The sequence below is a fragment of the Capricornis sumatraensis genome, chromosome 15 (assembly GCF_032405125.1).
Source record: "Capricornis sumatraensis isolate serow.1 chromosome 15, serow.2, whole genome shotgun sequence".
Classification (NCBI taxonomy): domain Eukaryota; kingdom Metazoa; phylum Chordata; class Mammalia; order Artiodactyla; family Bovidae; genus Capricornis; species Capricornis sumatraensis.
The window spans coordinates 63,560,937-63,705,115 of NC_091083.1; the positions used below are offsets into that span (position 1 = coordinate 63,560,937).

The following is a 144,179-nucleotide window of genomic DNA, read 5'->3' on the forward strand; positions in this document are numbered from 1 at the left end:
ATATTTTTTTGAGGGTCCCTCTTGCCTTGATATTGTGTGACTACCTCTTCCCTGGGAGGTGAATGAAACTGATATTTGATATGTTTCCATGAACCAGGCCTCTTCATGGGTACTTGACCTTGGTGTCTCTAGTAATCATTGCAACAACACTGAAAGGCAGATATTGTTATGTTTACTTTACAGATAAGGAAAATAAGGTCCAGGGGAGGAAGAGATTTTCTCAAGCCCGGTTCCACCTTGTTTCTGTGTATCTTTTCTCCTTCGCCCTCTAGTAGTACCTTACCCCCTCTGCTAATCATCTTGCACATCCCCGCACCATTCATGGCTTGCCTTCCCACCTTCCAGCCCTCAGGGATCTTCCTGCTCTGCACTTGAGACCTCCTCTTCACCCTGCCCTTTTCTACATTTCACTGGTTCCTACCGTGATTGACAGTTCTCATTCATTACAACAGACTCAATAAATACAACCATTTATTGAGTGCCCACCATGTGCTGGGCATTGAGCTTGGTGCTCTACATACATTACTTCATTTTCTGTCCATGGGAACCCTAAAGGTAGCTATTATTATTCCCATTTTAAATATGAGAAAGTTAAAACTCAGAGAAATACCATCAGCTAGTTAGTGAAGAAGATGGGAGTGAAACTCTGGACTGTTCAGTTCCAAAGCCTGCATCTTAAACCTTGACACCGTATTTCCTCTTGGCTACTGTGATGTTTGGTTATCCACGTTTGTTTGTTTAAGTGTGTACATATGTGTATCCTCATCTCTTTGTGTCCAATTACTTCATGGATTGGAAGAGAGATACTTTGTCACACATTTCCTAAGCCCTCTTCAGTATCAGATATAGAGAAGAGCCACGGAACACTAATGAAGATAGAGCCACCTTGGACAAACTGGAGTTCAGCCTCTTTATGTTCCCAGTGAAATCACTCCAGGTCAGAGAAGTGAGGCAATATGCTCAAGACCACACAGCACACTGATGGACTGGGCTGGGGCCTCAAGCTGAGCCTTGACGCTCAGCCAAAAATGCATTGGGAGGGGAAGGGGGGGAAAGAAGAAGAAAGAGGAGGAGAAAGAAGAGGACAAGAACAAAGAACAAGAAGGAGGAGAAGAAAGGAGAGGAAAAAGAGAAGAGAAGGAGAAGCAGGAGAAGAGGAAGAAAGAGGAGGAAGGCGGAGAAGGGGAAGGAGGGGGGAGGAGAAGTGAAGCAAACGCAATTCTTAGGCCACTCCCAGTGTAAACAGTCTCCATTCCACTAAGTGGTATAAACTTAATCTTGGTCAATTCTGGGTATCTTGTTTCACTTCCCTGCTCAGATGACGTGCTCTCTCACCTCCTGGTATGTGCAGAAAGAGTCGTGGTCCAGGGGGCCTGCGCACCTTCTCGGACATCTAGGTTCACAGCTTTCTTAAGTTTCACCCAGGACTGAGACCATAAATTCTGCTCTCTGATCCCTTAAGATTACCTGAGGTTTCTGTATTCTTTCCTCAGGGTCACACACCAGTACGTACTCACTTTATAGCTTCCTGTATCCAACCTTCTGTATTACTTGGGATGTGAATTTATCTAGTGTAATACAGGCCAAACTATGTCCCATATAAGACAGAGTGATGCTGAAGCTAAAGCTCCAATACTTTGCACATCCCTGTACTGGTGCGAAGAATTGACTCACTGGAAAAGACCCTGATGCTGGGTAAGATTGAAGACAGGAGAAGGGGATGACAGAGGATGAGATGGTTGGATGGCATCACTGGCTCAATGGACATGAGTTTGAGCAGGCTCTGGAAGTTGGTGATGGACAGGGAGGCCTGGCATGCCGCAGTCCATGGGGTCACAAACAGTTGGACATGACTGAGCGACTGAACTGAACTGATACAAGATAGAAGTTGATTTCTCTCGCACTAACCAGTAGAGGGTAGGAAGTAGAGGGAAGCAGTCCCCTGGTGTCAGAGATCTTAGCTCCTTCCCTTTTATTGCTCTGATATCCTTCTCACGTGGCTTTCATCTTATGGTCTAAGACGGCCGCTCCAGCTTCTGCCAGCAGGTCAAACTCCAGCTGGCAGGAGTGGAAGAGGAGTGACGATAGACCGTCCCATTTTTCTTTAAATACAGAACCCAGAAGTTGCACTCACCGTTGGGTTCACAAGTCCTTTGTCAGTACCTAGTCATGCGGCCACATCTAATTGCAAAGGGCACTGGGAAATGTAGTCTTCAGCTGTGTGACCATCTGCAGCTACAGAAGGGGAAGTCTGATAATTGCCTGATGACTAAATATCTTTGCTACACTTCCTTTCTCCCCACTTCCCAGATAATCTTTATCTCATTTCCTACAGAGGAAAACCAATTTTGATTCACCTATTCTTCCCACTGTTAGTTACAGCATAAATTGTATATGGTCAAATTCTTCAGGGCTTTGACTAAATTTCTATATTTTTTCCAAACCAAAAGCTTGGGACTTTGAGACTCAAAAAAGAATGTCTTCCATTTCTGCCTCACTATCCCCTGTCTAAGGTGACAGAGGCCACTAACAAACAGGGGAAAGGAAAGACAAAATGTAAAAGAAATGCAAGTGATGTCTTCAACATTACAAAATGTTTACAGCTACAAACACAACCCAGAATCTCCCTTTCCTGACAGCTCTTCTGGTGGCTTCTCTCGACCTTAGATTCTTAGTCTTGGATTAAATGTTAACTCCTCAAAGAGGTGTTCTCTGCCTACCCTATTTGTTTCCTTCATAACAGACACCATGCTATGTAAGTTATAAATACACACACTTTATTTGGCTTGTGAATGACATGAGGGAGGGATCATGTCTGTCTTCTCATCTGTGTATCTTCAATGCCTGGCACAATGCCCAACACAAAATAGATACTCAACAAATAGACTGAATGATGAATTTGCATACCATGTTTCATGAGGTACAAACAATGTGCAAATCTTTTCCCAGGTGACTAAGAATGGAGTGACTATAACTGTATTTACATTTAGTGTCACAGGAAGAACTATGTTTCTTTGACTCTAGAAGTCAAATTATCAACATGAGTGGAGTTTTTCTCAGTGGATCCCAAGGGGAGGCACGCTGGAGAGCTGGCGGGGCCGGGGCAGGGGGGCTGCTACCTCTTGAGAAATACCAGTCATAGACCTCCCCGTTCACCCCCAACCAATACAAGATGCTCCCACCCATCCAGGACTTAAATCAATCCAGGAAAAAACGGAAGACAGGGAAAGTTTGACTCATTCAATTTCATTCAAATCTGAAATAGCTTTTTTTTTTTTTTGCCTAGATTTGATTGAAGTTTGCATTTTTTGGCATCAGGAAAAATAGAAGCTCAGGAGAAGCAAAATCCTTATAGAAAATGGAGTGTTACATTTTTCTGCATGTCTGAGTACATGGCTGAGAGGTGTGTTTTGGCCACATTAGAATGATGCCATTCTGGAATCACAGATGGATTAACTTATGAAAACTTGTAATCGCAGAGTGAAAGTCACTCAATCTTAGAATCACAGAAGGTTAGAATCATAAACTGTATTCAGAAAGAATGTTAGAGATTGTCTTAGCTTGGATTCCCCTGAGACCAGAACCTGAGACAAGGATTTGAGTGCCAAGTAGCCCAGGAAGCAAGGGGGAAATTTGGGAGACTGAAACAAAGAAGGGAGGAAAAGCAATTTAAAAAAAAAAAGGAGTGATTGAGCCATTTCCAGTATGGGTAAAGGTGTTCTGTCTCACCGCTGACTTTCTGAGCAGGCAAGTCGTCTCCAGTGAGTAAGAGGCTGAGACCATAATCCACTCACTTCAGCCCTCAACCCGCATGAGAGAGGGCTGCCTCTGGAGAGGGTCAGTTGCTCCCAAGTCCTGGCTGGGAGTTCCCAAGGCTTCAGAGATGCCAAATGACTGACAGGTACTTGAGGTGGGACGCCATTAGTATGCTGGGAAGCAACCACCACAGCTCCAGCCAAAGTCAGCAGTGTGGGATGCCAATAATAACCAGGGACCCAATTTTACCCCAGAACAAGAATTCCCTTCTAAAGTCTAGACTGAGAGTCTGCACACTCCACCAGTCTAGGGGATTCATTTTGTTCCATTTTATTGTTGTTCAGTCACTAAGTCGTGTCCTACTCTTTGTGACCCCCATGGACTGCAGCACGCCAGGCTTCCCTGTCCTTCCCTATCTCCCAGAGTTTGCTCAAACTCATGTCCATTCAATTGGTGATGCTATCCAACCATCTTATCCTCTGTCATCCCCTTTTCCTCCTGCCCTCAATCTTTCCCAGCGTCAGGGTGTTTTCCCATGAGTCAGTCAGCTCTTCACATCAGCTGGCCAAAGTATTGGAGCTTCAGCTTCAGCATCAGTTCTTCTGATGAATATTCAGGGTTGATTTCCTTTAGGATTGATTGGTTTAATCTCCTTGCTGTCTGAGGGACTCTCAAGAGTCTTCTCCAGCACCACAATTCAAAATCATCAATTCTTCAGTGCTCAGCTTTCTTGATGGTCCAACTCTCACATCCGTACACGACTACTGGGAAAACCATAGCTTTAATTATATGGACCTTTGCTGGCAAGTGCTGTCTCTGCTTTTTAATAAATACACTGTCTAGGTTTGTCATAGCTTTCCTTCCAAGGAGCAAGTGTCTTTTAATTTCATGGCTACAGTCACTGTCCACAGTGATTTTGGAGCCCAAGAAGATAAAATCTGTCACTTTTCACCTTCTATTTGCCATGAAGTGAGGGGACTGGATGCCATGATCTTAGTTTTTTGAATGTTGAGTTTTAAGCCAGCTTTTTCACTCTCCTATTTCACTGTTATCAAAGGATCCTCATCAAAAGGATCTTTAGCTCCTCTTCACTGTCTGCCATTAGGGCGATATCATCTGCATATCTGAAGTTGTTGATATTTCCCCCAGCAATCTTGATTCCAGCTTGTGATTTATCCAGTCCGGCATTTCCCATGATGTACTCTGCATAGAAGTTAAATAAGCAGGGTGACAAATATACAGCCTTGATGTACTCCTTTCCCAATTTTGAACCAGTCTGTTGTTCCATGTCCAGTTCTAATTGTTGCTTCTTGACCTGCCTACAGGTTTCTCAGGAGGCAGGTAAGCTGGTCTGGTCTTCCCATCTCGTGAAGCATTTTCCATAGTTTGTTGTGATCCACACAATCAAAGGCTTTAGCCTAGTCAATGAAGCAGAAGTAGATGTTTTCTGGAATTGCTTTGGCTTCTCTATGATCCCACAGATGTTGGCGATTTGATCTGTGGTTCCTCTGCCTTTTCTAAACCCAACTTGTACATCTGGAAGTTCTTGGTTCACGTATTGCTGAAGTCTGGCTTGAAGGATTTTGAGCATTTTTTTCATTTGCACCTTGTTAAAATGAAATCAGGATCTAAAGGCTGTTAGGAGATTCCCTCAGTCTTCATTTTGTTTTATGCCCCACCACTCCCCATTGCCTACATGCTCTCAGACTTTGTCACCTGTCCAGCCTGCAGGGCCATCTGGCCCTGAGGCCCCTACACAGCAGCTCCCATCAGCTGCAGGGCCCTTAAGAAGACCTGTGTCTCATATCTGTGTCTCCAGTTCCCTTATGCACAGCCTGGCCCGTGATAGGGCCTAGTACATCTGTCAAGGAATGGCCCTTCTGCTTGCATTTTTCCCTGCCTGGGAGCTCACTCCTTTCAAGGCTGCCTGTTGTATTGTCTACTACCTGCCCCCACCCCCTCCTGCCCAGGCCCCAGTCATTCCCAGTGGGGACTGGGGGTGAAACTCCCTGCTTGGGGTGAGCAGCAGGTTAATTTCCTCCTGGAGCTTCCCTCGGCAAACAATGAGACAATGGCGAGCCGGAGGTGGCCTGCGTAAGACGGCCGTGGAGGGGAAGTTGTAATCTGTGCGTGAAGCCAGCGGGCGGGCAAAGGGGCGAGAAAAGCAGCCCCGGCCAGACCAGGCCCTCCACCCAGCCGGCCCCTGGGACCAACCTGAAGGTCACCTGAGTCGCCCTTGAGGAAAACAGCCACGAACCACCACAGCGAGGAGAAAACACGGATGGGTGGGGCACGCCCCCACAGCCCTTCCCCGTCCAGATGGTCCTAGTTCCTCTCTGCATAACCCCAACTGCCCACCTTCTAAGCCCTGCTGGCTGGGAGTCATCCCCAGACAGACACCATCCGAGTCTGGCTGCGCTCTGGCAGTGTGACCTTGGGGCGTGTTACTTAACCTCTCTGTGCTGTTGGCTCCTTATCTGTAAAAAAGCGAATAATACCACCTCCTTCCTCTGGTTGTCAAGAGGGTTCCTCCATCATCCCATAGGCATGTACTGAGCATCTGCGATGTGCAGACACTGTGTTGGATGCTGGGGGCTACCGCTGTGAACAAGACCGCATCCCTGACCTCATTAACTACAGTCTTAACGAGGAGATAGTCGATAACCGAATAATCACACCATGAAATTACAACAATAGGTGTTACCAGAAGGGGAGGTGGCAACATTAGGACTGAGCGACATGAAACTCAGTCTAGTTTGCAGGTCACGATAGGCTTCCTTTAGGAAAAGGCAGTAAAAAACCGAGCTGGACAGGGCACAGAAGTTTACCTGGCCAAGGGGGATGGGTGTAGGGATCAATGCAAGGCTCGGATGCCGGAACAAAGTTGGCATCAATGAGGAAGGACCAGGAGGCCTGTGCATCCGTGACAAGAATCTGTTCTTCATCTGGAGGGCAACAGGAAGCCACCGAAAGTTGGAGTGGAGGAAAATCGTTCCACTGGCTTTCAACTGATGCAGAGCAGCACTTAGCACAGCACCCGAGCAGGTGGGGTCCCTTCTCCTCGACAGGGGGTCCTGTCAAGGCACCTCAGGCACAACAAACCACTGCTTTCCTACCCTTCCCATCATTGTGCCAGGCCTGGGTTTTGCTGTGCTGCCTCACGGAGGCTGAGGATCAGGGGAGAGGGAGACCGACTAAGCACACCAATGGGTCCAGCCCCCTCTGGGGGTGAGGGATGAGTCAGAAGGGGATCCTGAGACTGTAGAGGAGGACCCCCAGACTCCTCTGCATCTCAAGGCGGCTCTTTGCCCCTCTTCCCTCATCCTAGTGGCTCTCCTAAATCCAGCTCTGGCCTCAGAAAGGGAAATCAGCTGCAGACAACTCAGGGGTATCCCCATCCAAGGTCATGACCCCACACATCCCTGGGAGTTGAGCAGCCTCATTCAAAGCCACACCCACGCTCACATTCAAAGCCAGCCTTGAGCTCTGCCCAAGCAAGTGGCCTCAGACTCACAGAAAGAGCAGCTACCACCCTGGGAAGCTGTCACTATGCCCTTCATGGTCCTTCTTCTTGGCCATCTGAGTGCTATGAGCCTCCCTTTTACCAAAGAGGAAACTGAGGCTTGAGGGGGAGAGTTCCCTGCCCACACTCAGAGCCAGGAAGCAGCCGCACCTGGTCTCAAAGCCCGTGCTCTGAGGGTGCGTCTCCTGCAGCATCGCCTACGCCACCCTCAACCCCTGTGGGTTATTTTACAGATGTGTCACTGCACATGTCAGAGCCCTTGGTGGTTTCCCATGAATGAAGCCAGGGCCCTTCCTGGGCTACAAGCCCCCACCTCTCTCTCAGCATGGGCTTCCCCCTCCTTCCCTCACCTGCACCCACCTCTGAGCCTTAGGAGCCCACCGCCTCCTCTGCAGCCTGGTTTGCTTCATTCATGCCTCGGCTCTCTGGTACCCCAGCAGAGGCTCTCCCCCAACTCTCACACCCTGCTTCACTTTTCCCCATCTCCTCTTGACTGTACAGAGACTTTTATCTGTGGATTGAGCCTTGGTCTCTTGTGCTCACTGCTGTGCGTCAGTGCTTGACACAACGGTAAGTGCTCAACAAGTTATTTGTCTCATGAACGAATGAAGGAGGATGGAGGATCTTCATCCCACCCTTGCTCCAGTGTATCCCCCAAACCTGCCTCCCCAACACCCCTCAAACACCTCACTTGCTCGTACCGAGCTTTATCCCCTCACTGGACCATCCACAGGCCTTGGCAGGTCCTGGTCACAAGCCCCAGGCTAAGGAGCAAGGAGACCAGAGCCCAGCAGGAACCTGTGGCTTGTCCAAGGTCACAGAGCCCCAAAGGTCACAGAGTCACAGTTGTCTGAAGGGGTGTCTTGTGGCGGCCCAGCGTTGCAGGAGTAGGCACCTCTTACAGGAGCGCCCAATGGAATGGGAATCCTGAGGCTCCAGCTCACCCCCTTTTTCCAGAGAAACCAGCTATGTTTGGGAGGCGGGGTGGTGTTCTGCTGCCAGCAGCTTTCCTCCTCCCAGCGCTGGGACTCCAGCTCCGAGTGTTCCAGGAAATCCAGGCCACATTTCCCTCCAGGAGCCGCCGCCCAAAGGGACCCTCTGGGGAGAGACAGAGCATTTTTGAGGAAAAGGGGGGTGAGGGTTGGGGGTGTGGGAGAAAGAGTCACCAAAATAAAAAAAAATTAGTGGCTGGGCCAGGAATGTGCCTGGGTGAATCGGAGCCAAGCCTCCTGTCACATCCCCAGCTGTGCCGGCCAGGGCGGGGTGCAGGGCGCAGGCGGGGCCGGGTCACTCTCCGGGCAGGACACCAGCTGCCAACCTGCTCCTGCTGGACTCCCTGCCATCAGCCTGGTGGGGGAGGAGTCGGGCAAGCATCTGGGCCAGGAGTCAGGACCCGGGGCTCTGTCACCATAGTCCACTTGCCAGCCGGGGGGCCTCAGTTTCCCCCTCTGTGCAATAATGGGATTTGGAGAAACTCTGAGATGGGGTGACTTTTCAATCAGAGATAGGGGTGAATAAAGTGAGGGCAGCCGCACTCTGTGGCAGAGGTTCTGGACCTGGGCTCCAGGACTCAGGGACTCTGTGAGCTCGGATAGGAATGAAATAAAAACTGTACAGTCACCAACCTCTAACTGAAATTCAGCGTTCCCTTCAAGTATAAATGGGGACCTCGTGCCCCAGGAGGGTCAGCAGTGCCCTTGCCGCAACAGAAGTTGGAGACACTTGTTTGACATCAACACAGTGCGTGTAGACACCCCCACACACCCCCACACACATATTGTTTAAGCTCATCGAGACCCCAAACCTGCCTGCGCACCTTTAACTTGATGTCATTATAAAGAAGCTCTTCTATTACTACATCGCAAATTCTTGCTGCTGTTGCGGTCATGGCATCTCAGTTTGATTGACTTCCTTTGTAAGTCTATGCACTTTATTTTATGTGGTTAAAAACCAGGATGGGGAACATGTGTATACCTGTGGCAGATTCATGTTGATGTATGGCAAAACCAATACAATATTGTAAAGTAATTAACCTCCAATTAAAATAAATAAATTTATATTAAAAAAAACCCATGATTGTGATAAGGGGTCCATCCTATCACCAGAGGGCAAAGGGGTCCATAGGACAAAAAGCTAAATATCCCTGCTTTACATGCAGCCGTTTTTGGTTGTAAATGGGGAGGTACTCTGTATATTGACTTGGAACAATGTCAAAACACCGTGCTAAGTACAATACAAAAAGCAGGATGCATCAATGTCCGTGTGAAAACAAGCTGGGTACCTACATTTGCTTGATGTGCAAGGAGGCCCAAACTGGAAACAGTGGTCATCTCCAGGGTCCCAAGGAGATCCATCGCTCAATACCTCGAGTACTAATTTTTTTTTCCCCTGTGCATAAAAATTCAGAAAGAGTCAGGCTTCTGGGTGATGACTATGACTGTGGTAGACACACAGTTTTGAATCTTTCCAAATCCCCACATCAAAATAGGTGAACCAACTAGTCAGCAAAGCAAAACCTCACCGACCAGATTTACATCCAAACCAGGTGACAAGGCGTCCCTACAAATCCCCAAATACAAGTAGATGGAGACCAACCTGCACAGGATCGGGGTCTTCACGGGAGAACACTTACACTGTATTTGTCTCCAGGGATACATGACTTTTAATAATAAAGTCTCAGTCCCTGCCCCAGGGCCCAGGATTAGTGGGAGACACAGTTAATCACAGAAAGACATATAAAATTGCAACTGTGGCCAGAGTAATTGTAAGAGTTTCAGATCTTGAAAGTATACAACAGAACCCATTTCAAACAAATCATGGTTGAGAAAAAAGAACAAGCCACAAAAGAAGAAAGAAAGAAAAAGCCCGGTAGACAGACAGACACACAGATAATCCCTTCTTTGCAGACCCAGCTCAGTGGCCAGGAGACAGAGAGGGCAGCTGTCCACCCACGCCTGCTCCAGGGAAACTACCCAGCCCCCAGCCCGGGCCTCAACACCCACCGCCCAGCGTCTTCCTTTGTGATGAATCATGTGTTTGTGGACTGAAGACAAGGTGATCTAGCCAGGAAGTCTGCAGAGTCATTAGCATGGAAGCAGCCCCTCAGAGCGGAAAAAACACAGCCCTCAGAAGCTGGAGACATGGGTTCGAGTCCCAGCTTGGCCGCATAATTCACAGTGTGAGCTCACACAGACCTTGGAGGTACAGATATCCCGTATCTCCCAGGTCTCACACGCACATCTTAGGCACCTCTAGACTCCCAGGTGGGCTCTTCTGCAACTCAGCTCCTCTGTGTAGAGGGAAATCGGAGGCCCTTGGCAGCCACTGGATGGTCACTCACAGGGATGAGGATGAAGGCCTGTCATGCCCTCTCGCCTTAGGCTCTCCAGATACTCTGGTGGCACCAACAGAGCCTTGGGGACCCAGCCACACTTCTGTCCACTCTCAAGAGCAACCCCAGGAGGTAAGTGTCCTCATTCCCATTGAACAGATGAGAAAACCGAGGCTCAGAGAGGGGAAGAAGGTGACCTGAGGTCACACAGCCCTATTGTGCTTTGACCCTGGTCACTCGATGGGTGCACCTCACCCCCCTCCCCGGGGACAACAACTCTGTCCTGGCAGCTCTGGCCCCACGCCCAGTCTGGAAGCCCGCTCAGGGGTGCGGCTGTCTCCCTGTGAACAAGACTATTTTTAGTGACGGCAGCAGGGGCCAGGGGCCAAAGCCAGGAGTGACAATGGGGGGAAGGGGGTGGGGCTGCTGGCGGCCACCCCCGCACCCAGCAGCCGCCCCATTTCCTCGAGGAACCAGGCTGTGCACAATACAAGGAAAGCCGAGTGGGGAGTGGCTGGGGACTCCTGTGGGGGGGCTGACCTGGCCCATCAGGGCAGCTGGGGGACTGGAGGAGGCCTCTGGACCAGGGGGGAAATGGACCGTTAGTCCAGCTGCCTGGCCTGGGCAGAGATGATCTCTCATGCTTTACACACACACACACACATTCATTCTCTCTCACACACACCTCAATCTGTCTCTCACACTCAGGCTCATTCTGTTTCTTTCTCTCACATGTACTCACCCACACACATGTGCACATGTGCACACACACACATATACACACACAAGTCTTTCCCTTACTCCTACAGTCTCACCTTCAGCCTCAGAGGCAGAGAACTGGGGCCCTGGGGACTCGGTGAGGTGATTCTCACAAAGGAGCTGATCCTCCCCAGCCAGGAGCTGATCTGGGGTCCAGGTGAGAAACGCCATCATGACCACCCCAGACATTCTGCCAGGCTGTGGCTTCTCAGGGAGGGGTGTCCCTGCTGGGAAGGGTCCTAGGCTGGGGCTCCCAGTCGAGGGGGAGCCGTACGGCAGGAGCAGGAAGGTGGCTCCCTCCAGTCTGGCAGCAAGGGTTCCTTCCTTGGCCTCTACACAGGGGGCTCCAGTGCTGCTGGGCAAGGTCCCTGAACCGAATTTGATGTCTGAGGTTCTCACGGGTCCTCCCATGGCTCAGGGCAAGAGACTGCGCCTCCAGTTCCCCGCCCCTGCACTGTCATCCATCCCACCTCCACACCCTGGCTTATGCCATGCCCCCGCTGGGGGTGCCCTCCTGGCCTCCCCATTCTCCTGGCACCATTAGAGCTCTGAGAGCAAAGACAGTGACATTCTTGTGTGCCACCATCACCTCTCCGGAGCCAAGTACAGTGCCAGGCACACAGCTGGGGTGCAATAAGCTCCTGTTGAATAAAATCCTTGCCTCCTGCTGGTGGCCTCCTCTCCCCTGACTAAGGACAGAGTTACCTCACTGGACCTTCTCCACTCCCCAGTGAGGCAGACACATTCATCCCTACCTCGGGGAGGAGAAAACTGAGACTAGGAGGGGAGGCAGCTTACTGAAGATCACACGACAGATAGTAGCCTAGGCAGGACTCAGTCTAGACCTGGAACCCCAGGCTATGTCCTGACAAGCCCACACCTGCCCCAGCCGTCAGCTTTCAACCTGAAACTGATGTGGTCTAAGTGCCACCACAGTCCAGCTGCCAGATGAAAGTGACGGTGGGACAGGGGAGATGGGATGGGGTTCCAGATGTATGTTAGAGATGGGACCAACAGGACAAGAAGCAGGGGTGAGGCGGGAGGAGTCAAGGAGGTCCCTCCTTGGTGTTGGGCTTGAGCAGCAGCATGAAGGGTGGCCCTTTACTGACAGACAGAATTGCAGAAGCAACAGTGCTGGGCACCTTGACGGGCAGATATCAGCATCTAGAGCTCATGGGAAAGCCTGGATCCTCGTGTTAGATTTTTTTTTTTTTTTTTTTTTTTGGCTGTCCCTCGCAGTCTGTGGGATCTTAGTTCCCTGAGCAGGGATTTAGCCTATGCCTCCAGCAGTGAAAGCACAGAGTCCTAACCACAGGACCACCAGGGAATTGCCTACCTGTTAGATCTACATTTAAGAATCATCAGGACATGGGTAGGCTAAAGTCACGGGGCTGGATGACATCACCTGGGAGTGAGTCCACAGGGGATAGAAGATGGGAGAATTTTACTAAGAGAGTAATCAATGCTAGCATGAGTAAGGTTCCTTTGCCCCAAGATATCAGGTCTTTGTTCAAATGTCACTTCAGAGAGTGCCTCCCTGACTACCCTCGTAAAATACCTCTGCTCACCTCTCGGGCTTTACAGCCTGACCTGATGTTATTGTACACTGATTTGTTTCCTGTGTTTTGTGTCTCCTCATGGGACCGGGGGCTCCTTGAATTGGAACTTAGTGTCTCCTCAGAGGGACTTAGTTTCCTGCTAGGAGCCCAGCCTGGCACACGGTGAGCCCTTCATAGGTATTTGTTGAATGAATGAATGAATGCCCTGGACAGTGCCCATCTGGTCACTCAGCTGAGCTCAGAGTGTGTGAGCCACTGAGGGCAGGGACTCTGGGCTCACCTTGGTGGAACCAGCATTGCACGGCACAGGGGTGAAAGGGGCATCTGCTGAGGGTCCCTCCACAGGGTCCCCTCTGTGGAGTCTGGAGTGGCAGGGGTCCAGAACCCTGGGCCAAGGGCCTGGCCTGTCCCCAGCCCACCCCTTCCACTCTCCCCTGAGACTCCAGACTCTGCTTCCTCCCTTGCAGCTGTATCTTCCGCCTCCCAGCCTCTTCCTTTCCTCCTCATCTGGGCCCCTAGCTACATCTCCATAGGACTTTACCTTCCCTTCAGCTGCTCTGGAGGGACAGAGGCCCTCCCTACGTCCTTTCCTTCCCTGCCTCCCGGGCCTGCTCCCTAAAGCCACCCCCCTCAAGCTCAGCACCCTGGCCATCCTCTCTCCTCCCCTGCAGCCACTTCCAGGGGGCACAGTGGGGCACAAGTCCAGGCAGGAGTGGCCAGAGGAGCCTCAGGTCCTTCCAAAGGCCTCCGAGCCTCCAACTTGCTGTGTGGTCTCTCCACTCGAAAGGCCAACTTGGGAACTCGGTTGTCTGTGCGCCAGTCCCTACTCTGCCACTTGTTATCTGTGTAGTTTTAGGCAAGTCACTGAACCCTCCCGTGCCTCATTCTTCTCAGGTGAAAAATGAGGGTCAAGACACCCACCTACTTCACATGGAAGAGTAAAATATAAAGCCTGTCAGGCCTTTAACAGAATGCTTGACACAGAGAGTTTGTCTTAACACGAGGTCCTGATGCCACTGCGTGGAAGTCAACTGCAAAGCCCTAAACGACCCTTGGCTGTGTATTAGTGCCATGTTTCTGACCCAACAAACCCAAAACTCTGAAGGAGGACCTCCTAGTGGCCCCTAATCTATCCCAGATGTTCTCTACCATCATTATCCTTATCAGTACATGATCAATAACCTCCTCAGGCTTTAGAAAGGCCACAGACAAGGGTTGAGGTCCCAGAGAACACCCTAGAATAGCACCCCTCCAGCTAAGCCCACTGTCCCCAGAGGCTTCACAATAATCTGAAACAGGGAAGAGTCATTATTATTCCATTTTACAGATCCGGATGCTGGAGCTCAGAGAACGTCCAGCTGCCTGACCCCAAAGCCCAGGCTCCATTGCTGTCCCCAGCTGACTGACTGGAGTCCTGGCCCAGCAGTCCACACCTGCGCTCAACTTGGGGACTCCTTTGAGCTCCCCCACCCTCCCGCCCAGCAGCTTCTCCCTCCCATTTTCACCAGGTACTTGCCTGTCCTTCCAGGATCCTGATGCCAGTCAGCCCAGGAACATGCTAAGAAGCTTCAGTCATGTCCTACTCTTTGAGACCCCATGGACTGTAGCCTGCCAGACTCCTCTGTCTGTGGGATTTCCCAAGCAAGAATACTGGAGTGGGTCGTCCTTTCCTCCTCCAGGGGATCTTCCCGACCCAGGGATAGAACCTGCATCTCTTGCATCTCCTGCATTGGCAGGAGGGTTTTTTTTATCACTAGCGCCACCTGGGAAGACCAGGAAGAGCCAGCAACAAATCACCTGCTCTTTCCTCCTGGATTCCAGAACAAGAGAAGCTGGTGTCACTGTGAGCCTGGAGGTCCCAGGCCTAGATTTGCCTGTCAGTATTACCAACAGCCCCCACGTGGAAGGGGCTCTTATTCCCATATTACAGTTTGACTCAGAGAAGTTAGGTGAACAACTTGCCTGAGGTCACTTAGCTAAAGAGGCTGTGAGCCAGAGTTGAAACTCAGGTCTGTCGGATTCCAAAAGGCTTGCTGCCAAGGCATCAAAGTTGAGTGACATCAAGTGACTTCTTTCCCGACTCTAGTCCTTAAATGCAGGTAGCAACATGTCATTTGTTGAGCTGCGAGAATTAAGTGGAAGAGTTTATAAAACGCCCAGAACAGCACTGCACTCATGAGCGTGGTGTTGCTGAAGGACTGGGGCTGCTGAGGTCAGGCCCATCTAAGGTCAAGACCCGGCTTCACTTTTGCTCATGGAGACAAATGTTGTATCTCTCTGAGCCTCAACAGACTCATCTGGAATACAGGGATGATCAGCCATTCTCATAAAGATGGTCCCCAAAGATTAATTTTTTTAAACTTAAAGACATAACTCTCATACAAATAAAAAGTAAGCGTGTGCCAAGGGGTTCCCTGGTGGTCCAGTGTTTAAGAATCCGTGTTACTGCAGGGGTTGTGGATTTGATCCCTGGTCAGGGAATTAAGATCCCACATGCTGGGGGCATCTAAACTCGAGCCCCACACCACTGACCCTGCACGCCACTGCTAGAAAGTCGGTTCACTGCAGTGAGGATCCCGAACGGCACAACTGAGACCCTGAGCAGGCAAATAAATAATTTTCTTTTTGAGTGCGTGTCCTCCCTGCTCTCTCTTGGGCCCACCTTCTGCCCAACTGTGTCTTGCTCTCAAGAGGCATAAGTCGTCTCCCCCAGCAAGGCCGCCCGGGTTGCAGAGGAGGCGGCATGTGGCTCCTCTTTGCTCGGCTCTCAGAGCACGTCATGGCCCTGATCATGGCCTGAAATTCAGCTAGCCCTTCCTTATGGGTGCTTTGGGAGAGTAGCTCCATGTTCTGGCTTGACTGTAAAACACTTCATAGATGTAGGAGCTGTCATAGATGAAAAGCATAGAGGAAATGTTGGTGTTGTACTGTTATTTTGGCCGAGAAAAGTTTGAAGTCAAAAAGGGTGATAGAACTGCACAGCTCATTTTACCCAGAAATAGAGAAAGTTTGAGTTTTAGATGACACTGAAAGGGGTTCAGGAAGTTTTGGTTCCTGGAAATAATTAAAATTTATGCCAAGAACAGAAAATGAGAAAAGGTACTTTTTCCTTGAAAATACAGACTTTTCTTAACAACAACAAAAAAGTAAGCATGTGCTAAAATTATCTGTAATTCATTAGTGTTTAACCAATCAGCAGGGCTGTTAAGTTGGTTCAAAGAGTGTAAGAAAGTTTATAATCAATGAAAGACAAAATGCTGAAAAATGATTGCAGAGTGAAACTGCCTAAACTCCTACAGGGCAAAACAACTACAACCTTCAGGATGACCTTTTCTACTGGCCAAAAATCATAAATAAACCTACAAGTGAACACAGAACTTCCCCGTGTTCGGGGCCTAGCAAATGAGTAAATGACAAGTCAGCAAAAGATCTGTTCCCCTAGAGACTGTTCCCCTATAACCCTTGAGTGGGCCTGTTAAAAGGATACTCCAGCATGTTTCTGAAAGGACATGCAGTTCTCCTTTTGCATTATTGCTGAGTGTGGGGTAGTTTTTTTTAACCTGAGGGTGAAATGCAATAACAGAGGTAGAAAGGATTTACAAATTTATTATTTGTGCAGTGTCTCTGCCCACCAAACCCAGAACTCTGGGGGAGTCTCTTTGAGCTGCCCCTATGATACCAAATGAGGTAGACAGTGAGCTAGAAATGCTTGAAAGGCTATAAACTATTTACAAACACTATCTTATTCATCTTTTTAAAAGATTTCATGCATTTGCTTTTGGCTGTGCTGGGCCTTCTCAGGCTTTCTCTAGTTGTGGCAAGTGAAGGGGGGTCACTCTCAAGTTGCGGTGTGCAGGCTTCTCACTGCCTCTCTTGTAGCATAGCACAGGCTCCAGAGCACAAGAGCTTCAGTAGTTGTGGTACCGTACCCAGGCTTTAGTTGGCCTTCAGTACGTGGACTCTTCCTGAACCAGGGGTCAAATCTATGTCCCCTGCATTGGCAGGCAGATTCTTAACCACTGGACCACCAGGTAAGTCCCTTTACTTATCTTTATTTCCTTCCAGATCCCTCTGAACGTCAGGGTTGGGACTAGGGTGAGGTGATGCTGAACATCACACAATCCATATCCTTTACATGGAGTCCCTGCTCACCCAGTGGCTCTCTGGTAGGGTCTGGAAAAGTGTTTAGTTCTGTTTATTCAGTGACTATTTCCTGGGGGGCCTACATGCTGCCAGCACTGTCCTGGGTACTTGGGATGAAGCAGAAAGCAGTCCCTGCCTTCAAAAGTCTAGAATCTAAACAGGGGACAACCAACCAAGATAAGGTTGCTGGGATTCTCTGGTAGCTCAGACGGTAAAGAATCTGCCTGCAATGTGGGAGATCTGGGTTCAATCCCTGGGTGGGGAAGATGCTCTGGAGAAAGAAGGGAATGGCAACTGACTCCAGTATTTTTGCCTAGAAAATTCCATGGACAGGGGAGCTACAGTCCATGCGGTTGCAAAGAGTTGGACACAACTTGAGCGACTAACAGACACGCAAACACAAGCACTCAAAAGGAAAGAACAGGGATGAAGAGGAGCAGGGCTGCCAGCTTCCGGACCAGCAGAGGAAAAGCTTTCCAAATGGTGACATTCAAGCTGGGGCATGAAGAATGAGAGGATGCCAACCAAGGAAAAGATTGTGGGGAAGGCATCACAGGTGAGATGCACAGCGCACTCAAAGGCTGTGATGCAGGAACCAGCTTCAAGGCACGGAGCAAGATAGTGTGGCCATTGCTTAGAAAGTGGCAGGAGATGAGGTGAGGAGACAAACCAGGACTTGTGGTAAGGGTGGAGGTGAACCTGATCAGAGGCTTAGATTTAATTCTAAACATGATGGGAAGGTACTGGAGTGTTTTGGTCAGATACCTCTGTTATCCCATCTCTGAAAGGGAGGCAGTCTTGGTTTCTACCTCAGGGCTCCAACCAGGGGTTCTGATGGTGAGGTTCCTGAACTGGCAGCATCAGCATCCCCTGGAACTTGTTATAAATACAGATTCTTGGGACCAACTCCAAACCTACAGATCAAACACTCTGAGAGTGGGACCAAGCAAGCTGGGTTTTAACAAGCCCTCCGGGTGATTTTGACGACGTATAAGTTTGGTAACCACTGCGCTGGAATCAATTTTGTCGTTCAGTCACTCAGTCATGTCCGACTCTTTGCGACCCCATGAACTGCAGCACACCAGGCTTCCCTGTCCTTCACCATCTCCTGGAGTTTGCTCAAACTCACATCCATTGAGTCAGTGATGCCATCCAACCATCTCATCCTATGTCGCCCTCTTCTCCTCATCCTCAATCTTTCCCAACATCAGGGTCTTTTCCAATGAGTTGGCTCTTTGCATCACGTAGCCCAAGTATTGGAGCTTCAGCTTCAGACAGGTTCTTCAAATGAATATTCAGGGTTGAATCAATAACCCCCAAGTTAGAAACGCGACCCTGTGTCGCCACCTCGTGTTATTTTATTGGAACTACAGCCTGGATACACATTCCATCACCAGCTGGCAGGGAAGAGGAAGAGCACTTTCCATCAAAAGGACACAGACCGTGGTCCTGGACAGGAGGGCGGCTTTAGAGTGTACCTGCCCACTTTTCTCATATGCAAGGACACACAATGTAGGAGGGCTTCCTCAGTGAGTAACTCCAAGTTTTCTCCTTGCTACAGTAAGGATAAAGCCCAGATTCCTTGCCCAGTTTGCTCTCTCCCTATCTTCCTGTCCTTGTCTCTCTCCTCTTACTCATGCACTCCTGCCAGCTTACTTCCTTTTTGTTTCTCAAACACACCAAGCATATCAGTGCTTTGGTACTTGCTGTTCTGCCTGGAAAGTTCTCCCTGCAGACTTGCATGGTTCATTCCACTTCAATCAGATCTCATTCCAATGCCGCCTCCTTCAGGAAGCCTTAACTGTACCCTAGCAGCCCTAGCCCTATTTCTGACCCTGTCTTCTTTTTCTTCCTCCCTGACATTGTTCGTTTATTTGATTTTTGTCTATCCTTCTGAAACCATGCATTCCAATAAGGGAGGGATGTTCATTCTGTTCACATTATAGCTCCAATACACACAGTTGGTGCTCAACAGATATTTACCAAACAAATAAATATACTGTGAGACAGGTCTTACCACCCTCTTTCTGACCAATGGGGAGACTGAGGCTAGGTAAGGTGACATGACATGGCTCACTCAAGCTCATACAAAGAGTAAGGGGCTGGGATTCATACAGAAAAAAGGAGTTCTGGAAGCTGAGGTGTGGGCTATGTTGATAGAGGCTGGAGGAACTCCAGTAACCCTGGAGTTCCGGAGGCTAGGGAGACTTTTCTTCTTTTTTGGTTCCTCTAGGTCTTCATTGTTGTGTGTGGACTTTTTGCTAGTTGCAAGAGCGCTTAGCTGCCCCATGACATATAGCATCTTATTTCTCTGACCAGGGATCGAAGCTGTGTCCCCTGCATTAGAAGGTGGATTCTTAACCATTGGACCACCAGGGAATCCCCTAGGGAGACTTTTCAACCTCCATCACCCAAGGTCAGCAAGAGGCACTTATGAGTTTTAAAGGATGTTCTTCAAGGTCAAGGAACAGAGGGCAAGGGTCCAGTGCCAAGATCTCAGGTGGGGCAGCATTGTCAGGGGTATTTGGCAGCCCCATTGATCGGGGTGTGGCCTGGGCATAGGGCAGGAGGAAATCAGGAGTGCAAACATCCTGCAATGGATCCCAAGTCAAATACTGTATCCAAACATCCCATTATTAATTAGCATAGGTGAAAATCTTGTTTTTAATAATCTGAGCCTGGGACTAAATTCTATTTCACAGAAAACACAGTGTGTGTGTGTGGGGGGGGGAGGTCATTGTATTTTGTTGTTGTTTTGTTTTTGCTTTTTTGGCGGAGCCATGAGGCTTGTGGGATCTTAGTTCCCCGACTAGATATTGAACCTCAGCCCGGGGATTAAACCTCGGCCCTTGGCAGAGAGAACATGGAGTTCTAACCATCGGACTGCCAGGGAATTCTGGGAGGCTTGTTTTGTTTCCTTCATTTTAATAGGCTTTATTTTAGTTTTAGGTTTGCAGAAAATTTGTGAAGAAATAAACCAAGTACCTCTATACTTCTCCCCCCAACACCCAGTTTCTCCTATTTTTAACATCTTGCATTAGTGTGATACATTTGTTACAACTGATGAACCAATACTGACACATCATTATTCACGAAAGTCCATAGTTTACATTAAGATTCACTTTTTTATGTTGCAAGGTTCTGTGGGTTTTGACAAATGCATATCCTGTATTCATATGACAGTATCATAGAGAAGGGTTTCACTGCCCTAAAAATGCCCATGCATCATCTATTCATCCCTCCTGCCCTTCCCCCAAATCCTTGGCAACCACTGATCTTTTTATTGTCTACAATTTTGCCCTTTCCAACACAGTATTTGCTTGATTTTAATATACAGTGAATCTGCCAAGAAAGCAAATAAGTTGGGAACAGATCAGGTTGTGCTTGGTTCAGAACTTTACCTAGAGCTGGCACTCACAATTTTGGACCATCACAGCCATGCAATTGTGGTGTTTGAGCAGTCAGAGCTCCTGATTCAGCCCACAGATTCACAGTGATTCCACTTACAGCTGTGCCCTCCCAACTACAAGTCATCCCCTGGTATCCAAGGAGGAATTGGTTCCAGGTCCTCCTGCAGATACCAAAATCCACAGATGCTCAAGTCTGTGGATATATAAAATTATATAAAATGGTGTAGCATTTACATATACCCTACATACATCCTCCCATATATTTTATTTATTTATTTATTTTTTCCTCCCATATATTTTAAATCATCTCTAGATTACTTATAATACCTAAAACAATGTAAATGTCATGTATTTTGGTGGTGGTGGTGGTCGTGATGGTTGTTGTTTTTTTGGCTGCAGTTTGGAGCATGTAGGGTCTTAGCTCCCTGACCAGGGATTAAACCCAAGTCCTCTGCATTGGAAGCAAGGAGTTGACCACTGCACCTCCAGTGAAGTCCCAAAGCCAAGTAAATAGTTGCCAGTGTGTGGCAAATGCACATTTTGCTTTTTAGGTCTTTCTGAAAAACAAAAAAAAATTTTCCCCCAAAATTTTCAGTTTGAGGTTGGTTGAATCTTTGGATATGGAGGACTGACTGCACTTTGTGACAATATTGTGCCCAAATATTTATGTGTTGCTTTTTATTCTTATTTAGCTGTTCTTGGTCTTTGTTGCAACACACAGGCTTTCCCTAGTTGTGGTGAGTGAGGCTGGGCTACTTCCTAGTTGAGGTGTGCAGGCTTCTCACCATGGTGGCTTCTCTTGTTGCAGAGTCAGGCTGCCTGGAGTGCAAAGTCAAGTGGGCCTTAGGAAGCATCACTATGAACAAAGCTAGTGGAGGTGATGGAATTCCAGCTGAGCTAGTTCAAATCCTAAAAGATGATGCTGTGAAAGGGCGGCACTCAACATGCAGCAAATTTGGAAAACTCAGCAGTGGTCACAGGACTGAAAAAGGTAATTGTCATTCCAATCCCAAAAAAAGGCAATGCCAAAGAATGTTCAAACTACTGCACAATTGCACTCATTTCCATGCTAGTAAGGTAGTGTTCAAAATCCTTCAAGCTAGGTTTCACCAGTGCATGAGCTGAGAACGTCCAGATGTAGAAGCTGGATTTAGAAAAGGCAGAGGAACCAGAGATCAAATTGCCAACATCTGTTGGATCATAGAAAAAACAAGGGAATTACAGAAAAACATCTACTTCTGCCTCATTGACTATACACTAAAGGCTTTGACCATGTGGATCACAACAAATTGTGGAAAATTCTTCAAGAAATGGGAATACCAGACCACCTTACCTGTCTCCTGAGAAACCTTATGTAGGTGAAGAAGCAACAGTTAGAACTGGACATGGAACAATGAGCTGGTTCAAAATTGGGAAAGGAGTACATCAAGGCTGTATATTGTCATCCTGCATATTTAACTTATATTCAGAGTACATCATGCAAAATGCCAGGCTGGATGAAGCTCAAGCTGGAACCAAGACTGCCGGGAGAAATGTCAATAACCTCAGATATGCAGATGACACCACCCTAATGGCAGAAAGCAAAGCAGAACTGAAGAGCCTCTTGATAAGGGTGAAAGAGGAGAGTGAAAAAGCTGGCTTAAATCTCAACATTCAAAAAACTAAGATCATGGCATCTGGTCCCATCACTGCATGACAATAGATGGGGAAACAATGGAAACAGTGATAAACTTCATTTTCTTGGGCTCCAAAATCACTGAGGACAGTGACTGCAGCCATGAGATTCAAAGCTGCTTGCTCCTTGGAAGAAAAGCTTTGACAAATCTAGACAGCATGTTAAAAAGCAGAGACATTACTTTGCCAAAAAAGGTCTGTCTAGTCAAAGCAAATCCTGAAAGATGATGCTGTGAAAGTGCTGCACTCAATATGCCAGCAAATTTGGAAAACTCAGCAGTGGCCACAGGACTGGAAAAGGTCAGTTTTCATTCCAATCCCAAAGAAAGGCAATGCCAAAGAATGCTCAAACTACCACACAATTGCATTCATCTCACACGCTAGTAAAGTAATGCTCAAAATTCTCCAAGCCAGGCTTCAGCAATACGTGAACTGTGAATTTCCAGATGTTCAAGCTGGTTTTAGAAAAGGCAGAGGAACCAGAGATCAAATTGCCAACATCTGCTGGATCATGGAAAAAGCAAGAGAGTTCCAGAAAAACATCTATTTCTGCTTTATTGACTATGCCAAAGCCTTTGACTGTGTGGATCACAATAAACTGTGGAAAATTCTGAAAGAGATGGGAATACCAGACCACCTGACCTGCCTCCTGAGATATCTGTATGCAGGTCAGGAAGCAACAGTTAGAACTGGACATGGAACAACAGACTGGTTCCAAATAGGAAAAGGAGTATGTCAAGGCTGTATATTGTCACCCTGCTTATTTAACTTCTATGCAGAGTACATCATGAGAAATGCTGGGCTGGAAGAAGCACAAGCTGGAATCAAGATTGCCAGGAGAAATATCAATAACCTCCGATATGCAGATGACACCACCCTTATGGCAGAAAGTGAAGAGGAACTAAACAGCCTCTTGATGAAAGTGAAAGAAGAGAATGAAAAAGTTGGCTTAAAGCTCAACATTCAGAAAACAAAGATCATGGCATCTGGTCCCATCACTTCATGGCAAATAGATGGGAAAACAGTGGAAACAGTGTCAGACTTTATTTTGGGGGGCTCCAAAATCATGGCAGATGGTGATTGCAGGCATGAAATTAAAAGACGCTTACTCCTTGGAAGAAAAGTTTTGACCAACCTAGATAGCATATTCAAAAGCAGAGACATTACTTTGCCAACAAAGGTCCATCTAGTCAAGGCTATGGTGTTTCCAGTAGTCATGTATGGATGTGAGAGTTGGACTGTGAAGAAAGCTGAGCACCGAAGAATTAATGCTTTTGAACTGTGGTGTTGGAGAAGACTCTTGAGAGTCCCTTGGACAGCAAGGAGATCCAACCAATCCATTCTAAAGGAGATTGGTCCTGGATGTTCTTTGGAAGGAATGATGCTAAAGCTGAAACTCCAGGACTTTGGCCACCTCATGCAAAGAGTTGACTCATTGGAAAAGACTCTGATGCTGGGAGGCATTGGGGGCAGGAGGAGAAGGGGACGACAGAGGATGAAATGGCTGGATGGTGTCACTGACTCAATGGACGTGGGTTTAGGTGGACTCTAGGAGTTGGTGATGGACAGGGAGGCCGGGTGTGCTGCAGTTCATGGGGTCACAAACAGTCGGATACGACTGAGTGACTGAACTGAACTGAACTGAATCAAAGCTATGGTTTTTCCAGTAGTCATGTATGGATGTGAGAGTTGCACCATAAAGAAGGCTGAGTGCCGAAGAATTGCTGCTTTTGAATTGTGCTGGAGAAGACTCTTGAGAGTCCCTTGGAGAGTGAGGAGATCAAACCAGTCAATCCTAAAGGAAATCAACCATGAAGGGGTTGGAAGGATTGATGCTGAAGCTGAAGCTCCAATACTTTGGCCACCTGAGAAGAGCCCATGACTGATTGGAAAAGACTGATGCTGGGAAAGGTTGAGGGCAGGAGCAGAAGGGGGTGACAGAAGATGAGATGGTTAGACAGCATCATCAACTCAATGAACATGAATCTGAGCAAACTCCAGGAGATAGTGAAGGACAGGGAAATCTGGCCTGCTGCTGTCCATGTGGTCACAGAGGGTCAGACCCAACTTAGTGACTGAACAACACTTCCTCCTAAATCAGCTATGCACTTTAACAGAAATACCACTGAAAGTATGCTGCACCCTTCTCAGTGCATCATATGAGGGACAGGTCAATCTCCCCCACTACTGGGGATTCTTTACTTCATCACTTGATCGGTTTCTTCACTGTAAAGTTACAATGTTAGCCTTTGTAATTAATAAGTACCCTGTGAGGAGATACTCCAGGACTATGCAAATATCCTGTTTCTTGTCAAACTTTAATCCACTATTGCAATATCCATTAATGATTCTCTCTTGAAACAATTACTACTAGAATGTTTGCCAGATAGTAAATTTCTAATTCCTCTTTTTCTACATTTACTAGTTGTCCTTTTACTGTTAAGAGCTTTCCTTTCCCTTATGTGTATATGTATGTACGTGTGTGTGTTTATACCTTAATCTTATATACACTCTCTTAATCCTACTCCAATCAGACTCTTGCTCCCATTTTTCTATTTACACTCTTTCTTTTCAAAGTAACAATGCCCTCCACTTGGCTAAATCAGTTCTTGATCTTTATCTTCCTGGACCTCTCAGCAGCATTTGACACAGTTCATAAATTCTCCCCGCCCTGAAATATTTTCCTCACTTGGTTCCCAGGCCACTTTCCTCCCTAGCTGCTCTATCTCAGGCTCCATTGTTGGTTCTTTGTCTCTTAATGTTGGGGGCCCCGGGGTCTGAGTCCTTAGCCCTGCCCTCTTCTCTGTCTATGCTCACTCTGTCTATGCTGGAGAAGACTCTTGCATAGATCTCACCCAGCCTCATGGCTTTAATAACCATTTCCACAATGATGACTCCTGTGTTAATCTACTCGGCTGCCATAACAAGATACCACAGCCTGGGTGGCTTAAAAACAGAATTTTTTTTATTTCTCTGAGTTCTGGAGGTTGAAAGTCCAAGATAAGGGTGCCAGCAGGCCTGGTTTCTGTAAGAACTCTCTTCCTGGTTTGCAATCTTCTTTGTATGCCTTCACATAACCTGTCTTCTGTGCGCGCACACACACACACACACACACACACACACATACAGAGAGAAAGACAGAGGAGCCACTCAGATGTCTCTTCGTCTTCTTCTGAGGATTATTGAATTAAGGCCCTACCCTCGTGACCTCATTTAATCTTACTTACCTTCTTAAAAGGCCCTATCTCCAAACATAGTCACATTGGGGTGTTAGAGTTTTGACACAAATTCTGGGGAGACACAAGTCAGTCCATAACAACTATCAAAATTATAACTCCAACCTGGGCTCAGATTCATAAATGCAACTTTTAACTAGACCTCTCCACTTGGAAATCTGATAGGTGCCTTAAATTTAACAAGTTCCAGATATTAATAGAACTGCTAATTCTCCTCTCCTTTCCGCTACAAAATAGTTCTCCTTCTACAGACTTCCACATCTCAGTTAATGGCAAATTCCTTCCTGCAATTCTTCTGGGCAAAAACCTTGGAGTCATCCTTAATTCCTCTTTCTCAGACTTTCCATCATCAATCTGCTCCAAAAAGTAGATTAATTTCATAATAACCCCATTTATTACCTTTATAATAATCCCAAAGTCGAACTTTGGTTCAAACCATTACCATCTTTTGTCTGGACTGTGGCAGCAGCCTCTTATCTGGTCTCTCTGCTTCAGCTCACTCACATTCCACTTGTTTCACACCCATCAGTTACGGAGATGAGATCCTGTAAAATGCAAAGTAAGTCCTGTCCTTTCCTTGGCCAAAACTCTCCAATATGGTCCACCTCACTCACAGTAGAAGCCAAAGTCCTTACAATGCCCCACAAAGGTGTGCATGAACTAGTCCCAGGGGAATCTCCCTGACATCATCTTTCCCTTGCTTATTCAGCTCAGCCATCCTGTCTAGGGGTTTTCCTTAAACCCATCAGGCATGAGTCCACTTCATGGTCTTTGCCTATTCTCTGCTGGGAACAATCTTCTCCCAAATACCCCTGTGACTCCCTGGCTCACCTCTTCCATGTGTTTCCTTAAGCAAGGCTTCCATTGACTATCTATTTGAATTTACACCATAGCACTCCCTTTTCCCTTCCCTGCCTTGTCTTCCTCCATTGTGCTCATCACCATCTGACAGAGCACATATCTCTCTACAAAACATGAGACCTGTGAGAACAGGGACTTCTCTGTTCCCAGCTGCACCTGCATAATAATCACTCACATTGACTTTACTCTTGTTATATTATATGTCAGCATATTTTTAAGGGCTTTACTGTACCACTTGGGGGCTTCCCAGGTGGTGCAGTGGTAAAGAATCCGCCTGACGATGCAGGGGATGAAGGTTCGATCCCTGGGTAGGGAAGATCGCCTGGAGATGGAATAGCAATCCACTCCAGTATTCTTGCCTGGAAAATTCCATGGACAGGAGCATGACAGGCAGGCTTCATACAGTTCATGGGGTTGCAGAGTCAGACAGTACTGAGTTACTGAGCACGCACATGTTGTTATCACTCATTTAATCCTAACAAGGGCCCTTAGAGGTAGGTATAGCATAATAGTAATGCTACATAACAAACCATCCCAAATACCCATGCCTTACGGCAGCAAATGCTGATTTCTCCTTATTCCACCTGCATTTGGGGTTTGGCTGATCTCAGCTGGGCTCTGCCGGGTTTGACTACTACATGTGTCTCTTATTCTTCTGGATTTGATGTTAGGGATTTGGATAGAAACTATTGCTTTCCTACATTGACAGAGAGCATTCTCTTCCTACCTGTTTAGTTTCCTGACGTTCAAAAAAGAAAGAGCTCATGGGAAAAAAAAATAATATATGCAAGAGAGGAGACTTCCCTGGAGGCTTCCCAGTGGCTAATACTCGTCTCCCAATGCAGGGGTCCCAGGTTTGATCCCTGGTCAGGGAACTAGATCCCACATGCTGCAACTAAAGTTCACATGCCATAATAAAGACTGGAGATCCCACATGGGGTAATGAAGACCTGGCACAGCTAAATAAATAAACAAAAATACAACCTAAAATTCAATACTGGGAATTCCCTGGCAGTCCAATGGTTAGGACTCGGCGGTCTCACTGCCAGGGGCTAAGGTTCAATTCCTGATCAGGGAACTAAGATTCTGCAAGCTGTGTGGCTCAAAAATAAGAATACAAACAAAACACTAAACTACGAAACTATCCTCATCCGAGACTTTTCTATGGCAACTTCGATTGACACTGTTTTGAAAGATGGAATACACTAATGACAGCCCCATCCTTATGACAGAGACGGAAATTCCAAGGAGGCAGTTGAAAACATGAGAGATCTCTTAAGGCCTAGGCTGAACTTGCACATTGTCATTTTCATCCACATTCCATTGGCCAAAGCAAACTTCGTGGCCACATCTAATGTCAACAGAGTAGAGAGTATCAGTCAGTCCTAACTGGGGGAGAGACTGAGTCATTGAATAGTAATCTAATTTGCTGCAAGATTTGTCATGCTGCACCCCAATGTTCACAGTGGTACTGTTTAGCCAAAAAATGGGAAAAACCTAAGTATCAACAGACAAATAGATAAGAAAGATACGGCATACATACATACCCCTATGTGTTATTTTTCATTTCCACAAATAAGTGATGTCATATAATATTTCTCTTTCTCCAACTTATTTCACTTAGTATGATAATCTCTATGTCCACGTTGCTGCAAATGGCAATATTTCATTCTTTTATGGCGGACTTATATTCCATTGTTTATATATGTGTACTTATCTCTTCTGTCTTTCATTTGGTTTTTACATTTACTGATTTTTTAAAAAATATGTATTTGGCTGCATCAGGTCTTAGTTGTGGCACTCGGGCTCTCTGGTTGTGCCGGGCAGGCTCCAGAGTGCGTGGGCTTCAGTAGTTGCAGCTAGCGGGCTTTGTTGTTCCGTGGCACGTTGGATCTTAGTTCCCTCCCTGACCAGAGATTGAACCCATGTCCCCTGCATTGCCGTGTGGATTCTCAACCACTGGACCACCAGGGAAGTCCCTGTTTTCCTTTTCTGACCCTACCCCAGCCCAGCCCCTTGTCAATTCTGACCTGAAATTGTGTGACTATTGCAGGGGCCCCTCCTCTCTCCCTCTCCCGCGGGCTCTGCACACGGCTCCTTTCCTGCTCAAGAGTTTTCAGTGGCATTGCATCGCCTTCAGAGAAAGTCCAGACATCTTGGTCTCAGATAAAAGGCATGTGTAACCTTGACTCCAACTTGATTGGATTCCAGCTTTGTCATTTACTAGTAGTAAATCTTGGAGAAGGTATTCGACATCTCTGAGCCTTAGTTTCCTTATCTGTTAAGAGAGAAAGAGAAGGAAAAAAGAAAGGGGAGAGGATATAGCATGACATATATCTTTTGTATTTGTTTCCTGTTAGGATAATATACTGATTGCCTTTTTTTTTTTTCAGGATTCTTTTTTTCTTCTTTCTTTTTTTAATGGAAGCATAGTTGATTTACAATATTGTGTTAGTTTCACATGTACAGCAAAGTGATTCATTTATATATATATGTATATATATTCTTTTTCAGATTTTTTCTGCTACAGGTTATTGTAAGATATTGAATATAGTTCCCTGTGCTACACAATAAATCCTTGTTTATTTTATATATGCTAGTGTGCATCTGTTAATCTCAGTTGCTCAGTCATGTTCGACTCTCTGCAACCCCATGGACTCTAGCCTGCCAGGCTTTTCTGAACATGGAATTCTCCAGGCGAGAATTCTGGAGTGGGTTGCCGTGCCCTCCTCCAGAGTATCTTCCCAACCCAGGGATAAAACCTGCATCTCTTAAGTCTCCTGCAGTGACAGGTGGGTTCTTTACCACTAACGCCACCTGGGAAGCCCGTTAGTCTCTCACTCCTAATTCATTTCTTCCCCCACTCCCCTTTGGTTACTGTAAGTTTGTTTTTCATGTGTATGGATCTGTTTCTGTCTTGCTACATGTACAAATAAAATTATCTTTGTTGTACAAAGAAAAAAAATCAAACAAAAAATTCACACTGTGCAGACTAAAGTGTTTAAAGTAAAAGTTCCCTTCTCTTCCTTTCTCCTGAAATAAGTTCCATTAAGAGTTTAAGGTAAATCTTTCCTGAACTATGTCTAAAACCACATAATACTTATATGTATACCTGTTTTTAAAAGTTTTTTTAAATGTGTTCTCACCAAACTTTTGTCTCTTGCTTCTTATCACATACTAGTATGGCAAGGCCAGTTTTCTATGTCCAGAAATCACTTTTAATGACATTGCCGCTTACTAGCTGTGGGATTTTGCACATGTGGCTTAACCTAAGACTTGGTGCATTTAATTTGTAGCTGCGGATAAACATGTACCTGTCACACAGAGCCATTATGAGGATTAAATGAGTTAGTACACATAAAGCATCTTGTACAGTCTGACATATTAAGAGCTCAGAACTTATTAGCTCTCCCTGTTAACAGCTCCATGTTTAGCTATACCATAATTTACTTAACCAGTTCTGTACCCATGGCCACTTAGTGTGCTGTGTTGTTCATAAAGATGGTCACAATGATTTCCCCGCCCCACATACTTGACTCTGCAATATGACTCTGTTGTCTTTTCCATCAAGAGACTATTTCTAGTCTCCTTGAATCTGAGTTGGACATGTGATAGGCATTGATCAATAAAATGTAGTGACGATGATGCTATAGCACTTCAGAACCTAGGCCTCAAGAGGCCTTGCTGCTTTGGTGTTTTTCCTTTCAGAGGCCAACATGAGGAAGCCTGAGCTAACTTGTTGAAGCCACGTGGAGAAGAACCTAGGCCCTCAAGCCAGCAGCCCCAGCCATCTGCCAGACTCATGAATGAGGCCATGTATGTATGACCAATGAGTTTGCTGACTTGCAAACTGACTGCAATGCAGCAGTAAGCCCGGGCAAAACCACGTACGGCCAAAAAGAGCCGTCCCAGCTGAGACATGTCCAAGTTGCCAATCCACACAAATATAAGCAAAAAATTACTGTCATTTTAAATTACTCTGTTTGGGGATGATTTGTTAAGCAACAATAGAAAGTTGATATGCTGAGGTTCTTATGCAGTGCCTATGGCTCTGGTTGGAAAGTAAGCTCCATTTCTTAAGTGACCTTGGGCATGTCCTGCAACCTGACTGAACCTCGGTTTCCACCTCTGTACAGTGGGATACTTTTAGTTCCTACCTCACTAGGCTGATGTGAGGATAAAATAAGATGAACATTCAGTGTGTGACACAGGACAAGTACTGTGAACATTTTAACTAGGGCTGTAGCTATTGTTATTGTTTGAAGAAAGTTTAGTCTGAGAGCTGTACTACGGAGGGACAGGAGGAATTAGTATTAAAGATAACTGTCTTTGGAGGCACCATAACTACTGAACATTGGAGACTGAGAACTTTTTGGAGAGACCCATACCAGGCTGGCCTGGAAGATAGCAGGGGTTGGGTCTCAACTATGACCTACATAGTGTGGGGGCTTGTATGTGTGTGTCTGGGTGAACCCTCTGAATGACGTCATGCATGGAGGCTGGAATTGGGTAGAAGAATGAAGAACTGAGCCTGTGGGGGCTGCTGAGATTATTGACAAGGTCTCGTGAGTGCTACACCCTAGGACTTACCCTTACTCTCTTCAGATGAAATTCCAGACTCCTAACCGCAGCCTGAATGCCCTGGCCACCTTTCCCACCTTATTTCCTACTCTCCTTTCCTTCACTCAGAATGCTTTGGCTGCCCCGGCCTCCTTCCTCGAACTTATCAAGCTCTTTCCTGCCTCAGGACTTTTGCTCTGTCTTTCCCTCATAGGGACCTTCTGAACCACTCAAGCTAAAGTTCTCCCCTCACACCAACTTATCTTTTTCCTTCATAGCATTTGTTCGCTTGTTTACCTGTGTGTTATTTGTTATCACTTTAGAAGGTAGTTTTACAAGGAACTGGTATCTGTCTTGCTCATACCACATCCTCAGCATCTAACACACTGTCTGTCTCATGGCAAGTGATGAAAGGCTATGAACTGAATAAATGTGAGTAAAGATAGGGAAAAGGAACCAGAGAGTGAAACGACACTTGAAAAGCTAAATGAAGGCCTCATTTCCTGGAAGATAGCTTCACAGAAACCTAGAATCATCTTGTCTAACCTGTGGAACTAAGACTCATTAAGCAGAAGTAACTAGCGTGAACTCCAATACTTTGGCCACTTGATGTAAACTTACGCATTGGAAAAGACCCTGATGCTGGGAAAGACTGAAGGCGGGAGAAGGGGATGACAGAGGATGAGATGGTTGGATGGCATCACCAACACGATGGACATGAATTTGAGTAGGCTCCAGGAGTTGGTGACAGACAGGGAAGCCTGGTGTGCTGCTCTCCATGGGGTCGCAGAGAGTCGGACATGACTGAGCAACTGAACTGAACTGAACTGAGTGAGGGCACTCAGAGAGTCATTACTGTGGACTTTCAGTCCACTGAGGTCAAATGCCACAGACCTCTCTGACAGACGGAAGAGGCCCAGTAAAGGTCACAGCCACCTCCTTGAGACCACTACTGTATGTCTGCAGCTGCCACCACTCCATCCCTGAGGGGAGGAAACTGTCTCTTTGACAGCAGAGGTGCCAGTCAGCTGACAGCTGTGAAAGGAGAGCTGGAGAAGGTGGGGAGGCCCATCCCCCGGGGTCAAGCAGCTATTCTGAGGCAGCTCAGGGATAAAAACAAGTACCAAAATAACCCAGCCTTCTCACCCTTGCTCCAGACCTCACACCTCTGCCCCACCAAAGGTGAAGCTAACACTTGAATACCTCTCAGTAACACACACACCAGCTTTCAGCAGGGCCTGCAGGGAACAGGGTGACCATCAGACTCAGCCTTGTCCACTGGGAGGTCACAGTCTAATGGAAGAAGCCGGCCACAGACGGTGAAAGACAGGGAGGCCTGGTGAGTTGCAGTCCATGGGGTCGCAAAGAGTCGGACACAACTTAGCAACTGAACAACAAAGGGAGGGAAGAACCCCAGAGAAAATGATCCTTGGATTGGTTCAATGGACATACTGAAGTTAGCCAGTCAAGGAGGTGGCAGTAACACAAGTAATTGCCAGTGCAAAGGGAGGGAGGCAACACAGAAAAGATCCAGAAACAGTCTGCAGTTTTAGTGAGTGGGAGCCTCAGGAAATTTTAATGAGAGCAGCAGAAGAGGGGGCTTGGGGCGGGGGGTGGCGGGGTGGAGGGGCGCCGTTGGGCCTGGGGGGTGGGGAGAAAGGATAGCGGTAGTGTCCAAATTATGCAGAAATTCCGTGTTAAGAGCTTGCACTCTTTTTGGTGCACAAAGGAAAGTCTTGGGAGATGTTCAACCAAGAGGACGTCATAATCAGTTTTGCACAATAGAAAGTGCCCTGTATCTGCCTTGGGGCGGTTGCCTGGGAAAGTAGGGTGGAGAGGCAGATCGAAGAGAGAAAATATTTTATTCCGGCTAGGGCAGCTCTGGCGAGGACTCCTGTAAGAGCAGAAACTGGGTCTAAGTCTCCAGAAGGCTAGTACCGTCACTTCTCGACTCCTGCGCCATCCCACTCCTGGGGTCCAACTTTCGTTCACTTGTTCCGGAACTCGAAGTGTGAGCAGAAAAAAATGTGCTGCTGGAACCCCGAGCCTAGACGAGGGACCAGGGTAGGAGACTTCAATTCCCAAAATGCTTCGCTCTCCAGCTCTGCAGGTCGCGCATGCTTCTTTTCACGAAAGGCGGACCGGCTTGCAGACTGTAGGACTTGCCAACTGGATGAAATGCAGGAAACCTAGGGACCGCCATCTTACCTGAGGTCAAACCAATTGTACACGTAGGGGGAGGTTAGTGTTCTCTCTCTCGTCAGCTCGTACAGGTACTGCAATAAAGTTCTCTTAATTATTGCAAGTCTCCTTATTATGATTTACGATAAGAACGCCTTCCATTTTGCGCCGCAGTTCAGAACTGAACCCCTAGGGATTCAATGAGACATCCCAGCATGGATGCACTCTGCGAGACTCCGCTAGGGGAGGAGTCGGAAGCGGTCCCTCCTCGCCTCCCGGTCGGAGGGGGGTTTCCGCTTCCGGCAGCGACGGCTGCAGCCTCGCTCTGGTCCCTGCGGCTGGCGGCCGAGCCGTGTGTCTCCTCCTCCGCCGCCGCCATATTGTCTGTGTGAGGAGAGGGGAGAGCGGCCGCCGCCGCTGCCGCTTCCACCCCAGGTACCGTGGGAGCTGCCAGGCGAGGTCGTTGTGGGGTGCGGGTGGGCCCAGACAGGGCAGCGGGGCGCGGCCGCCTCTCACGCCTCCAGCAGACTCCGGAGCAGCCCTTCGCCTTCCCCTGCCCCCCACCCTCCCCCCTCACCATCCGAGGCCCCTGCAGCTCATCGGAGAGGCCTGGGGCCACTCCCCAGGGCGGGGAGGGAGGCTTTGGGGGCAGAGGCTGACATGAGGATGGGAGCTGGCTCTCGAGTCCAGCTTATGGCCGGGGAGAGGGTTGGGCTGGGGCGGGGACTAGGGGCAACTTGGAGAAGGGGGTCGCCAGAGGGGGAAGGGAGCTTGAGGGGTGGGGCCGCAGGGGGGATGCTAGCGGAGGGTGTCTAGGGGACTGATGCCCTCAGTGTAGGCTGGGGTGGACCTTGCTGTGGAGCAGAGCTGCTGGAGTGGGGGCCTCCTAAGGTCCCTCTGGGCGAGGCAGGGCTTCCCACCTGCACACTGGGGTGCAAGGTGGAGGCGACCCGGGGCGAGGTCATTGAAGATAAAGGGGAAGGGAACTGAGAAGTGGGGCAGAACGGGTGGAGCTGGAGTTAGGGTTAGTTGGGAGCTTGGGTGGAAGAGGAGAGGTACCTAGAATGAAAGATTGGTTGAGTTTACGTGTTAGTTTGTGACCTTTTGAAGAGTAGGACTTTTATTTTTGTTTTTCGGTTGTGTTTTTGTTTTTGCAGCGTTGGAACATTTCTTGCCTTGGCAGGTGATGGGTGGAGCTTATGTAGTTTGTTTTTGGGAAGCAAAGTTGAGGTCAGGAGAAGTTGCTTCTTGGCTATTGCTATTGTGAGAAGGAAAGAGTTCTGGCAACGAGGTGGCAAATTAATTGGGGAGGCCTAATTACCTTTTCAACTGCTAAATTCTATGAGAAGTGGGCGTGTGGAGAGGAAATGAAAAGAAAGCTAGAAAGGGAAGATTTTTCTAAGAGTTGGAAGAGTCCATTCCATCTAAGGAGTGGCAGTACATCTCTGGATTCCCAATCAGAAGTGCCACTGCTGTTTCCCTGTGTGACCTAACTTCTGTAAATCTTTGTTTTTCTGTCTGTAAAACGGGGATGATGATATTTCTTAGAGGATAAGTTTGTGGTGAGTGAATAAGATAATTTGTGTCAGGTGCTTACTACAGTGCCTGGCAGGTCGTGAGTGCTCGATAGACCTTACATGTCACTTTTCTTAAAGGGCCTACTTGGTATATTTGGGGTTCCTCCAATCTAGGTAAAGTGTGTGGTCAATAATCTGACAGTAGGCAAGGCTTCAGAATATTATCTTTGTAGTTGTTGTAGTGTTTTGTTCTAAGTCACTTGGCTTAACTGTCTTGGTGGACCTTGAGCTGAAAGACCAGGACCAGTTCTACCTTGTGGTTTTTTAAAAAGTTCACCTGCAGTTTTGCCTAGACAGGTTTGTGTCCTTCTGTGACTTTGAAATACTTGACTTTCATTTGCTGTTGGAGGAGGGTGTGTGACTTAAGAAAGAATGAAAATATTTCAAGTTTGCTTAGATCAGTTTATCAACTGATTGCAAAATTAGGTCACCCTGGGGTAACTTTTTTTAAAAAGCAAAACCCAAATAGGTCTGGTTATATCCTTTTATATGGAATACAGTAGAGAAGAGAAGCACACATTTAAGGGAGAGCAAAGGGTGAGTTTCTGCCTAGTGTGTTAATTGCATAACTGTTTAGGGATGAAACAAGTATATTTTTAATCTCTTTTGCTTAGCCAGTCTCTTCCAGGGTGAGTCCTTGGTTTTACCATTGTCTCTGTCTCTGACCGTATACCTTTACTTCACACACTCTTGGAGAAAGAAATTTTCTTTGGGAACTGAGTTTAAAGCTTTACTTAGGGTTTGGAGTTGTAGTGGGCAGAGTGACCACCACCACCACGCTTAAGATATCCAAACTCTTAATTCCCGGATCTGTAAATATGTTACATGGTAAAAGGCCTTTGCAGATGCTATTAGGGTTAAACATCTTACAACAGGGAGATTATCCTGGATTTTGTGGGTAGGCCCAATCTAATCACATGTACCCTTAAAAGCAGAGAACTTTCTCCAGCTGGGAGTCAAGAGAGATGGGCCAGAAGGGGAAATCAGAAAGAATTGAATCATGAGAGGGACTCCATTTGCTGTTGCTAGAGGGGGCCACATGGAAAGCATGAGAAGGAATGCAGGGAGCCTCTAGTAACAAAGACCAGCCCCGGCTGACAGCCAGGAGGGAAATGGAGACCGCAGTCCTACAACCACAAGGAACTGAAGTTGGCCAACAACCTGAGTGAGCTTGAAAGTGGATTCTTCCCCAATTTCCAGCAAGGATAACACCTTGATTTTGATCTTGTGAAACCCTGAGCAGAAGACCTAGCCAAGCCCACCTAACTTCTGACCTATAGAAAACTATGAGATAATAAATTTCTCTTGGTTTAAGCCACTTCGTTTGTGGTTTTGTTACAGCAGCAGTAGAACACTAGTATAAATTTTTGTACCAGAAATGGGGTACTATTACATAAAAACGTTGGAAGTGGCAGTAGAAGAGGCCAGCAGGTTTTTGAGGAGCGTGAGATAGAAAAGGCCTAGAAACAGATTGTTAGTAGAAGTAATGAGGACTCTAGTGGAAGTGAAGTATACATTGGAAACTGGAGAAAAGAGGATCTTTTTACATAGTGGCAAATAAACTTAGGATTGTGTTGTGAGGTCATGTGGAAAAGAAAACTTACAAGTGATGAACTTGGATGTTTAGCTGAGATTTCCAAGCGAAGTGTTGGTTTACTTGTAAATGTGGGTCTATTGGTGAGCTCCTGTGAAATTCACGTGAAGCTCTTGTAAGTTCTTGAGCATTTTATTCTAACAGAGACAATGTCCGCTTGATTGAAAAACATAGAGTAGGAAATTAAAGGGGGCTCTTAACCACTCCCCTCCCCCAGATTTTTTTTTCACTAGTGAGAAGCAGGCTGGTAAAACTAGAGATACGAACGCGTTTCTTTTCTTTTAAAAAAGGGTGACTTAGAGGCTGGAACCAAGAGCCCAAAGAGGTAGAACTGAAGGTTACAGAAGAGATTTCCCTGGCTTTGAAATGTAATGGAGTTTGCCCACATTTTGAAACTGCTTTGGACCGATAGATCCACTTTCCCTTATATTTTGCCTGGTTGCTTTTATAGTTACATTCCGTTTGAACTGGAATGTTTTTGACTATTGCCTTATGGCTGTCTCACCATTACAGATTGGGAGCAGATAACTAGTTGTCTTTTTTGGTGTTTTTTTAGAAATTGTGCTCCACGGGGGTGCACTTCATATATTATACCCAGAGCTTCATCCACACCTGCTTTAGATGGTGAGATGTGGGAATTTTGAATCGATGAACTTTAGATGAGATTTTTGGACTTTGAGTTGATGCTTTAATGAAATAAGACCTTATGATGAATTGGATGGTTTTTGCATTTGGGAGAGGTGTGAGTCTTTGGAGGCCATTAGGGTGGACTCTATTCCGGAGATCCTTTGGAATCTGAGTTTGTTACTGTTTTGTGGCAAAAGGGACTTTTCAGATATAACTGGTTTAAGAATTCTAACAAAATGGTTATCCTGGATTTTCTGGGTAGGTAGGTCCAGTCTGTTCACAGGAAAGCGGACAACTTTATCCAACTAGAGTTAGATTTGAAGCATGAGAGGGACTCAACCACCATTCCTGGAGGGGGCCACGTGGTAAGCGCAAGAAGGAATGCCATCAGCACCAGCTGACAACCAGCAAGGAAATAGGGACCTTAGTCCTGTGCCCACAAGGAACCTCTTTCAGCCAGCAATCTTAATGAGCTTGAAAGCAGATTCCCTACCCCAGAATTTCCACCAAGGAACATAGCCCTACAGACACTATGATTTTTGACCTTGCAGGACCTTAAGTTTGAGAATCCAGCCAACCCTACCTTCTAGCTATAGAAACTGTGAGATAATAAATTGTGTTGTTTTATGTTTGTGGTAGTTTGTTCCAGCGACAATAGGAAACTAATTAGAAGAATTTTAAAAGAAAACTAATTAGAGGGGTTTTGGTTACTTTATTTAAGAATCTTTCAGGGGTTATTTTCTAGAGAACAAAGACAGTAGAGATTATTCTGTAAAGTGGGGATTTGGTCCTGGAAGACCTCACAGAATAATGGTGTTAAGTGGAACCTAGGCTTCTTCTTAGATGTGTAAGCATCCTTACACATCCTTACACATTTCCTAGATGTGTAAGCATGTGTCATTAGATGAAGTTTGAAGGGCCTAGATGAACAGCTTGGTAAAACAGATTTCTAGAGTTCTAGGCCATTTTGGTAGAATTTCTATAAATTGATGATTCTTCCATGCCTGTTATAAGCATCCTGGATAATTCCTTCATCTTTATTAGCTGAATAAAGCATTGAGTTTATTTGACAATCCTTTAAAGATTTCCGTTTTTTTAGAAGAGCTGAAAATGGGTGATTATTTTTTAGGAATTGATAACCACCTATATACAGTAGTCTGTTCTTTCACGCTTCCCACCCCAACCCAAAATTGTTACAAGGTCTTTTCTCCCTGTCATTGCTGCCCCCCTCCTTTTTTTTTTTTTTTTTTTTGGCTGAGCTGGACTTTTGTTGCTGCAGGGGACTTTTTCTAGTTGCGATACACAGGCTTGTCATTGAGGTGGCTTCTCCTGTAGCAGAGAACGGGCTCTAGGGCACAGGCTAGGTTGCCCCACAGCACAGCATGTGGAAACTTCCCGGACCAGGGATTGAACCTGTGTCCCCTGCATTGGCAGACAGATTCTCAACCATTGGACCACCAAGGAAGTCCAGTCATTGTCATTGGTCACTTGAGGTTAAGAATAAGATTTGGGGACTTGCCTGGTAGTACAGTGTATAGGAATATGCCTGCCAGTAAAGGGGAGACGGGTTCGATCCCTGGTCTGGAAAGATTCCACATGCCGCAGAGCTATGCACCATGACTGCTGAGCCCGCGTGCTGCAGTTACTGAAGCAAGTGCGCCTAGACCCTGTGCTCCCCAGCAAGAAAAGGGACGCAATGAATAGCCGACTCTCACGTCTACGAGAGAAAGCCCATGCACAGCCGTGAAGACCCGTAGCAGCCATAAATAAGGTTTGGGTATATGTGTATAACTAAATCACTTTGCTGTACACCTGAAACTACTGTAACACTGTAAATCAACTATTAATTTCTAAAAAAGCCAATACAGTTTTAAAAAGAATATGATTTTGGAATCATAATTGCAGAAAAGACTTCTGACTTTTAAGAAAGGCCTTCTTGTTGTTGTTTATCAGTATGTTACTAATTAGATACAAAAATGTGGACTCTCAACTTTAGTGAAGGGAACCTCAGAGGATGGAGGAAATAAGACAAGTTTCTCTTTGAGTTAGTTACCTGAATAGAAAGATGATTACACAATTAGAGCATTTCAGGATATGAAGGACTTTTGTGATTATCTGTTTGACTTTAAGGTTTAGAGTAAAGGAAATTGGGCCACCTGAAGGTTAAGTGACTAAACCAAGTATCTCAGTCCTACAGCTGGCCTAGAATCCTGGTCCAGGCAGTGGGGATTCGTGGCTTTAAGAATATATTCTCTGTGTACCTTGATCCTGTCCTTTTTCTATAGTTTACCTTACATAGGTTATCTCTCTGTGCCTCATTTTCCTCATGGGGTCATTGTGAGGATTGATTGAGGTAACACATAACACATTTAGCATAGCACCTAACACAGGAAGTGCCCAAAAGATGTTAACTGTTACATTTATGATAATTGTTTTGACAACTGTTTGACATCTTTCGCATAAATATTACAGTACAATTTGTACAAGTTCAGAAACAGAATTACGTGATTTGGCATTGGATTAGGTAAGGACTTAGTGTTTTAAGGTAATGCTTGTGATCCTTAATTTAAAATAAGAAGCTGGATTTGATCCTTGGTCTGTCACAATTCATTGGGTGACCTGGACCAAGTTTGTTTCACAAGAATGTTAGTGCCTTCATACACCCAGATTTCCTTGAACTCCTAAAAGGGATAATTTAAAATGGTACTGTGTCATTTAGTTGTTCCTTAATATATTGAGATCTAAGCCATCTAGCTTTTCAAAGGAAAAAATTCCTCTAGAATTATTAAGAAAAAGGAACTGCTGTCATTGTAATAAATATTTACATTGGGTTATAGGCAATTGGTAGTTTCTCCAAGGTAGAGTTCAGCTGACCTACTTGTTGACCAAACTTTTTTCTCCTTCACATTATAGAAGTCAAGTGTTATCTTTTTAAAAGTTGAAGGTGAAAGAATTAATAGTATCATGCTAGGAGTGACTTTTCACTGGTTTCTACAGAGTGTGTGTCTTTCAGCCTTAAACATAAGAAATGTACTTAGCAACAGTTACTGTGGTGGGCAAGCTTTTATTACATTAGTGATGATAGTGTTTTCTTGCATAGAAAGTATGTGTTATCTGAAGTGAGGGTTTTAGGGTTAAATACTGGGGTATACTTAGAATAATGCTTTATAATTTTATATGTGTCTTGTCTTAAATGCCTTTATATTGGCCACTTTTTTCTTTTCACACTTTCTGGTCTTGTGGATTTTTCTGACAGATTTCTATTAGCTGAAACATTTTAATCTGCTTGGAAAAGTGAACACTTGAAATTTTTCTGAAGTTATGACTAATGCCCTAGTGGGCATTTCTCAATTTAGCTATCTCATTAATGTTCTGTAATTTTTAAGAAAGCAACCTTGTTAAAATGAATGGATAAATTATTTTCCTAAAAGTTTAATCATGTCATATCAGAAAGTACAAAATAGCCATTTGACCTTATTAGATTTATAACCAGTGAAACGATGTTAATTCTTTCAACAAGCCGTGAGTGCCTGGTGTATTTCAGGTAGGTGCTGTGCCTACCTGATCTCTAGATGGTCCTTGACCTCAAACTTAAAATTGAGTGTCATTTTGTCGTAATGTTATGTATCCTTCCGTAACTTGGCAGCTTTCTGCACTTGATCTTGGCCAAAAGGCAGAGGCTTTCTGGAGTGGTTTCTTATGAAAACTTTTACTGGCTTTGTATCTTAGGTATAGCTTCTGAAACAGCTGCAGAAATTTGGTGGGCAGTGGATTCAGGATTTCTGATTCTTGATGAAATTCTTTAACCAAGATTACTGGGGCTCAGCCATAAAAAGGAACACATTTGAGTCAGTTCTGATGAGGTGGATAAATCTAGAACCTATTATACAGAGCGAAGTGAGTCAGAAAGAGAAAGATAAGTATCGTATTCTAATGCACATATATGGAGTCTAGAAAAAATGGTACTAAAGAATTTATTTACAGAGCAGCAATGGAGAAACAGAATAGACTTATGGACATGGGGAGAGGGGAGGAGAGGGTGAGATGTATGGAAAGAATAATATGGAAACTTAACATTACCATATGTAAAATAGATAGCCAACAGGAGTTTGCTGTATGGCTCAGAAGACTCAAACAGGGTATATGTGTCAACCTGGAGGGATGGGATGGAGAGGGAGGTTCAGAAGGGAAGGGATATATATATACCTGTGTGATTCATGTTGAGGTTTGACAGAAAACAACAAAATTTTGTAAAGAAATTGCCCTTCAATAAAAAAGAAAAAGAAAAGTTTACTGGGGGAACTAAGGGAGGGAGCCAGCAGGATAGTTGGAAAAAGCTTCAGCTTTGGAATGAGACCAAGTTTGGGTTTAGTAACCAAGTTTACTTAACTCTTAAGCCTGGATTTTGTCATCTCTGCAATTGGGATAACAACTACCTTGGGCAACTTACTTATTAGCCTTTTGTTCCTTCATCTATAAAATGGGCATCAGTACTTACCTCAGAATATTCTTGTGAGGATTAATAACTAAAGCAGCAGCCAGTTGTCATAGCTCGGTAAAGAATCCGCCTGCAATACAGAAGACCCTGGTTTGATTCCTGGGTCAGGAAGATCTGCTGAAGAAAGGATGGGCTACCCACTCCAGTATTCTTGGCTTCCCTGTGGCTCAAGCTGGTAAAGAATCTGCCTGCAATGCGGGAGACCTGGGTTCGATCCCTGGGTTGGGAAGATCCCCTGGAGAAGGGAATGGCTACCCACTCCAGTATTCTGGCCTGGAGAATTTGGGTCACAAAGAGTCGGACACAACTGAGCGACTTTCACTTCACAACTGAAAATTAAAGGAGATAATTTATAAAATGCCAGGTACCTTTTCCTTCCCTGTCAGTGAAAACTGTGTTCATTGCCAGTGCCGATACTCTTGATTCTCATTTTCTGCTGCCAGGAGTTCTTATTTTTCAGCCTGTGCTTCCTGTTTCTGATGTGGCCTGTTGGATGGGTGAGGTACTGAATTGCTGCTTAGGGGTGGGTCAGTATGTAACTCATGCCCAGTGTAGATTGCCTCAGTTACTCATCTACAGTGAACATGGTCAGGGTGTTATCTAGTCTTGGTGAATCTAGGGTTCTGTTGCTTCTAGATAGAAAAGTGACTCTTTCCGTCTCAGACTTGGGGAAAGTTCAAAGTTTGCTCACCTATGGACTTGTGAACCTGACATCAGAGATCTTATTCCTGATGGTTCTTTGATCACAGTTTGGGAATTAACTTGTGTATTGTGTGTTAGGGATATGTTTGGAGGAGAACTTTTTCCTGCATTAACATCTTCTGTGTATCTTGCTCGCTAAGGTAATCCACTAACTTGCTTTCTTTGCTCTGTATTCTTAAATCATACACACACACCTTTAGGCATAGCAGAAACCTGCCTTCATCAGTACTTACAGTCCTCTGTATATTTATGACTCTGTATAGAATGAGTGCAAATAGCCATCTGCCTTGGGAATTGTCCCATCTTTTCAAATCTGATTTTTTATACCACTGTGACATTGTGGCCAGCCTGTTCAGGTAAGAGAATAACAAAGACTCCAGATTGTCGAAACTCAAATCTCTCACCCCTCACCTTGCCTCCAAATTTAAAGAAATCCATTTCATTTTAATATTACAAATGATAGGTTCTTGTTGAATCAGTATGCAGAATTGGGGAAATAGTGTTAAATTAGTGAAGAATAATCCCTGTTTAGGCTTTGAAATAATATTTGACTTGGGTTCAAATCTGGCCTCAGTTACTTAGTAGTCCTGTGATATTTGGCAGGTTATTTATCCTCTGAATCCATGTTTATTTGTAAAATGGGAATCTACATCTAACACCATGTCTGGCTTATACAAGACATTCAAATGATAGTTATTACATACATATATGGGTTATACTTTAGATTCCTGTAGGTCACAACGAATCTTTTGGTTCCGGAGGGTGGTGGCAAGTGGAATAGAGTAGCAGATTGGGACTTTATTTCACTGTGTTGCCTGGTAAAAAGACACAGGTAATAGCTTCTTTGCCCACCATTTATTGTATTTTATATTATTGGAAACAGTATTGTACTTCATACTTATGTCCAGTGTTTGAGGTAGAACTGTGTTAATTCAGATCAAACTGCTTGGGGATGTTTGATTTCAGTATTATTAAAGTGTAGTTGACTTATAATGTTTCAGATATACAGCAAAATGATTCAGAAATATTTGTATGTGCTAGAGTAGTATAGTGTTAGTCGCTCAGTCATGTCTGATTCTGCGATCTTATGGACTGTAGTCCGCCAGATTCCTCTGCCCACAGGATTCTCCAGGTCAGAATACTGGAGTGGGTAGCCTTTCCCTTCCCCAGGAGATGTTCCCAACCCAGGGATCAAACCCAGGTCTCCCACAATGCAGGCAGATTCTTTTACCAGCTGAGCCACAGGAAAGCCCAAGAACACTGGCGTGGGTAGCCTATCCGTTCTCCAGGGGATCTTCCCAACCCAGGAATCAAACTGCATTGCAGGCGGATTCTTTACCAACTGAGCTATCAGGGAAGTCCTTGTTAGGATTATATCAGGTGTTATTGTGAAATTTATATTCCAAATTCAGACCCGTAACAGGATCTAAAAAAATTTACAGTTAGCTTTGAACCAGGTAGTTTTCTTGCTTTTCAGTGTGCTCTTGGGATCTTGGAATTTGAGGGTTGGGGTGGGTATGGCGAACTGTCAAGGAGCTAAATTGTTAACATTTTTACCTCTGTATTTTTCCCAAATTGAAAAAATAAAACACCATTACTTATGGCATTAGTTTAATAGATGAGGGAGAATCATTTTAAAATAGAGGAAAGAAGATCGCTTCATTTAATCTTCATTTATTTCCACCATTGACCTGTTTTCTTTTGGGTTATTCTTTCAAGCTATAGGGTTAGGAGGTTTAGGTTGTGCTTATTGTTTTGGTTTTCTTGTGCCAGCAACCTCTGAATGGATGACCTCCCAGAAGAAATGGGTAGTATATTAGTGAACTGTACTTGAAAGCTGTGAAAGATGAATTGTGTATCTCTTAAAATAAAGGAGCACTAAGAAAATAGTTTTCTCAGCCTACTGCATGGATTTTGACAATTCAGCTCATGATCTCTTTAGTTAAATCAGAATTTTTCAGCCAGTGGACTGTGTCAGGGAGAGTTACAGATATGCTGAGATTCTGGTCCCCTCAGACTTCAGGCCATTTGGGCAGAGTACAGGGCCTCCAAACCAGTGACCTTAAGTCCAAAAGTCTTGATCATTTATCCATTATTACAAATACTACTCTTTGTGTTTTGAGTTTTTAAAAGGCTGCGTGTAAGCGCTAGTTGAGAAAGTTCAGTAATTGAGTGTCTTAACAGTTTTAAGGTTCGAGGGGATGCTGATCTGAAAATAGTCTTGATTTTAAGTTTAGAAAAGACCATTTTAAGTGTATCTTTCTGATCCTCAAGCAGTTTCCTTTCCACATATAATTCAGGGGTTATACTTTAAAATGTGAGGCTAAACGATTAGAGTTTGGGCACTTGTGAAGAAATTTGAGTTCTTATTTGTTTAAGCAATAACGTGAAGCAAAACAAGTTCCCTTGTATAAAATTGGTGTCCTCATCTGACTCTGAATGCCACTGTATCTTTTCTGGGAGCTGACACTTTGTTAATCATTCATCAGGCATGGGTCTCCTGCTTTAACATAAATTGAAACCTAGGATACATTGTCTTCCCCTCTTCCTTTCGGAAATAATGGGATATACTAGCTTAAAATTTTTAATTGTTTAATATTTATGTAAATTATTAAGTTAGCCCCCCCCCCCCACCTTTTTTGACCATGCTGTGCAGCCTGCAGCCTCTTCCCAACCAGGGATCAAACCTGTACCCTCTGCAGTAGAAGCATGGAGTCCTAACCACTGGACCACCAGGGAATTCCCATCAAGTTAACTTTTAAAAATTGATATTTTGCAGTGTTAAAAATATACCTCTCCTTTTGTCTAATTTAGCAATTCTTAATTCTGCTGGGGTTTACAGATTTATCTGAGCCTGTAGTGAAAGCTGCAGATCTTTATTTCAAAAAATGTACTGTACTTGCTACTTTGTATTACTTTAGGGAATTCATGGACCTCCAATCTCATTGATGAATTCCAGTTTGAAATAATTTGTTTAGTCCAAATAACAGTTTCCCCTTTTTATTATTTTTAATACAGTAACATTTGTATGGTTATCATTTTTCACAGTATTTTTAAAATTGAAATATAGTTTATTTACAGTGTTGTGCCAATCTTTGCTGCACAGCAAAGTGACTCAGTTTTACATACGAGTGCATTCTTTTTTGTTTTAATATTCTTTTCCATTATGGTTTATCCCAGGAGATTGGATATGGTTGCCTGTGCTATACAGTAGGAGCTTGTTTATCCATTCTAAATATTGTAGGTTGCATCTACCAACCCCAGATTCCCAGCCCATCCCTCTTCCTTCCTCTCTCCTTGGCAACCACAAGTCTGATCTCTGTGTCTATGAGTCTTTCTCTGTTTTGTAGATAGGTTCAGTTGTGCCATATTTTCGATTCCACATACAACTGATGTCATACAATATTTGTCTTTCTGACTTACTTCACTTAGTTTTAATAATCTCGCATCTATGTGGCTGCATATGTCATTTTTATGGCTGAATAGTATTCCATTGTATATATATGTACTACATCTTCCTTATCCCTTCATCTGTTGATTGACATTTAGGTTGTTTGCATGTTTTGGCTATTTTGAATAGTGCTGCTATGAATATAGGGTTGCATATATCTTTTTGAATTACAGTTTTGTCCAGGTATATGCAGGGGAGTAGGATTGCTAGATCATTCTATTTTTAGTTTTCTAAGAAACCTCCATACTGTTTCCCATAATGACTGTATCAAACCTACCTTTGATACTTATGTTTCCACCTATAGGGTAAAAGGGTTCCCTTTTCTTCACACCCCCTCCAGCATTTGTTATTTGTAGACTTTTTAATGATGGCCATTCTGACCAGTGTGAGGTGGTACCTCATTGTAGTTTTGATTTTCATTTTTCTAGTAATTAGTGATGTTGAGCATCTTTTCATGTATCTACTGGCCATCTGTAGGGCTTCCCACCTGCTAATGCAGGAGACATAAAGAATATAAGTGCGATCCCTGGGTTGGGAAAATTCCTTGGAGGAGGGCATGGCAACCCACTCCAGTATTCTTTTCTGGAGAATCCCATGGACAGAGGAGCCTGGCGGATTACAGTCCATAGGGTCGCAAAGAGTCAGACACAATGAAAGCCACTTAGCATGCGCACATGCTCTAGCCACTGGTGTGTCTTCTTTGGAGAAATGTCTGTTAAGGTCTGTTTGGTTTTGCTGTTGTTGAGTTGTATGAATTGTTTGTATATTTTGGAGATGAAGCCCATGTCGGTTTGTATCATTTGCAAATATTTTCTCCCATTCCTTAAATTGTCTTGTCATGTTTTGTTTTGGTTTGGTTTTTCAGTTTCTTTTGTTGTTGTTTTCCTTTGCTATGCAAAGTCATACGTTTGATTAGATCCCATTTTTGTTTTTATTTCTTTTGTCTTGGGAGACTGACCTAAGAAAATACTGGTACAATTCATGTCAGAGTATATTTTGCCTTTATTTTCTTCTAGGAGTTTTATAGAGTTGTGTCTTACATTTAAGTCTATAAAGCATTTTGAATTTATTTTTGTTCATAGTGTGAGGGTGTGGTCTAACTTCATTGAATTACTTTCCCAGCACCGTTTGCTGAAGAGACTGTCTTTTTTCTATTTTATATTCTTGCCAGCTTTGTCAAGGATTAATTGGCTGTAGGTGTGTGGCTTTATCTCTGGGCCCTATTCTGTTACATTGATCCATATGTCTGGTTTTGTATCAATACCACACTGTTTTGATTATTGTAGCTTTGTAGTATTGTCTGCTTCCCTGTGGCTCAGACTGCAAAGAATCTGCCTGTAAAGCAGGAGACCCAAGTTCAGTCTCTAGGTTGGGAAGATCCCCTAGAGAAGGGAATGGCAAGCCACTCCAGTATTCTTGCCTGGAGAATCCAGTGGACAGAGGCAGGCTACAGTCCATGAGGTCACAAAGAGTTGGACACGACTGAGCGACTAACACATACATACATATGTACATACATAGTATTGTCTGCGCTCTGGGAGAATTATGCCTCTTGCTTTGTTTTTTATTGCTTAGGTGTGACAGTATCCAACAGATACTTTCTGCGTGGTATTCTGTATGTCAGCTTCTGTGATAGCTTCTGCGGATGCACAGGCAATATTCTCTGCCTTTGAAGCTTTGTTTAGCTAGGGCAACAGAGGTGTAAACAGTACAGTGACAGTGCTAAATGGAGGAGATAAGCAAAGTATGCTGTTGGAGTACAGAGGAAGGGGGGTCTTGATCATTGAAAATTTTCTATAAATCTCGTCAGTTCTGTATTTTCTAATTGGCCGAAAACATACTGCGAACTACTCCATGATTTTTGTTTTTTAAGCTCTAACTGAACTAGTAATGGAAACTAAATCAAGGAGCAAATGGTCTTAAATTGAGAGCTTAAATGGGCTTATTACTGTTGCATTTGATCATGCTGAACATTTTCTTTGCCCGTATTTTTCCCTAGTTATCTTTTTAAAATAGTTTTAAATTTATTTATAAATTTATATGTTTAGTATAGTTCAGGGGTTGCTAATCGAAATACCTGCAGGAGTCAGGCCAGCAAGATAAATGTGTAGAATTGTCCAGGTTTACCTATGGTATCTTTGACTGCATAATCACAGTCAGCAGAAAGTGATGTGGTCAGTGCAGGAATGCAGAATCATTGTTACCGAAGACAGATCTACCTACCTTTTCTCATTTCTTCTTATAAGAAACAACATTAATTTGGTTTTTAGTGTTGGCAACCAAGTCACACTTAAAAATACTAATTATTTATCACGAAAATCTTTTACACATAATTCAACTTAATAGCTGATTCACTTTTAAAAAACACTGTGGAAAATTTGCATAGAATGTTCATAGCGGCATTAGTCATAAAGTCCGTAAAGTAAAAACAAATGTCCATCTACTGATGACTGGATGAACAAAATGTGGTATATCCTTACAGTGGATTCAGCCGTAAAAAGGGATGAACTATTGTAAAGCTACATCATTAATGAACCTTGAAAACATGCTAAATGGAAGAAGCCAGGCACTTAGGGTTATGTATTGTGTGATTCTGCTTTTATGAAATGTCCAGAATAGGCAAATCTGTAAAGACAGAAAGCGGATAAATAGTTGTTAAGACGTGGGAGGCGGGGTGGGGAGTTATTAGGAGTGACTACTATGGGATGTTTGTTTTCTTTGGAGGTGAAGGTAATCATATGGTGGTGACAGTTGCATGTTAAAAACATCAGAAAAACCACTGAATTGTGCACTTTTAAATGATAGATGTGATGTGTGGATTTTATCTCAGCTTTAAAAACTGGGCGAAAAGAGACTGTGTGAGCTAAATAGAGTATATATGTTCGCTATAAAACAGAATGAATAGGTTTTGAATCTAGACAGAATATTTTAAAATCACTTGCCCTCTGTGACATTGTAAAAGTTGTTCAGATTCACCTACTGTAACATGGAAAAGGTATTACATAGGTCTTGGGCTTCCCTGGTGGCCCAGCTGGTAAAGAATCTATCTGCAGTGCAGGAGACCTGGATTCGATCCCTGGGTTGGGAAGAACTCCTGGAGAAGGGAATGGCCACCCACTCCAGTATCCTTGCCTGGAGAATTTCACGGACAGGAGCTTGGCAGGCTACAGCCCATGGGGTGACAAAGAGTTGGACACGACTGAGTGACTTTCACTTTTACTGGGCTTGTTATTTTCAAAAGTGATCATTTTAAATCCCAAGAAACAGTATAGGTATAGGCATTCACACTTCTTTAGATTTGGAAGCTGGATAGATAAAATTTGCTGTCCTGTTTCCAACCTATTTGTTTTTGGCAAGTCTAGGACAACCTACCCTATTTTTTATTGCTTATTGGTCATCCGCAAGAAGTATGATTGTCTCCTAGGTTACCTACCTCCATGATAGTAAGGGAGGGAGAGGGAGAGACTGCTACTCCTCATATCCTGCAGTTTCCTCAGTGAAGTCGGATAGGTTAAACGGCAGTCCCAGAGCCATATTTGGTCTTAATGGCTCAAGTGTTCCTGTTCTTTCTGCCACCTCATGAAGCCTTATAAATCCAAGTTCATGTTTTTCAGTAACAGTACTATATTGTTTCTGTAGTTCTATCAAGGATACTCATCACATGGGTAAGTTACATGGCCTCATAAAAGCTCATGGCTCTAAAGAAACATCTCCCACACATATTGACTAAATTCATATCTCATTGGGAAGTGATAGTATGACTGTTTCACCTCTGGTGTTAGTGATGTGTGTGATAAAATTTACATGTAAGACTGAAGAGCAACTTTAAAATCAGCTACAGATCAAATATCCACTATACAGCCAAACTCCTTTTCTCAGTGTTGAAGAGGAGCAGATCCATATGCAAACAGGTTTGATTTTCGCCAATATATTGTCTGTTACTGTCTTAATATCAGTTAATCAAATATTCATAAAACATATTCAGCATGGCTTAGGCACAGTGATAAATAAAAAGTGTTATAGAAATATTAAGCTATGCAGTAGGGAAACATTAGGATGGAAAGGAGGTTGAAAACTGATAGCCAGTTATCATACTGATTGAAGTGGAAATGGCTAGATATTCAGGATTTTCATTTCTTTTTGTATCAGCTTTGCTAAGTCTTTTTCCTCTCAGTATTTCAGATTTGTCCCTCGTGTTATCCTATGTTTTAGGATACGGCATATGATAGGATTTTCCCTTTTTTTAATTTTATTTTTTTAATTAATATACAGTAAAACTGATTTCCTTTCTGTGTGTTAGTCACTCAGTCATGTCTGACTCTTTGCAACTCCATGGACTGTAGCCTGCCAGGCTACTCTGTCCATGGAATTCTCCAGGCAAGAATACTGTAGTGGGTGGCCATTCCCTTCTCCAGGGAATCTTTCCAACCCAGAGAGCAAACCCAGGTCTCCTGCTTTGCAGGCAGATTCTTTACTGTCTGAGCCACCAGAGAAGTAACCACCATCACAACCAAGACACAGAACAATTATATCACCTCTCTATATTACCCAGCCCCCCAGCCCTATTCTCTGGCAACCACTATTCGATTTTCAGTTATTATAGTTTTGTCTTGTTGAGAATGTTAGATAAATTGAATCAGGCAATATATAATATTTTGAAAACTGGCTTCTTTATTGCTTTTGAGATTCACTGAAATTATGTGCCACTGTATGGATGGACAACAGTTTGCTTATCCATTTAAGATTTTTTTTGGTGATTATGAGTTGAGCTGCTATAAATGCACTTGTATAGGCTTTATGGTAGGGTTGCCAGGTTATATGAAAATTTGTAACTTTCTAAGAAACTGCCACACTGTTTCCATAAGGGCTTTGCTGTACTAGTTTGCATTCCCACTAGCAGTGTAAGAAGAGTATTCAGTTGTTCCCTATCCCTCTAGCACCTAGTATTGTCTGTATTTAACTTGTAATTGGAAATAATTTTAGACTTACAAGAGTTGCAAAGATAGAATCCTCACATACCCTTCACCCAGCTTCCCCTAATGTTAACATATCACATAACCATGACACTTTATTAAACTAAGAAATTAACACCGATACAATACTGTTAATTAAATTGTGGACTGTATTTCGATTTTTAGCAGTTATGTCCTTTTTCTTATATTTTTCTCTGACTCAATCCTAGAATCACCCATTTCTCTAAAGAGCCCTCATTCCTTTTTATTGGAGAAAGGTATTGAGAAACCAAGGTTTGGACACTACTTATTCTTGTTGCTACTCATTAGCACAGCTTCTAGGTGCTCTTAGTGGACAGATCTCGGAATTTGCAACCAGTAATGTCCACTCTTTGTCATGGACAGTTGTGTGGGTTTTGAGAATACTTAAGAGTAGCAAATTAATAGTAAACAGAACAGTAGCATTTCCATGTGTTGGTCATTCCTGGTTTTTTTAGTATGTCATATTGGAAACATACAACATCTAGCTTTTTGGATCTGGCTCTTTTACTTAACAAAATATATTTAATATTCATCCATGTTGTACAGATCAATAACTTATTTTCCATTGTGTGATTATACATATACCATTTGTTTATCCATTCACCTCTTAGACATCTTGGTGGTTTCCCTTTTTTTTTTTGCAATTATGAATAAACTTGCTGTCTACATTTGTATACAGGTTTTTGTATGAACATACATTCACTTGAATAAATATCTGGGGGGGAATGCTGAGTTTATGGTAAGTGTTTATGTAACTTTGTAATCAGTGACCAAATTTTTCCAAGGTTCCTATACCATGTTGCAGTCTCATCAGAAGTCAGTCAGTTTCTGTTGCTCTAATTTAGTTCCTGTTACATCCTCACCAGCTTTTGGTGCTGTCATTTGTTTTTAATGTGACTATTCTAATGTATAGTGTATCTCACCGTTCTGTGTGGTTGCACTGGGTTTTCATTGCTACATGCGGGCTTCCTCTAGTTGTGTCGGGGGCTGCTGCTCGTTGCCGTGCGCAGGGTTCCCATTGCCTAGGCTGCTCTTGTCGCAGCGCACAGGCCCTAGGTGCATGGGCTTCAGTAGCTGCAGCATGTGAGCTCAGCAGTTGAGGCATGTGGGCTTCGGTGCTCCACAGCATGTGGGGTTTTCTTGGAGTGGAGATGGAACCCGTGTCCCCTGCATTGGCAGGTGGATTCTTAACCACTTGACCATCAGGGAAGCCCTGAAATTGGCTATTTTTAAAGTATTCTGTTCCCTGCAGATAGTCTGAGGTTTATTTCATTTCTGTAAGGGTAGTCAATGTAGTTGTTTCCTTGAGTCTAAGATCAAAAGTCTGTAGGGTTTTTTTGTTATCTGTTCTTTTTCTGCTAGTTCTTACTCTGTTACAAGCTGGATGTTGTATTTGAAAAATTATTTATAAGATTCATTTGAAGCCCATAGCAAGGTTCTTTTCTCCACAGAGAACTTGCTCGTGTCGGGTATCTGTGGACACAGGTGATCTAGAGGTCACCTTAAAACAGGCTTCACCGAAGATATTCCCTCTGTAGATAGGACTGTAACTCTTCCCTGGATCTTTTATTTCCTGTTCACTTCCACCCTAAGATTGACTCTCAAGTCTCAGCTTATTGTGACAAACGTCTTTATCCTCCGCCTTCCCTCCTCCCTCCCATTTATTTATTTACCTGTTTACTAATAAATAAATTCATTATTTATTATTTATTATGACTCCTTACCTTGTCAGAACCCTGGGCCTTTGCTTTCTGTCAGAACAGCGTTCTAATTTTAGGGGATCAAACAAAGACCCTTGGGGCTTCCTTGTTTGCTTTCTTCTCTGAGTTCTCATTTTCTCTTCACTTTTGGCTTTTTGCTTGTTTGTCAGATGTAAAGAACAGGCTTGTGGACACAGTGGGGGAAAGAAGGAGTGGAATGAATTGTGAGAAGAGCATGGAAACACGCACATTACCCTGTGTAAAATAGATAGCAAGTGGGAATTTGCTGTTTGACACAGGGAGCTTAACCCAGTGCTGTGTGACAGCCTTGAAGGTGGAATGGGGAGGGAGGTGAGGGCGTTCTTCAGGAGGGAGGGGACATATGTATACCTATGGCTGATTCACGTTGATGTATGGTAGAAACCAACACATTATTATAAAGCAATTATTCTCTAATTAAAAACAATTTTTTTAAGTGAGACAGATGAGCAAAGGAAGAGGGAAGTGGTGGGGGGAAGGGGGGGTGTTAAAGCTGTTCTCTTCGGTTCTCAGTAGGAAACTTCACCTAGTCTGCCATTACTGAAAACAGGAGTTACCTGCAAAAACCTTGATTTCTTATTTTTAAAACTGAGAAGCAATCACACTTTTAAGGATCATCTACATACCCTTTCTAGGCATTTTCCTTTGTGACCTTGGCACCTCTACAGTAGAACTGATTTATTTGAGGAGTAGAAAAGGAAAGAGAATGATATCTCAAGTGCAATGGTTATGGATTAATCATTGTTTCAGGACAGAGGAGAGAGGCACACACAGTAACAGTGGAGTAGAGTGCACTAGATCAGATATTAAAAGATTGTTGATCTGATATGCTTCTTACAGAGGACTACAGGGTGTGCCAGCTTTTGGTCATTTGGGGATACAAATTACAGTCTTTAAAACTCCTAACTTGCTTAAAGAAGGGCTTTGTGATTTCTTGTTTTGGTGTTTTTCATCTGAATAATTGCTGTGCATCCTTCAAAACTGAGTATAGGTGTTATTTCTTCCCTGACTGCTTTTCCCAAACATTGAGGTACTCCACAGATGTTTATTGAATGCACGGTAATGGGTTGGTGGGTGACTTGAGTTCCCTTCAATTCCTGCAAGAGCACCCTGACTTTATTCTTTCAAGTACTGATTGCTTGTGATTGTAATGGTCTGTTTGGTCAGACCATTACAGTGGTTGGAGGGCAGAGTTACTTTCTCTTTATTCTCTAGGGCCTAGAGAAAAGATCCCTTCCTGTCAATCAGGCATGTTTCCTGGTACATAGTAAGTATTAGATAAATGCTTAATGAGTGAACATTCTGCTCTTGATGTGAAAGGAGTAGATAATTGGAAATTAAGAGCAACTGTGGACATTTGAAACAAGTAATTTTGTGTAGTATTAACTACTTTAGGCTCTTTTGGTGTTCATTTGGCATTCTAAACAGTGCTACTTTGAAAGAGGAAAGGACAGGTTTGTATGACTAAATGTTTGCTTTTGCTTCTACAGGAAGGCAAAAAACATATTCATAGTTTGTTCTGCAAAGCCTCTCACTAGTTTATGCTGCCTGGTTGCTGAGAAGAGGTCATTCTCTGCCACTGCTTCAAGGTGTTTTTTCCTTATACAGCGGCTTTTCCTCTAAACGAGGAGTCCTGAGTCATGTAGCCAGTGCGGTGTAGGCACATTCCTCATTCTTTACGGTGGAGCTCATCTTTGTCCTGTCTAGATGAGTATAAGCTGTTGTTTGTTCACCGTGGTTGATCTAGGGATGGAAGGGGCAATTTTAATTTTTTTTAAGATGGAGACCATCAGTAAGTATTAGGGTTAAAAGACCTAGAACTGTTTCATGGCTTGAAAATTGTTGAAAGTTTCAGAATAATCTTTTCCAGTTCTCATACTAGAAAATTTATCCATAAAAATATATTTAGCACAAATAACTGATTAGACTTATGCAGTTTTCTGATATTGGACCATTTACTAAGCCTATAATTTTCTTTTTTAGTTACCAGATTGAAAAACAGAAATCACATGGAGTAGAAGAGATTAGAGGGAGAGACTGGCTGAAGAGGGCAAAAGGAATTTTTATTGAAATTAATTAGTTCTGTTAAATTTATGTCAATAAACTTATGATTTTGCCAGTACATATTTTAGCCTGATGATTTAATGACGTTTTCATTTCCTTGCATTTTATTAAAGAATAGGTCAATGCATGCCATGTAATTGGCCTTGGTTGCAAGTGTAGTCTGACTTTAGTAGGGAAACTTTTGTTGACAGGATAACTTTTCATAGTTGATTAATTGGCTTTGATTAGGCTAAACTTTGAACAGACAAAACTTAGCCATGTCTTCAGTTAGTCTGAGGGCTTTTAAAATAGAAGTGATCTGAAATTGTTAACCACAAAAGTTGCATGTATTATGCATTACATGGGGACAGTGAAGACTAAGGTCATTTAAAATAGAAATTAAAAGGAAAGGTGATGCTTCTTCTGTAAGTTATATATTTTTTAAGGTACACTTGATGGTGAGTGGTAGATAGGAGAATTGACCTTCAGAACTCAAGCAGTTTCCCTGACTTTTCAGATAAGCCATTGTAAAAATTGCTAAACTAAATTTCTTACTATTCTTTTAATTCTAATTGTTGTGTAAGAAAAAGACAAATTTTAACTGTGGCCCTGTTATTTGATAGAAAAAGCTGTATTGGGGAGGAGGAGAGAATGGAAGGAAGAATTACTCAAGAGCCCTTGAGTTAATCTTTTAGTTTTCCTGGCTATGTACCAGATGACCTGAAGTGTTTAAAGGTACACTGCATTTTGGAGGCAACTTAATTTATGTTTCAGTTTTCGGATAAAAAACCAACATTGATTTAATTGATGAATAATATTTACTGAACATCCTACAAAATGCAATGCCTTGGGCTGGGTACTGTAATGTAAAAAGATGGATTAGACAATGAATCTTGACTTCAAGGAGTTAAAGGTCTAATAAGGAAATTAAAGTTTGAAGACTACCATATGATGTAGGAAGTGGTAAGTTCGATAGGAATGTAAAGACACCTTGAAGGCCAGTCATCTGGGCTTTGAATCCCAGCCCATCTCTACTGGATGGTCTTGGTAAAGCTGCTGAATTTACTTAGGCTGTTTTCTTACCTGTAGATTAGGAAAAGAAATGCCTGCCACATAGAATTCTAGGGGAGAGATGGGGGGCAGATACTTTAAAGCTGGAAAACTTTTAGCTCCAGACTTTTAGCTCCAGACTTGTAATACCTAATTGCCTGTTCAGTTCTCTTTTTAACATGTCAAAGAAGCATTTTAACCTCATGAACCTTATGTTCAAAACCTGACTTGTGAGCTGTCTTCCCGAATGTTTTTTATCTCCCTGAATGGCATCAACAGTCTCTATAGCCAGACATCTGAAAGTCACTTCCACTCCTTACACCATTAATCCAGTCCACCCAGAGCTGTTGATTTTACACCATAAATTTTGTTCGTCTTAATTAGTTCTTTTATCTCCATTGCTACCACCATAGGTCAGGCTTTCATCATCTCTCTCACATAGGCTACTGTTGATAACTTTTCTGTTTCCCCAAATGTATTCTCTCTGTCTGTCTCACACCAGCCAGAATAAACTTACTCAAAATGTACATACAGGTCACTTGTCTGCGTAAAACTCTTCAATGAATTTCCATTGTCCTTAAACTGTAGGTAAAATCTTAAAGGCATATTCATCTCACCCTGTTCTGCCGTGCTCATTATTATATTCCCACAGGCTAGCACAGTACTTTTTCATAGTAGATGCTCATATAGTTAAAGGGGTGAACAAAGGAAGAAATGTCTGAAAGAACCAAATCTGTAGTTGAGAGATTTAGCTCATCCCTGTATTTCCTTCTTGTTAGGCTGCATGTAAATGTTCAGTTGCTATATCGTGTCCGATTCTTTGCAACCTCATGAACTGGAGCATGTCAGGGATCCCTGTCCTTCACTATCTCCTAGAGTTTGCTCATACTCATGTCCATAGAGTTAGTGATGCCATCCAACCATCTCATCCTCTGTCGCCTCTTCTCCTTTTGCCCTCAGTTTTTCCCAGTATCAAGGTCTTTTCCAATGAGTCCCAGCATCAGGTGGCCAAGGTATTGGAGCTTCAGTATCAGTCCTCCCAGTGAATAGTCAGAGTTGATGTCCTGTAGGATTGACTGGTGGTTTTGTTTGTTTGAACCCTAAATTAGTTACTTTTATTTATTTTATTTTTGGCTCTGCTGGGTCTGTGGTATGGCACACGGGGTTAGTTGCCCCACAGAACGTGGGATCTTCCCAGACTAGGGATGGAACCTACATCCACTGCATTGGAGGGCAGATTCTTAACTCCTGTGTCACCAAGGAGGTCTTAGGATTGACTGGTTGGATCTCCTTGCTGTACTCTCAAGAGTCCTCTCCACCACCACGGTTCAAAAGCATCACTTCTTCAGCGCTCATGCTTCTCTGTGGCCCAACTGTTACACCCATACATGACTACTGGAAGAACCATAGCGTTGACTAGACAGACCTTTGTCAGCAAAGTGGTATCTCTGCTTTATGCTATCTAGGTTTGTCGAAGCTTTTCTTCCAAGGAACAAGGGTGTTTTAATTTCATGACTGCAGTCACCATCCCCAGTGATTTTGGAGCCCAGGAAAATAAAATCTGTAAACAGTTTCCAGTTTTTCCCCATCTGTTTGCTGTGAAGTGTTAGGACTGGATGCCATAATCTTAGTTTTTTGTACGTTAAGCCAGCTTTTTCACTCTCTTCTTTTACCTTCATCAAGAGACTATTTAGTTCCTCTTCACTTTCTGCCATTAGAGTGATATTTTCTGCATATCTGAGGATGCTACTTCTGGCAATCTTGATTCCAGCTTGGAATTCACTGAGCCCAGCATTTTGCATGATGTACTCTGCATATAAGTTAAAATAAGCAGTGTGACGGTACACAGCGTTGACATACTCCTTTCCGAGTTTTGAACCAGCCCATGGTTCCATGTCTGGTTCTAACCATTGCTTCTTGACCTACATACAGGTTTCTCAGGAGACAAATAAGGTGGTCTGGTATTCCCATCTCTTGAAGAATTTTTCACACAGTCAGAGGCCTTATTGTAGTCAATGAAGCAGAAGTAGATATTTATCTGGAATTCCCTTGCTTTTTCTGTGATCCAACAGATATTGGCAGTTTGATCTCTTGTTCCTCTGCCCTTTCTAAATCTAGGTTCTACATCTGGAAGTTTTTGGTTCATGTACTGCTGAAGCCTAGTGTGAAGGATTTTGAGCATTACCTTACTAGCATGTGAAATGACCACAGTTGTACAGTAGTTTGAACATTCTTTGGCGTTGCCTTTCTTTGGGATTGGAATAAACACTAACCGTTTGCAGTCCTCTGGCCACTGCTGAGTTTTCCAAGTTTGCTGACATATAGAGTGCAGTACTTTACACAGCATCATCTTTTAGGGTTTGAAATAGCTCAGCTGGAATTCCATCACTTCCACTAGCTTTATTCATAATAATGCTTTATGAGGCCCACTTGACTTCACTCTCCAAGATGCTCGACTCTGATGAGTGACCACATCAGAGGTTATCCAGGTCGTTAAGACCTTTTTTGTGTAGTTCTTCTCTGTATTTTTGCATGAAATGTTCCCTTGGTATCTCTAATTTTCTTGAAGAGATCTCTAGTCTTTCCCATTCTGTGTTTTCCTCTAATTCTTTGCACTGTTCACTTAAGGCTTTCTTATCTCTCCTTGCTCTTCTTTGAAACTCTGCATTCAGTTGGATATATCTTTCCATTTCTCCTTTGCCTTTCACTTCTTTTCTCAGCTATTTTTGTAAGGCCTCCTCAGACAGCCATTTTGCCTTTTTACATTTCTTTTTCTTTGGGATGGTTTTGGTCACCGCCCCCTGTACAGTATTATGGATCTCTGTCCATAGGTCTTCAGGCACTCTATCTGCCAGTTCTAATCTCTTGAATCTGTTCATCCCCTCCACTGTATAATCATAAGAGATTTGACTTAGGTCATAGCTGAATGGCTTAGTGGTTTTCCCTGCTTTCTTCAATTTATGCCTGAATTTTGCAATAAGGAGTTCATGATAAGAGCTACAGTCAGCTCCCGGTCTTGTTTGGCTGACTGTATAGAGCATGTGAATATCCATACATATTTACAGAGGTGCAAGTGAAGTAGTATTTCTGAGTAGAATAATGTTTATCATCTTTTTTCCATCCTCTTTACTCCATTCCATCACCTTCCCTCACCCCTCCTTGTACCATTTCACTTATCTGAAGTTGCTGGGCTGTGTGGTTCAAAAATACACACATGCACACACCCCCATTTCCTTCTCCCCACGAAGGCCAGCTATTTAAAATTCATGTGAATGACTCTTACTCTAAGCAGATTACTCGGTATGCATGACAGTAAAGTAAAGTACCGCTTTGGGTTGCTGCAAAACAACCATTTGTCCTCCCAGTGGAGGATCAAATTCCCCTGTTCATAAATTAGGTCCCTGTTGATAAGGCACAAAGCTGCAAATGTCAGTTAAACAGGTATTTGAGGATCTCAGGAGTTTCATTAGTGAATAGTCTTCCTCTGCTCTTCTCAGAGAACATGAAGGCTATATGAGAGCCGAAGACTTGGTGGTAAGAGCGTGATTGATATTTGGTCTATTAAAGGAGTTGGGGAATATTTTCCATGTGAGTCAGATGATTTCCATGGAGAAATGAGTCTCATTTTGTAATGGCGTGTCCACCCATAAATTGGCCCTCAGAGGCTGGGAGTTAACCTCAACTCCTATAATTTTTGTAAATGAAGTGAAGAAAACTAAAATTGAAGACCACAGCCTTTTAAGGCCAGGCTTCTGCTTATTAGTTTTCACAACAATGGTAGAGTAATCATTTAATGTTAATTTACATTGTATTTGGTGTTTCTGAGCCCTTTTTAGAAGAACATCTCACTTGAGCAAGTGCAATTAGACAGGTTTTATAAGTGATGAATCAAAGCTGGAAGAAGCCCAGTAGAGGTCCTGCAGCCAATTAGGGATTTGAACCTAGGACTTGACTGCTGGTTTCATCACCCTATTGCATCTAATCCCAGTTATTAAATTTGTGCTGGTTTTGTAAACTTGTTAAGTTCATAGGGGAAGAGCTTTGAGATCCACAGTTAAAGGTCATCTTATATCAGGTATAGAATATCAACAGAAAGAATAAATTTTAAAGGAATATAGAGACTGAAGAGGAAGATACTGTTGGAGAGAAGAAGGTAAGAATTTAAAAGTATCTAGTATCATAATTTATTAATTCCCGGGATAATATTTCTTCTGGCTGCTGCTGTCTCTGATGGCTGTTTGTGCACATACACGCACCTTTACTCATCTCCCTAGTGTCTTTTGCTGTTTTTAGTGCAAGGATAATAGTCACCAAGAAGCCAACAGCCCTAAAGCACAAATGACCTTGTTTCTTTGGGAAAAAGGAAAGTTAAAAGTGTCTGCTTTCTGGGTTTTTGCTTGTTTGGGGTATGTGTGTCTGTTTATAATTAATCGATATTAGATAAAGATAAATTAGGTTAGATAAATTAGGTTATTATCACTCAGGTTGTTTTATAAAACCAAAGAAATAATTTGGAAATGTTTTAAAGGCAGTTTTGGTCCACTTTTTAATAACTATCTGAACCATGTTGTTGTTTTCTGGCCATATAAATTGTAGACTTAAGGGACACCAGAGGTCAGCAGAGGTGGTTATATTGGGTTTTATGAATGGGGGAATCCATAAGTAGACAAATGGATCTTTTGGCCTCATGTATTGTGGGGGCAGTGGGAGTATCACTGTTGTTATACTTCTGGAGTATATCGTTAACCCTTGCTCTGGTCTTTTATGCTCTTCCTCTAAAGCTTTAAGCCACTGAAACTAGGTATAAGGAGACAACACTGGTTTATCTTTTGGTGTAATAGCTAAGCTCCAACTTAAATACAAATTGGAGAGAACGTGCAGATTGCTGTACGTGAGTTCTCAAGTAGGCAGAATTCTACACACTTTATTAACTTATTGGATCCTCACCACCTGAGAGGTAAATAGTTATCTCTTGATTTGTAGTCTGGTTAAACATTTTCAGCTCCTTCTAACTGTGTGTCCTTTGGCAAGTTACTTAACCTTTTTTCACTATTTTCCTCATCCTGTAAAATGGAAATAATACTAACCTTTCCTTACCATTTCCTCCTGTGGTAAGGATTATGAAATATTCACTCAAAGCACATAATGAATGCCTGTAGACGTTAGCTTTTGTTATCTAACTAGATAATGATTACCTGGCAGGAAAAAGGTGTCACAAGAAACAGAAGTTCGGTTTCTGGTCCTTATTCTGCTATTAAGTAGCCATGTGATTGTAGGCAAATTTTCCTCTGAGGTAAATGAGCCTCAGTTTTCTAATACTCATTTTTTTAAAACTTTTTATTTGGAAGTAACTTCAAATTAACATGAGACCAAAATAAAAATAGTAAAGCACAAGACAGAAGAGACAGATTAGACTTCATCAAAATTTGAAAGTTTTGTGCATCAAAGGATACAATCAGCAGCTTACAAAGACAAACCACAGGGCTTCTCTGATGGCTCAGTAGTGAAGAACCCACCTGCAACCCAGGAGATGCAGGTTTGATCCCCGGTCTGGGAAGATCCCACTTGCCACGGAGCTACTAAGCCCATGTGCCACAACTACTGAGCCTGTGCTCTAGAGCCGATGCTCCACAACAAGAGAAGCCACTGCACTGAGAAACCCATGGACTGCGACTAGAGAGTGGCCCCTGCTCTCCGCAGCCAGAGAAACGCCCACACGGCAACCGAGACCCATCATGGCCAAAAAATAAGTGAACAAAATTAATTTTTAAAAAGACAAATCACAGAATGTGAGAAAATATTTGCAAATAATGTATCTGATAAGGGATTAATGTCCAAAATATGTAAGGAACTTCCGCAGCTTAACCACCTCCCCCCCGCCAAAGAAAAAACAGTTAAATAAAATACTTGCATAGTCATCTCTGAATAAGATAAATGGCCGATAAACACTTGAAAAAGTGGTCAGTATCACTAATCATTAGGAAAGTACCAGTCAAAATTACAATGAGATACCGCTTTATATTTGTTAAGATGGCTGCTATTTTTTTTTAAAAAAAAAGCTGTTACATGGAGAGGATGTGGAGAAATTGGAATCTTTGTGCATTGCTGTTGGGAATATAAAATGATGCACCCACTGTGGAAAAGAGTGTGCTGGTTCCTCAAGAAATTAAAGATAGCATTGCCATATGATCCACAGTTCCACCCAGAAGAATTGAAAGCAGAAACTCCAGAAGATATTTGTACATGACTTTCTAGCAGCATTATTCACAATAGCCTAAAGGTAGAAACAACTCAGGTGTCTATTGATGAATGAATGGTTAGACAAAATATATACATACAATGGAGATATTCAGCCTTAAAGAGGAAGGAAATTCTGGCATATGCTACAACATGGATGAACCTTGAAGACATGCTAAATGAGAAAAATGAGCCAAATGTAAAAGGGCAAGTAGTCTATACTTCCAGTAGTATAAGTCACCTAGAGTAGTCAGACTGAGAGACAGAGAATAGAATGGTGGTTATTAGGAGCTCGGGGATGAGGGAGTCGGTGTTTAATGGGTATGGAGTCTCAGTTTGGCATGGTGAGAATTTCTGAGGATGGATGGATGTGATGATTGGACAAGAATGTGAAAGTACTTAATGCCTTTTAACTGTATGCTTAATGTTTAAGTTGGTAAACTTTATGTATATTTTACAATAGTTTTTAAAAATAACATGTTTCAGCAAAATAAAAATAGTACAAAAAACATGTTATCCCATTTGCTTTATCATGTGTAAGTATACTCTTGTACATACCTACTGTCTAAATTCCAGTTTTGTTATTTGACCTGATAGTATTGTTTTTTATAGCATTTCTTCCCCTCTAGTACAGGATACAGTCTAGTCTAGGGTAGGATATTGTATATAGTTGCCATGTCTCTTTCAGTTCAGTTCAGTCACTCAGTTGTGTCCGACTCTTTGCGACCCCATTAATCGCAGCACGCCAGGCCTCCCTGTCCATCACCAGTTTACTCAAACTCATGTCCATCGAGTCAGTGATGCCATCTCATCCTCTGTTGTCCCCTCTTCCTCCTGCCCCCAATCCCTCCTAGCATCAGAGTCTTTTCCGGTGAGTCAACTCTTTGCATGAGGTGGCCAAAGTATTGGAGCTTCAGCCCCAGCATCATTCCTTCCAAAGAACACCCAGGACCGATCTCCTTTAGAATGGACTGGTTGGATCTCCTTGTAGTCCAAGGGACTCTCAAGAGTCTTCTCCAATACCAGCGTTCAAAAGCATCAATTCTTCGGTGCTCAGCTTTCTTCACAGTCCAACTCTCACATCCATACATGACCACTGGAAAATCCATAGCCTTGAATAGATGGACCTTTGTTGGCAAAGTAATGTCTCTGTTTTTGAATATGCTATCTAGGTTCCTTTATCTTTGATAATATTTACATTTTTGGAGAGCACAGTATATTATTCCCCACTCCTGACTTTTTTTAATAGAAGCTTCCTCATTTTCTGTTTGTGTTTTCCTTGTAATTAAATTGAGGTTACGCAATCTAGGCAGAAATATGCATGGCCTAGAGACTCATTACATTTTTAAAAAATATGATTGTGTTTATTCAGATTTATGCATTGGACAGTGTCCCATCAAAAAAACAGAGGGAGGTTCCCTCAATACATTTATAATTAAATGCTGAGTTAAGGGAATCAAGAAACGCTATAGGACTCAGAGAATGGAGATTACTAGATTGGAGTGGTTGTTGATGAAGGAGACTTCATTTTTTACTGGTTTGGTAGAAAGCACGTTTCTGAAATTTCACCAGCTTTTCCTGGGTATAAAATTTTGCATTAGTTCAGCTAATAGATATTACTGTCTTCTACCAATTTGTATTAAGCTTGCTCGTATATTGGAGAAAATTAATGTTTTTTTAATGAAGTGTGTTTCTCAAATGATGATCACCAGCCTGTTGATTATTACATAATGTTCCCCAAATAGTAAAATAACATTGAACTTTGATGTATGAGAGCAAGTGTTTATTACCTTCCTGGTTTCATCAAATATTAGAGTAACACTAAGATTTGTACTCTACTTTGCCACCATTCTAGAGCCATTTAGCACCCCTCCTTGAGCTGTAGAAAACTGTTGAAAGCTTTTTGTAGAATGTGTAAATAGTAGTAATGCCGATGAGTGTAACCTCAATGCCATTCTTTGCTTTCAGACTGTAAGAGCATCCAAGCTTTTGATGAGGTGGTAACAGGCTACTTTGTAGGATCAGGGCCAGTATAGGCTTAGATATGTTTCTTGGAGTTCTGTTGTTTTACTTTTTCCCTGTGTTTTAGGAAATACTGATTGGCACAGTTGGGATACATTCATTGGTTAACCAGTAAAGAGCCTGAGGTATACTTGAGACCATTACTGTAAGATGACGTTTTTTTCTTCCCATATGCTTTTCAAAAATGGTTCCTTGGCCTTTATGTGTTTTGTTTCTGCAGTTTGAAGAAAACAGGTCTGAAACAAGGTCTTACTCCCCAGCTGCCTCTCAACACACTGACTGCCAGCTCTCCAGATACCAAGTCCAGCTTTGTCCGCCAACCTGTCTGACATGTCGGGACCCGTGCCAAGCAGAGCCAGAGTTTACACAGATGTTAATACACACAGACCCCGAGAGTACTGGGATTACGAGTCACATGTGGTGGAATGGGGGTAATAATTTCCATTCACTTCACTGTACTCATCCAAAGGGCTGACTGGTGGATTTATTGAGTAATTTAAGTCAGAAATTCCCTGACTGCATTTATAAACCTCAAGATTGAACCCAGTTTTTGTTTTCTTCTACAATAAAGAAACAGGTTATTGGCTTTGGCAAATTAACAGTTTTGATGGCTTATCATTTAAAAATCATTTCAATCTCATTATTTTTTTCTCTGATGTATATAAAGCTGGTAACAAAGAGTTACCTATTAGCTTGCTCAGCTAAAGGCTTTGCAGTTAGATGAGAATTAATACTTCAGAGAGTTTGAAAATACTAGACTCTTACATAAAAGAATTTTTGAGGTCAGAGAATGTTGTCCCATGATGATACTGATGGATAAAACGGTTCTCCAGAACTGAGGACACCCAGAAAGGTGTCCTCTTTCTGATGAGAAGCAAAATTAAAACTTTACAACATTTGCCCTTATCATGAGACTAGCCATATGTAACATGGAATTCAGCCCCTTTTCCATTCTGAACAGTTGCAATCTGCCTGAACAGCTATATTTGCAGTTCTAATCCTCTGTGCAGTCTCATCTGGATTTTTGCATATCTTATCCCAGCATAGTATGTACTTAACTATTGATCAGGTTGTACATTTTGTGATACAATTATTTTGATATTCAAATACAAAAGATAGCCATTTGAAAACTCAGTAAAGCTGCAGCTCCTATATGTTACATTTTATATTTGTCCACATGTGATTTTCATAGCATGTGAGTGTTTACAGTCTTCAAAAATTATCATAGGGTGTGTTTTAATCCTGATGATTAATATGTTGATGGCCGTAATTCTTAACAGTAAGTATATTGCCTCTGCACAAGGAAGCACAGTGTGCTTCAAAGATGCCATCAAGAACTGTGGTACAGTGCCAATAAGTGTTATTAATAATCTTAATTTTCCTCTACATCACATGCTTTGGACTCTAGGAATGTCTGAGTTTTACTGCAGAAATTTCAGCCACTGTCTTCAAATTAAGTGCATTGTGCTTAGTTCTGCTTAAATGACACTAAACAACCCTTTTGAGTTTTTGGCTTAGTGCTGTTTGCTTGCTTGCATTTATCTTCTAGGCCCTCCCACAGGAAAAGAACTCAACCAGAACTAAGAGCTTCCTTCCCTAGACCTGTGATGATTATTATATTGTCCATTGTCCGTAGTACCTTTTGCCTTCTCTGTTCATTCACTTTCTTTATAGCTGCTTGAGGAAAATGAATGGTGGATTTTTTACATGTTGGATTTTCAAGGGTTCTCAGCAGGAGTAAATAGCATTTAGGCCTTATTGAAAAGGCTGTCATTCTTTAGAGCAAACTCCTCTAAGTTGTAAGCAGAGACAAAGAAAAAGTGTTGGCATTTTCCCTTATTCCTTTTCACCTCAGATGTTGCTTAGTGGTCTTGGAATGTGGGTGAAAGTAGCGGGAGGAACACCAGACTATGACTCATGTTCTGTAGTGTGGTTTGCAAACTCCAGTGCATGGACTGTCCTCAGAGCCTTGGAGAACAAGCTGGCAGTCAAACCTATATGTTTGAAAGCCGCTTATCTGCAAAGAGACCCATTAAAAATCAGCAACTCCCAAAGTGTGGCTGAATTGAAATATTCTTACAGCACATATTGACTTCTTGCTAGATGCCACCAGTGGGCAAAGCTGTGGGGGGCAGGAATATAAAAATTATTTTCCAAGGGAAAGCTGTCTGTTGTTGGAGATAAACATACATAACAAACCCCAATACATGCTATCTATGTGTGGTATGTCAGTAGAAATATAAACAGCTTGGGATTTGAAAGAATAACTGAAAGACTTAAATTTTTTAATTCTGGGATTTGGAAGACACATTTTTAATTGCCCAACTTACAAAATACAAAGAAACCAATTGAATTATTTGAAATACTCATTTCTTTTACTCTACTGGGTATAGTTTTGTATGGACTCTGGTGGCTCAGATGATAAAGAATCTGCCTGCGATGCAGGAGGCCAGGGTTTGATCCCTGGGTGGAGAAGATCCCCTGGAGAGGGGAAGGGCTACCCACTTCAGTATTCTTGTCTGGGAAATCCCATGGAAAGAGGAGCCTATAATCCATGCGGCTATAAACCATGGGGTCGCAAAGAGTCGTACTCAACTGAGCGACTGACACGTGACAGTTTTGTAAATTGAATTAGTACTTGATAATTTGAACTTTATAAATCACTGTGACTTGGATTCTTTTTGTTCCCAGAAATCAAGATGACTACCAGCTGGTTAGAAAATTAGGTCGGGGTAAATACAGTGAAGTATTTGAAGCCATCAACATCACAAATAATGAAAAAGTTGTTGTTAAAATTCTCAAGGTAAGTACAAAAAGATTGTAATTCAGAGATTTTAAGTAACATTTGAAGGTATTTTTCTAGTGCTTTTAATGCCTTTATTTTATTGTTTCTTTGAAGTTGATAGAAGAGATTATCTTCATTTGACAAATCAGGAAACTGAAGCAAGAGCAGTTTTTTGACTCAAGTCATATAGAAGGACACTCTGCAGGCCACATTGGCCCGTGGGCTACTGGTGTGCAGATTGTTTTAGTTACAACTGTGCTGTGCACTGCACATACCAGGAACACAGCATACAGTCCCTTACCACAGAAGCTCCTCCATATTTGACACGAGAAGGAGAGGGCCCCAGACATTCTCAATTTATAGCACCCATATTGCTTCAATAAGTTTCATGATGCCCCTAAGCCAAATGAAACAGTTTTGTTTATTAAGTGAAGTCCAAATAACTAAAAATAGTATTTCTGTTTCAGTTTGGTAGCCTTTTAAAAAATTATACATATGAAGTTAAAGAGAAAAGTAATTTTGTTTTATTCTTCTGTCACCATAATTAATTACTATTGTGATGTGTATACCTATTAGTCACTACACAGCTTCTCATATGGCGGAATCACACTGGACATCAGTAGCCTCATTTCCTGTTCCATGCTGATTTTTGCATAATACTTGCTTTTTGTCACAGCAACTGCTGAAAACCCAGCTTCACAAAGATATGCCATCAAAGAGAATGTAGTGCAGTGTAATTTTGAAACTGAACTACCTCAAGCTGGTAGTGTGCTCAGTGACTGGCAGACCGCAAGTAGTAACTGGTGCTTCCCTCAAAAATTGAAAAGCCCGCAGAGCACCTGTGAATTTTCTGGAGTGTTTTGGTATACCTTTCCAGAACCAGAGAGTTTAAGTATTTGTATCTTACCGTGTGTACAAAGAGAACTAGGCTGAAATCCGGACTTTTAGATTCTAATCCCACTTTAAAAGTGATTAGCCATGGTAGCTGTTTTTTTAAGACATGTTTATCTGTGAAAATGAGATAGTCTGGCTTTACCTGTCTTTCTCAGAGTTATTAGGATCAAGCACAAAACTGTATATAGATGAATACTTTGGAGACCGAAGTTCTATGTAATTATAAAATGATATTCCTACAGAAAAGTATATGTTAGACTGAGATCATTTAGAGTCATATGAAAGGCACAAATAGTCTTACAGTGTAGAAGACAGTGGTGGTGCTTGGGGAAAGGTCCCTGAAACTGTTTTCAGGGCCTGAATGAGGAAGATTTGGATTGGTGTGCGTGGGAGGGACGGGGGAAGCATAATCTAGAATGCACAAGAAAAGAGAGGAAGAAATAAGTGAGAGAAATGTTTCATATGGAAGTTTACATAGGAAGTAAACTTGGAAAGGGAGAATGAATTAGTGATGACCTGGAAAATATAACCTCTGCATTCCCTTCCAGCCTAAAAATTATAATTTTTGTCTCTTCTAGGTTTTTGAGAGCCATTAAATGGTCTTTAGTGATGGGTGGTTTGGAAAGATTTTTTTTTTAATCTCCTTGCATTTATTAAGACAAAATTTGCATTGATCACATTAAATTAGGGTGTAAGTGACTTGCCTGGTTTATCACAAACTACCTTTTGTAAGTTTATAGATTTTAAAGGATTCTGTAGGAAAAAACGTTTGTAAACCAGGAGGTATTTGCCATCAGCCAGCAGTAGGGATATAACAATTAGTAGAAAACAGAAGAGAGATTAATGGATTAGTTTCTGGAGAGAGGGGATTCTCTGGTGGCTCAGATGGTACACATTCTGCCTGCAATGCAGGATACCCGGATTCAATCCCTGAGTCAGGAAGGTCCCCAGGAGAAGGGAATGGCAACCCACTCTAGTTTTCTTGCCTGGAAAATTCCATGGATGGAGGAGCCTGGCAGGCTACATTCTATGGGGTTGCAAAGAGTCAGATACAACTGAGCAACTAACACTTTGACTTCCCTGGAGAGGAGAAACATCTCCTAGATACTGTAGCAGATGAGAAAGATATAGTTGAAGCAAAAAGAAAACTTAAAATTAGCTAAGCTTCCCACCCAGTGTACTGAATTCTAATAGAAACAAGGCTGAGGCCATGAATTGAATTAAAAATGGAATTCATTGTTAGTATAATAAAGTAGCTTTCATTTATTGAATGCCTACTTTGCATTGGACTTTTTTTTTTTTTGGTCCACCCTAGGTCCTCATTGGTGTGCATGGACTTTGTCTAATTATGGCAACCAGGGGTTACTCTCTAGTTGTGGTGCAGTGGCTTATCTTGTTGCAGAGCATGGGCTCTAGGGCACACGGGGTTTCAGGAGTTGTGGCATGCATGCTCAGTAGCTCTGCAGCATATGGAATCTCCCCAGGCAAGGGATTGAACCTGTGTCCCCTGCATTAGCAGGCGACTTCTCTGCCACTGAACTACCAGAGAAGTCCCCACATTGGGCCCTTTTCTAGCTGTGGTATTTACAAGACCGGTGTAAAGTTCAGAAATAGTTAAGTATTTTTCCCGAAGCTGCACAGCTACAAAGCCAGGTTTTGGGGACAGTCTGTTTCTAAAACTTTCTTTCTGCTGCACCGTGGGCTTAGGACTCAAGGTTTAAAAAGTCTGCAGTATTGTTTAGTAGTTCCTAGACCTAAATCATCAACCTGGGAAATGTCTAAAAATAGATCTCCAGTTCTGTCCTCAAGATTCTGATTCAGTGGGTCTGTACAGTTTGTATGTTAAAAACTCCAGGTTGATCATCAAAGTTTAGTAACCAGTAGTCTTGTTAAAGAAGATATATGCTTACAATAATTTCTAAGAAGTGTATACTTGTGTGTCAGTAGTCTGAAGTGACCAAAAGATAGGAAAGATTCACATGGTCCATTGTGGCAGACATAGGTCACACTGAGCATTTGAAATATGGCTGATCCAAATTGAGATATGTTGTAGGGATAAAATACAGCAATTTTAAAGGCTTAGTACCAAAGAAAGAGTATAAAATGGTTCATTAGTAATTTTTTTTTATTGATTTACCCATTGAAATGATAAGATTTTGGATATTTTTTTTTGTTAGCCCTAAAATATTAAATGTGGGTGCTAGAATATTTTAAATACACACATGGGGAAATCCCTGGCAGTCCAGTGGTTCAGACTTTGTCCTTTCACTGCCATGACCTCTGAGTTTATTCCCCGGTCAGGAAACTGAGATCCTGCAAGTCTTGTGGCATGGCCAAAATAGATTGAAAAATGAAAATAAAATAACACATGTGGCTTGCATTGTATTTCTTTGGACCAGCACTGTTTTAACTGTTTAGAAAGAAGACTTTGTAGAGGAGGTGCATTTGGACCACAGCCCTTCTCAGAAAAATGAAAGCAATTTCTGTACTAAAACAGATGGGGAAATGATAGATGAAGAGAAAGGAATATGAAAGATACATTGGTTATAAGGCTAAACAGTTATTCTGTCTCAGCCATATTCTGAGATCTTTTTAGATATCTCATTTGAGTCTTGCAATAATTTTATAAGTATTTATTCTTATTGATTGTTTTACCTGTAATGAAAGGTTTAGAAAGGTTATATAACTTGCTCATAAGCACACAGCTAGCAAGTAATAGAAGTAGGAGTCACATTAGGTGATCTGACTCCCAGGCCCACATTTAACCGAAAAGGTTATATACTGCACAAAGATAGTTTGGCCCTCTTTGCTACTGGTCCTGATTTCCTTCATTTCTATAGCGTGTTTAATAAGACTTAGAGGAAGAAATGGAAAAAGCCCCATGTTTCATTCTAATGTTAACACGTTAAGAATGATTATCAGAATTAAATGCTAATTCTGCAGAGTTCTGGTGTTTGGAGTACAAATCTTTATTTTCTTACAATTCAGTATTGCTAAGTAGCTGCAGAGTACCTGGCACAGGACTAGGAGGGAGGGATTCAGAGATGAGTCTGACACATTTCCTTCTTTCAAGGAGTTCATAAGCAAGCCATTTGTGTATTATACTACCCATTGAAATATCCTAAAATAATTGTTTTTAGTGATGTACTTTTACCCTTTCAGCCAGTAAAGAAGAAGAAAATCAAGCGTGAAATAAAGATTTTGGAGAATTTGCGAGGCGGTCCCAACATCATCACACTGGCAGACATTGTAAAAGACCCTGTGGTGAGTATAGTAGGCACTAGTAAGGCCCACAAGGGCTGAGGTGGTGTTTGACCTTGAGCACAACTGGCCTCTTTCTGTTCTTCCCTCTGCCATTAAGTCCTGCTTTAAAAGTGCTTAATCAGTTATACCATTTGACTAGTTCGGGTCTTTCTTTCAAAGAGACCTCCACCCACAGACTATTTCTTATTCTTCTAGGCTAAGAGACTGATAGCACTGGAAACTGAAATGTGTTAATCCATTTTGCAAACTCAGGTCCGATGCCGATGGGCGATGGGCGCATTGTCGGGCTGCCTAGAGCCTGGTGAGACTTCAGCTCCATATCTTCTGTTTGAAATCCATCCCCAAAGTGACCTAAGTGTGGTGATAATCAGAGTGGGGAGGGCTTGTAGCAGTAGAGGGTTTCCTACTACTGAGGCGAGGACTGCCAAATTCACCACTTAGTGTCCACAAACATTGTGCCCACTAGAGCCAGGTCTGTTAGCTGCCAGGTCTGTTGCTAATGTGTGTTTTCTTTTTCTTTCCCCTAGTCACGAACTCCCGCCTTGGTTTTTGAACACGTAAACAACACAGACTTCAAGGTATAATGTATAACCAACCATTTCAAGCTGGGTTTTAGGCCACATAAAAAACCTTTTAGGGATGTTACTGTTAGAAGAGTGTCCTTCTAACTTGCTTTAAAAGAGCTTTTCAACCTGATAGTATTAATTTAAAGATAGACATACTCTTGTACAGTGCCTACTTTCCACAGCTTGTATTTTGCTCTTTTATTTGTTTAATGCTCTTTAATGACCAGTGCGTAGGTTTGTCACCATCTGGCAGTTTACCATTCATTTGACAGTTCCCACTGATGTCAAACTTAATGAAAGCAACAGCTCATGTTTAATCAGGATCTGGCCTTACAGCATTTTGCTTTAAAAATGACAAAGTTCAAGAAGGAATATATTGTATACATAAAAGCAGGGACTGCTTGCTTATACCTTAGAATTCCTCAGAAACTTTGGGCTCTTGATCTTAAAAAGAGATGGATGGGAAAGAAAGGGTGGTAGTAAATTCTGCTAAAACACAAACTCCTGCAATAGGTATCTCTGTCTTCTAGCCAGTTTCAAACAATTCTCAATTCCAGTACAGTAGAAGAATGTGGGCACTCTCTTGGATTTTAACTTGCAGAAATATTTGATTTGCCTTTGCACAAGTCCAGTATCAAGAATGTTGGATGTCAATAAATGATTGAATTGGGGCAGAAATATTCTGTTAAATTGTCCTGATGTGTTTAGCAACAAGCCATCTGTATACCCACTGGTGATCTGCAGTGGCTATGACTGTGTAGGCCAAAGGCGGGTTAATTCCCTACCAAGGAGGTTATGTATTTGTCCACATTCCTTTTATGAGAAGATCTGGAAGTAAATGAAAAAACTAAGCTGAAAATGTGTATCAGTGCATGTTGCAAATATCGATTGATATGCTTCCAAAAGTAGATTATAGTTTGAACAATATGAGCTTAAGTAGTTCTTCACTTTTACATATAGAGTTGAAACCCCAAAGTACATCTTTAAAGTTAATGTTATGTTGGAGAAATAGAGACTGGTAAATAGACAGGTCTTAGAACAGTGATACATGAGCCAAGTCTTGATTTGAATTACTACAAATGAGGATGAGAAGTTGCCTTCCTTTCAGTACTATTTCATGGCTCAAATGTTGCATTTGTCTTTAACAGCAATTGTACCAGACGTTAACAGACTATGATATTCGATTTTACATGTATGAGATTCTAAAGGTAAGGAATTCTTGAATACTAAATATCTTTGGATTGGTCTCCCCTTTGTTAAATAATCCAAATGACTGTAGAAAAGCCAGTGCGTTGACTTTGTAAAACATGCTGTAGTGGGGGAGTCTGTTTCTATAACTACTTAATAAACTAATAGCATCAGAACTCTTATGTTGATTGAAAGGTAGGGTCTAATAGGAATATAATTTATAATGCTTTGGAAAGGATATTTAGAAGAGAGGTTAAAAGACTCTCTAACAAATATGTGTAATCTCTATCAAAAATAATTCCTGATGTACTGGCTTCTGGTATACTTTATTTCACTTAAAATTGGTCAGATAAAACAGTAAACTTTGACTTAACCCTCAAGGAGCCGTTGTCCTAAGGATTATGTGAATCTCTGCTTAGAAGTTGCTGATTTAGAATGAGCTTTGATTTCTAAAGCAGGATCACCAAATATGTTGCTTCCAGTACTCAAAAGATCAGCTTTATAGGTAAGAAAATTGCTAAGAGTTGACTAGTGCCTTACTAAATGAGGGTTGACGTAAAGCCTACATTTGAACTATAGAAGTACCCCAGAGAAACTGTGCCAGCAGAAGTGTTTTATCTTTCATTGGCCTCATGCAGTCTTGTGCCACTCAGGACTTCACAAAGTTAAGGATATGCTTGCCTATGCCTGGGTATCATAGGAACCCAAATTGCCCTTCAGAAAGGACAAAAACTTGGCCAGTGACTTCAGCTGGCTTAAAGGCCTGGATTAGCAAACTCCAGAAGTTATGCCACTCACTAGTTTGAAATTGGACTTGGTTTTCAAATCGTATTTGATGTCATAAATCAGGAGTTTGCAAACTTTACAAGGCCAAATGGTTTAAAAATTTTTGGCTTTGTGGGTCATAGTGTCTTGGTCACACAACTCAGCTCTGCTGTTGTAGCATGAAAGCAGCCATAGGCAACATGTAAGCAAATAGTTATGGCCATTAAACAATAAAACAATTTATAAAAATCTTCCAACAAAACATTCACAAAAACAAACAGCAGGTCATATTTGGCCCATGAGAGCATCATGGTTTGCCGACCTCTGTTGTAGACTCTTAGCTGCTAGAGATTTACTATTCTTTGAATAAGAGGTTTGTAGTACAGGTCAGGTTTCTTCCTTTGAGGGGCTCATGTTTATGAAAATAATCCAGGCTCTTGGTAAGAGGGAGAAATTAGAAGTGATGTAGTTGGTATACACTTTGAGTCTTTAACAAAAAAGATGTTGAAATACCTCTGCAGGAACAGGTCTTCGGAATTTAGAGTCCATGGGTTTGCACAAGTCTCTGAAAAATACCTGTGGAAGTGATTGTCCTAACCTTGACTCTCAGGAGTGTTGTGAGGCTTGAAGGAAAGCTGGAAGAGAAAATAAAAGACTTCAACTAAAAAAATCTCTTATACAAGCTAACTCTTCCCTTTTTTACATGTTCCTCCCACAGGCCCTTGATTACTGCCATAGCATGGGGATTATGCACAGAGATGTCAAGCCCCATAATGTCATGATTGATCATGAGCACAGAAAGGTAAAGTGATAGAAGGACAAGTCTTATTTATCAGCACAAGAGAGTTAACAGCCCATTTTTCAACATTTTATCCCTAGCATCTGTCATAGTCTGTGGTACCTATTGGGCACTTGATAAATGTTTGACAACTGAATGAATGAACAAATCAGTGTGGAATCTAAAATATGGCACAAATGAACTTATCTGTGAAACAGACTCACAGACTGGATGCCAAAGTGAAGGTGGGTGGGGGAGGGGTGGGCTGGGAGTATGGAATCAGCAGATGCAAAACTATTATATATAGAATGGATGAACAACAGGGTCCTATTTTAGAGCACAGGGAACTATATTCAATATCCTGTGATAAACCATACAGAGAGGAATATGGGAAAGAATGTGTATATATATATGTATAACTGAATCACTTTTCTGTACGGCAGAAATTAACACAACATTGTAAATCAACTAGAATAAAACAAATTTTTAAAAAATCACAATGTTTAAAACTTCATTCATATTCCTATCAAAAATAAAAGAGATTAGTGTTGTGGGTAAAACATTAGTTTGGGTTTTAGTCTTATTTATTGAAAAACTACTCTGTTGGGAAATGCTTTTTCTCATCTGCCTTTTTTTTTTAATAGGGCGTATTCAAGTAATATTTGTTGTATGTGCCACTAGGTTATTATGAGGATTAAATGTGTACAGTTGTAAAATGGATGAAATATTCAGAAATTGCTGATGCAGGTGTCATGAGTATTAGTTGCAGTATAACATTTCTGTTTTTTAAGGTGACCCAAGCCCACCTTTTGTATGCAGTGATGGCTCTCTGTTGCAGGCTTTGGAGATAATAGGTGATTTATTCATTCAGTTAATATCCTGTTACACATTTACACACTGTGTGTAATGGGTACTATTCTAGAGGCTGGGGTGTATGTGTAAAACAAAAAATTCTTGTCCATAGAAGCTTGCATTTGAGGGAGACTGGTGGGATACAGTTAAAAGTGGTATGGAAGAAAAATAAAACAGAAATGGGGAGTGTCAGAGGATGTTGCAATTTTCAACAGGGTGACAAGGAAAAGATTTTGTTAGGAAGGTGACATTTTGTAGAACTTCTGAAGGGAATTAGCTGTGCAGTTTTGAGAAGAGGGTATAGCAGATGCAAAAACCCTGAGACAAGAATGTACCTGGCATATTGAAACAGCACAAGGGTAGAGCTGGGATAGAATGAACTCGGGGAAGAGAAGAAGGAAATGAGATTGAGAGAGATAAACAGAACCATATCTTGTAAAACCTGGAAGATCACCGTCAGGCCTTTTCTCTGAAGATACAGAGGTTTTTGCAGGGTTTGAGCAGAGGGTTGATAAGTTCTCCGTTCTGTATTTAAAAGTTCACTATACATCTATTAGTACGGCTAAAATTTTTTTAAAAAGAATTCCAAATATAGACAGGAATGTGGAGTAACTCAGTCTCTCATACATTGCTGGTGGGAATGTTAGATGGCACACTCATTTTGGAAAATGTCAGTCTGTATTATTTTATAGTTTGTCAGTTTCTTTAAAAGCTAAACGTACGCTTACCAGACAACCCAGTAGTGACATTTATGTCAGAAAAACAGACTGAGATCTATATAGAAACTTTCAGTTGGGTAAATGATTCATTAAACTCTGATGTATCTATACCATTGTAGTATCATTACTGATTAGTAAGAACTCTTGGATAAGTCTCATGCTGAGTGAAAAAAGCAATCTCAAAAATTTAAACTGATGGTTCCATTTCTATAATTTTCACAATGACAGAGTTAGAGAACAGAAGAGTTGCCAGGGGTTAGAAAGCGAGAGGAAGGAGTATCTGTAAAGGATAACTGCTGTGATGCTCTTTATTTAATCATGGACTAGATATGAATCTAGCTGTATGAATCTGCATATGTGATAAAATTGTGTGGAACTATACACATTTGTAAAACTGTTGAAAAGAAAGGTCTCTGAATTGTGTCAGTTTCCTGGCTTTAATATTGTACTGTAGTGACGTAAGATGTTACCATCAGGGGAAACTGGTTGAAGGGTACACAGAACATCTCCAGATTCCTATGAATTTATAATCATTTTAAAATATTTTAAGAGGATTATTTTGGTTCCTATGTGGAGAATCGAGGGTAAAAGTGAAAGGTAGACCAGTTAAGAAAAGCAGCTATTGCAGTAAATCAGAGATTGGTGATAGCATGGACCAGGGCAGTGGCAGTGGATGTGATGATAGGGTCAGAATCTGAGCCATCAGCATATATTGACAGATTAGATGTGGGATAGAAGGGAGAGAAGAGTCCAGGGTGAAAAGTTTTTAACCTGAATGATAGGATAAATGGAATTACATTTAAGGTAACAGAGGAGGAGGAGGATTCCATGGGAAAACAGGTTTTGCAGTGAATAATTAGAGTTTTAGTTCTGAAATGTGTTTCAGGTGATCAAAGAGAGATGACTGGTGAGAGGTGTGGGCTAAATATAGGTCGGGATATCAGAGATGCTGTGTGTGAAGCCACAGACCAGAAATAGTCATCTGGGAATACTTACTGATAAGACAAGAAGCTCAGGAATAGCTCTGGAGCACTGATATTAAGATGTTGCCGAGAAAGACTATAAAAAAGCTACATTTTCATATTTTTTGTTATATTTCCCTTTGTTTACTGAAAGAAGACACTGAACCTAATTAACTGAAGTTTTGGAGACAGTGCTGGAACAGTCAGGCATTACTCAGGCCCTTTTGCTCACACTACAAGTTACGGTCATGCTTTGCATGAAGGTCAAGTAAGGTTGCCTCTTGTCCTTGCTACTATTGGGGTGGCCAAAAAGTTTGTTTGTTTCTCCATACAATGACTCTAGTAGCACTTAGTTGTCTTTAACTTCATTGGAAATAATTGTGTTGGATTATATTGTTATCAGTGTGCGTTTTTTAAAAAACTTAGCCAAATTGGTGAATTTTTGTGAAGCCATTTTAATGTTGAAGATGGAAGAAAAAAAGCAACATTTTCAGCATATTATGTTTTATTGTTTCAAGAGAGGTGAAAATGCAACTGAAATGCAAAAAAAGATTTGTGCAGTGTGTGGAGAAGGTACTGTGACTGATTGTTTCAGAAGTGGTTTGCAAACTTTTGTACTGGAGACTTCCCGCTGGATGATGCTGTTTGGTCAGCTAGACCAATTGAAGTTAATAGCGATCAAATCGAGACATTGAAAAAAATCAATGTTATATACCACGCAAGAGATAGTCAACATACTCAAAATATCCAGATCAAGCGTTGAAAATCCTTTGCACCAGCTTGGTTATGTTAACCACTTTGATGTTTGGGTTCCACATAAGTTAAGTGTAAAAAAACCTTCTTGACCGTATTTCCGCATGTGATTCTCTATACTTAAACGTAACAAAATTGTTCATTTTTAAAACAAATTGTGACGGATGATGAAAGTGGATACTGTATGGTAATGTGGAATAGAAGAGATCTTGGGACAAGTGAAATGAACCACCCATCAACCACACCAAAAGCTGATCTTCATCCAAAGCTGGTGATATTGTATATGTGGTGGGGTTGAAAGAGAGTCCTCTATAGTGAGTTCCTTCTGAAAAACTAAATAATCCCAAGTACAGCTCCCAGTTGGACCAACTGAAAGCAGTGCTCCAGAATTAGTCAACAGAAAATGGATAATCCTCCACCAGGATAACACAAGACCACATGTTTCTTTGATGACCAGGCAAAAACTGTTTTAACACCTTGGCTGGGAAGTTCTGATTCATCTGCCATATTCACCAGACATTGTACCTTCGGATATCTGTTTATTTTGGTCTTTATGGAATTATCTTAGTGAAAAAAACTTCAGTTTCCTCTAAGACTGTAAAGGCACGTGGAACAGTTCTTTACTCAGAAAGAAAAAGTGTTGGGAAAATGGAATTGTGAAATTGCCTGGAAAATGGCAGGATGTAGTAGAACAAAACAGTAATATGTTGCTCAATAAAGATCTTGGTGAAAATGAAAAATGTGTCTTTTACTTTTACTCAAAAACCGAAGGAACTTTTTGACCAACCCAATACTATTTTGGTAAGAGCTGTATTTTTATTTTTCTCCTGTGTACTGAGCATTGCATTGAATTCTAAAAATTAGCAAAGGCGAATAAAACAGTCCCTATCCTCAAGGACCTTACAGTCCATATTTTGTAAAAAAAAGTAGAAAGCAAATATTCAGTAAAGAGTTGTAGATTCTATTAAAGAAATTTGTCTGAGGTTGGTGGGTGAGGCAGTTCAAAGACAGTAGTTGCTTCTATTTACATAATTAGAAAATATTTCATTGAAGGAGTTAACTCAGAAGAGATGTTCACCAGAATAGGAGTCTAGATTGAAAAGTAGAGACATTTTAGTCAGAGGAGGAGTAGAAATTTGCAGAAACACAAAATAATTGTATGTTAAAAAGAGTAATTTTGGAAATTCTCAACTGCCAAGGGCCCAGGTTCAATCCCTGGTCGAGGAACTGAAAATCCCACAGACCACACAATGTGGCCAAAAAAAAAAAGAGTAATGGCACTGTGGAGGGTATCTTAAATAAGATACACTTATTTATTATCTTTTTTCCTCCCTTCAGCTACGGCTAATAGACTGGGGTCTGGCTGAGTTTTACCATCCTGGCCAAGAATATAATGTCCGAGTTGCTTCCCGATATTTCAAAGGTCCTGAGCTGCTTGTAGACTATCAGGTAAGAGAAGGGCAGATGAAAGTTTTGTCCTATGTTTGTTTTGCGTGTAATTTTCTAAAAATGTTACTTTGTGTTTTGAATGGGCCATTTTTGCACATCCATGACTGTCCCTTTTATAGGAGGGTCAAATATGAATCTCTTCAGTTCGTCTACCACAACTTTTGTGTGTATTGTCACAATGTCAGTAGAGTATAAATAAATCTGCATTTGATCCTAACTGAAGAGAAAGACACTTCTAATGAGAAATTCTAGAGCTTGTTTTAGAATTGAAAGAAGTTCATGCTCTGTCCTAGAAATTTCTTTTCTGGTATAGCACTGAATTCAAAGAACATTTTATACATAAAAATATTCTTTACAGCATTATTTATAATGGTGAAAAACACTGTCCTACTATAGAGTACACTAAAGATTAAATTCTGAAACAGTCATGCTGTAAAATAATGGTACACATTAAAAGGTTTCCATAAACTTTGTTTATGGGTGTTCTTATATAAGTGAAGAAAGTAACTCAAAATACTATATACAGACTTCAAATGAGAAGGTTAGAGAGTATAAGTAGAAATGCATAGAAGGAAAGACTGAAAAGAAATATAAAGATACTGGTATTTGGACCTTAAAGTCAATGGAGTGGGATTTGTTTATTTGTTTTTCTATTTTTAAAAAAAGAGCTTTTTTAATTTGAAGTGACAAGATTCATCTTGTCATTTCATGTGTGATGACAACGTTTTCTTGAATGCAGATGTACGATTATAGTTTGGATATGTGGAGCTTGGGTTGTATGCTGGCAAGTATGATCTTCCGGAAGGAGCCATTTTTCCATGGACATGACAATTATGATCAGGTAATATATGTTGTTCCTATTGGGAAATTTATTGATGTACCCTAGCAATGGCCAGATCTGCTTACTTCTTAGAAATTGCAATGGATCTTGCTAAAATAAAAATGCCTAACCCCTACCTGAGAGCTATTAATAAATTAGAATCTCTGAGTGCAATAATTTTCAATTAATGGCTTGTTCAGTTAATGATTCCAGGGCCTTGTGGAGGTACTGTTGCCTTGTTTGAGCACAGTGATTTAATGTGAGATAATGTAAATTGTTGTGAAAGTCACTCAGTTATGTCCGACTCTTTGTGACCACCTAGACTATACAGTCCGTGGAATCCTCCAGGCCAGAATACTGCAGCAGGTAGCCTTTCACTTCTCCAGGGAATCTTCCCAGGCCTTCCACATTGCAGGTGGATTCTCTACCAGCTGAGCCACCAGGGAAGCAAATTCACGTGAAGTTGCCGTAATTAATACAGAGAGATATAGTATCTTTTACCCAGTTTCCCCCAAATAGAACTTTTTGCCAGCTATGTACAGGATCACAACCAGGATATTAATACAGAGATCAGAAATCCTTTATATGCTCTATTGTAGTCAACACCAGCTTCCCCCTGGCCTTCACACTACTATGTTGTAATCTCATTTCTGCAATTTTATCATTCCAAGAATGTTATGTAAATACGACTTTATGAAGTCATATTTACCTATGATTAACATATTACAACTCATATGAAAATGACTAATGACTACTCTTCATATCAGTTGAAGAATACCGGGTAAATTCAGTTAAAATCAGCAACTTTTTGTTAGATGCCAAGCAGGTTTGAGGAATATAGGAAAAAAGTAGCCTTCTGCCCTGCAAAAGGTTTTTCACAGTCTTACCTAGTAGGAAAACCAAATGTATAAGAAAATAAGTTATAGTCATAAATGTTGGTAAAAGTGTAGATAAGATACACAAAGGCAGTTATAATGCGAGTGAGTGGTCTGATGAAGTGGAGAACTTTCCAAAGGAAGTAACATCTTCAGCTAGGCTGTTGCGGTGTGGCGGGGCAGGGGGGTGGGGGACAAGACTTCACCACAGGAAAGTTCAGTTCAGTTTAGTCGCTCAGTCGTGTCCGACTGTTTGTGACCCCATGAACTGCAGCACGCCCAGCCTCCCTGTCCATCACCAACTCCTAGAGTCCACCTAAACCCATGTCCATTGAGTCGGTGATGCCATCCAACCATCTCATCCCCTGTCATCCCCTTCTCCTCCTGCTCTCAATCTTTCCCAGCATCAGGGTCTTTTCTAATGAATCAACTCTTCGCATCAGGTGGCCAAAGTATTGGAGTTTCAGCTTCAACATCAGTCCTTCCAATGAACACCCAGGACTGGTCTCCTTTAGGATGGACTGGTTGGATCTCCTTGCAGTCCAAGGGACTCTCAAAGAGTCTTCTCCAGCACCACAGTTCAAAAGCATCAATTCTCCTGTGCTCAGCTTTCTTTATACTCCAACTCTCACATCCGTACATGACTACTGGAAAAACCATAGCCTTGACGGACCTTTGTTGGCAAAGTAATGTCTCTGCTATTTAATATGCTATCTAGGTTGGTCACAACTTTCCTTCTAAGGATTAAGTGTATTTTAATTTCATGGCTGCAATCTGCAGTGATCTTGGAGCCCAGAAAAATAAAGTCTGACACTGTTTCCACTGTTTCCCCATCTATTTGCCGTGAAGTGATGAGACCGGATGCCATGATCTTAGTTTTCTGAATGTTGAGCTTTAAGCCAACTTTTTCACTCTCTTCTTTCACTTTCATCAAGAGGCTCTTTAGCTCTTCTTCACTTTCTGCCATAAGGGTGGTGTCATCTGCATATCTGAGGTTATTGATATTTTACCTGGCAATCTTGATTCCAGCTTGTGCTTCTTCCAGTCCAGCGTTTCTCATGATGTACTTTGCATATAAGTTAAATAAGTAGGGTGACAATATACAGCCTTGACATGCTCCTTTTCCTATTTGGAACCAGTCTGTTGTTCCATGTCCAGTTCTACCTTTTGGTTCCTGGCCTGCATACAGATTTCTCAAGAGGCAGGTCAGATGGTCTGGTATTCCCATCTCTCTCAGAATTTTCCACAGTTTATTGTGATCCACACAGTCAAAGGCTTTGGCATAGCCAATAAAGCAGAAATAGATGTTTTTCTGGAACTCTCTTGCTTTCTCCATGATCCAGCGGATGTTGGCAATTTGATCTCGGGTTCCTCTGCCTTTTCTAAAACCAGCTTGAACATCTGGAAATTCACGGTTCACGTATTGCTGAAGCCTGGCTTGGAGAGTTTTGAGCATTAATAGTGTGTGAAATGAGGGCAGTTGTGCAGTAGTTTGAACATTCTTTGGCACTGCCTTTCTTTGAAACTGGAATGAAAACTCACCTTTTCCAGTCCTGTGGCTACCGCTGAGTTTTCCAAATCTGCTGGCATACTGAGTGCAGCACTTTCACAGCATCATCTTTCAGGATTTGAAATAGCTCAACTGGAATTCCATCACCTCCACTAGCTTTGTTCGTAGTGATGCTTTCTAAGGCCCACTTGACTTCACATTCCAGGATGTCTGGCTCTAGATGAGTGATCACACCAGTGATTATCTTGGTTGTGAAGATCTTTTTTATACAGTTCTTCTGTGTATTCTTGCCATGTCTTCTTAATATCTTCTGCTTCTGTTAGGTCCATACCATTTCTATCCTTTATTGAGCCCATCTTTGCATAAAATTTATGTTCCCTTGGTATCTCTGATTTTCTTGAAGCGATCTCTAGTCTTTGTCATTGTATTGTTTTCCTCTATTTCTTTGCACTGACCACTGAGGAAGGCTTTCTTATCTCTCCTTGCTATTCTTTGGAACTCTGCGTTCAAATGGGTGTATCTTTCGTTTTCCCCTTTGCTTTTCGCTTCCTTTCTTTTTACAGCTATTTGTAAGGCCTCAGACAGCCATTTTGCTTTTTTGCATTTCTTTTTCTTGGGGAATGTCTTAATTCCTGTCTCCTGTACAATGTCATGAACCTTCGTCCATAGTTCATCAGGCACTCTGTCTATCAGATCTAGTCCCTTAAATCTATTTCTCACTTCCACTGTATAGTCATAAGGGATTTGATTTAGGCCATACCTGAATGGTCTAGTGGTTTTCTCCACTTTCTTCAATTTCAGTCTGAATTTCGCAGATCAGTTCGTGATCTGAGCCACAGTCAGCTCCCGGTCTTGTTTTTGCTGACTGTATAGAGCTTCTCCATCTTTGGCGGCAAAAAATACAATCAGTTTGATTTCGTTGTTGACCATCTGGTGATGTCCATGTGTAGAGTCTTCTCTTGTGTTGTTGGAAGAGGTGTTTGCTATGACCAGTGCGTTCTCTTGGCAGAACTCTATTAGCCTTTGCCCTGCTTCATTCTGTACTCCAAGGCCAAATTTGCCTGTTACTCCAGGTGTTTCTTGACTTCCTACTTTTGCATTCTAGAGGGAAGGAACCAGGTTATAAAATAGTTTGTTTTTTATTATTGATATGTTCACATTTGGTAGTAATTTAGGGAATGTTGTAAGGAAATCCATTCATGCTATGCAAGGAAATTTGAAGTAAATTGGTGTAATATTCATACCTGCAGCCATGATGGTCCCATTTTGTTAACTTGATCATGGTTTATTGTTGATTTAATCATGTAATATGCTTTTGGTATGGGTTTTGTCTTGTTTCAATCCTAGTTGGTGAGGATAGCCAAGGTTCTGGGGACAGAAGATTTATATGACTATATTGACAAATACAACATTGAATTAGATCCACGTTTCAATGATATCTTGGGCAGGTAAGTCATAAAACAAAATTATGCATCTGCGCCATAAGCACTTTGGATGTAAAATGATACTTTGGATTCCCAAAATAGTTAATGTTCTCTTTGCCTGCAAAGTGTCTGTGGTCCACTGCTGCAGGATGCTGCATAGGCAAGCCTGTGATGAAAGCTTTGGATTGTATGGCCATTTTCCCAGATTCACTAACAGGAGTCTGAGTGTGGAGGTTGTAGGCAGAGGATCCCTCACCTTGTAGAGTCTAATAGAAGGGTTGTAGTTGAGTCAGAAATCAAAATCTAGATTTATGTTGCTTCTGTAGATGACAAAACCCCATCTAAGAGAAAGAAATAATCATAGAAAGGGCATGTTTCAGACTGATTTACAGACAGTAGATTCTAAAAGTAGTGACTAGACCCAATACTAACTCATTCATCACTTAATGGGAAGAGATAGGCTTTCTTGTTACAGAGGCTTTTGGGGGCCAAGCAGTAGAGATGCCAGGAATATGGGTGGGGGTTGGGAGGAGGCCAGCCAGCCCAGCCTTCTGTAACCTGAATTATGTCTGTTTCATAAGATTGTCTGGACCCAGCTTTCCCTTTTCTGCAACACTGCCATTTCCAGTCTCTCCAGTTAGCTCTTGAGTTTTGACCTCTGTTTGTGATTGGCTGGAATGCTAGCCACTAAGGAAAATGTAGGACTGAAATGTTGGGTTTCTCTCCCCCGGGGTCCATTTCTCATTCTCCCTTTTGGCTCTGCAGACATTCCCGTAAGCGATGGGAACGCTTTGTCCACAGTGAAAACCAGCACCTTGTCAGTCCTGAGGCCTTGGATTTCCTGGACAAGCTGCTGCGATATGACCACCAATCACGGCTCACTGCAAGAGAGGCCATGGAGCACCCTTATTTCTGTGAGTCCAGCTGTTCAGTCCACAGAGCCTTGCAGGCCTGCCCAGCAGACTGTACAGAGTAAAGGAGAATATATGCTGTGAAGAAAACTCTGGACCCACAGAACACAATTGGAATCCCAGCCTCCCTTACTTAGCTTGCTGCAAAGTTACTTCTCCCACAGTGAGCCTTGGTCTCTTCAATACGGATAGTGATGGCAGTTGTCTTGCAGAATTGTTGAGAGGATTCTTGTCTAACAGTACCTGACACATGATCATCCCTAAATAAACTTCTTTTCTTACTATGTGGGTGACAGTTCTCATTGCTAGTTTGGAGTGGTTGGATTAGAACATACAGCCCTATGTCTGTCCTATTAATCATTTGTTGGAGAGAGCTAGAGAGGCTTGAAAGTCTAATTATATGAACACCTTGATCTAGGTTTGTGAATATAGCTAACTGCCGTCTTGAGTGAAAATGCCACTTAGCTAGCTCCGCTGCATCCTCACTGTGATGTTAGCTTTAGTATCGGGTTGTTCCTTGGGGAGTGGTGGGATGGTGTTTCAGTGAACCAATTATATTCCTGCTCAGTCTCTTGTACTTGAAGCAGACTGACAAGCTAATCGAGGTGGAGAGTGAAGTCTGTGGTCATAGCAGTAACTTGATCAAACCTGTAGTTTCGGCCCATTTGGCACCATGCTTGACCAACTGCAGTAAAACTCATTCATTCTCATAATATAATACTGAAAGGTAGGGTAGATTGTATTGTCTTGTTAAACTATAACAGGATTGTTTTTGTTTTAAATTAGCTCTACTGGGACTTCCCTGGCAATCCAGTGGTTAAGACTCTGTACTTCTACTACAGGGGGCACAGGTTCAATCCTTGGTTGGGGAACTAAGATCCCACATGCCATGCAGCATGGCCAAAAGTAAATACCTTTTTTTTTGTTTTTTAGAAATTAGCTCTACTATGGTTACTTCATTTTCCTACCATTTACTTTAATAGTTGGCCTTTGTCACAGTTTTAAGCAAAAATAGTTCTATTTTATATTACTTGTTGATTTCATAGTGAAGGTAGTTGACACCTCAATTCTATTATTAGGGGAATAATATAGAGTCTAAATAAAATGTAAAGAATCAGGATAGCTGCTATAAGACCCTAGACCATTAGTTCAGTTCTTCAAGCATAACAGAACCTAACATTTTTGTCTCTTTTTCTAGACACTGTTGTGAAGGACCAGGCTCGAATGGGCTCATCTAGCATGCCAGGGGGCAGTACGCCTGTCAGCAGCGCCAATATGATGTCAGGTCAGTGTCATTGGTAAATTTCTTTTTTTTTTTTTTTTTTAAATGTATATATAGAAGTCAATTGTCATTCTTAACTTTGCTCCTTCTTTGTGGCCTGATATCTATGGCTCTCCTCTATAATGATTACCTTATTAACATACTGACTTGTGTGGTTCTCTCCACCAGATTTCAGGATGCTTTTGAAACCTATTTTCCCTTAGTAGTTAGAGCAGGGGTCCCCCAACCTCTGGGCCACAGAATAGTACCTCCTGTCAGATCAGCAGTGCCATTAGGTTAGAAATAAAGCACACAGTAAATGTAATGTGTTTGAGTCATCCCGAAACCATTCCCCACAACCCCAGTCCATGGAAAAATTAGCTTCCGTGAAATCAGTTCCTGGTTCCAGAAAGGTTGGGCATCGCTGAGTTAAGAGTATCAACAGTCTCTTTGAGGCCAGAATCACAAAAGTTGTTTGGGACTTGAAAGTCTCAACAAGCCATGAAGAATGAAGAGAGATCCTTTCATCTCACAAGTTAAAGTGGCAGTAGGTGATGTGGTACTCATCACATGAGAAAATGAGGGAGAGGAGAGATGGGGTTTGTACATGGGCACATGTGTGTATAAGAATGGTTCTTTTTTCCAGAGCAGCTACAGGGTGCCTAGTAAATTACAGTGGTTTGTGTGCAATTACTTTTTATTGTTGTTGAGTCATTATGATTTAGAGTGAGTTTTTACAAAGGAGAAACCACAGTTACCCAAAAGAAACCATAGGCCTGTCCCCTAAGAATTATATACATGGGCAGCATCCACATGGGTCCTCTTGTGAAAGTACCTACTCCAACAGCTTCAAAAAATTGCTGTTGTCTCAGTTTTTTTTTTTTTTTTAAAACTAGCTGCCTTCTAGAGTTCAACCTCTGGGTATCATGCAAGTGTGCAAAATGATAAATACACAAGGTTACTCATTCTAGCCATATTTGTAATCAGAGAGCATTAAAAACAGCTCCTTGTAGAATAAGGAATTGATAAGATGAATTATGGGGCATCCTTTCAGCAGAGTACTATATACTCAGAAAAGAACAAGTGTTCCGTCTTCTTTTGTAGCTTCAACTCAAAGGTGTAATGTGAGGTGAATAGAAGCAAGATGCCGAACCATGCTCAAGACTAGGAATGGGCAAAAACATAGAATCAAGTTCTTATATGTGATTCTTATATGCATGTTTTTATAAAATTCAAGTAGACCCATAAAATATTTCTGGAAGGATACACCGCCAAAAATAGTGCTGTAAGTTGGCCAAGTTATAGGATAAGGGAGAATTCTCACTGTATCCTCTTTGCAGTTATTTGAGTCATGTAACCATATTACCTATTCAGAAAATATATATAATATTTTGAAAATTTAAAGAACTAGCTGACTGAGTACAATGTAGCAGATAATATGATCAAGAAAGTAAATGGAAATAAATCCTAAAACACTGTTTTAACTTAGAGATGAGAAATGATCCTCTCTGCACTGGCTGACTCTAGGCACAGTGGCCACGAGCACATGAACTTTGACTCCAGCCTTCTGCTGTTCAATATGTAGTGACTAGCCACATGTGGTTATTTAAATTCACTGAAGTCAAATAAAATTGTAAAATCAGTTGCTTAGTTTAGTTACACATTGCAAATGCTCAGTAGTCACATGTGGCTAGTGACTGTCATGTTAGTACAGGTTACAGAGCAGGTTTGGTTGGACAGTGTTATCTTAGTCTTGGGTTGGAATCCAAGCATACATAGCTGTACATGCTTAGTTGTGCACCTTGGACAAACTGCTCAAACTCTCCAAACTTAGATTTCCGTTTCTGTCTTCTAAATTTATTGGAACTTAAATTTTAATTTGTGAGGATTTAATTTGAAATTAATTTGTAAAAATTAAGGCGAGGCCTTCAATAAAGAGAGTATTTATTGTGTCACTTTTGAGATAGGTGCTTTGAAAAACTGGTGACTTAAGAGTTCCCGTGGTTGGTGCTTCTAGCTCACTGTTGGCTGTTTACTTTCAGGGATTTCTTCAGTGCCAACCCCTTCACCCCTTGGACCTCTGGCGGGCTCACCAGTGATTGCTGCTGCCAACCCCCTTGGGATGCCTGTTCCAGCTGCCGCCGGCGCTCAGCAGTAACGGCCCCTTCCATCTCCTGATGCCTGAGCAGAGGTTGGGGAGTCCACTCTCTCCCTTGATGCAGCTTGCGCCTGGTGGGGAGGGGTGAAATACTTCAGAAGCACCGTGTCTGAACCGTTGCTTGTGGATTTATAGTAGTTCAGTCATAAAAAAAAAAATTATAATAGGCTGATTTCTTCTTTTTTTTCTTTTTTTCTTTTTTTTTTTTTTAACTCGAACTTTTCATAACTCAGGGGATTCCCTGAAAAATTATCTGCAGGTGGACTATTTCACGGACAAATTTTTTTTCTCCCCTTTCAAATTCAGTTTCTCATTACTAAAGATCAAAGATAAACCAGCCTCAATTCCAGCTGCTGTGTTTGGGTGGAGATTTCTTCCCATGCTCACCATTCCTCCCCTAACCATCCCACACTCTGGGGGGGTTGTACTTCACGCTCTTCTCCAGAGATTACAAAAATGTAGCTTCTTCGAGGGAGGTGGGAAGGAAGGAGGAAGGGAGGACCCAACCTATAAGAGCAGTACACTGTTAGTCACTTATATCACTTTACTCAAAAAGTGCTTCAGTGGGGTTATCCTGGTGAATCTAGTGGAAATATGTCTTAGTTACATTGAGATGCTGAAAATCTACCCGAAGTGCAGACACGTCCTGAAAACTTCTGTGCAGTTTGAATCATGTCTTATTGACCTAACCTAAATCCAGCTCATTTATAATTTAGTTTCAGTTTAGTTTAAAACTGTAATACCATCCCTCCCAGATTCCTTACCTTGGTCCTCTGCCCTTTCATCTCCCAACATGCTCTATAGCTGGTAGGAGGGGAAAGGTAAAATCTTTTTCAGTTTTCTTTTGACTTGACCCTTTTGAATTCAGTTAGTTATTGGGCATAACTTATTGCTTTTTACAAAAGGAAAAAAAAACATTGTCTATGTAGGTTTCATGCTAGCAACTCTTTAAGAGCTAATGAGAGATGTGGCCACTGAAGTTTATTTTCAGCTTTCTACCTTCATTTCCTCCTACCTTCCCCTTCCCTCATATGCCATCCAATGAGAAGACCTGCCCCTCAGGTTTATAAATGTATCTGAGTGGTAGGAGCAGAGCCACTATCTCCAGTGAAACTGAAATGGTAGACCTGTAATTGTGGGAAAACTAAACTCTCTTGTTACAGCCCTGCCACCCCTTGCTGTGTGTATATATATAATACTTTGTCCTTCATATGTGAAAGATCCAGTGTTGGAATTCTTTGGTGTAAATAAACGTTTGGTTTTATTTATCAAGGTTAGATTTAAGTTCCCTGTGTAAAGGTCTCGCTGGGTGGGTGTCTCACGTTCACATCTGAAGGGCCTGCAGCCCTGTACCATGGAGGCTTCCCAGTGCCCCCATTTTTATACACCCCTCGTTCAACCCATGGTACCGGGCAGGGCAGAGAGGCCTTAAAAAAGCACCACAAGCCAAAGCGTCTCTGGGGATTAAGGATCCTTTGCCATAAAATCATTTTGTGTCTCAGCAGTGCAGGGATTGGGGATGGGAAAAGTCGCAGTTTTTGTGTGTTTGTGTGTAAAGTGGATTTTCCACTGTAATCCAACCACCTAAGTTTATCAGGTGCTTCACTGAGGAAGCCTAGTTTTTTAAGCACAATAGCAAAACCATCAGCTCTGTATTTTCTCCTGTTATTCCATTACAGTAGCTGCTTGTGGGGACTAGGAAAAATTCTTCCAACATATTTTAAGACCTGAAGTCTTAGTTCCCCATTCTCCTACCTTTATAGATTTACAAGTCTTTCTCACCCGGGTCGCAGAGATAAGCATAATTGTTTGAGGAGTTGAACTGAACTTATCTAACTTTGTAACCCATCTTGGCTCTAGTAACTTTATCAAGGTGGTGGCTTTAGTGAATATAATGGTAAACTTAGAGAAAGCTAAAGCCTTCTTTTATAATGTTTCTCCACCATAGGGAAAACATTCTGACTGTGTGGCAGGGTGATTTTCTTCTTTGTGGCCACGTACGGTGGATATTTATTGTTCTTGATCCTTTTTTGCCCTAGAATGCTGTAGGGGGTTACCATGTTGAATCTGCAGAAGCTCAAAGTGCCGGATGTGCCAGAGATGCAGTCTGTGATTTCATTTGCACTGGATTATGATTTGAACAGGACTAACAAATTCTTTCTTCTGAGGTGGGGAGGAGGGTTGTAAATCAAGATTTTATATCACATCCTTGTAGCTCAGAGAACAACCTAGGTGTAGCTGAGGCTGATGTGGGAAGCTGCAAATAGTTGGACCTCCTAACATGCATCAGACCTTGAAGGAAGCTGAAGGTGAATGCAGAGGACTCTGAAATGCTACCCAGGAGCCTTTTAAAAGAAATAGAAGTTTTTAAAATGCTACTTAAGGAGTCACTGCAGAAGCATGAAAGATTTTAAAAAGACCCAATTGGGTGGGTGGGAGGGACAAGGGTTTACAGAGTAACAACTTCTGTGTTGTTGTAAATTACCTCATCTGTATACCTTGTATTGGGACACTTCATTTCTCAGCACTACCTGTTTGCATTGATTAGATGGCAGGATCTGGAATGCCAATCTCAGACAGTTGTGTTGGCAGTTACTCTGAAAAAAAAATTTTTTTTTAAATATTTTTTTAACATTGTTTGAAGTGCCCCTACCCCCAGTTTTAAATTTGAAGTCATAAGTTTCCCCTCTCCACCTCGACGATTTATTGGTTGTAATTGTATTGTTATTGGTATAATGAAAACATAAATTGTGCTGGGAAGAAGTTGTGCCATGAAGGTCTTTAATTTTTTTTTTTTTTAAATAAAAAACATTTAAACAAATGAAATGTCCCTGCAGCCTGAGCAGTATGCTTCTCCTACCGACACCGTGTGTTATAGATGCCTTAGTTCTCATGTGCTTTGAATTTAATACTGGGTTGATGGCAGTGTGAAGAGGGATGGATTAAGGTTGGTGGAGGAGCACTGAAGTCTAGGAATTTTTAACATGGAGATACAATGAAGAAAGCATGATGTTGTTAAACAGGATTGGTTTCATTCCTGCCCTTGTTACATACTTGGCTACTTGGCAAGTTACTTCTGGATCTGTTTCATCATCCATAAAATGGAGCCTCTGCTGCTTTGGGATTGAATGAGAGTAAATGTCAAGCGTCTGGCACCTGTTAAACCTAACTCCCCTGGCCCCTTGTACGGAGAATTAGTCCTTGGCCCTGACTTTGCAAGTAATTCACAGTGTGACTTCTCTCTCCTCTGGCTCTGTCTTGGGACGTCTGTGTGTTCAGTCAGGGGGAGACTGGATGAGATTTCTTCTGCGCTGCTTTTCAGCTCTGACACTGATTTTAGAAAGTTTGAGTTGGTGCATAAAGGCCCATAGAGACAGTGTGTTAGCAGAAAAGACCAGTGTTAGTTAATGGCAGTAAGCCCTGTGGAAGACTGGTCTTAGAGATACCTCCCAGTGTGGGAGGCAATTTGCAGTCTTGGAGTCTGGAATGAAAGGTCCACTGGTGAGCTTATGGGAACATGTTTGGCAGCTTAAATAGAAACTATGAAAAGGCCAGTAAAGAAGTGAAATAGAGTTGGGTTTTGTTGTTCATTTGGTAAGTCGTGTCTGCCTCTTTGTGACCCCATGGGCTGCAGCACACTAGGCTTCTGTGTCCCTTGCCATCTCTTGGAGTTTGCCCAAGTTCATGTCCATTGAATTGGTGATGCCATCCAACCATCTCACCCCCCTTTTCTGCCCTCAGTCTTTCTCAGCATCAGGGTCTTTTCCAATGTGTCATCTCTTTGCGTCAGGTGACCAAAGTAGTGGAGCTTCAGCATCAGTCCTTCCAATAAGGATTCAGTGTTGATTTTCCTTTGGATTGACTGGTCTGATCTCCTTGGTGTCCAGGGGACTCTCTCAAGAGTCTTCTCCAGCACCACAATTTGAAAGCATCAGTTCGTTGGTGCTCTGCCGCCTTTATGGTCCAGCTGTGACATCTGTACATGACTACTGGAAAGACCATAGCCTTGACTATATGGACCTTTGTCGGCAAAGTGATGTCTTTGCTTTTTAATACACTGTCTAGGTGTGTCATAGCTTTCCTGCCAAGAAGCAAGCGTCTTCTAATTTCATGGCCTCAATCACCATCTGCAGTGATTTTAGATGTCACTGCTTCCACCTTTTCCCCTTCTATTTGCCATGAAGTGATGGAACCAGATGCTGTGATCTTAGTTTAATACTGAGTTTTGAGCCAGCTTTTCACCCTCCTCTCTCACCCTTATCAAGAGGCTCTTTATAGTTCCTCTTTGCTTTCTGCAATTAAAGTGTTACCATCTGCATATCTGAGACTTGATACTTCTGGCAGTCTTGAGTCCAGCTTGTAACTCATCCAGCCTGGCATTTTGCATGATGTGCTCTGCATCATAAGGTAAATAAACAAGGTGACAATAAACAGCTGTGTTGTACTCCTTTCTCAATGTTGAACCAGTGAGCTGTTCCATATAAAGTTCTAACTTGCTTCTTGACCTGCGTATGGGTTTCTTAGGAGTCAGGCAAGATGGTCTGGTATTCCCATCTCTTGAAGAGTTTTCCACAGTTTGTTATGATCCACATAGTTGCTTACTGATGTCAAATGAGTATATTCTAGCAACATTATATACTTGAATTGCCATTTATTCTTTCTCATTTAAAGAAATAAAGTTGAAATCAGGAAATGCTGTTATCCTAGATTCCTAGTTTTCTTTAAATGTTTAGTGCATCCATATATTATTAATATTGGGAGTTGAGAAACATAGTTTAGATAAAAGGAACCATTGCATAATATCATGTATCTGAAATGCCTAGGTTAAATGAATGTTAATTTCTACATTATCTCTTTCTTATTTTATCCATGAGACAGATAGGAAGATTAAATTGTTAGAGTGGGCCTATTAGAGGCAGAGGAATATACTTTGTAAAATTAGAACTTCAGGGTGTGGCCAATGACTGTAATCCTAACGTAGTAGAGAACATTATGGATTGGTTGACAGATTTCAAAATTTTTTTATTTCCTCTCAGTCTTTAAATTTCATCATGTTTCACCTGTTGTCAGGTGTGTTACAAGTATCTTGAAAAAATACCTGGTTCTGTCACCATTCCCACTAGCAGATTTCTCCCCTGAGATTAGAATTGGGTTTGAGTAATTGTTTCATCTTTTCAGCCCTTGCACACTTCTCTGCTGGTAATTTCACCCTCCCTTGTGCCTCAGCTTTGAGGACTGTGGCTGATCGTTAGTGGTGTTCATGCTAGGGAGGCTTTCTTCCTGGGACTTTTTCCTGCTTGACAAATGTTCACCAGAAGTCTTTGAAGTAAAGCAGTCCCCATTTCTGTCTTCAAAGAAATGGGTCTAAAAACCATAATCTCCACCATATTTAAAGTCACCTCTCTCTGCTTCCCCCACTGTCATCTCTACCCCGTGCCCGTTTTCCTAGTAATACCTGAACTTGTTATTTTTGTCTCTATCCCAACCTGCATGTAAACTCCCTGATGACCTTGTATGTTTTACTAATCTGTGAATCTGTGCATCCTCATAAAAGCCTTTTATGAGGATGTGGTAATATCCCTCAGAATTGAAGATCAGTGGAGTATCACAGGGAGAATGCTTGGCACCTTGTGTGTGTATACTTAGTGGTGTCCAACTCTTTGTGACCCCATGGACTGTATAGCCTGCAAGGCTCCTTTGTCCATAGAATTTTCCAGGCAAGAATACTGGATTGGGTTGCTGTTTTCTTCTCTAGGGGATCTTCCTGACCTAGGGATTAAACTTGCATCTCTTGCATTGGCAGTCTCCTGCATTGACAGGCAGATTCTTTACCACTAACACCACCTGGGAAGCCCTACCTGGTTCCTAGTAGGTGCTCAATAAATAGTAATTCCATCCTACACTCCCAGTTCCACCTTCTTCCTCCCTCACATACAATAAGTTAATTGGGAGTATTGTTGAATAAGATCTTAAGATCAGAAGAACCTTGTTCAGAGGTTTGCAGCTGTAATTATAAACTATAGGCCAGACTGGATTAACATGACAAAATTTTTATTTAATGTTTGCTTATTTATTTAGTAATATAATGAGCCTTTGGTGAAATCTTAAGTGGCTGAAGGCTGAACAATGATCCTGACCAATTTAGAAGATTTAGATGCCACAAAATCTCTGCTTTCCACCATTTGTATATAATAATGTGAAATTCAGGCTGTTCTCCAAGTAGAACATACATACAGAGGGTGTCACAGGGTAGTCTGATGCTGGAGTCAAACTTAATGTAGACAAGTGCTTTCTAGATTTTATAACCTTACTGTGATTATGTGGTAAATTTTAACTACTGCAAAGAAGTAATCTAGCTGAACTTCACATGCTCTGGTTCTGCTGAGAGTTAAGTAGTACGCTACACAAGAATGTAGTTTTAGATCAGTAGTTTAACCTCTTAAATCCTCACAGATTACTTAAATTATCATTGTAAAACTTTTTAGATGTACCAAGTTGTAAAGGAGCTGTAACAGACCCATGAACCCACCCAAGTCTGTATTACCAATACAAATGAAGCCTCTTCGCCCCTCTTCTCTTCCTCCCTGCCCCAGAGGTTCTAATATTGTTTTCATATGTAAAATTGGAGTCTTAGTATCTATTTTGTAAAATGGTTATTCAGGTTAGATACAAATGCTTGCTACAGTGTCTGGCACATAGCAAAGTTAGGCTGAAGATTCATTTCCACTCTGAATTGTGTGTGATTGTGTAGGTCATGTGCATGTGCAGAAAAAGATGCTGCATAAGCTGTGCAGTGCTGTGGACTTGTGCATTTATTTCTATAGTTTTACAGCAGATGGCTGTATCTGGTTCTAGAAGAAAAGAAAAAAAAAAAAAACCCATGCACTGAATACGACAGGTTTTCAACAGATGCAGGTTGTTTCTAATTTGCATGAAGGCCAGCATTGGCCTGTTTCACCCCCATCACTCTTTCCCTCTAAGATCCTACCACTCTTGCCTCTGAATTTTTCTCTACTGAAAGCCAAATATTTTTGCATTACAACAAATTACAGTCTGGATTTGTCTCCCTGTGGTCATAATCACCAGGGATTCTTAGTGACCTTGATGTAAGAAGCTCTTCCCCAGACACCTCCAGATGGGTGACTACAAGATGGCCAATCCCTTTCTTGGAGAAGTTCTTGAGGGGATTGGGTATTTCTGAATCTGTTTCAGTCTTGCATCACCTGCTTTGACAGAATTTTCTTGGCTCCTCTAATGATAAAAAAGGAAAAGTAGCAGCAGCTGGCAAGTGGTTTCCTGATTTCACCCTATGAGTCAGAGTCTCAGCTATAGATAAACATTTGTAGACTTATCCAGAAAGGGAGCACTTCGCTTCTCTGTTGAACAGTTTTGAGAATTCTATGGTAAACTTCCTATGAAGAAACCTAAATTCTCATAGCTGTTTACTCATTCTGTTCCTTGCTCACCCACTCAACTTCATCCCCTCAGCCCAGAATCAAGGTTACTTATCTACTCATCTTGACTGGTCTTTGCAGAATTTATTTTTTTAATAAAATAAACCCCTCAATAAACATGTGCTGATGTCTGTGAGCCTGGTCCCATGCTAAACACTGGAGACTGGGAGAGATGAGATGCACAACCATGGGGAAATGTGTTACTGTCAAACAGAAAAGCAGAAAACAAATTGTTCCCTAGGGGGGGAAAATCATATTGCTAGTCAGTATAGTGGATTGCTCTAAAGATAGGTACCTACCTCTAAATATGTGAGGGTACTGAGATAATTTACTTTAAAAGTTTCAAAGAAAGAAGTAGGAATATCCAGATGGCAGAAAGGAAGACAGAATTCATCCTGAAGGTAAGTGGGTATTGAAGTCACAGTGGGCCCCAGGACATGTGACTTGGATACAGGTGGGCCTCAGAGGCTAGGGGCTAGGGTTTGAATGCCCCGAGGGGGAGAGAAGACAACCTCAGTGTCTTTGAAGGTAAAAACAAAGAATCCTCTGGCACTTGAAAAGGCTGCCTCCGGGAAAAGAGTTTAGAAGAAAACAAAGTTTAGCTGTAGTTGCTTCTGAAGGGTGTTTGTAATACGATGTTGTAGAAAAACTCCTTAGAAAGAAGTCCTGAACTCTTAGAGAGGGGAGAATGATCAAGAAAGCCTTTGCAGAGGAGGGGATAGTTGGATCTGAGTAGAGAGAGATCCTGCCTTTCAAGCTGCCAGGGCCCACACTTGCCATCAGAATCCATGTGTCTTGTTTAGTTCTGCTTCCCAGAGTGCCTTTGTATAGCTGTGGTTCCAGGATTGCTGTCCAGGTTTCTAACCAATCATTAAAGATAAACTTTCTCTTGCTTTTTTTTGCTCTCTGGTCCTTTCATTATCCTCACACAGATCTCTAGGTCAGCTATAGTTCAACTGATCTAAAGTGGGTTCAGCCAAGCAGCTTAGCTTCAGGTTGAGGATTGATGGGACTGGACTGAGCTCCTGTGTTTGGTTTCAGGCTCCATGTAGTTCCTTCTGGGTCCCATGCTGAAGTTGCAGCAGCTACCCAGGGCATGTTCTTAACGGTGGATGGCTTGGGGCACAAGAGGCCAAAGGACAGACACCAAGCCACAGAGAGATCCAAGAAGCTCTAAGAACATGAAACAAATTTATACACAGAAAACTAGGCATTCCATATTCAAAATGCTGAAAGGATGTCCCTGGTAGTCCAGTGGTTAAGAATCAGCCTGCCAATGGCAGAAGACACAGGTTTGATGCCTGATCTGGGAACTAAGATTCCACATGCCAGCTAAGCTGGTGTGCCACAACTACTGAAGTCTGCATGCTCTAGAGCCCTTGCTCTGCAACAAGAGAAACCATGGCACTGAGAAGCCTGTGCACCACAGCTAGAGATTAGCTCCCCACTGGCCACAACAAGAGAAAGCCTACCTACAGCAATGAAGGGGCAGTGCAGCTGAAAATAAAATATTCTTTAATTTTTTTAAAAAAAAAATCTTAAAGGCAGCCCAGAGGGCAAAAAAAATGGGACATTGCATGTAGAGGAAGCTTAAGAATTATCAGAAACCATACAAGCTAGAAAACAATGGAGTAACTTCAGTACTCAAAAGAAAAAACTGTCAATCTAGAATCCTATGCCCACTGAAAATATCTTTCAAAATGAGGGGAGAAATAAAGCCTTTTCTCAGACAAAGAAAAACTGAGGAAATATGTTACTGGAAGAAATATTAAAGGAATATTGAAGTTCTTTAGACAGAAGGAATAGGATGCCAGACAGAAACTTGGACCTACACAATGAAAGAGTGCTGTAAATGGAATAGATGAAAGTAAATTTTTAAAAGATTTAATTGCCTTAAGTTTAAAGTAGGAGGTCAGCAAACTTTCTGTAAAGGAGCAAATAACTTAGGTTTTGCTGATTACATGATCTCTATTGCAACCACTGCTGTGGCATGAAAGCAGTCTTAGACAATAGGTAAAGCATGGTTGTGTTTCAGTAAAACTTTATTTATGGATTTAGATTTGCATTTCATATAAGTTTTATGTGCCACAAATTATCCTACTTTGATTTTTTTTTTTTTTTTTTGCCAATAATTTAAAATTGTAAAAGCCATTCTTAGCTTATGGACTGTACAAAATCAGTCAGTGAGCTGGTTTTGGCATGTATGAGTTACCCTTTGCCAACCCCTTATCTAAAGCAAAAATAATAACAATGAATTGGTAAGAGATTAATTAGCCTGACTGTGCTTCCTGTTCCAGGAGACGTTGAGCTTGAACAGCTTGGACAAATGCTAGACTTGGTGGTTAAAGATTTTGAAGATGAGTTTTTACTTTTTTGTTAGCAAAAGTTAATTGTCAATCAGGAGACAAAAACGATTTGCCCCATTTCTGCTGCTGCTGCTTCATTGATTTCTTTCTTACACCCAGAGAATTTTCTGAGGTTTCATCACATGGGGGAACTTCTGAGTTCCACATAACAGGTGGAGATCCCATTGCCCGTGCAGAGCCCACAGACCTTGAGAAAAATGTCCAGATCTTTGTAACTGCATTTGCCACTTGAATTGAATAGAATTGATTGCCAGTAACTTCTAACTAGCTTGTTTATTTTGTGGGAAAAAACAAGTTTACATTTATTGTTGTTTTTATATGGAAATAATTGGGTAAGGTTTGGCTGCTTTTTCAACTGCAAGTGAGTAACCATAGGACACTGGATTTATTGAATCCAACATCCTGAAGTTTCCTGAAGCATTGCTCATCGCTTTGTGAATCCTGCTCAGGGCTCTGTGTTCCAGGGAAGAGGGTTGGTAGATGGCAGTAAGTGAGGTTTGCAGCTATGACTTTTTGCTCAGATAGTCTTTCTCCCCTTCTACAGCCTCTCCTTATGCCCTGGAACATGTGTTCATGAGGGCAATACTGAAAAAGGAGACTCAAGATCCTCACAAACAAAACATTCTAAGATTCTGGAAGTAAACAAAGCCCTCTAGGATTACTGTGAAAGATCATACTCAACAATGGTTTTCTTCCTTTTTTTTTTTTTTTTTTTTGGTCTCTTGACGGTTATCTTAAATGCATTTACACCCATCTCTAGGCCTTAAGGAGAAGGCAGTGGCAACCCACTCCAGTACTCTTGCCTGGAAAATCCCATGTGCGGAGGAACCTGGTAGGCTGCAGTCCATGGGGTCGGTAAGAGTTGGACAGGACTGAGCGACTTCACTTTCATGCATTGGAGAAGGAAATGTCAACCCACTCCGGTGTTCTTGCCTGGAGAATCCCAGGGACAGGGGAGCCTGGTAGGCTGCCGTCTATGGGGTCGCACAGAGTTGGACACGACTGAAGCGACTTAGCAGCAGCAGCATGTATTTATAGCATGTTAAAATTTAAAATGTGAATAAATGAACTGTGATATATGATTAACTACTAAACAATATAAAGTAATAAACTTGATATATGCAACAACATGGATCAATCTTAGAATATTATGCTGAGTGAATATTATGCTGAGTGAATATTAGACCAAAAAGACTACATACTATATGGTTCCATCCATATAATATTCCAGAAAATGCAAGCTAATTTAGTGACAGAATGTGCTTAAGCTGTTGTCTGCAAGTGTAGGTTGAGGCAGGGTTGGGGTAGGAGGGAAAGAGGAAGGAATTTAATAAGCAAAGCAAAGCATATGATAGCAGCATGAAGAACAAAAGGGAGGAAATGGGAATCTACTGTTGTGAGGTCTTTATACTTTCCATGAAAGCAGGATATTATTTGAAGGCAAATTGGGTAATTAAATATGTGTATTGTAAATCCCAGGGCAATCATAAATTAATCTCCACCTCTTTCCCACTCTCAGCACCAGGGTTTGGGGACTTTCTTGGAAATGCAGAAACAGACAATTCAGCTGTATTCCACAGAGTCAGATGTAGGAAGTATGTGAAACCTGGAGCTGCCAGAGTCATGTTATGAACCCAGGGCCTGTGGGAAAATGCAATCCACATGAAGAGATGGGCAGCTGAGAGACAGGAGATGTAGAAGCACACCAACTTTTCATTTCATGTGAACCATTGTATCTTTTTGCCTGAGCTTTTTTTTGGGTGGGGAGGGGGCAGTGAAATTGTCCATCCCTTGCTCTGTTAGAAAATACCACAAACTGATAAAAGGCCTACAGGAGAGTATCCCCTGCTTTGAATGTCTCTAGGGAAGGCCTGCATTTTCTTCTAAATGACTTGCTTGATTAGGTCCACCCAGGACAATCTTTCAGTTGACTACAGGATCAACTGATCTGAGACCTTCATTTCCTCTGCAGAATGCCTTCATCTTTGCTATATAACATCAATGAATCATGAGACTGAGATCCTGTTGTCACAAGTCCTGCCTACACTCAAAGGGAGGGAATTAATCAGGCATGTACACCACAGAGTGGGGATCTTGGGGACCATCTTAGAATCCTGCCTACCACACAGACCTAACAGATGCTCCTGTGCCCTTTACTCAATTAAGAGTCTCTTGGTTTCTGGGATTTTCTGTGTTCTCCCAGATTTCTAGGTTGCCTTCTTCTGATCTCTTTTCACTTGGCTTTTCAGTTGCCTGGTTACTTGTCTCTCCCATTAGAAGTTGAACAACTCAACTCACTCTATGGCCTGTCTCATAGCCTAGCACTGGTTTCATCCATAAACTTTTGTTATATGGATAAGTGGAGGTGATTCTTATTGGAGATAAAGATTAAACTAGACATCAAAGAACGTATTCAATGCTAAGAAAAAAAAAATCTTTAATTCACCCTGCTGACTCCGTCTAGTCCAAACTGAATATGGTTGAAGAGATTCTGTCTGGCTTGTCCCTGCACACTTCTCTGCCCTCACTAGTGTCAAAGTTCATTTTGTCTTTCCTGGTGTGCTATAAGAAAACTAAACAACTTGTAGTTTCTAGACTACAATTTGCTTCCTCATAGCTTCAAGATAATGCCTTGCTATTTTCTCCAACTAGAATGTTCTTCCCTACATCAGCTGACTTACTGCTACCCTTCGCTCTATATAAGTTTAGAAATTACTACCCCAGGAAACTTCCCTTCATCACCCTCTTCTGCCCTTGTGTGTGGTTGATCCCCTTCTTTGGGCTTGCATAACCCTCTAAGTTTCTCCCTTTCTTAAAACTTTTCATGCCTTGATAAATCCATCTCCTTTCCTAATCTGAGCTTCCTGGAGCCCAGAGAGTAAAGCTTCATTATGTCAATTCCTAGCATGAGCCGGGGGAGGATCATGAATGTTTGTTGGGCAAACAGTAATCTCTATGTTTGTCACTGGGGGTCTTCCAAGATATTAATGTTTCCCAGTGTCAGTGGCAGACAAACCCAGCGGGCTCTACACCCAGGCCACCGGGGAGTGGACATGACCAGTGTTCAGATCATAGGCTAGTTTCTATTGACTCAGGAAGGTTTCTTAAAAACTTTTACCTGCCACCTAAATCTCTAAACAAGAGTGGACATGGGAAATTATGAGGCAAAATCACTAGCATCTTTGCTCACCCTCTCATTTAGAACTCCATGGTGATGAACTGCAACTGTAAGTGCTGCTCAGAGCCCATTTTTTCCACATCCCCACCAGCATTTGATATTATCAGTCTGTAAATTTTTGCCAGTCAGAGAAGCAAATTATATTTAATCATCTCTTCATTTCTTTTTTGTATCTATTATTTATTGCTGTATGTCCACCTGCTAGGGCAGGGGCTCTCATAAAGGAAGACTCAGTAGATACTGATTGAATGAGTGGAAGAATGAAAAAGAAAAAAAAAAAGAATTCCCTAGCAGTCCAGTGGTTAGGATTCCATGAGTTCACTGCTGAGGGCCTGGGGTTCAGTCCCTGGTCAGGAAGTTAAGATTCTGCTAGCTTCATAGAGCTGCCAAAAAAAAAAAAAGTGCTGTTCAAAAGATAGGGTAGCAGTCTGGGACAGAAACTGATTATCTCTAAGGGACACCTTGTTCATCTTGAGCACTTGACAGTAGTTGGCCTTCTCCCCCTTTTCCTGGTGAGCAGCCACTTTCTTGTTTTAGAGAGGATGTGAGCTGACCCAAACCTCACAGTAACCACACACTATTTAGCCCTAGAGCTGTGATGGTGGAGAGGGGAGCCAGTAACATCTCATCACTATTGCAAGAATCCAGCTGGCTCACTGGCCAGCACAGTAACTGATAAGGGAAGAAATACCCCAAATTGCTCCAGCACGTTACTCCCAAATTGGATTGACCTAATTTTTTCTTTAAAGCAGTAAACATCTTTTAATCTCAACTATGATTTAAAGATTAGAAATGTTTTAAACTCTCAGTTAATATTTTTGTGGTACTTTAAAAAGAAAAGTGAATTATTACATTTATAAATGCAGTTTCAAATGTTCAAAGGCAATTAATGGATGAAGTTTTATTAATGGTACTGTTACCAAACCAAACTTGGTTCTGCTGGCCCATGCACAATAAAGCCAACCTACTGACCCAGGGTTGTGAGGAAGAAAAGTGCAGTATTTATTGCAGGGTGTCAACACAGAGTCCACACAGCTAGTGCTTAAAAGACCCAGATTCCCTGATGGCTTTCAGGGAAAGGTTTTTAAAGACTTGGTGAGGGAGAGGGGTTGTATGGTGTGCAATCAGCTCTTGGACATTTTTCTTATTGGTTGGTGAAGTAATCAGGAGTCAACATCATCAACCTTCCGGTTTCAACTGAACTGGGGTCTACATGCTTGTGGGAAGCATATAGCTAACTTTTTTCTCCTGGTGGGGGTTTCAGGATCTACAAAACAAGTCAAAGGATATGCTCCAGTATATCTACAGCCCTTGAGGAGGATCTAAGGGGCCTTGGCTAAACTATTATTTTCTCTTGTCTGTTTTCCTTCCTTTCTGTATTTTTTCCCCTCACTTCTCTAATTAAATTTATTCCTTGGAACTTGAGAAAGGCCTAGGAAGCTAAAGTTTTTCTACAAGACACACATAGAAGACATGGAGGAGGGGTGCAGGGAAGGGCAGAGCAGAGGAAGGGGACCGGGTCTATCCTCCGAGGGCTCCAAAGGGGCTTACAGTACCAAAGAAGTGATTGTTAAACTTACTAGATTAATGAATGGAATTGTAAAATGTCAGTTGAAATCAAGGAAAAGCAAGGTTTAGTAAATTGAATATTAGTTTAAAAAAATCAGATTAACTTGTCTTTCAGTTCAGTCTCTCAGTCGTGTCCGACTCTTTGCAACCCCATGAATCACAGCACACCAGGCCTCCCTGTCTATCACCAACTCCTGGAGTTTACTCAGACTCATGTCCATCGCGTCGGTGATGCCATCTAGCCATCTCATCCTCTGTCGTCCCGTTCTCCTCCTGCTTCCAATCCCTCCCAGCATCAGGGTCTTTTCCAATGAGTCAACTCTTCGCATGAGGTGGCCAAAGTATTGGAGTTTCAGCTTCAGCATCAGTCCTTCCAATGAACACCCAGGATTGGTCTCCTTTAGGATGGACTGGTTGGATCGGGACTCTCAAGAGTCTTCTCCAACACCACAGTTCAAAAGCATCAATTCTTTGGTGGTCAGCCTTCTTCACAGTCCAACTCTCACATCCATACATGACCACTGGAAAAACCATAGCCTTGACTAGACGGACCTTTGTTGGCAAAGTAATATCTCTGCTTTTCAATATGCTATCTAGGTTGGTAATAACTTTCCTTCCAAGGAGTAAGCGTCTTAATTTCATGGCCGCAATCACCATCTGCAGTGATTTTGGAGCCCAGAAAAATAAAGTCTGACACTGTTTCCACTGTTTCCCCACCTATTTGCCATGAAGTGATGAGACCGGATGCCATGATCTTAGTTTTCTGAATGTTAAGCTTTAAGCCAAATTTTTCACTCTCTCTTTCACTTTCATCAAGAGGCTTTTTAGTTCCTCTTCACTTTCTGCCATAGGGTGGTGTCATCTGCATATCTGAGGTTATTGATATTTCTCCTGGCTATCCTGATTCCAGCTTGTGCTTCTTCCAGCCCAGCATTTTTCATGATGTACTCTGCATGTAAGTTAAATAAGCAGGGTGACATACAGCCTTGACATACTCCTTTTCCTATCTGGAACCAGTCTATTGTTCCATGTCCAGTTCTAACTGTTGCTTCCTGACCTGCATATAGGTTTCTCAAGAGGCAGGTCAGGTGGTCTGGTATTCCCATCTCTTGAAGAATTTTCCACAGTTTATTGTGATCCACACAGTCAAAGGCTTTGGCGTAGTCGATAAAGCAGAAATAGATGTTTTTCTGGAACTCTCTTGCTTTTTCAATGATCCAACAGATGTTGGCAATTTGATCTCTGGTTCCTCTGCCTTTTCTAAAACCAGCTTGAACATCTGGAAGTTTGCGGTTCACGTATTGCTGAAGCCTGGCTTGGAGAATTTTGAGCATTACTTTACTAGCATGTGAGATGAGTGCAACTGTGTGGTAGTTTGAGCATTCTTTGGCATTGCCGCTCTTTGGGACAGGAATGAAAACTGACCTTTTCCAGTCCTGTGGCCACTGCTGAGTTTTCCAAATTTCCTGGCATATTGAGTGCAGCACTTTCACAGCATCTTTCAGGATTTGAAATAGCTCAACTGGAATTCCATTACCTCCACTAGCTTTGTTCGTAGTGATGCTTTCTAAGGCCCACTTGACTTCACATTCCAGGATGTCTGGCTCTGGATGAGTGATCCCACCATTGTGATTATTATGGTCGTGAAGCTCTTTTTTGTACAGTTCTGTGTATTCTTGCCACCTCTTCTTAATATCCTCTGCTTCTGTTAGGTCCATACCATTCCTGTCCTTTATCGAGCCCATTTTTGCATGAAATGTTCCCTTGGTATCTTTAATTTTCTTGAAGAGATCTCTAGTCTTTGTCATTGTATTGTTTTCCTCTATTTCTTTGCATTGATCGCTGAGGAAGGCTTTCTTATCTCTCCTTGCTATTCGTTGGAGCTCAGCATTCAGATGCTTATATCTTTACTTTTCTCCTTTGCTTTTCGCTTCCCTTCTTTTCACAGCTATTTGCAAGGCCTCCTCAGACAGCCATTTTGCTTTTTTACATTTCTTTTCCATGGGGAAAAACTTCAGGCTTTACTGCTCCTGAAACCTACTCAGAGGACCTTTTTAAAAAGCACTTACAATGTGACGGTGGATCGTGATCCTGGATTGCACAGGATGAACATGACGCCCAGGGATCCAACCCGGCTCCGATGTCTGCATTGGCAGGCAGGTTCTTCTACCACTAGCGCCAGCAGTAGTCTCTATATTCTTGATATTGTTCTAAACACTTTCCCAAGAACTCTTCTGAGTCCAGTACTTCTATAATCATCCATATCACTTTACAGATAAAGAAAACCCAAAGAAATGATAAAAATCTGCTCCTGAACACATCGCTTCAAGACTGTTACGCTCTATAAGTTCAGTTGGAACAAACTCTTCGGGTCACGCTCCCCGCGCTCCTCGCTCGCCCCTAAGGGCGCCTGCGCGCCAGCCCGGGTGACAGCCGCGGCCCCGCCGCCGCCCGTGCGGCGTAGCGGGTGGTCACGTGCCGGCGTGGGGCGGGGCCGGCGCGGGGAGGCCTGCGCGCCGCGGGCTGACCAAGCCGAGTTCGCTCCACGGAGCAGGCGCTGGAACCTGCGGCCGAAGCCGCGTCTTCTGTCGGCTCCGCCACCAGCCGGGGCTCGGGCTCGAGCCCGGGCCCCCGGAACATGGCCGTCCGGAGTGCTCGGGGTGACGGCCCCACCTCCGGTCGCTGGGACGGCGGCGCGGAAAAGGCAGGTACGGAAGCCGGCCAGGGCGCCGAGGAGCGGCCTGCGAGGATGGCCTGAGGGATAGGGGCGGCCCGGGGGACAGGGGACAGCTGCCGGAGGAGGCGGCCGCAGGCAGGGGGCCCGGGACGACCGCGCGGGGTGCGCCCAGGGCCGCCGGCCAGGGTCGGGACAGCGAAAAAGGAAACGACTGAAGGCCTGGGTCACGTCTGAAGGGGAAGAGAGCCTGGAGTTGGGGGCGGGGGGGCGGTCAGCGGATGCTGAGGGGACCGGAGGAACACTGGCGGCAGACCCGAGCCCCGTAGTGGGAAGGACGGCGAGGGGCCCCACGTCCCATCTCTTCCCCGAGACCCGAGGCCAAGCCTCGCTCCCGGCCGAGACTGTCCGGCCACGTCCGCAGGCTCCGGGGTCCGCCTCCCTAGTGGTCAGGCCAGTTTTCCAAACTTCATTCATCGGTTGTCGTCGTCTGGATTGACGCGCTGGACACATTTCTTTTAATTACCGCGAAATTAACCCTTTAAAGTGTACAGTTCTGTGGTTCTTAGTAATTTTTACAAGGTGGGGGCAACCATCGCACTGTCTTAATTCCACGGCATTTCTAATGCCAAAAAGAGAGACCATCCCTCCGCAGGCCCCATTCTCCACAGCTCCTGGCAACTACCAATCTATTCTCTGTCCCAATCCTATGCTGCCTATTTTAATGTTATTGAATTGCGTAAAAAGCAAGTATATTTTTTATACTGCCTTAAACTCATTTCCATGAAACAGTTTCATTGTGCACTATGTTTTCAAATATGTTTTACCTACTGGTTAATACAGGACAGTTAAAATTATTAACGTTTACTCTGTACCAGATGAAATAATCTCTTTGCCCTTGGGAAAGAGTAAGGTAACTTTCCCAGTTTTCCATCCTCTAGTGGATGATTCCCATAGCAGAACCAGCCACCAGTGCAACCCAAGTTTTGTTTCTCTGAGTTCATTTTGTTATTGCCTTTTTCTCCTCTTCTAGTCCTCTGTTGAAATGAAGCTCACACCTCATATTACTCCTCGTTACCCTTTGGCCTTGTAACCCTTTCCTGGTGTTTGTATGACATCTGTCCCCATGGCATAATGGTCATTGCCCCAAGTGGTATATGGGTCTTGTGACCTGTTGGAGTGCAACTGTGCCTAGGTTGCGAGACTTTATCCTCTAGTGTCCTGAATTTTGCTTCTCTGGATAAATGGGAGAAATTTTTTGTAAGCATAAAATTTTAAGTTAATTTCCACCATCAACATCGGAGTTCAAGGAGTGGAGCTGGGGGTGTCTGTCTATCTGGGAGGCTCTCTATCTGACTGGCTCTTCCATCGTTTTGATTAAGGCCTAAGGGAGCTTCCCTGATGGCTCAGTGGTATAGAATACGCCTGGACTGCCAGAGACAAGGTTAGATTCCTGGGTGGGGAAGATTCCCTGGAGAAAGAAATGTCAGCCCACTCCATGGACAGCGAAGCCTAGGGAGCTACAGTCCATGGGTTGCGGAAGAGTCAGACATGACTGAAGCAACTAAACAGCAGCAACAATGTGTTGCTCATTTTAACTTATGTTTAAAGTCTGTAAAGCTTTCTTGATATTTGCAAGCTTAAACCAAATAATCAGTATGGAATTTCATTCTTGCACATAAGATGCATATTAAGTGTGTAGATCATTTACCTGATCTAAATCACTGATATGTATTTTGCTGGCGTGGAAAAACTTTTAGAGGAAGTGTAGCTAGTGCTCATTTTTTGCCATTGTCCTTCACCTATATATTGTTTCCCAAGCCACATGCTTTTGAAGATACCTGCTGCTCTGAGGAAACAGAAATCTTTACTTGAGTTCCATAGCCAGAGTAGGGAGAGATTTGAGACAATAACAGACTCAGTCATCCTTATCAGAATTGTTAAGAACTACTTTTTCAGTACCCCTTATTTAAATGATCATTTTAATAGAGAGCTGGTCAAGAAGTGCCAATATCATTCCTTTTTCCTCTGTTGAATGAATTACTTTTCAGACAGCAGGGATTTATTTATAGTAGTGTCTTATATATTTTGCAGCCAGCTGTAGGATAGTCATTTCATTCTGTCGTGGTTGTGAAAGCCAAGACCTTTACTATAAAGGAGTTTGGAAGATACCAGCTTTGGAATATATAGAACATCTCATATAAGCAGAGCAAAACTGGAGATGAAAGGATTCAAGGGGATTTGAATTACATTTATACAATCGGTAGATGAAATGTAGGCTTTTATCCCAAAGCCAAATAAAGCATTCTCAAGTCCAGAAATGTGTCCTACCCCAAAATCCATATATAAAATTTATCTTAAAATAGATAGTTAGACATTGAGCTTCCCAGGTGACACAGTTGGTGAAGAATCCACCTGCCAATGTAGGAGACAGGAGATTCGGATTCAGTCCCTGGATTGGGAAGATCCCCTGGAGGAGGAAAGTTATTTTAACCTTTTTCCACGTACCCAAAGAGTAGCTCTGATTTTTCTCTTTCTGCAGCAAAGAGGATATGTGTAGATTAATTGGTTGAGACTCCGCTTAACTTTTTCTCCCTCATTGTGTAGTCTCACAGTTGACCTTTACCACTATGTAATTTATACATCTCCAGATCATTTAAGTTTTTTTCTTTTTTGTCCTACCTTTTTATGTCACAATCGAAACCTGTACATTAGGTGCAATGAAATATTTGTGTGTGTGGCACACATAGGAGTGCCTTCTTCATCTTCCACTAACATTTGATCGCTTAATTATGGGGTTGAGAAAGGTGATGTTGGGGTCTGAACAGACAGCAGCTAAAATCTACAGTTGAGCAGCATTCTACCCTGGGAATCACCAGTAGATTTAGAAAAAGGCCAAAATGCCTATAAATCTATTTAGAGTTATATGATGAGTATTGTCTTTTGTTTTTTTAATTTTTAATTTTATTTATTTGTTTGACATGCTTCTTTGTGGCATGCAGGCTTCTCTGGTTGCAGCACACAGGCTTAGTTGCCCCATGACATGTGGGATCATAGTTCCCTGACCAGGGGTTAAACCCGTGTCCCCTCATTGGAAGGTGGATTCTTAGCCACTGGACCACCAGGGAAGTCCCTACAGTGAGGATATTTTTAATATTAATAGTAATATGGGGAAATAATGCCATTTACTAGAGGCCACTTTTTCCAGAGGAACAGTAGCTAAGTTGTTTATTCTATTCCGCCCATATATATTGAGTTCCCACAGAGCATCAGAATCAGGGTGACAGCAGTAAATTTTGAAATGCAGGATTTAAATAGAATCCAAACAGAGTTTTGAGAGAAATAAGTATTGGAGCAATGATTTGGGTTCAAAAATAGTTAAAATTGACGGTGAAGAACCTGTTTGCAATGCAGGAGACCTAGGTTTGATCCCTAGTCAGGAAGATCCCCAGAGAAAGGAATGGCTACCCACTCCAGTATTCTTGCCTGGAGAATCCCATGGACAGAGGGGCCTGTTGGGCTACAATCCATGGGGTTGCAAAAAGTTGAACACAACTGAACAACTAATACACACTGAAAATCCACTTGATTGCAAACAGTGTTAATTCCCCTAAGATATAAGCAGTGGTTTTCCTTTCCCCCTGGAGAAGGAAATGGCAATTCACTGCCGTATTCTTACTTGGAAAGTCCTGTGAACAGAGGACCTGGCAGGCTACAGCCCACGTGGTTGCGAACACAACTGAGGGACTGACACTTTCGGTTTTCCTTTCCCCCAGATTGCTGAATAGCTTAAGTGGAAAGATGGGCAGGGTGGATATATGTCCCAAAAAAAATTGAGGAAAAATTTCCAAACTCTTAGCAAATAGATTAATAAGATTTCTAAATATCAGATACCTCAAAAAATATTTAGTATTACCATTTAAGTGTTCTTAATTTGTGATGTGTACAAAGTACAAGAACACTCTTAAGATTTAAAAAACTTTTTAAATTTTATTTTCTTCTTTGCTAGAAGTTCAATTCCTGCTCGTATTTTGTCTCAGCCTATGTTGTTACATGGACTTCCCAGGTGGCTCAGCAGTAAAAAATCTACCTGGAATGCAGGAAATCCCAGTTCAATTCCTGGGTTGAGGAGATCCCCTAGAGAAGGGATAGGCTACTCACTCCAGTATTCATGATCTTCCCTGGTGGCTCAGACGGTAAAGAAACCGCCTGCAATGCGGGAGACCTGGATTCGATCCCTGGTTGGGGAAGATCCCCTGGAGAAGGGCGTGGCAATGCACTGCAGTATTCCTGCCTGGAGAATCCCCATGGACTGAGGAGCCTGGCAGGCTATAATCCGTGGGGTCACAAAGAGTCGGACACAACTGAGGGACTAAGCACAGCACAGCACAGCCTGGTGCTTTACTATGAGTAGTTGCTCATGAAATGACAGGTTGATAAATGAATGGATACATTAATGGAAGGTGCATGGATGGATGGAAAGACATGTCCAAGCCAAGACCTTGAAACACCTTGTAAATAAACATTTTATTATAGTTGATGCTGTGCTGATTGATTGGGAATTGGGACTTGATTTTTCCTGATTTCTAGTAACCATTGAATTTAGCATCAGCCTGGGACATTTCTAGGAGTGCAGATGGGAGGAGGGGTTTGCTATGAACAATTAATTATGCCAGAACTATAGATGTAAACCAGAAATCTCTCAGACTGCCTGGAGCAGATTCACCTACTAGGCCACCAGGGAAAATAACAGTCTAGCCAGGAGAACAAGTTTACCTGGGTGAAAAAGCATCCTGTCTTATCTGCACCTCCAATTGCATGGAACTCCAAAACAGTCGGTACCTGAGTTTATAAGGTTTATGTCACAACTCTCTCATAGATAGGTAACCAGGGTTATTGGAACCACCTTTCATTTGTGTTAACAATATGCAGCTTTGTCATAGAAACAGTTTGTATACTGTTGCCTCAGAATAGAACATGACTGAGGAAAGCTGCTTAGTGTCTGTCCTAAAAACCTCACTTACCTTCTGATGTTAGTCCTTTCTAAGGCCTGACCTACCTTCCAGTGTTACCTTCTACTTTACATTAACACTAATGCCCTGCCCCTCGTATATGCTACATAAATACTTCCTAATGACTTCATTTACTGTTAAGTGAAAGGGCCTGTGTTTCTGTCTCCAAGCCTTCTGGTCTCCTCCTCGCCTCTCTGAATCCTCCCCTTTCTTTTTAAAGTTCACTTTTCCATAATGCTTTCTCAGGTTTGCCTGACCCACAGCTGTCTGAGCTCTTGGTGTCTGCACATACCTTTTCTTGGACGATTACAGTGCACTGCTCTGTGACATCTCTTCAGTGGGTTGAATAGTTTTAACTTTTCTTGTGTTTGCTGTTCCTAGAAGTAAACATTCTGCATGAAAATTCTGAGAGCCTGTTACCCCATTATTTTAAATAGAGCCAATTATAATATGATGCATGTTAACCACAAACTCTCAGTCTCCTAAAAAAGTAATTTAAACACAGCAAAATGCCTGTGTATAAATAACAGACTATCACATGAGGATGTAAGATGCTTAATACATTTCTTTTTGATTACCAGTGATTAATGTGGTTCTTGAGAAACAGTAGCATGCCCCTTTTACCACTAGCCATGCTAGAGTCCCATATATACCCTTGACATTCTGCTTTTGAAAATACCTCCGTGTGATTCTGATGTTTTCCAGTTGTATTAGCATGTAACCACAGGCTTTTTTCACATGTGGTTTTGTTTAAAAGTGTAATACTGAATTTTGGTGACATGCATGTACATTTTTCCTCAGTAAATAACAGAAAATTTATTATATTAAGAGAGATGTGGTCATGTATGGATGTGAGAGTTGAACCATAGAGAAGACTGAGCACTGAAGAATTGATGCTTTCTCTAGTGGTGCTAAAGAAGACCCTTGAGATCCCATGTACAGCAAGGAGATCAAACCAGTCAATCCAAAGGAAAATCAACCCTGCATGCTCATTGGAAGGACTGATGCTAAAGCTGAAGCTCCAATACTTTGGCAACCTGAGCGAACAGCTGACTCATTGGAAAAGATTCTGCTGTTGGGAAAGTTTGAAGGCAAAAGAAGAGGGCGGCAGAGGATGAGATGGTTGGATTGCATCATCGATTCAATGGATATGAACTTAGGCAAACTCTAGGAGATAGTGAGGAACAGGGAGGCCTGGCATGTTGCAGTCTATAGGGTCGCAGAGTTGACTTAACAGCGACAATGCTCTGTGAAATTTAGCATTAATGAAGCACAGCATTCTTTAGGAAAACATAAACGGTGGCTATCAGATATGCTTAAATGTACTGAGCATTTACTATAATTCCTTTTTTGTTACTTATATGGTATGTCTCCCTAGTGTTTGGCACACTATATATGCTAATCAGTGTGTGTGTGTGTGTGTGTGTGTGTGTGTGTGTGTGTGCGCGCGCGCATACTAAGTCGCTTCAGTCATGTCTCTTTGAGATCCTGTGGACTGTAGCCCTCTAGACTGTGGACTGTAGGCTCCTCTGTCCATGGGATTTTTCAGAAAAGAGTACTAGAGTGGGTTCCCATTTCCTTCTCCAGGGGATCTTCCCAACCCACGGATCAAACCCATGTCTCCTACATCTCTTGCTTTGGCAAGCAGGTTCTTTACCACTAGCACCACCTGGGAAGCCCGTGCTCATCAGTAAATTAATTGGAGAAGGAAATGGCAACCCACTCCAGTGTTCTTGCCTGGAGAATCCCAGGGACGGGGGAGCCTGGTGGGCTGCCGTCTATGGGGTCGCACAGAGTCGACACGACTAAAGTGACTTAGCAGCAGCAGTAGCAGCAGCAGCATACCTGAGCATATTAATAATTACCTGAGTAAAGGTAACAAGGATATACTGCTAAGTCACTTCAGTCGTGTCTGACTCTGTGCGACCCCATAGACGGCAGCCCACCAGGCTCCCCCGTCCCTGGGATTCTCCAGGCAAGAACACTGGAGTGGGTTGCCATTTCCTTCTCCAATGCATGAGAGTGAAAAGTGAAAGTGAAGTCGCTCAGTCGTGCCCGACTCTTAGCAACCCCATGGACTACAGCCTACCAGGCTCCTCTGTCCATGGGATTGTGCAGGCAAGAGTACTGGAGTGGGTTGCCACTGCCTCCTCTGTTAAATATACCTACCTTACTTCAAACCAAGTAAGGAGATTGAGCCCTGAACAGAACAGGTACACACAGTAAATATGTGCCTAACGCCCTTTTCCGTTCTGTTTTGCAGACTTTAATGCCAAAAGGAAAAGGAAAGTGGCAGAGATCTACCAGGCTCTGAACAGTGAGCCCACTGATGTGGCTGCCCTTAGACGCATGGCTATCAGTGAAGGAGGGCTCCTGACCGATGAGATCAGGCGGAAAGTGTGGCCCAAGCTCCTCAATGTCAACACCAATGATCCACCTCCTATATCAGGTAGTTAGGGGAATAAGTGCTGTGATGGGAGTTTGTCTAGGAGGCAGGGAAAAAAGAATTCCAGGGTCTTTCATTTTTATGCTCATTTCAAACCAAGAGTAGATGTGTAAACACCTGAAGCGTTTTAAGATATGCTTGGGCCTACTGTGAAAATAAGACCAAACTGCGAAATAAAATTTTAATTAAAAATGGAATGAGTTTTATTAGGTAAGGAGGGAGCGATTATTGGCTGATTAGGGGAGTTTATTAAAAATATATATTCTGGGAATTCCCTGATGGTCAAGTGGTTAGGACTCCATGCTTTCATTGCCAAGGGCCCAGGTTCCATTCCTGATCTGGGAACTAATATCCCGCAAGCCACACAGTGCAGCCAAAACACAAAATGCATGTTCCAGTTTACATTCACCTAGAAGTAAGTTTGCAGGAATCTGTATTTTAGCACGAATCCCACATAATTCTGATACAGATGGACATTTGAAAAACATGGGGTTCTACGGAGATATAATGCCTCTTATAGTCCTTAAAAACAACAACAAAAAAGACTTTATAGGGAAATACCAAGACCATTTTGAATTCTAAAATTCTGTAATTCTGTGAAAAGCTGTTACAGTCGGCCCTCCAAGTTCAAGGATTCAACCAACCATGTATCAGAAGTACTCTGGAAGGACTTCGCAGAGGTCCTGTGGTTAAGCCTCCACACACCCAATGCCAGCGGCATGGGTTCAGTCCTTTGTCAGGAAACTAGGATCCTACATTCCACCTGGCACATATATTCTGGGCAGGGGGGCGAACCTCCAGAAATTTCCAAAAAGGCAAAACTTGGATTTGTTGTACTCTGGCAGCTATTTACATAGTATTTACATTCTGTCAGGTTTTGAAAGTAATCTAGAGGTGGTTTAAGTATATGAGAGGATGTGCAAATGTTAAACTGTTTAATATTTGGGACTTGAGCATCAGTGGATTTTACTATTCTTGGGGGTCCTGGAACCAATCCCCCTCAAATACCAAGGGACAGCTAACTGTACTTAACTTTATCTGCAAGGCCCATGTAGTGAAAAAAGAATTTTTTAGACTACAGTGCAGAATACTAAAGAAAGTACAGAAAACAGTGAATCTACTTTGTCATTCATTGAGTCTACATTTATTGCTTTCCTACTATGTTTGGCGAAAGTCCAGGTGTTGGGGATTCTTTCTTTCATTTGGCAATGCAAGGAATAAGGCATGACTGAGTGACTGGGCACGCACATACAGCTGTGCTCCTAATGTGTGCTGGGTACCAGAGATGATTAAAACAGCCACTGCCAATAAAAAGTTTTCAGTGTCATGGTGTGGCCAAGTAGATGTTTTAAGTTGCCACTTGTTATTGACTTTGGAACTGGGCTGCCTCAGAGCAGTGATCTTTTGTTGGAAGGAATACACATTGCCATATTCATACTGTAAATCCTGAGATGGTGTTCTGTCAAATTCCAAATTTCTCGTATCTTTTTAAGATGAAGTCTGTGTGGGGGGAAGTATTCTACAGGCTCCTCTGGTAAGTTTTGATTTCCATTATGAAGGAAATGTACACTTGTTATATATATAACAGCTAGAGTCTGCCTCCTTGCTTTCAGTTGGGCTTAGCAACTGAATACAAGTACTATCTCCTGTTACCAGTGTCTTAGTTTTAGAATTTCAGGGCTAAGAGAGCTTAGGTTTTTCCCCATGTACATTTATCTTAATACTCCTTTCTGAACAGCTCAATCTTCCTACACTTTATAGATGTTAGAGTTTTTCCAGCAGTCTGTGGTTTCCACATTCATGATCTTACTTGATGCTTAACAGTAATCTGAGAGGTACACATGGAAGGGAATAATCCCCATTTTACAGATGTGAACTTTGAAATTCAGAGTGGTTCCCAGTAACGCACAGTGGGTCCCGGCCTCCTGACCTTTCCGCTGCTCCTGGATAATGTATCTTCCTTCCTCTTGCGGTCATCATGACTTGCATGAAGCAGCATATTTGGAACTAAACCAGAGATTCCTCTCCAAATGTTGTATCTTGAGTCATGTCCACTTCAAGAAAAAGCCTTGAGTATGTCTTCCAGGCCTTTTGTGTCACGCCAGGATGTCTTGCTCCTGCTGTGGCTTCCCAGACATTCCTACAATAACATGTCCCTTCTCCAATAGGGAAAAACCTACGACAGATGAGCAAGGACTACCAACAAGTGCTCCTGGATGTCCGGCGGTCTTTACGGCGGTTCCCGCCTGGTGAGACACACTCTGGCGGTCTTTGGAGGAGGGAGGGGGAGGTTTGGTAGGGTGGCTTCAGTCCAGTTGCAGTTACATTACTCTGCTGGGCTTGCTCGTCCCAAGACATTTATGTCCTAGCACAGAACATGACCACATCCAGGACCCTCCCTCCTCAGGGATCCATCGTGCTCCCAGTCTGCTGAGTCATTCTTTCATTGACTCAATCCATTCAGACCCCCTACTGTGAAGGCCTGCTGCTGCTGCTAAGTCTCTTCAGTCGTGTCTGACTCTCTGCGACCCCATAGATGGCAGCCCACCAGGCTCTGCTGTCCCTGGGATTCTCCAGGCAAGAACACTGAGCCCAAAATAATTTCTCTTGGCTTAGAGGTGGTAAATGAGAGAAGAGGGTTTTCCCCCTGCCCGTTAGAGCTACAGAAGAGACTTGATAGGGATTTCTAGAGCCATCAGTCTGACTTTAAAGAGCAGATTGGTTTGGAAGTGGTCCTAACAGGAATTATTAATTCCTTCATTATAAGTAGCGGTATCTTGCCTGTGGGCTTCCCTGGAGGCTCAGTGGTAAAGAATCCGCCTGCCATTGCAAGAGACTCAGGTTCAATCTGTGGGTCCAGAAGATCCTTTAGGAGGAAATGGTAGCCCACTCCAGTATTCTTGCCTGGTAAATCCCATGGAGAGAGGAGCCTGGAGGGCTACAGTCCATGGAGTCACAAAAGAGTTGGGCACGACTTAGGGACTGAACAACAAACAATCTTGCATATACATACACTGGGGCCTTGGACTGGAATGAAGGCCAATCACTACATGTTTAAAGAGTCTGTTACTAAAATTGTCTCTCCATCCCCAGAAATACTAAGAATGACAGTTGTCTCTACTTTCACAATGAAGGGAACTGGGCAGCAGACCTCATCTGTTTCTCTTCCTTTCGCAACTCCACCTCTAAGTCCTTGAATTGAAGAGAGGAGAGTTGCTAGAGGGAACAAGAGTCTCAAAACCCATTGCCTCACTCTTCTGAGCCCATGCTCTGGCATTGGACTTTGTCTGTTAAAGGGCATCCCTCCTGTTTACAGTCATGATTCCCAGAAAGGCTCTTGTGATTCTTGTGTAGCCAGTAGCTTGCCATCTGGGTTTTGATAAACACATATACCTGTGGTCCAGTCCCCTTTTCCTGTTCCTCTGGTCTTGAGGAGACCACATAGGACAGACGCATCTCATATTTTTCCCTAGGTGTAATCTGTTTTCCTTCTGAGCCCTTTATTCCTCTTCCATTTATGTGACATCAGTCCAGGATATCATTCTTCCAGACAGCACTTTCCATGTGGTTTCATATTCTTTTTACATTCATGTTCTTCTGAACTTAGCTGACCACTTTTATACTGAAAATTCAAATAAGGCTTACTTTTTTCTCTCACTGCTTCATTAATTTACCTGACCGCAGTACTTGGTGTACTCTCATTTTCTTTTTTATCTTCTAAAGTATGCCTTTTTGAGAAGGGATGGGTAAAAGTGCATAAGAGATGAGCATCACTGTCACCTAAAAACCTTTATTTCAGTTCAGTCTGGACCCTTGCATTATCTGTTTTCTCTCACAAGTTCTGCTTTTGACTGGATAACCTAATGGTGTAGGAAAGCTGTGTTGTGTGCCATCCTCCTAAAACAGGTCATGAGGCCAAGAGTTGACTTTTTTTTTTTAATTTTAATTGGAGGCTAATTACTTTACAGTATTGTATTGGTTTTGCCATACATCAACATGAATCCGCCATGAGTGCACACGTGTGTCAAAGGTTGACATTTTTATAGTAAGAGCCAGAAGAGCTGAGGGGCCACGCTGACCGCTGCCAGACTAGGTGCCTGCACTGAAAGAGCTCCCGAGACTAGCTCCTCTGTTTCCAGCTGCATCTTTGGGTCAAGATCAGTACTTCCTATGATAGTTAGTTTGATTCTGAGGGGAGCACACATCTCATACATTTTTTGTTTTTATATAATTTTACACCTACGAAAAGACTGCAAAAATAGGACACAGAATTCCCCAGGTAGCTTTTTCCCAGATTTCCTTATACATCAACCTTTGACTAGATTTGCTTTAGCTTTCTTTTCTCTCTCTCCTTCACCAACATACACATGTTTTTTTCTCTGAGCTATTAAGAATAAATTACATACATGGTGCCCCGTTATCCCTAAATATTTCACTGTGTGTTTTTTAAAAACAGTTCTTTTTTACATAGTCACACTTAAAATCAGTAACAAAAAATACTACTGTCTAATCTACAGATTTTATTCAGATTTTGCCATTTATTCCAATAACATTCCTTATAGAGAAAAGTGCATTTTCCATTCATTCTTCATATCTCTTCAGCTTCCTTTAGTCTAGACTTCTTTTGTATTTTATGACAGCCCTGTTACTTTATAAAGTTCCCCTCAGTTTTTATTTCCTCCTTGTAAGATTCAGTTGATGCACTCTTGATGGGAATTCCGCTGAAGCGATGCTGAGTTCTTTTCACCACAGCACATCAAGAGGCACATGCTGCCCAGTGGTCCCCCTGCTGGCATCACGCCCTGTGGTGACTTGGTTAAGATGGTGTTGGCTGGGTTCCCCAACTGTAAGGTTGCCAAGTCCGTGGTTCTTTCCTGCATGGCCAGGCAGCTATCCACAGTGTATGGATCATGAATGTGTTGCCAAGTTGTTTTACTTTATTAAACAGTTTCTCTGCATATCCACAGCTTACTGTCTTCCTTACCTCCATGTTACTAGACTGCTTGCCTTGTTCAAGTGCATCTCCCCCCCACTACTCTTCCCCCAGGCATGCCAGAAGAACAGAGAGAAGGGCTGCAGGAAGAGCTGATCGACATCATCCTCCTCATCTTGGAACGCAACCCGCAGCTGCACTACTACCAGGGCTACCACGACATTGTGGTCACATTTCTGCTGGTGCTTGGCGAGAGGCTGGCAACATCCCTGGTAGAGAAGCTGTCTACTCACCATCTCAGGTACCCGCACAAAAGGGCAGAAGACAGTTCCCCCCAGGGATAACTCATCAGCCCGCTTTCTAGTTGGTGTTTTCAGTGGGTTGAATCCCACTCCCAACTGCCCCCCAACCGTGATCCAAGCGTTTGGTCTGACCAAGCTCGTTGAAATGTCTCCTAGGGATTTCATGGACCCAACAATGGACAACACCAAGCATATATTAAACTATCTGATGCCCATCATTGACCAGGTGAATCCAGAACTCCATGACTTCATGCAGAGGTATATATGTGTCTACATTTATGTGTACATGTGCACACACAGACACCCCTCTTCAGCTTTCTCCTAGACTTTGTTTATTCCTCACAAGTCTAGCTCAGTTGCATCATCATCTTATGTTGATTAGTGTTAGGTTCTTCTGAGTTGTCCTTTCCAGTCACCAGCAATCTGGATAATTCAGGTCTGTGCACAGTCTTAGAACACTCTTGTGTGCTGTGCTCTTCAAGGAATGCAGGAGATGTCACAGCCCGTGCCCTTAAAGAGTTTACATTTAGTGGAGAGGGGTGGGCGAGCTGAGCATGCCAACTTTGAGGTTATTGCTACGACAGAAGTACAGAGTCCTATAGGACCCAAGGCCATCTGTAGGTTGTTTTATTTACCATACACCAAGGAAAAGAAATATTTCTTTGCAATTCTTGTATGATTTTTCTCTTCTGTTTAGTTGGAAGTGTGTCCTTGGCCAATGCCTGGCTCTCTTTAAAAAAAAAAAACGACAAAAAACTGTGTCTTAAAGTGTTTCAGTCATCTCATGTTAACTATACAATTAATAAAGTTATGTTTTCAAGCCTAAGAATAGATGCGTGTGCCCCCCTAAAGGGTGTGACTTTCCCAAAGGAAAATGGTGTAGTTCTCTGAAAACAGCTGATTCTTGTTCGTGGAGTTGACATTTCTTGGCCATTATGAGAGCACCCAAGGAGATAAGGCCAACCAGGACCCTACTGTGGTGTTAGTGCCACGATGTGGAGTATGTTGCAAGGACTTTCTATAATATTTTGTGAGGAGAAGATACTGAATTTATCAGCAGCTGAATTTTCCAGAAAGCATGTTCCCCAGTTCCTTTCTTCATACAGCACTGAGGACAAAGAAGGCCCAGGGAGAGGGACAGGATGACTCAGTAGGGAACCTAACATCTGGACTCCCTTGCTCCTAGTGCCGAGGTGGGGACCATCTTTGCGCTCAGCTGGCTTATCACCTGGTTCGGGCACGTCCTGTCTGACTTCAGGCATGTTGTGCGGTTATACGACTTCTTCCTGGCCTGCCACCCACTGATGCCCATTTACTTTGCAGCTGTGGTAGGTACAGACCATGAGCCAGCAGTTTGGCGTGTGTTCCCCAGTCCAGCTTGATCATCTTCCCTAAAAGGAAACCTGGTGATTATGGAAAGATACAAAAGACAGCACTTCCTGGGCTGGCGTCCTGGACACTGTTCTTGGAATGTTGCTGGGAGAGTCATGGGAGTCAAAGACATTATGTATAGAGATAAGTTTGGGAAATGCTGGTTAAACAAAGTTGTTAGATTTTTTTACTGTTTGATTCTTCTTAACCTTTAAAATGCGCATGTGCGTTGTGAATTATCAGGGTTTGTGTTGACAACTCCTGGAGCTAGTGCAAATGGCCAGCTGAGTTTAAGAAGAGGCATGATATTATGATGGAAAGTTGAAATGGCTTTTAGTCAGGGATGAGGGCCTGCAGTTATTAGAGGGGCCTGAACTATCAGACGTGAGGGTGAAGGTGGTGGTCTTCATTGTGTTACAAAGGGAGCAAGACCATTCTTTCTACTGTTTTGAACCATTTCTTCTGTGCTAGAGCTCTAGGTATCTCCAGTAATCTCTCTCCTTTCCTTCCTCCTAAAAACCTCCTTCTTTTGTCAGCCTTTCATGTCATGGTGTGGAAGTTTGCCTGTAGCAGGAAGTGCTAGCCCATTGGGAAAAGCACTCAGATAAGTATAGCATCACTTCCCAGATAGATACAGGAATTTGCTGAACATTTTGGGTGAGCCCTGTTTGGTACCAATTTATATTACCTCTGAGGAGAATGAAATGAAGTGGCCAAGCCCCTGTATGTTCTGGTCTCTGACGCAAGGCCTTGCTCCCCACAGATCGTGTTGTATCGAGAGCAGGAAGTCCTGGATTGTGACTGTGACATGGCCTCGGTCCACCACCTGTTGTCCCAGATCCCTCAGGACCTGCCCTATGAGACACTGATCAGCAGAGCAGGAGACCTCTTTGTTCAGTTTCCCCCGTCCGAACTTGCTCGAGAGGCAGCTGCCCAGCCACAAGCCGAGAAGTGAGTGGGGCCGAGGCACTGGTTGCACAGGGGTGTTTGTTAGTGAGCAGAAGTGATGGAAGATTGTGTCTAGTAGGGACAGGGCTGGGAGTGGTTTTTCCAGAGATCCGCTTATGCCAGCGGAATCCCCACTTGAGACTTCATGGGTCTCGATCAAGAAGAGTTTTCTGAGCAGGGCAGTTTTCTCTGCCCTCAGACTATTTAGTCCATTTTTATTCCCCCTTCTTTCATCCTATTCCCTTCTGTCTCCTTCCCCTCTGCAGAACAGCTGCCTCTACGTTCAAAGACTTTGAGCTGGCGTCAGCGCAGCAGAGGCCCGACATGGTACTGCGGCAGCGGTTTCGGGGACTCCTGCAGCCTGATGAGCGAACAAAAGATGTCCTGACCAAACCAAGGACCAACCGCTTTGTGAAGCTGGCAGTGATGGGGCTGACAGTGGCGCTTGGAGCGGCCGCCCTAGCCGTGGTGAAAAGCGCCTTGGAGTGGGCCCCAAAGTTTCAGCTGCAGCTGTTCCCCTAAATGCCAGAGAAGATGCTTCCTCTTACATGACGTCACAGTCTCACCCTTCCATGGACAGATGGGAGGGGGTGGAATTTCCTTTATTAAAAGGGTTTCTGTCAAGGGTTTTCTATTCCTGCACCCTTTCCCTCCTGTCGATGGATGCCTTTGCTTCAGAGGCCGATAGCAGAGCCTGCGTGATGCTGGGCACTCGAGGGCCTGAGCACAGAACTTCTCTCCCTTGTGGACTGAGTGAGCTCCCCACTGCCTCCTCTTTTGCTAAAGGAAATGGGTCTCTGCAGCTCCTGGGTGCCTTTGGAACCCGCTGGGCCTGGTCACTGGGGAGTGTCTTGGCTGCTCATAGTAAGTAAACTGGACCACTGAACGCCCTCCTGGCGGCTCCTTCAGTTTGTCTGCTTCAGCTAAACAAAGAAGGACGGAGCTGCTGCTTTAGTCAGACCTTGTAATGAAGGGGAAGGGGCAGAGGAAGCTGGCCTGGGAGCAAGATTGGCCCCTTTTAAGAACAGCTCCAAGCTGGTCAGAAATCTAAGAGACACATGTGAACTAGGTTAGTAGGTAAATCCTACCTATTTTCAGCCTAGAAATCGCTTGGGCATTTCCAGTCAGACAGGAAGGAATGTTAAGTTTTAGGACCCCTGACATAGGCCAGTTTTTGCCTGCCCCCCCCCCCCCCCCGCCTTTTTTTTTCTTGTTACTCTTCCACAAGGCACATAGTGGTTATAAAAATGTACATTTACTACTATTTTTAGAATTACACACATCCAACATGTAAAGTACCATCACTTTTAAAATAATAATTCCTTCATGGAAGAAAAAAATGGTTCTCATCAGAACGATGAGCTTCTAAAACCCTGAGGTTTCCTTTCTACTCAAACGTTTAACATTTCACTTCAGCCAGAGTTGCTGTTTGTAAACAGCCCCACACGTCCACAGTGCCCACTTCTGTCCAGCTTCCCTTCCTTCCTTCATGTTTTCCTTCAGTCCCCCTTCTACCCCCAGATCAGCATCCAGTCACGACTTTGGCTTTGTTTTTTGCGTTTGACCGATCTCTTCAGCTGCTGGTCTCCTTCCTGGTTGGAAATGTCACTGGGACCTTGTCAGCACCCAGAAAGGGACGAACTGCAGCCTGAAGCATGTGGTGGGAGCCTGGGACAGCCAGCCCCGCTGCTCCAGGCTTCCTGAGGACTCTCCAGGCCTTAGGGAACACGATGCATATTCAGTTCTTCTGATACGGCTTTTCATGTAAGCAAACCTAGGTTTGTTTTAGATTAACTGTGGCTTGGAAAAAAGTGCCTTTTGCTGCTTTGAAGAACTGGGGTGTGTGGTAAGAAGCAGCCATGTACTTTTCTTCTCCTGGTCTGTCTCGGGCACTGTTCTCTCTTGGCAGGTATTTTCTTAAACATGCCAGAGGCACTCCCTCCCACCACACCAGACCTCCACATCCTCCCCATATTCTCACAGTGTGCAGAGTGGTTAGGAGAGGCATCTACTTACATGAGTTACACTAAGCACTTTACAACCAAAAACAACGGATCGTTCTCCATAGCAGGAGTCCCATCTGGGGCTAGCGTGATATGGATGGATTAATCTAGAAGGAGGTAGATTTGTCAAGACAGCAGGAATGTTTCTGAGACCCAGATGATGTGACAGGCATTCCCAGTCTTCCACAGCAAGTTTGTCTCGTCATCTTTGCAAGTGGACAGCGTCGGCCCCTCCTGCCGCAAACTCTCGGATCCGTCTGTAAATAGTGAAGGGAAGTGATGGGGAAGTGGTAGGGGGGAGGTGCATGTGATCAAAGTCCCGAGGCCACAGTTTTTTGGATTCCAGGAAAGCAGGTGGCATTTGCTTCTGTTGTGGCCTAGAAAGGAGAAAGTTCTTATGATTTATAGCTTTGCTGACATGAGGATTAGCCCCTGCCAATGAGAAGAAAGTGTTTTTACCTTCAAGTGGTTTACTATTCTGTAAAGAATACGTGTAAATATTTTGTACAGAGCCCTGTATAAAATAAACAGCCATATGTGGTTACTGACCCCTCTTGTCATTCTTCCCTTGTTAGAGTGGCTCTGCGTTTAGACATCTGGATGCTCCCTCCCTCCACCCCTGACCTGGAGCTGTGCCTTAGGCTGTGGACTCTTGGTTAGCTTTGACTTACCCGGAGAACTTGAAACAGTTTCTCTGTCACTTGAGGCAAGAACTCACTTGTCTGGGTTTGCTGTTTCCTTGCCCCAGAGGGAGACAAGGGGCTGAAGGCTGAGCAGGCGTCAACTGGCTCTCTGTGTCCCACCACCATAGGCCAGCTGCCCATGCTGTCCTTTGATTTGACTCATGGAGGATACAGGGCTGGCCAGGACACCACTCTGCCTCTGGAAGCTCACCAGAGAGCTGCATTGAAGGAGCAATGTGTTTTCAGTGGCAGTTTCATAGTTGGTTAAATGTAAAGAGAAATTTGATAAATGGAAAACTGAAGGAAAGGTATGTGTGGTGTAATAAATATTTGGGTTTTGTCACCAGTTCCCCTAAAAGCCTTAGAATTTTGAGTGATAAGGGTGTCTTTTGTTGTTCATAATGATTTCCTTTTGATTCCAGCTGGGTTGATATTGAGGTGAGTTAAGGTTGGACCCCTCAATAGCCTTAGGATGGGATAGAACACCAGAAAGATTATACAGTGGGGAATTATTTTAACTTTTTATTTTGTATTGGAGTATAGCTGATTAGTAAACAGCGTGATAGTTTCACGTGAACAGTGAAGGGACTCATCCATACATATACATGTACCCATTCTCCCCTAAACACTTCTCCCATCTAACCTGCCACATAACACTGAGCAGAATTCTATGTGCTATACAGTAGGGCCTTGTTGGTTATCCATTTTAAATACAGCAGTGTGTACCTGTTCACCCCAAACTCACTATCTATCCCTTCCCCCATCCCCACCTCTCCACCCTGGCAACCATAAGCTGGTTCATGAAGTCTGTATGTTTCTGATTTCTAAGTAAGTTTATTCATATCATTTTTTTAAGATTCTACATATGAGGGATGTCCTAGTTCTCCTTCTTTGTGTGAATTTCTTCACTCAGTATGACTAGGTCCATCCATGTTTTTGCAAATGGCATTATTTCATTTATTTTAATGAGAAATATTCCATTGTGTACATGTGTCACATCTTTATCCATTCCTCTGTCGATGGACATTTAGGTAGCATCCATGTCTTGGCTGTTGGAAACAGTGCTGCAGTGAACACTGGGGTGTGTATTTCCTTTCAGATCATGTTTTTCCCTGGACGTATGCCCAGGTGGGATTGCAGGACCATTTTAGTGTTTTAGTAACCTCCATACTGTTCTCCATAGTGGCTATACCAACTTACATAGTGGGAATTTTGAGCCTCACCAGTGACCTGGGAAGGGAGAAGAGGCTGGACATTGAGGGCTGCAGAAACTCTTGGTTCAGAGGTTCAGAGAGTTGCTGGGTTGCTGAATACATCAAAGTGCTGGGAGGATCACATGGCCCGAGATGGCTTGGGAATACTGCAGCCCTCCTGCCATTCCTTGCCTTATGCATCTCTTTTATTTGGCTGTTAGTGAGTTGCGTCCTTTACAGTAAATCAGTACATGTAAGTGAAGTGTTTTCTTGAGTTCTGTGAGCGCTTCCAGCAAATTAGTGAACCTGAGAGGGTTTTGTGGAAACTAGTGAACTTGTAGCTGACCAGGCAGAAGTGTAGGTGGTCTGGGCACCACATTTGCAACTGGATCTGAGATGGGACAGCCTTGTGGGACTAAGCCCTTTAACTTGAGGCATCTGATGCTAACTCCCCAGGTAGTTAGTGTCAGAACCAGATTGAATTACTGGACGCCCAGTTGATGTTGGAGAATTGGAGAAGCGTGATATCATAAAGTACTACGCAACACACAAGGCTGAAGGAAAAACTGTAAAAATAACAGCTGAATAAAAAGTGTGGGTGTTTTGTACAGAGATGGGAGTGTACATTGTCAATGGGGCTCAGGCGGAGGAGAGTTTTGAGATCTGTGGAAAGCAACTGGAACTCCCCCTGTAGGCAGTTTGTAGGGTGAGGATGGGCCATGACCAAAACTCGGTTTGGAGAGAGTGACTGGTAACATGATGGCAAATGTGTCTCTCGTTGGCAATGTGAGCTTCTCCAAGGCACTACATCTCTCAAACTCATTGTCAGTGACAGTAAAATAGAGATAGTCTCAACCCACCATGGATGGTTTAATGAACTGACGTTTGTGAAAACGTCTTACAAACTGAAGTTATACAAGTATTTTGATTTCATTTCCGTGAACATATATGGATCAATAAACACCTTAATTCAGCCTTGCACTTGGGCCCCGGGAGCTCATCCCTGGATTAAGTGGCGATTGAAAGGAAGAATGGGCCAGAAGCTTCTGCCAAATACGACTACCAGATGGTGGCACCTGAGCTCAGCCTGGCTTGCATACTCCCATTTGCCCTACCGTCCCCTCCATGTTTGCTGCTGGTGGATCCTGCTGCTTTTTTCCCAGTTCTTAAAGGCCCTTTTCTCCAGACTTAACATATGGTTAGAATTTGTCAAGCAGCCTTTGTGAGCTGGCAAGGCTGTGGGCTTGCCTCCAGCTTCCTGCTTTTTAAGTGAGTGGCTTTCATGGCAGCCCCAGACACTAGAAGACGACACGTGTTACTCTGACACAGGCTGTGGGGCCCATTCACCACTTCCTGCCCACATCAGCAGCTGCTCTTTATCTAAGCAGTGTGCCTCCACTGGCCCTGGAGAGAAAAACTGTGTCACGCAAGTACATCTGGGACCTCCTGCTGCCTCCTCAGGTAGATGGCTTGAGTCCAAAGCCTGTGGGTTTGGTTTCAAGTCCGCCCCGGAGGGTTCATGCCAGGGCCCTGTTTGGGGTGACTCCTTGCGAGAGGGTGGTGCCTCCACTTGACTGCAGTGGGGAGCACTTGTGAGCCTGCCCAACTTAGGTTCTTCACCCACCGGCATGTGATGTATGGTGCTGGAAGCTAGAACCCCAGGACAGCCCTGCACCCTCCCATTTGCCCTCCTGACCCCCCCCCCCCCATTTGGCTGCAGCAGACATAAACCCGCTTGCCCACTTTTGGTGCAGAGCGGGCCAAGTAAAAGATTCGGCCCATGCGGTTCCCACTTCCCTCTTGTCCTCACTTTTTTGACACAGCCATGGGTAAAGAAACATTTCATTAACATTTCTTAGTACTCAATGCCAAAAGAATGATGCAAGGACACTGGGAAGTGTGGTGTGACAAGCTCTAGGGGTGAAGGACTGCAGTAAGCTGGATCAGGAACATCATGTGATCTGGACCTGCCACGTGGAAATGAGGACCCAGATTACCAAGCTTGTGTTTTTCAAGAGAAGTTGGGCATCTAGATTTTAATGTAGCATCTTCAATTTAAAAATACTGGCAACCAATTCAAGTTTATAAAACAAGACTAGGTAGACTGGTTATAGCCTGGGGCTTAGTAGTTCGTACCTGTGCGCCAAGAGAGTTGTCTACTTTGCTCCACAATAGGCTTCTACGGTTCACTAAGGCCAAGACAGGCCCTGGCAAGAGAGGGAGGTTGGAGGAGCTGGTGAGAGCAAGCACTTGGTCCTGGTCTGGGTGGGCCCCGTACTCTCCTGGGGCCCAGCTCAGCTCAGCTTGCTGTTTCCTCTGGTCAGTGGCTCTGCCTGACTCCTTCTTACTCCCAGGGAGGGATAGCCTTCATGATTCATGAGCTGATGCAGAGCAGGAAAGCGCTCACATTATCTCACCTCTCTGCTCACAGAGCCTGGGGTCAACTCTCTTGAGCCTTGGCACCCAGGACCAGAATGGCAGTTCCTTTCTAGGGTCTAGAATAAGCCCTTCCCCTCTTCTCCCTCCAAATGACATCCCCCAATTCCTGGTGGCTCAGACAGTAAAGAATATTCCTATAAGATGGGAGACCCAGGTTTGATCCCTGGGTTGGGAAGATTCCTGGAGGAAATGACAACCCACTCCAGTATTCTTACCTGGAAAATCCCATGGACAGAGGACAGAGAGGGCTACAGTCCATGGGGTCCCAAAGAGTTGGACATGACTGAGCGACTAACACTTTCAAAAATCCTGGAGCCTGGAGTCTAGACTGTGAGCCGCAAAGATGCCCTCCACCTGTTGTAATGATGGTCCACATCCTGGCTCAGACAGTGTGCTGGCCTTCATTGGGGGCAGGGGGGAGTTAGAGGGGTCCAAGTAGGAGGTAAAAACTTCCAGAATGAACACCCAGAACCATATTTTATTCATCTGACCAGCAAAGAATAGGTCTAGTAAAGAGCACTGGACCAATAATGTGCCATTTTATCTCAGATGTTAAAAATGCTCACAGCATCACCCTGCAACAGCGGCACGTTCACCTCTTCCTGAAATATCTCTGTTCCCTGACAGTGGATGCCCACTGAGAGGCTAGAAATTCACAGCAAGAATTTCCTGCCAGCCTGTAGCTGCTGCCCCAGCCCCTCCCTCCCCGCCTGAAGCCCACACACACCTGCAGACACCAGCTGGCAGACTTTCAACACAGTGCAAGCTGCCTGTCCAGGTCAAGGTTGACCCAGAGCATGCTGCCCTCAAGTGGGTACAGGGGTGCCAACTCCGGAGCAAGGATCCCTGTGCTCTGTTCGCACCCTCGCTCTACACTGACAGGGGTGACACATCAACTTTTGACTGCAATTCCCAGAGAGCTTGGGGCCCTGCCTGTCTTGGTGCAGAGTCCCAGCCTGTGACCCCTCTGCTCTCTCTCATGACATCACACTCAGGCCTTCCTGGAAAACCATTTTAATCAGTGTACACAGGCAGCGAAGAGGGAGTGCAGAAGCTGAACTGGCTGGGCGGTCTTCAGGATGCCAGGTCTCCCTCCTGGCTCTAAGCAGAATTAGCAGCAATTCTAAGAGGCCCCCAGGCCTCCAACAGCAAAGCCAGAGAAAAGTCAGCCCCAGAAAGCCAGTAGGAGAGGCCGCAGGCTGAAAGCGTGGTGGATGAGGGGTGTATGGACTCATCCAGAGCTCTCAGAGGCTCCATCCAGCAAGGCCTCTGGCTGGGGCTGTATTTAAGGCTGGGTCAGACAGATGGGAGCCGCAGAGAGATGAAAGGTCTGGCTGGTGAGCCCCAGGGGAAGGACAAAGGCACTGGGGCAGATGCAGCCACGGACAATGGCCAGCTCAGGCAGGGCCCTTACAATGCCCACAGCAAACAAGGCCATCCACGCAGCTCAGGGGCCTTGGCCACTTCAGGGCCCCTGTCTCAGCCGAGCGCAAAGGCATCTTCCCGGCCAGAAATCAGAGCCAAAGCACCAGGCCTGTCCCACAGAAGCCTGTAGATGTGAGGCTGGGTCAGCAGGGGGACCAGGCCATCCCAGCTTAGTGGCAATTCTGACAGCTGGGGTGGCACGGAATCCCATTCACCCGGCAGCGGCAGCCCCCGCTGGTGTCTCCCGGGCCCTAGGGGATGAGGGGGGAGAAGAGAGAAGGTCAGGGCAGAGAAGAGAGCAGTGCCCCTCCCCCGCCCCAGGCACCCCATCACACCCATGAAGCGCACTCGCCCACCCTCGTCTTGGCCTGGGCACATTCTGCTGCTAAGAATGATCCTCATAGCCTCAGCTACCAGATGGAGGCAGTTCTCAAGGCTTTTCTGGTCTCTGGTAGCACCCTCAATTATGTGGTCTCTATCTACCCAACCTGAGACCCAGAGCCGCAAAGGACCTGATGAATTTTTGCATATTTGGAGGGGGTCAGCGCGCTGGTGGCAGGAGGGAGCGCTCCTTCCACCTCTACCTGTCTCACTGCCTGCCTGGACATGAACAACACCAGCCCCAACTCCAGGAACACTCCTCACGATGACAGATACCACTGCTCTCGCATGTTTTCCATTTGATTCTGACAGGAAGCCTGAGATGGGCTCTGCTATCATCTCCATTTTACAGAAGAAACTGAGGCTCAGAGAAGGGAGTAACAGCATAACCACACAGTCAGTGTGTGCCAGAGCCAGGGACCCACTCCTCCACTTCAGAATCCCACATGCACCCTCTAGGGCAGTGATGGGCAAATATTTCTGTAAAAGATCAATTATCTGAGGCTTTGCCAGCCAGACGGGCTCTGTCCTTGTAGCACAAAAGCAGCCACAGACAGTATGCCAATGAATGTGCGGGGCTCCCACAAAACTGTACTTATGGACACTAAACTTCGGGTTTCATATAATTTTTACATGTCACAAAATATGCTCCTTTTAATACGTTCAACCATTTTTAAAATTGTATTTCTTTTATTATTCTCATTTAATCAAGAATATACGCACAATTAGTTTGTGGAAAAGTTAAAACCCAGGCTTTCTAGCTTCAAGCCTCCCTCTTTTTTTAGAAATTAATTTATTTTTAATTGAAGGATAATTGCTTTACAGTATTGTGTTGGTTTCTGCCAAACATCAACATGAATCAGCCATAGGTATTGATATGTTCAACCATTTTAAAAAATGCAAAAGCTTTCTTAGTTCACGAACTTCAAAAATGCAGGCGCTGGGGTTAGACTTGGCCCATGGGCTGACTTGTCCGAACTCTACTCTCGGGCACCCTTCCCCAGTACTCCTGAGCCGTCTGCTCTCAGGGCACTCACCCCGGGGCCCCAGCGGGGGCCCTTGGTGACCCAGCAGATCTCAGTGCGGCAGACAGTGCACCGGATCCAGTCGCAGCCGTCCTTCTTCTGCACCACGATCTGGCACTGTGGGCAGTGCATGGCCTCACCCTGCTGCAGCATGGTCTGGAGCAGAGAAGGTGCTGACCTCAGAGCCAGCCCGCTCCCTGGCCCTCGCCCCACTGCAGAGAGAAACCGGCCACCCTCTAGAGTCTCAGATTCACTCTCCCATGCTGCTCTATGCAGGCCCAGCTGCATGCAGCCTCCTCTCCTGTGTCTGCAGTCTCCTCCCTTCACCCTGACACTCCCTGCTGCCCGCCACCTGACCACGTGTCCTGAGTCCTGTCTCTGGACAGGAGAAATGCCAGCAGGCGCTCAGAACCTCCAGGGCTGCATGAGCCACAGCCCTGACTAAGAAGCCCCCATTGCTCCCCAAACTCAGATCCTCGGCCTTCAGCCCTGACCCAGTCTCACTCTCAGCATCTCTGTCGTCTGCCGGGCAGCCATATCGTTCTGAGCTCGCAGGGCCAGGTCATCTTGATACTCCTTGCAGTTCATCTGCTCATGGATGGCCTGGAGCAGATGAGGCGCTCAAGATGAGAAAGTTCCCAGCAAGTTAGGGCCAAAGCAGGCATCCGCACAAGCACTTAATGCCTAGATGGTGTCAGTGACAGAGCCTTCCTTTGTAAACTATATACCCACTTTATAGAAGAGGACACTGAGGCCAGGGTGGTGAAGCAAGGGTCATCACATATGATAATAATCATATATACCTATTTAAGTCCTGAGAGGCACAGAAATCCCTAAAGCACTTCTCCCCCAGGGCACAGCCCCTTGTCCCCAGCTGAGTTCTGCCCTGGTTGCTGGGGTAATGTTCTTAAGAGTGAGCTTACTGGACTGCGACCAGGCTCAGCCCTGTCCACCCGCTCAAGACCAGTCTCTATAGTGGTCACCTGTTAAGAGAATGATGTCGGGGATGGCCTGAAGTGAGGGTTAGGTAGGGCCGTCTGGGTTTGGGGTCAGGGCTCATTCAGGACAGAGGTTGACAGCCTGAGGCCAGGGCTGGGGTTGGTCTGTGACCAGGCTCAGGGTTAGTCAGAGGGCAGGACTGGGCTCAGTCTTGGTCCAGGGTCAGTCCAGGTTCAGGGCTCAATCTAAGAGTCTCAGGTCAGGACTCAAGCCACACCCGGCCACTGACACGCAGCTCTAAGCCATGGGAACCAGGTCAGTATACCAGCTCCCTTCTCTTATTCCCATAATAAGCTTGGACTTGCAATGAGCTCCTGGCAGGACCACAGTGACTGGGCAGGGTGGGTCCCTGTCCCCACCTTGCAAAGCAGGCAGTTGACATGGAAGCACACGGGGCAGTGGAACACATTGACATCATCCTCAAAGAAGCACCATCCCTTGCAGTCCGGGGTCTTGCAGTGGTAGCTGAAGGCACTGCGGTTTTCCGCAATGGAGATGCCCAGGTCCAGAAACCGCTGGTATTCCTCGGGGCTCAGGAGCTGCCAGCAGACCACAACCTTGGTGCATGCCCTCTTGGCCACCCTCAGGAAGCCCCCAACCCATGAAGTCCAACACAGCAGTGTTGACAAACTCTATCCAAAGAACAGATTAGTGCCTTCCCTGGCGGTCCAGTGGTTAAGACTGTGCTGCCAATGGAGGGGGTGAGGGTTTGATCCCTGGTTGGGAACCGTGAGGCGTGGCCAAAAGGAACGCCATGGACAGAGGAGCCTGGTGGGCTACAGCCCACCGGGTCGTAAAGAGTTGGACACGACTGAGCCACTAACACTTTTGCTATCACTTCAGATGAGCAAACCAAAGCACCGAGGGGCTGTGTATCTGCCCTTGAGGTCACCCGGGCCATCTGGCCCCAGAAGTCCTCTCCCCACTGTTGTTAACTTCTCTGCTGTCTTTTCCTCACAAGGGTGGTTTCTTTACTAGCTATTTCCCCCAATTTCTATCCTGACCACTACTTGGGCTGCCAGCATCCCACACAGAGAAGGCTCTTGATAAATGTCTGGAACCCAAGACTGGGACTCTCAAACCCGTTCCCACCAGCCCCCAGTCTAGTTCCCTGGGGTGGGGGGGGGCGGTAGGGGGCTGCCCCTCCGTCCCCCAGGCCTTACCGCTCGGATCTCCCTCTCCAGCAGCTTGCCTGAACATGAGTAGGTGTTGTCAATGAAGGGGCAGGACACCTCGGCCTCCTGGCTGTTGCGGATGGTGCCCTGCAGACACTCCCTGAAGGAAGGGGGAGGAGGGGGTAGGGGTGGGAGTTAGGGGTCATCTGAACCCCACCCCCAAGGACTCCGGCCCACGCATGGTGAGGCCTGACCTCGGGCTGGCTCCTCCCCTATTTCTTCCTTTCTTCCGGTGCCTCCCATTAACCCACCTTGTCTGTCCACCTCACTGCTATACATATTGCTCCAGCCAAGGTTGCCTCACCCCTCACCTGAGAACTGTAGAAGCCTCTCACTGGAGTCCCTGGATCGGCCACGTCCTTCCTCAAAGCCTCCCATCCGACCCCACCCAGAGCAAACCGGAGAGCCCTGGTGACTCACCCTCTCTAATACCTCTCTGTCCCTATGCCTCACCTGCTCCATCCCTCTGCTCCAGACACACTGACCCCTTACTGCTGCAGGCAGGCCAGGCACGTACCCACCGTGGATCCCCTGGTCTGCTCAAGCACGGCTTCCCCAGGGGTTTCCCTGACCTGTTCTAGGGCAGGGCCTCTGTTGCTTATTAAAAGCCACTGCCACTTATGACACAATTTACAATTATTATCAGTGATTATCTGATTAACATCCGCCTGCCCATGGGAAGGTAAGCTTCAGGAGGCAGAAACTGAGCTTTTGTGGGCATTTGGGGATTCCCAGGCCTAGTCCAGTCCCTGGCACCCAAAGCAGCTCATCAAATGTGTGCTGTGAAGGAGGACATGCTCTCTACATCCAGGGCCAGGAGGAGAGCCTCAGAGGGCAGACTATCCACCAGCAGGCGGCAGGGCGGGGCTGGCCCAGGCTGTCAGGCAAGAGACTCACCGCCCTTGCATGGGCCCGGTGGTGGTGCGGAAAGGTGCGGGCTCTGGCGGCAGAATGTCTGAGCTGTGCAGCCTCTCTGTACCTCACATCCTTCCTCTGCAAGACGAGGAAATGGTGCCTACCTCCCAAGTTTGTGAGGATGCCCAACTAGCTCTGAGTCCTGGGCCCCACCCCCCGCCAGCCCCGGGTATACATCGCCGGGGCCGCACCTGCAGAAGGTGTGCAGACACTCGCGCAGCACCACGGCCTCGCCGGGCGCCAGGACCGAGTAGCACACGGGGCACTCGGCGGGCTCGGTGTTCAGAACCAGGCTCCGCTGATCCAGCTGCACGTGCTTGTCATAGTTGCTTTCCTGCTGCTGCTGCTTCAGCTGGGCACACGGGGGTGGGGGCGCGGGGCGGGTCAGGGTCTCAGGGGCGGGCGGACCAGGAAGGGGGCAGGACCAGGTGGGGATCGGGACCAGGTGGGGATCGGGACCGGGTTGGGGGGGGGCGGGATGGGTCAGACCACCTAACGGGAGGCAAAGGGGGCCTCATGGAAGGATCCTGGGGTTAGGGTGGGGCTGGGCATGGGGCAGGCAGTGAGCAAGCGCTGGAGATGATGAGAAGGGTGGGACCAGGAGCCAGGCGACCAAACACGGGGGTGGGGCAGGAGGTGGGCCAGGCAGGGGCAGTTTAAGGCTAAAACCTAGGGTCAAGTCAGGGGGAGATGGGGTCTGGGTCTGAGTGGGGAGTCAGGGGTAGCAGGGCTCCCATTTCTGCCGAGAAGTACGGCAGGGGTAGCTCCAGGGGGAAAGGCAAGGGGTTGAGGGGTGGTGATAAAGCGAGGGAGCAGAGCAAGGCGGGAGAGAGGCCAGGGTCTGGGCCAGGGTTGTAGATGGGACCAGCAGTGAGGTCACGGCCAGCACTGGGTCCAAGGGCGGGATGGGGACATCGGATCAGAATGGGAAACCGCTCAGGGTTACATATCTATGTAATCTGTGAGTGTGTAACACGACGGTGGGATGGGGCAGAACAGGGGGCGGGTCAGCCTCCAAGTGGGCAGCGAGGGGCTGGGTCCAGGCTTTCAGGAAGTCTAGGAGGGCTACAGCCAGGAAGGAAGGGGTGGGGGGGGTGGGGGTCAGGAATAGTAGGATTCAGGATGAGGTCAGGGCTAATGAAGCAAGACCTAGGTCACAGCTGGATAAAGCGGGGGCGTGGTCTGGGTCTTGTCTAGGATGCTGGAGTCAGAGCCAGGTACCCTTGAGTGCACGATGGGAAAGTAAGTCAAAGCCAGGGGTGGCGCCACAGCTCACGGGGACGGAGGAGGGGGGAGCACAAATAAGCCTGGATGTGCATCACAGCCGGGGAGGAGGGTCTCAGCGATAGTATGAATGACCTCAGGAAGAGGCCGGTCACAGTCAAGTGTAGGGTCACCACCATCGGTGTGACCACAAGGGGGCAGCAACGGGGGCAGGAGCAATGTGGATGTGTCTCCCTTTCTGGCCTATGCCTCCCCCGTCCAGGCTGCAGGTGTCTTTCGAGGGACTTCGGCGCCCACCTGCTCAAACTGGTGCAGCGCCTCCTTCTCACCGGCCAGGCGTGCTCGCTCCTCCTCGTCTGGCTGGTACGAGGCAGGTACCTGGTAGGCCTCGGGCCGCGCCTGGCAGCACATCTCGCAGCCGGGCCTAGTGGGCTTGTTGATGAACGTGCAGCCGGGGCACGTCCAGCCCACCTGGGGGTAGAGGAGCAGTGATGGCAGGGAGACTAAATGGGGGGGGGGGGGGGCGGGCGGTGCGGGGCACAGGGGTGCATGTGGGACAGCTTACCGGCGGGGGCTCTGGCACTGCATCAGGCTGCCCCCGACCCGGCTCTTGAGGGGCCTCAGGCTTTGGGGGAACTGGGTCCAGGGGGCCCCGTGGCTGCAGCGTGAGGTCCTTGAAGCCCAGATCTGGGGAAGAGTTCAAGGGGTGGTGGATCCATGTAGCCGATACCATCCACACCCTGAGCCAGCCAGGAAACCCCCTTCTATCCTTCCCCTCTGCTCCAAGGAATTTCCAGCTCCGTCTTGCCAGGTGTGCCCAGCCATGGCTGAGCGTCCGGGCTCCCACAGGGTGAAAGTCCCTCCTTCCACCCACCACTGCTCCTAGGTCCACCCGGCTTAAGAACCCTGCTTGAAAACAGATCTCCTGTGGGCCTAAGTGTCCACACAAGTGTCCGCACCAAGAGGGACAAACAACACTTCTGAAGTGGCCCTGCCAAAATACTGAATCTGAATCCATTCCCAAGGGCACATAGGACAGAAAAGCTAAAAACAAAACTGGCCTGGAGAGTCAAGACTAGAGATCAAAGACTGAAAAAGACTGAGAAACACCAAGGCCAAGAGCCAGGTCTTTCACTATAAACGACATGAGTGAGACAGCTGGTAAAATTTGAGCAAGATCTGCACATTAGATAGTGGTAATGTATCAAAATTAATTTCCTAAATTTGCTAACTGTACAATAAATGGAAGAAAATGACCGTTTTTTTTTTTTTTTAAGGAAATATAAACTGAAGTATTTAGGGAAAAGGGACATCATGTCTGCAACCTACTCTCAAAACAGTTCCAAAAATTATTTAGGCATTAATAAATAATTTTACATGGAGACAACGATAAACCAAATACAGTCAAAATATTAGTATTTGGGGAATCCACATGAAAGGTACATGGGAATTCCTTATGCAATTCTTTGTACAATTTTGCAACTTTTCTGTAGGTCTGAAATATTTCAAAATAAGAAGTAAAAAATTTAAAAACTAGCTATTACAACCAATTTACAGATTTAGAAAACTGAGGAGGAGAGATAGGAGAGAACTTGCCTGAGGTCAAGGAGTTGATAAATGCCAGGGTGGGGACTGAACTCAGCCCTTCTCCCCCAGACTGGCTGTTCTCTAAAGGGTTCCCCAGGTGGCTCCCTCCTGGGGTGTCCTTTGTCCTCTCTTCCCCACTATGGATAAGGTCCTCCAGGCAAGTCCCTGATGCAAAGCCCCTGCGCTCTGCTCCTCGCTCCTTCCTGCTCTGCGACCACAGGGGAGTCCACGTCACCAGGAAGCAGAGCCTCACCTTCCAGCATCCGCAACTGCCTCTCCCGCTGCAGCTCCTGAGGGTTGAGCGAGGTGTTGCAGGCGGACAGCAGGTAGAGGTAGGCGCTGTCCCCATTCCGCCTCACACCGTGGGAGTGCAGAGTCTCCTGGTCCCGAGCCAGCCGCTGCCCAATCACCCACTGCTGCAGGGTTGGCGGGAAGCCATAGTCCAGGAACACCTGTCAGGCAGGGTGGACAGGAAGCGTGGGGAGGGAGGAGCAGAGCAGAGACAGGTGGGGGCTAAAGGGGAACCTCTGCCCTCCCTTTCACCCCTTCACTCACCATGTCCTTGAGGGAGGCCACCGTCATGTCCGGCCGCACGGTGAGCCAGATAGTGACCGTGTGCATCTGTGCATCCTCCACGCTCACCCACAGCCTGCAGGGAGGGCAAGGGCTCTGGACAAAGGTCCAAGCTCAACCACCAGCTAGCTCCTGGATTCCCACTCCCCTGCGCTTCCTCCTGGATCAGAACTCGCTGCTTAGGCCCGGCAATGGCTCCACACGGCTCTCAGAATAAAACCCAAACTCACTGCAGCATCAAGGGCCTCAATGCGCTGGCCCCTCCAGTCTCTTGTATTACTGGCTATTATTGGCTCCTTAACCAAACCACAGTAGCTATTATTAACTGTATGCTAAGACTCTTTAAAGCACTTAACACGTATTAACTCAGTTCTCTCAATGAACCCATGAGACACGTACTGTCATCTCCCCTATTTTACAGATAAAAACAAGAGGCACAGAGAGGTTATAGTGACTCTGCTGAGTAAACAATAACTGTTAAGAGGCAGGATTGAAATCCAAACAGAAGTATTTCAGAGAAAGTGGTTTTAAACACCAACCTTCTCAAAGATGTGAAAACTGTTTGGGAAGACCAATGGCACGAAAATGGATGGCTAAGATGAAAAAACAGAACTGATTTCAGGACACAGGAAAAAGCCCACTTAGAACCTCCAGAGCAACTTGGGAAAACGGTGCATCCTTAAAGCAAGAACAGCAAGAAACAATCAGAAAATGAAGAAGAGTTGCTGGGAATCTAACAGTAACTCCTGACTCATCTAACCTTCAGACCCATCTACAGGTTCACAAGGAAAATGAGAAATACCAAATAATACTCCAAGGAGGCAATTCGTAAACTCAGAATGTGGGAGAATTCTGGAGATCAAAAACCAGATTTCTAAAAAATTAATGCCACTAAAAATAGAGCAAGTGGGTAAAAGAGACACAGACAACATTAAGAAATGTTATGTGTCGATTCTCATTTGGCTCCTAATTAGAACAAACCAACTATAAAAAATACTAATGAGATAATCGAGGAAAGTTTAATACAAATAGAATATTAGAGGATTTTAAGGAGTTGTTAATGTTTCAGGTGTAATAATGGTATTGAGGTTATTTTTTAAGTCATTAGTTTTAAAGACATATCAAGTTACTTATAAATGAGCTAAAATCTGAGACTTGCTTTAAAATACTCCAGAAAATACCCTCAAAATTTCTCAGGATAAAGATTTTCAACATCTAGCCAACTATCAATGAAATGAGCAAGTTTTAGACACGTAAAGACAACAAATGTTTACCATCCACTTCTCCACATGAAAAGTCTTTGAACACAAGAAACAAGAATAGCTGAGTGTGATGCAGAATAGAAAACTAAAAGGGAATTTAAAGAAGGAAAGGAAAAAAAATAAAGAAAGAAAGAAGGAAAGGAAATTTAAAGACCTTAACCTTCAAGACATTCTTCTTCAAGCAACAGGGGTTTTGAAACATGAAAGATACAGTGTCAACTGCACTACTTATTTTATACTGAGTAATATTTCCATAATCAAAATACTATAAATGCTATTTTACTGGGTTTACATTTTTAGTATCAACCTAGAGGCAAAGCATAGAAGCCTTAATTTTACTTAGAAAACAAAATCTAAAAGCTATAACCAAGACTTCCCTGGTGGTCCAGTGGCTAAGGCTCCGAGCTCCCAGTGCAGAGGGCCCGGGTTCGATTCCTGGTCAGGGAACTAGAGCCCACATGTCACAACTGAGAGTTTGCATGCCACAACTAAAGAAAAAATTCTGCATGCCACAATGAAAATCAAAGATCCTGTGTGTCACAACTAAGACTCAAAAAATAAATAAAATTTAAAAAATAAAATAAAAGCTATAACCTTAACACCAGTAACAGAGAAGCACAGTTGGAGCCCTCATTTCTGCCGTCACCAGATCAGTAGTGATCAGTTAGTCAGAAAATTCATTACAGCAGAGAAATGCAGACACAGTTGCAGACTCCAACACTTAATTTTACCTTACAGGATACAAATGCACATTCAGTGGCCAATCTCTAGGCAAAAAGGCCACTGTTTTTTTATTTAGTACAAATCTGCTACTGGAGTTTCCCATGATTTTTTTTTTCTTTTTGTATGAACTATACCCATTATACATGGTTTCTGATCTCTAGTATCAGCCTCTTTAAAGTGGAGCAAGAACGTAAGACTCTCAAAGCGTCTGAGTACAGAGAGTCCTTTTGGATTTTTACCTTTTTTTTTTTTTCACAATTCACTCACCCTCAAATGGATGGCTTTTTTTTTTTTTTTTTGGTGCCTCATCTCTATTTTGTCTTTCTAAAGCAATCAGTTTAAGTTTTCATAGACAAAATTCTCTTTTAGCACTCATGTTTTATTGATTGATATAACAGCTATTAAATTATAATATGGAAATAACAAGTACAACTGATATAAACAAGCTGTGTGTGGCGGTTATGTTTTACAGCAGCAACTATAGTGTCATTTAATTGGGGGAATCAAGTGGAGGTCAACTGGGAGCACTTCTACTACAGTACTAACAAAACCCAGGAAGTTAGGAAAAGGGATCAGTGAGATGAGTATGTTAAATTCCTCATTTTTCATAACAAGATGTGTACACAGATACCATCTTAAGTGGATATATCAAGAAATGGATATGCAAGTATTTTATTTGAAATCAAATGGCCAATTGATCAACAGATGCAATGTAATCCCTGTCAAAATTCCAGCTCACATTTTTTTGCAGAAATTGACACACTAACACTAAGATTCATATGGAGATTCAAGGGGCCCAGAATAGCCAAAAAAAAATCTTGAAAGAGAAGAACAAAGTTGGAGTACTTATGCTTCTGTTTTAAAAATTTACTACAAAGCTATAATAATCAAAACTGTCTTACTGGTATAAGGACAGACATATAGAGCAAAAGACAAGAAATTAGGTTTCAGAAATAAACTTTAGACTTATGGTCAAATAATTTTCAACAAAGGTGCCAAGATATTAAACAGAGACAAAACAGTCTTTTTATTTTTAACAAACAGTGCTGTGACAACTAGATATTCACAAGCAAAAGAATGAAGTTGGATCTCTGCCTCTCACCGTAACAAAACTTAACTCAAAAAGGATCAAAGATGTAAATGCAAGAGCTAAAACTATACAACTCTTTAAAAACAAAAATAAGGGTATACCTTTATGACCATGGATGAGGCAGTGGTTTCTTAGATGACATCAAAAGCACAAACAAGAGAAAACAGATAAACAGTATTTCAGCAAAATTGAAAACGTGTGCTTCAAAGGACACTATCAATACAGTGAAAAGACAACCCATAGAATGGAAAATGAAAATAGGTATCCATTGTATACATACACACCACAGTTTCTTTACTTAGGTTGTTTCCATATATATACACAATGAAATATTATTCAGCCATAAAGAGAAGGAAATTCTGGCATCTGCAACAACACAGACATTGTGCTAAGTGAAAAAATCGGACAGAGAAAGACAAATTCTGTATTATACCACTTATATATGGAATTAAAAAAAAATCAACGTCAGAGAAACAGAACAGAGGATTGGGGAGGCGTGGGGGTGCAGGTGGCCAAAAGCTACAAACTTCCTGTTTTAAGATAAGTAAGTTCTGGAGAAGAGATGTACAGCATGGTGACCATAGTTAACAATATCATATATTTGAGAACTGCTCAGAGAGTAAGTCTTAAAAAGTTGTCACAAGAAAAAATAATTTGTTACTATGTCAGGCAATGGATGTTAACTAAACTTACCGTGGTAATCATTGTGCAATATATACATATATTAAAGCACATGTCATACACCTAAAATGGTTCTGAGGCTCAATTTCCAACACGTGGAAGAGGAAAGAGAGGGAAGGCTTCCCACATAGCACCAAGCAATTTTCAGACACCAGCAGGGCATCCTACAATTCAGCTTGATTCTGGCCCTCTCCACCCAGAGACAGTGTCAGTTCCCACAGGCTGTGGGCTCAGTCCTACAAGGCTGCCCCCACCACTTCATATACCAATCGAAACCCCAAGTTGTCACCTGTTCTCTGACTTACTGGATATAGATTAGGGATTCCAATGACCTCCTCCATGGGTTGACTATTTTGCTAGAACAGCTCACAGAACTCAGAGAAATATTTACTTACTATATTATGAAAGGATATAATAGCCAAATGGAAGAGATGCATGGATCAAGGTATGTGAGAAGGGGCATCATTCTCTCCAAATTCCAAACCCTGTCTTTTTGAGTGTTTATGGAGGCTTCATTACATAGGCATGACTGATTAATCCATGGGCTACTGAGATTCAACCTTCAGCCCTCTTCCCCTCCCTGGAGATCAGGGTGATGAGACTGAAAGTTCCAATTCTTTAACCACAGGGCTGGCTCCTCTTATGAGCAGCCTCCAACCTTAGGCAATTTAGGGGAAGTTCAAGAGTCACCTCACTAACATAACAAAATGCACCTTTATCATTCTCATCGCTGAAGAAATTCCAAGGGTTTTAGCAGCTCAGTGCCAAGAACAGGAAGAATATACCTTTCTTACTGTAAGTAAGTCACAATACCTTTAACTCTGTTTTATATGTCAATGATATCTCAATAAAACTGGGGAAAAAATTATGTCCATATAAAAACTTATACACAAATGTTCATAGCAGCATTGTGTATATTAGCCAAAAAGTGGGAACAACCCAAATGTCCATCGACTGATTAATAAAGAAAATATGGTATAACCACACAATAGATTATTATTCAGTCATAAAAAGGAATGAAGTTTTGATACATGCTACAACATGGATGAATCTAGAAAACATGCTGCTAAGTGACAGAAGCCCAGACACAAAAGGCCACATAGTGTATAATTTCATTTCATTTATATGAAATTCCCAAAGTAGGCAAATTTCTAGAGAGAGAAAGTAAATTAGTTGTTGCCTAAGGTTGAGGGGTTGAGCAAAGAAAACTCGGGAGACAGGGAGTGTCTATTAATGGGTATGAGGTTTCTTAATGGGATGATGAAAATGTTCTGTAATTGGTTTTGGTGATGGTTACACAACTGTGAATATACTAAAAGCCTTGGACTATGCACTTTAAATTGATGAATAGGGTCTGTCAATTATATCTCAATAAAAAATCAAATGGGATCCAATACTGAAAATTAGAAACTGTAAAAGTGTCTTACTACACAGCAGGAAAAAAACATTTGAGTGTTTAATATGTGCCAGGCACTATACTGAGTATTTCAGCATCAAGTTTAAGTCTCCTGGGGCAGACAGCCTCCCTTCAAGCTGCGTGTGGCTGTGCAAAAAAGTTCTGGCCATGGGAGTTAAGTGGAAGAAGTGTGTGCAATTTTGTGAGCTGTGTTCTTAAGAGGAGAGTGGCAGGGTGTGCCCTTTTTCCTTCCTATTGACAAGAATGGTGATGCAATGGCTGGAACGGGAAGAGCCATTTTGGATCATAAGGTGAACCTGAGAAAGGAGGTCATGAATGGCATAATAATAAAACAAAAGAAGCAGGACCTCTGAGAACTACAGAGAGCAGAGCTTCCACATCTGGGGTGCCTACCATCAAACTTGTTTATGTCACTGTTAATATGTTTTTTCCTGTTCTATGAGACCTATCATTCTAATACACCTCCTAACAACCCTATTAACAGCTCTACTATTACTGTTCCATTTTTTAATTAAAAAATAAAAAACTCTGAGAGCCCAGAGATAAATCCACACACCTATGGACACCTTATCTTCGACAAAGGAGGCAAGAATATACAATGGATTAAAGACAATCTCTTAAAAAAAAAAAAAGACAATCTCTTTAACAAGTGGTGCTGGGAAAACTGGTCAACCACTTGTAAAAGAATGAAACTAGAACACTTTCTAACACCATACACAAAAATAAACTCAAAATGGATTAAAGATCTAAACATAAGACCAGAAACCATAAAGCTCCTAGAGAAGAACATAGGCAAAACACTCTCTGACATAAATCACAGCAGGATCCTCTATGATCCACCTTCCAGAATACTGGAAATAAAAGCAAAAATAAACAAATGGGATCTAACTAAAATTAAAAGCTTCTGCACAACAAAGGAAACTATAAGCAAGGTGAAAAGACAGTCCTCTGAATGGGAGAAAATAATAGCAAATGAAGCAACTGACAACTAATCTCAAAAATATACAAGGAACTTATGCAGCTCAATTCCAGAAAAATAAACGACCCAATCAAAAAATGGGCCAAAGAGCTAAATAGACATTTCTCCAAAGAAGACATACGGATGGCTAACAAACACATGAAAAGATGCTCAACATCACTCATTATCAGAGAAATGCAAATCAAGACCACAATGAGGTACCATTTCACACCAGTCAGAATGGCAGCGATCCAAAAGTCTACAAGCAATAAACGCTGGAGAGGGTGTGGAGAAAAGGGAACCCTCCTACACTGTTGGTGGGAATGCAAACTAGTACAGCCACTATGGAGAACAGTGTGGAGATTCCTTAAAAAATTGCAAATAGAACTGCCTTATGACCCAGCAATCCCACTGCTGGGCATACACACCAAGGAAACCAGAATTGAAAGAGACACATATACCCCATTGTTCACTGCAGCACTGTTTATAATAGCCAGGACATGGAAACAACCTAGATGTCCATGGGCAGACGAATGGATAAGAAAGCTGTGGTACATATACACAATGGAGTATTACTCAGCCATTAAAAAGAATACATTTGAATCAGTTCTAATGAGGTGGATGAAACTGGAGCCTATTATACAGAGTGAAGTAAGCCAGAAAGAAAAACACCAATATAGTATACTAACACATATATATGGAATTTAGAAAGATGGTAATGATAACCCTGTATGCGAGACAGCAAAAGAGACACAGATGTTTAGAACGGACTTTTGGACTCTGTGGGAGAGGGAGAGGGTGGGATGATTTGGGAGAATGGCATTGAAACATGTATACTATCATGTAAGAAACGAATCGCCAGTCTATGTTCGATACAGGATACAGGATGCATGGGGCTGGTGCACAGGGATGATCCAGAGAGATGATATGGGGTGGAAGGTGGGAGGGGGGTTCAGGATTGGGAACTCACGTACACCCATGACTGATTCATGTCAATGTATGGCAAAACCAATACAGTATTGTAAAGCAAAATAAAGTAAAAATAAAAATTTTAAAAATAAAAAATAAAAAACTCTGAGAGTTGAAATGACCTGCATTAGATCGCAGAGCTGATTTGTGACAGAGCTGGGTTTGAAGCTAGGGCTCTTGACACAAGAACCTGCCATTAAGAATAACTATTCTATGTGCTCAGTTGCTCAGTCATGTCTGACTCTTTGTGACTCCATGGACTGCAGCCCACCGGGTTCCTCTGTTCACGGGGATTCTCCAGGCAAGAATACTGGAGTGGGTTGCCAGGTCTCCCGCATTGCAGGCGGATTTTTTACCCACTGAGCCACCAGGGAAGCTCTAACTGTTCTACAGGCCAACACTAAATTGCAGCCCACTGGGGTTCAGGAAGCTCTGAACCCTGGGCTTCCTGGTCAGCCATGCACTCCTCACCTGATGTCCTGTGTCGGAGAGACCTCAGGCTTCAGTTGCACATTCAGGGGCACCCGTTGCTCTGCCAACCAGATGGCACACTGCATAGCCACCTGTTCATCCCCACCAGCCACTGCTCGGCTGAGTCTCTGGGCCACCTCCTCAGCTGAAATCCACAGTGGAAGCAGGTTAGCACAGGGTTTATTTTTCTTTGGGGGTAAAGAGGGTGAGGAAGGAGGTGATTCTTTATACATGCTGCTTCCTCTCTGTCTTCTTGGTAAACTCCCACACATCCTTCAGCACCCAGCTTAAAAGTCCCTTTTTTCTGAGAGGCCTTCGCTGACACTCCCCACCCCTGCTTGTTTGGTTCTGTTTTCTCTTCATACTCCCAGGTCCCCCATACTTGCACTTGTTTATCCAACAAACATTTATTGAGCTCTTGCTGTTCAGTCACTAAGTTGTATCCAGCTCTTTGTGACCCCCATGGACTGCAGCACACCAGGCTCCCCTGTCCTTGCCTATCTCCCGGAGTTTGCTCAAACTCATATCCGTTGATACCATCCAACCATCTCATCCTCTGTTGCCCCCTTCTCCTTCTGCTCTCAATCTTTCCTAGCATCAGGGTCTTTTCCAATGAATTGGTTCTTTGCATCAGGTGACCAAAGTATTGGAGTTTCAGCATCAGTCCTTCCAATGAATATTCAGGGTCGATTTCCTTTAGGATTGAGGTCTTACTGTTTGCCAATTACTGTCACAGAAACTGGGCTTCAGCAGTGAATAAGATAAACGGGGCCCTCTTCTCATGGACTTCCCAGCCCAGTAAGAAGACAACTAACAAGTTAACAAAAGAAAAAGATTCAGACTGTGATTCATGCTGGCAAGGAAATGAACAGGATAAGGAGATGAGGAAAGAGAAGAGGAGGTAACATTGAAGCTGAGACCTGAAGCAGGAGGTGTTGGATAATGTCAAGACCTGGTTGGGGAAAAGTGTTCCAAGGAGAGAGAAAATGAAAGGCCTTGGTCAAGAAATGGTCGGATTAGAACAGAGAAGCTGATGAAGCTCCAGCAGAATGAGCAAGGGGGCAGATGGGGGAAGGCAGAGATGAGCAAAAGCAGAAGTGAGCAAAGTCAGCAGGCATGCAGGCTACCCAACTGCTCTAGGCTTCTGTTCTAAGAACAAACACAGGGGTATGTGAGCAGGTTGGTGACATGACCTAACTTAAATTCTCCAACCTGAGTGGAAGGCGCGAGGTGGAAGGCAAAGACCCTGGTATTCAGGTCAATTGAGGTCTG

The 144,179-nt window shown here is 43.4% G+C and overlaps 3 protein-coding genes across 6 annotated transcripts in view; 2 read left to right on the forward strand and 1 right to left on the reverse strand.

Annotated features, from left to right (window-relative positions):
• Positions 1-33,304: 33,304 nt before the first annotated feature.
• Positions 33,305-89,867, forward strand: CSNK2A1 (casein kinase 2 alpha 1). Of its 2 annotated transcripts, XM_068987798.1 has the most exons (13): positions 33,305-33,428; positions 63,748-63,958; positions 66,219-66,330; positions 70,369-70,470; positions 70,998-71,048; positions 72,185-72,244; positions 73,708-73,791; positions 78,392-78,502; positions 79,242-79,343; positions 83,055-83,155; positions 83,897-84,045; positions 85,241-85,327; positions 87,346-89,867. In XM_068987798.1, the coding sequence occupies exons 2-13, from the start codon at positions 63,858-63,860 to the stop codon at positions 87,459-87,461; spliced, it is 1,176 nt and encodes a 391-aa protein (XP_068843899.1). In that variant the 5' UTR covers positions 33,305-33,428; positions 63,748-63,857; the 3' UTR covers positions 87,462-89,867. The 2 variants fall into 2 exon arrangements, with proteins under 2 accessions (XP_068843899.1, XP_068843900.1); XM_068987799.1 differs by lacking the exon at positions 63,748-63,958 and having other exon boundaries at positions 33,353-33,428.
• A 14,723-nt stretch (positions 89,868-104,590) lies between these two features.
• TBC1D20 (TBC1 domain family member 20) lies at positions 104,591-122,195 on the forward strand. The gene is made up of 8 exons (XM_068987220.1): positions 104,591-104,736; positions 111,978-112,163; positions 114,329-114,409; positions 117,208-117,394; positions 117,552-117,653; positions 118,582-118,723; positions 119,530-119,717; positions 119,981-122,195. Exons 1-8 carry the CDS (start codon positions 104,667-104,669, stop codon positions 120,234-120,236), a joined length of 1,212 nt encoding a protein of 403 aa, XP_068843321.1. The 5' UTR covers positions 104,591-104,666; the 3' UTR covers positions 120,237-122,195.
• Positions 122,196-127,076: 4,881 nt separating this feature from the next.
• RBCK1 (RANBP2-type and C3HC4-type zinc finger containing 1) overlaps positions 127,077-144,179 on the reverse strand; it is an 18,078-nt gene continuing 975 nt past the window's right edge. The window contains exons 3-13 of one of the 3 annotated variants that reach the window (XM_068986913.1): positions 142,908-143,052; positions 135,319-135,412; positions 135,017-135,215; positions 133,742-133,863; positions 133,474-133,647; positions 132,144-132,304; positions 131,026-131,137; positions 130,222-130,401; positions 129,368-129,466; positions 128,876-129,019; positions 127,077-127,708 (exon numbers count right to left, since the gene is read on the reverse strand). In XM_068986913.1, coding sequence (XP_068843014.1) covers positions 127,628-127,708; positions 128,876-129,019; positions 129,368-129,466; positions 130,222-130,401; positions 131,026-131,137; positions 132,144-132,304; positions 133,474-133,647; positions 133,742-133,863; positions 135,017-135,215; positions 135,319-135,412; positions 142,908-143,052 — 1,511 coding nt within the window. In that variant the 3' untranslated portion in view covers positions 127,077-127,627. Of the gene's footprint in view, positions 127,709-128,875; positions 129,020-129,367; positions 129,467-130,221; positions 130,402-131,025; positions 131,138-132,143; positions 132,305-133,473; positions 133,648-133,741; positions 133,864-135,016; positions 135,216-135,318; positions 135,413-138,645; positions 138,653-142,907; positions 143,053-144,179 lie in introns of those variants that run through there. The other 2 variants (XM_068986914.1, XM_068986915.1) reach the window with 2 other exon arrangements.

Coding starts and splice junctions, on each gene's coding strand:
- CSNK2A1 (XM_068987798.1), top strand. CDS start 63,858: ATGTCGGGACCCGTGCCAAGCAGAGCCAGAGTTTACACAGATGTTAAT. Junction 70,471..70,997: donor ACATTGTAAAAGACCCTGTG/GTGAGTATAGTA, acceptor TCTTTCCCCTAG/TCACGAACTCCCGCCTTGGT. Junction 84,046..85,240: donor CATGGAGCACCCTTATTTCT/GTGAGTCCAGCT, acceptor CTCTTTTTCTAG/ACACTGTTGTGAAGGACCAG.
- TBC1D20 (XM_068987220.1), top strand. CDS start 104,667: ATGGCCGTCCGGAGTGCTCGGGGTGACGGCCCCACCTCCGGTCGCTGG. Junction 117,395..117,551: donor CTGTCTACTCACCATCTCAG/GTACCCGCACAA, acceptor AATGTCTCCTAG/GGATTTCATGGACCCAACAA. Junction 117,654..118,581: donor CTCCATGACTTCATGCAGAG/GTATATATGTGT, acceptor CCTTGCTCCTAG/TGCCGAGGTGGGGACCATCT.